Source organism: Copadichromis virginalis, linkage group LG9 (genome assembly GCF_057382275.1).
Source record: "Copadichromis virginalis isolate Kocher_CV1m ecotype Utaka linkage group LG9, C_Virginalis_male_GT1.1, whole genome shotgun sequence".
NCBI lineage: Eukaryota > Metazoa > Chordata > Actinopteri > Cichliformes > Cichlidae > Copadichromis > Copadichromis virginalis.
The window spans coordinates 18,008,965-18,134,729 of NC_140626.1; the positions used below are offsets into that span (position 1 = coordinate 18,008,965).

The window sequence follows — 125,765 nt, forward strand, 5'->3', positions numbered from 1 at the left end:
ATTATGGAGCTCTGACATTAATTCATATTTTGTATTTAGTTCTGTTTTGGTCTTTTTACAGTATGCCCATGATGAAAGAATGCTCCATTTGCCAGTATTTTCCATCCACCTGGGATAAACTGCCTGTGATTGCTTCCACTTGTCCTATTCCCCTTGCCTATCCAAGCTGCCACAGGAGCTAGGATAGGCATCCGTCTATCACTACTTGTGATAGATTAATTACTGTCGAGGGTGTACCCCACCTCTTGCCAAGTAGCAGATGGGATATGCTCAAGCTCCCCACAACCCTCAACTGGATAAGTGGAAGAAAATGGTTAGGTGGATGGAGTACAGAAAGAGCTCCAGAATTGAAGGACCTGCAATAGACTGCCAACCTGTCTAGGGTGTACCCTACCCCTTATTATTATTCAGAATTGGTTGAGAAAATGGATATATGGAAATGTTGAAACTGAATTTTGACAAATAGTTCCACTTCATCAAGTCTTGTCACAGTTCATATTCTTGTTTAAGAGTACTCTTGTCGGATAAATTTCCACCATCATATTGTAAACAAAATTAAATTAGATTAAAAGTGGGACTTCAGTGGGCCATCTGCAGTTTTGTGCTTTGCTGGTTGGCAGGCTATGCATGCAGGTCATCCTGATTTAAGCTTAAGACGGTGAATTAAGCTCAAGCTGTAAGATTTGGGTGTGTCTTTCTATGCTCACCTCACCACTGGTTATGGCAGATTACTGCTCCTCTCTGAGGTTGTCAGATTTTGTCCTGCTGGGTTTTCCTTCCTAACACTGCCTAACACACTAGTGACTGCTCATTGGGAACTGTCTGATTGTTGAGGTTGTCTCCCTAATTCTGTAAAATGTCTTTACCTTGCAGTTTAAAGTGCACTGAGGTGATTGTTGTTGTGATTTATCACTTTAAACTTAAAAATTAAACATAACCGTGAAAAAAGAGGAACCACTGTTTTTACTTTTCCTCCCACACTACTGACTAAAATCAGCATATCATTTTCCACTGAACAGATTTTTGCTCTTTTTTTTCAAATCTGATTACAACATCCTCTTTTTCCACTTATGATGCATTTTTATAATGGTAAAAACTTCCTTATGCTTAGCTCTACATTTGAGCTCTACTGCCATTTTATCACATTTATTAGAGGAGACTTTAATATTTTCTAAAATTGTGCAATAAAAAGGATGCTCAATGTAAAAACCTAAACATCCAAACACCATTACATTCTGCAATAGTCAAATATTTTTTGACATGCAGCTGCAGAAATCCTGCAGCAATTTCAGTGACCGTTAAGACTGCACCATGACTTCTCCTTTTGTTCAGTCTAAACTTGGGCAACCTGAGAGCATGTCTGCTGTCTATCAAAGTCATTTGTGCAGAAACACCAGCTACTTGAATAAGCAGTAAATGTGCAATGGGCAAAATGTGCCTTTGAAACAGAATGTACACTATACAAGCATGCACATTTTACAGACAGTCACGTATAAACAGAGTGTGCGCACACAGTACATAATAGCATCTTTATTACACTGAAATATAAAAGTATATATATTTATCACTATCCTGGAGAGAAAGGACCAAGTCAAGAAAACAACTTGTAGCCTCAGTTGTAGCAGTTTTCTCTTTGTCATACGAAAGACAGAAAGAAAGAAAAAAGAAATAAAGATTTGGAATCAAAAACATGAAGGCCACAGTGACGGGTTGCCATAGATTCTGTGCACATAAAAGGAAAGGAGGCAAACAGCCGTACATGCTATATCACACATACATACACATGCACACACATGTGAGGACCTTTCATTGTCTACATTCCTCAAACTCTGTCTTTAAAGTTACTCTTAACCTGCTGCCAAAAGAGCACCACAAACACGAGAAGCAAGTGGCTCTCAGTTTGGTTTTTAGGAGTGAGATGCCAACGGCGCAACAGTTTTGTCAGCTTTCTGGAGATGTGAGTGAAACTGAACAAGAAAAAAAAGATTAAATAGTAAGGTCTACGTAGAGAAGGCATTGAGTTTAACTTGATAAATGTCACACAGATGTGTCTCTATGTGTCTTGATGCATGCTCAACCATCAGTGTGTTTTTTCTCTTCAGATAAAAATGCAATTTGCAGCCAAACACTGCAGGAATAATTTTCCATCTGGGGTTAATGTGCTTTTGTTGCATTTTGAATGAGTGCAAGATGGAAAGATTCATTCCGCTGTCATGCCTGTACAGTAAAAATAAAGCTGGAGGCAGAAGATAGTTAGCCTATTAACATAAAAACTGGAAATGAAGGGGTAAGCTGGCCTCTTTCCAAAGATAACAAATGCCGCAACTCTTCAGGATGATAATTTATCATATAGTGGGACTGATTCGTAACAAAAACACAGTTTGAAAAAGTTGCTTACTTGCTAGTTTTTGATCATAAGCAAAGTCAGCCCATTTCAGTTTTTCAACAAGCTAGAGATGTAAATGGTAAATGGCCTGTATTTATATAGCGCTTTACTAGTCCCTAAGGACACCATAGCGCTTTACATATCCAGTCATCCACCTATTCACACACACATTCACACACTGTAAAGAGGACATCAGAAAATTTGCTACACTATGCCATCATCTTTTCCAATATTCTTCAGTCTGGCACCAAAAGTGTGTGAACAGCTGTCCACAGGAAGGATGACAGTATTTATAATAGTTGTGTAAAAACTATTTCATGATTTTGTGAAAACACATATGGCATTGATTTCGAAATGATGTTTGATGGCATGGAAATTATAGATAGTTGTGGATAAAATAAATGGTGCATAGCAAATAAGGCATATTAACAGCTAATTAGGCATACGTTGTTTATGTATGTGCTAAAACAGATGTAATTTCTGGAAGTTTTCAGTGTTTGTAATTTTACTGTGCTTCCATAACCTCTAAATTCTAGTGTTTATGCTTAGTTAAGCTAACCTGGTGCTGACATCTGCTTATATGTTTCCCCCAAAAAATCAAGAAACTCCTGTAAATAGCACCTACAGTATCAGCACTTATCGTGCCAGCTACTTTGATTAAGCTTTTCAGTATCCTGATGTGCTTCCAGGTTCAACTGCAGATTGAAAACACAGACGTCACATCTGTGGTTAAAGGAGAATGCTGCTGAGAATGGCAGAGGCATCAGATTTACCCACCTGAAGTCTACCATAGATGACCTGAGCATTAATTTTTGTCGTAATTTATTTCTTAATTCAAATGATAACCTTTAAGGGCACACGTGTGGTTTACTGTTATTTAGATATTGTTATGATGGTGTGTTTTATTCACCATTTACAATGCTACCAACCGTTTTAGAGAAACCAAAGAAACAAAGAAAAAGGAAAACGGTCTCAGGCTCCCTAGCAGCTTCTGGAGGCTGACCAGTCATAGCAGAATGGGCTCACTGGAAAAGAGGCCATGACTAGAACAAGACTAAAAACAGTTTAAGTAAATCATGCAAAGATGTACAAGTAGATATATATCTTCTTTATATGATCCTTACAGAAGTAAAGATCCTGTAAATGCAACAATAGCTGCATGTCCACCAAAAACACTACTAACGTTCAAGGGAACTAAAGTCTCATGGTTACCCAGCCCAGTTTAAACTTGGTAGAGAACTAGCTGTAGGGACATCACTGTTGGCACCCCTGATTTGGGATTTGTTCTGCAACTGGTGATGCTTTAAAGATGTGAATGAAGAAATTAAGAAAAACGAGTGTGGCCCATTTTAAAAACTGGTAGCTGCAAAATGCCCTATTTCACCTGATGCTCAAGGTGGTTTGCCACACCTGAATGTTGTCCTGGGAAATTGTATCGCTGGCACGTAATAATTTTAATAAATGAAAAAAAACGTTGCAAGTCATTAGATAATTTATCTGTTTCCAGTCAAGGGCTGTCTTGAACTAGTGACATCACTTCTCACAGAAATAGCTCACTTTTCTTTTTGTGACCCCGACTGACTCCCTGAATCTCTTTGTTTACCCACTGAAAACCTGGTAAGTGCATCTCAGGAAAGTTAATGCAGGGCAAATGCGGCTAATTTACATTTGCAAAAGTGTCCCCATTTTCAGTATGTACGCCTACAGTCCTCACATGGAAGGAAAACAAGTGCACAAACATACACACACACACAGATAAGAGGCGAAGGCCGCAGAGTGGACGCAGAACAGCACAGGGGTCGTCTGAACCGACCGGGCTACAGAGGTCAAAGTTTCTTTCACACAGAAACATGAAGTACCAGTGAGGTTGCCACGGCAGCCCCGGCTCTGTGTCATTGTTCTGTAACCGTGGCAACACGCAACGACAGACTGCAGCGCAGTCAGTCAGTACCGGTGGTACAGCAAGCTCCAACAAAATAGCAGTAAACTGAACAGAGAAGCCTCTTTAGAAGAAAAATAAAGAAGTAAACACAGGATAAGGCGGCGTCGGGGAGAGAAGGTGGCTGACTCCATGGTGCTGAACAGTTGCTGATTGTGATGATCATTTGGCACAAACTTCTTTTGGCTGAAGAGTCTCAGACCAGCAGTGAGAATGTCTTCAAAGGATGGCCTCCAATGTGGTGATAAGAATGCGACAATAAGGATGCTTTAGTCTTCATTTTGAAAGGCTCTTCTTAATGTGTTCTACCTCCATCTGTGAAGCAAACACAACCGTGAGCTCAGCTAGTTTCATAGCAATTAAAAAGAGTTATATTTACAACCAAAGATATGAATATAAAAATTTGTATCAGAAATGTGGTTATGAAAAGTGTAAATGTTATAGTTAAGTAAAAATTAATGCTGGTATGTCAAAACAGATGGTTAACTACATAACTATACACACAGGTACTGCCAATACTCTATCTCTGATTAGAGATTCTTGACACTTCCTGTACTCCTATTTTGAGTTTACATAGTGTGTTGCCCATCGATACAGATTGTATTTGTGGCATGCATCATACACACTAGATGAACTCATCTGTTGATGGTAAATACAAACAACACAAATACAAGTACAGGCCATTTGATGAGTTTGTAAACTTATAGCTGTGAAGTTCAAGCAAACCAAGGTATCAATACAGGAAGTAAATACAGGAAGAAGGGGCTATGTTTTGAACTATTGGAAAACATGGAAAATTTATGTTCATTTCACAGCATGTCTATAGTTCTAGGCTCCATCCCAGAATACAAAGCATGAGCAAAGAGGCTGTGCTCTTCAACGGATGAAAAACTAATAGAGAAATATTACTAGAGCTCGTCATTCGAGCAGGACTCTGAGTAGAATCCATATTGAAGGGAGCCAGTTAAGGTGGTTCAGGCATCTGATCCTGATGCATCCAGCTCTTTCTAGGGAGGTGTTTTGGACATGTCTTACTGGGAGGGTGGAAAATGCTGCAGAGATTATATCTCTCAGCTTATTCTTGGAAATGTCTTGGCATTTCCCCAGAAGAGCTGGAGGAGGTGGTTGGGAAAAGGGAAGTCTGGGCATCTCCTCCCCCAATACACAGACCCAGATAAGCATCAAAAATGGGGGGATAGGTAATAAATATACTTGTGTGACTGTTAATATACAGTGGGGCAAAAAAGTATTTAGTCAGCCACCGATTGTGCAAGTTCCCCCACTTAAAATGATGACAGAGGTCAGTAATTTGCACCAGAGGTACACTTCAACTGTGAGAGACAGAATGTGAAAAAAAAAATCCATGAATCCACATGGTAGGATTTGTAAAGAATTTATTCGTAAATCAGGGTGGAAAATAAGTATTTGGTCAATAACAAAAATACAACTCAATACTTTGTAACATAACCTTTGTTGGCAATAACAGAGGTCAAACGTTTACTATAGGTCTTTACCAGGTTAGCACACACAGTAGCTGGTATTTTGGCCCATTCCTCCATGCAGATCTTCTCGAGAGCAGTGATGTTTTGGGGCTGTCGCCGAGCAACACGGACTTTCAACTCCCGCCACAGATTTTCTATGGGGTTGAGGTCTGGAGACTGGCTAGGCCACTCCAGGACTTTCAAATGCTTCTTACGGAGCCACTCCTTTGTTGCCCGGGCGGTGTGTTTTGGATCATTGTCATGTTGGAAGACCCATCCCCGTTTCATCTTCAAAGTTCTCACTGATGGAAGGAGGTTTTGGCTCAAAATCTCACGATACATGGCCCCATTCATTCTGTCCTTAACACGGATCAGTCGTCCTGTCCCCTTGGCAGAAAAACAGCCCCATAGCATGATGTTTCCACCCCCATGCTTCACAGTAGGTATGGTGTTCTTGGGATGCAACTCAGTATTCTTCTTCCTCCAAACACGACGAGTTGAGTTTATACCAAAAAGTTCTACTTTGGTTTCATCTGACCACATGACATTCTCCCAATCCTCTGCTGTATCATCCATGTGCTCTCTGGCAAACTTCAGACGGGCCTGGACATGCACTGGCTTCAGCAGCGGAACACGTCTGGCACTGCGGGATTTGATTCCCTGCCGTTGTAGTGTGTTACTGATGGTGACCTTTGTTACTTTGGTCCCAGCTCTCTGCAGGTCATTCACCAGGTCCCCCCGTGTGGTTCTGGGATCTTTGCTCACCGTTCTCATGATCATTTTGACCCCACGGGATGAGATCTTGCGTGGAGCCCCAGATCGAGGGAGATTATCAGTGGTCTTGTATGTCTTCCATTTTCTGATGATTGCTCCCACAGTTGATTTTTTCACACCAAGCTGCTTGCCTATTGTAGATTCACTCTTCCCAGTCTGGTGCAGGTCTACAATACTTTTCCTGGTGTCCTTCGAAAGCTCTTTGGTCTTGGCCATGGCGGAGTTTGGAGTCTGACTGTTTGAGGCTGTGGACAGGTGTCTTTTATACAGATGATGAGTTCAAACAGGTGCCATTCATACAGGTAACGAGTGGGGGACAGAAAAGCTTCTTACAGAAGACGTTACAGGTCTGTGAGAGCCAGAGATTTTCCTTGTTTGAGGTGACCAAATACTTATTTTCCACCCTGATTTACGAACAAATTCTTTACAAATCCTACCATGTGAATTCATGGATTTTTTTTTCACATTCTGTCTCTCACAGTTGAAGTGTACCTCTGGTGCAAATTACTGACCTCTGTCATCATTTTAAGTGGGGGAACATGCACTGACTAAATACTGTTTTGCCCCACTGTACCTTGGCAGCCTGCCCAAGTAAAGCATATGTGAAGGAAACACATTTAATTTTCCAAAACACATAAAAAATAAAGTTTTAGATGAATTCATCATATTTTTTTTACATTAATAACATATTTACTAGTTGCTGTTAATTTGTGGGCCTGTTTTAATATAATCAATATTGTTTCTTAGCCATCTCATTTCCTCTCATTTCTTCACCACCTTTCACTCACCTGTAAATTAATACGAATCGTCCTCTCCTCATCTAGTGCAGTGGCCAGCTGCTTCATCTCCTGCCTGAAACAAACCGTCACAAACAAATCATGATTGTACATATACAAGAAACAACCTGCTGCTTAAAAGGCACACACTCACCTATGTTGGCTCTTCAGCAGGTCTATGGAGGCCCTCAGGTCTCTCAGCTGGTTCCTGAGTTCCTCCAGAGATAGGGGTGTTTGTGGTGAGTGCCGGAGCTCGGGTGAGGGACTCAGACCCGAGGAGGAAGACGGAGAGGCGGATCGATGGCTGGAGTTTGGCGGGTTCAGGATAGAGGGCTTGGCGGGCAGTGGTACTTTACTGTCAGGAGCCTATCCCAAACACAGATCAACAAGAAGAATTGAAGAATTTAGCATTTATAATATTTTCTTCCTCTCATATACAAGATCTAACCTCGTACACAACGTCCTTCGTGATTAAAATATACAGAAAATGAAAAAAAATAAGAGACTGTGCAGGATTTTAGGTTCAAGAAAGAAATTTCTGTCTTGATTTTAAGCACTTTACAGAATAAAAGTATGTGTGTGTCTGTATGATCAAAGCTGCAAGCTGGATGGGCCTGGAATTTATTGATAGATTGTTTCACTAACTTGATGATGTTCAACTTAAAAAGAAAGAGTCAAACTTGACCTTTTTTGTGATATTTAACCTTAAAAGTGACTTAATGTACTTCATGTAATTAAATAAAGCATTATCTTTTTTTTATCTGCCAACACTAACATTTGCCAGAAGCCTTGAGTAAAATTACCAAAACACAGTTTTACAAGTCAAAAAACATGAAATTCTGTAGTGTAATGCCCCCTGATGGATTAAATGAGAAGCACAAGGAACTGCCATGGCCGTACAGAGATGGTGGGTACTCCTTTCCTCAGGGAAGCATCTACAGATCTGGTGGAGACAGAATCATGATTGTCCTTCACTCGCTCCTTGTCCTTCCTGACCTCCACTATCGGTGAGTCCAGGTCAGTGCAGGACAGAGAAGACTGCAAAAGAAAGAAATGTGCTTAAAAATGTATACATTCACTGGTCTTCTTTTTTCAGACTACAGATATATTCTGATAGCAAAATATCCACAACAAGAAGAAAGAAAAAAAAAATCCTTGTATACAAACTGAGACAATAATTTTTAAAAAGCATCACAAGAAATTTATATTTTGCAAGGACAATCTAGTTTAGCGAGAAGAATGGAAATGGGGAGAAACATCTTGTCACAGCCTGGGCCTCTGACCCAGCGCTCCGAGTTTATTTTGGTATTCTTCTCGTGTTAGCTTTGTGATCATGTGTTATTCCTATTTAGTTTAGGTTAAAGGCAGCCATTATTTATTGTTTCCTTGGTTTCCATATTTGGATTCTTGAGTTTATCATGTGTTTTTAGGTCTGTAGGCTTAGTGTTGTCATGTCTAGTTTCCTGTTTTATTCTGAAATAGATCGTGCGTGTTCTGTGTTCATGTGGTTAGTTTTTCTCTCCCCTGTGTTGTAATTATGTTTAATTCTAGTCAGCTGTATCCTCATGTGTCCTCGCGTCCCCTGATCACCTCGTGTGTATTTAAGTCCTCAGTCTTCCTGTGCTCAGCGTTGCATCGTCTGTTATCTCTCAGTCATAGAGTGTCATAGGTTTTTGTTTTCACTGTGTTTCATAGTTACTCAGTATTCATGGTTTTTCATAGTTTTCTTTCACTGAGTTTCATAGTCTTTCAGTTACAGTGTTCACAGTCTTCTTTGTTTTCTTAGTTTCAGGTTTTGCCACCTGCAATTAGCCAAATGTTGGAATTAAAGCTCTGTTCTCCTGTGTCTGAATTTGGGTTCGCATCTGAAACGCACCGGCTGCTCAGTCGTGACACATCTAGGTCTATTCTGAAGTTAAGCTTATTTGCCTGACAGCATCTTTAAAGGTCACAAACAAATCTGTGGTGAGGGGTGTTGGCTATCAAAAGCCTTGATTTGGGTGAAATTGAAGTAACAAAGTCTTGATGAAATGCTGCAAACAGAAGTGATAAAAATGCAAATAATTTGATTAAAACATTTGTGACTGCATGAAAACAAAGCTATGTTTCATTGAGTTCCCTGAATTACATTTATTACTAAAAGCTGTGAGGGTGGGAAAAGAAAAAGAATTTAATTTCAGTGCCTAAAGCTATCAGAAGAATGTGAAGAAACATCTGCTAAAACTTCCTGAGTTTGTGTGTTATGTTGAAGGCGTATCAACAGAAGTTAAAACAGGGCTAGGCCATATTTATGTGTAATACAAATTTATACCAAAAGATGGTGCAGTGAGTCAATGTAGCACTGTAGCAATGTTTAAGCTACTAAGTGCTGATTTAGACTTATTCAGGGGGGTTTATGGTTACAAGGTACCTACAGTGTGGATTTAACAGCAAGTATAAATCCCCTGTAATGCAGAACAATGGCTGATGTTTCTGACTGAAAACCTTCCAAAAAGAAACCACACTTGGTTGGAAAGAAAAGAAATAAAATAAAAACTTGAATAAAGAGTAGCACCATCTTATGCTACATAGAGCGATGTCAGAATTTCTAAGACATCAGTGTAAGCCTCGACTTTTTGGTAAAACATGACCATACTGCAAACATAAAGGTTTTTATAATTGTCATTTTTATTTATTTCATTTATTTTTTTTTAGGCTGATTGACACTAAAGTATTGGTAATAACAGAAAAGAGTGGTTAGCGTTCAAAGCTTAATCTACAGTCAGCCAGCAGGGGGCGACTGTATTTTGGTTTGAGGTCTGTAGAAATATGTTGTCTTTCTTTCTTCATATAAAGTCATTTCTGAAAGGCCGACTACAGACTGACTCACTGGTGTGATGATCTGTGAGCGGGGTCGGCGGTCCGTGACTCGTGGTCGCGATGCCGTTGGATGACTCAGCTTCTCTGTAGAAGAGACAATTGCGTCCAGATCCATATCTGTGCAGACACACACCAGAAATGCAGAAACATATTAGAGACTCCGGCAGAGCAAAAATTCTGAGCCCGCTCTGACACTGCATCACTGCTCGATGCTTCTGTCAGTCTAACTCACCGGTGTCACGTGACCTGTCAGGGGCAGAATCTGGTGTCGAAGCCCCGCCCTCAGATTTGGGGCTATCACACCTGAGCAAGTAAACCATACGTAAATATTAGGCTCATTATGCTCAGGCATGTACAAATCAGGGCGTTTTCTGTATCTGAGTGTGTTTGTGTGTGTACTGACGCTAGTGTGGGCGGTCTCTCGGGACGCCGCGGGGGTTGGGAGGAAGAGGAGGCGCTTGACTTTGGAAGGAGGGGTTTTTTGGGAAGGAGAGATGGGAGGGTGGGCTTAGAGAGGTCTCCGAGTTTCACATCTTCACCTACGCACAAAACAAACATACACACAAAAATCATACAACATAATGAGAAGAACACACAAGCAGATCAGAGCTGGATATGCATGCAGAGGGACAAGCATGACTCAAACACGTGCATCATTAGACAAGGGGAAGGTAAACATGGCTGCCTCAGCAAAAATGAACAAACTTTGACCTTTGAAGAGGAATAATTCAGCTGTAAAGGTTAAAGGATGATGAGGGCCGCAGGAAATAAAAGGAAACACACAGACAGGGCAACAGAGGACAGAAAGGATTAAAAAAGATCAGGCATCGAGGTGGTGGCAGCGGTATTTGTCAAGTATTTAAGCTTCTACTAAAAATGAGCCAAACAAGAACCATTTATTATGTTACAATTCAAGAAAATCCTCCATCACTGTTGCATAAAATAACTGGCGTGATTTCATCCAAGACCAGTGTGTACAGTGAAACACCTGGATTGGCTATGCATCTGACCTTGACCCAAGGTCATAGCTGACCATGAAAAAAAAACAATTCAAGAAATCCTTTTGAGTAATACAGCATAAAAATAGATGTGAAAAGAGCTGTACATCACACTTTTTATTTATTTAATAACAAGCTGACGCGAGCACAGTGTAATAAGATCATCACAAAACACCAAAGTTTAGCTCTTGCCCTTTGGGGGGATTTGTGTTCTCTGAGTGCTCATGTTGGTAGTATGATTAAGAGAAGTATTAAGTTGCTGCCATTTCTTTTCTACATCCATTTTTCCTTACAGCAGAGTCACTTTATCCTCCAGCCTGCTTCTGGATCTTTTTTTTTTTATCAAGAATGTATTTATTTCCCCCTACTCCCCTTACAAAGGTGGCCACACCTACAACCAATCAGGATACTTACTATCCTTATTATGAGTCTAGATTAAAAATCTCATTTTTTAGAGTGACCTGCAGTTAATGCCAGGTCTACAAAGGACAAAGGACTAAATACAATATCCAGAGCGTATGCAGTAAAAGATTGTAAAAGTAAACAGGTACAACTTTCATCCTTTTCCCAATTCTTTAAAACTGACTTAAATAAACAGTCACCAGTTCTAACTATTTCATGTTCCACATAATACAAACTTCATCTACTGGTCTATAAACCAGATTTGGACTCTAAATGTTGTGGAAGAAACTGTTGAATGCTTCAGCGGGACAGTTCATGTTTGTTGCTGCAGGTGGAAGTAAAGAACTTAACCTGTAGCTGCATTTGAAGTGTAAATTGCACTCAATGCAAGTGTATGGAGGCAAGCTGAGAGTCTGTAACTATTAAAAAAAAGCCCAGAAACAACAGTTGCATCAGTCTTAATAATAGTGTGTCTATTACTAATCCGATAAAAGGATTTAATCTTTTAAATAACGACAACAAAGCAAAAACTGTCTCAAAAACTGACTTTTAGCTGTGCATGGTAAAACCTTTCATGCTTTTGGAGACTTCTCAAAAGCACTTAGCTGCAGTAGCACCCTCCTACTCAGCATGTACTGCTGTGCAAAGAAGCCACACGGAAAAGTGTACCAGCACGATTGCTTTTGACTGATGTAACAACAAGCAACACCTTAAAAACTGTCAGCCACAAAATCATAGAACTTACGTACTTAATTGTTTGGGGTTTTTTTTTTAGCAAAGGCAAACTCCAATCATAGAAACTTTACTACTTTATTTAAATGTATGACAGAGTTATGGAAATCAGTTTGACAGTGGTACAAAGTAACACATAAGGCTGATGACACTTTTTATCTCTGATTGTATGTTTTTAACCCCACTGCAATCTCAGTATATCGCATATATATAAAAGAAAGACATCATTTCGTGCTGCTCTGATACAATGACATCGCGGCCACTGTGCAGACATCTGGAGACATCCGTCTCACACCAGCAGCACAGTCAATGCCAGTCTTTCTTATGCTTAAAACCACATAAAAACCCATAGTTTCCTGTTGCACACAGACTGATACTGATGCACCTCTTCAATCAAAGCTCTGCTATTTTGCTCAAAAAAATAGCGGGGCAATTCCCGTAAGTGATATCTGCAGAAACTTGACCTAGAAAAGAATCTGTCTTTTTTATGTAAAGAAGCCCAGCAGGGTGTTATATGATTATTATTAGTATGAAGGATGTTAGTAATTAGCCGAGCAAATAAGTGAGATAGTGCAGCCGAGCACTAGTCAAAGCAGGTCAGATTTTACCTCGATCCTGGTCTCTCTGGGGAAGATGTTCAGGCCGCTCAGGAGGAGCCTTCCTGACCTCTGACTTTTTCTCTGCAGTCAGAGTTCAAAGGTTTTTTTGTCTTTCTTTATTTTGACTATTTTCCCCCCTTTATTATTTTTTTATAGTCTCAGACCACAAAAACAAGCAGGAAGATGAGAGCTGTTACCTGTGGTGTGTTTTGCCGACGGTGCACTTGGAGGAGGCGGTTTCTTTGGTCTCTGGAAACGCATACAGATGCAGAAGCATCACAAAACCACATCTGCAGACTTCAAACATCACTATAACCTGGAAAGTTTTGCGAGTCATGACAAAATCACCTCTTTCTCAACTTCTAGCAGCTTGACAAAGTTGTCTGGGAAGACACCTTGCCTTCCCCCGATCTCCCCCATCCACCAGCCTGCATCGGCACAATCCTGGACAAAATCATTTTTAAGTATTTATTTGAATTTGCAGATGCCTGGAAGTGAATGCAGATGCGAATACGAAATCGCACAATGCTTCGCTCACCTTAGTGATGATATTTATGATGTCCCCGTCTTTGATCGTCAGCTCATCTTCATTTTGTGCTTCGTATGGAAAGAGGACTTTACACTGCTCCCGCCCTGACAGCCAGTCAAAAAGAGTCAAGTCAGTTTAATAGAACAAAACCACCGAAAAAGTCAGAAACAAGTGGGTTTAGACAAAGAAGGCAAACTGGATTTGACCTACATAAATAGAAGAATGTGTTTTCATTATGCAAGAACGTCATCAACACAGTTTACATCGAGCAAAATATGTAATTTATAATTGGAAATATAAAAAAGTTCCAAATAATCCCTTTATTTGTTTTGTCTTTTTTTTTAATGATCTTTTAAAGTCTTTTATCCATAGGTTTTACAATAAACAATAATAATCCCTATCAGTGATCTAATAATGGACAGATGCATTCACTCTGAAAAAAATAGTTTGTTCTCTTGTATAAACGGACATGCTTGGACAAAAGCCCAAACGAGGAAGCACTTTCAAAACAGTGTAACAACATTAGACACTATGATAATAAGAAACAACGCTTTATTAGAATGAAAGGAAACCTGCAAAAAGTGTAGGAAATGATAGCAAACAGTTTTAGTTGACCGAATGGAACACATGGAGGGATCCTGTTTGGTTTGCACATGTATTTGAGATTTTACGAGCCGTTCTCAGCATCATTGTTTAATGTGCAGGAACCAGGGGAATGCTGAGAAAGCTGAGAGACAGTTTACCATTGTGGAACGGTTTCCTTAAACCCGCACTATGATTTTTCTCTTTAAAGTAACCAACAGGTTTTAGTACTGAGTCCTGACCGTCTAATTTATCTAAACTTACTCAAACGGCAAGAGAAAAGGGATCAAATATGAAGGTAAATATAAAAAGGCGGTCGCAGACAGACCTCGAACCCTTGTCTTAGGTCTTGTGATTAAATTACATGTCATGTTGCCTAAGTAAGGCACATTTTGGACTGCTTGTCATTTTGTTACCTGTTAAAAATTTGGCTGCTTGGTTGGGAAACCTTCTGTTTGGTATGCTTTGTTTTAGTCTTTTGTGATGCTTGCTGCTTCTAGCCTGCATGCAGTTAGTGTTTAAGCAAATATTCTTCTTTTAAATAAGATCTTCAAAACCTGTAAACCACTAAACCACAATTTTTCACTTCCTGCCACATGAAATAAGGCCAGATGATTGCATTTCGAGAGTGCAGAAAAAGGGCAAATTTGGGGATTTTTTTTCTATCTGGTAACTTAGGGACAAGTTACACATGTAACAACTGTAACATGAAGGTGAGTACACATGTACAGTAATCCACTACATTTCTGAGTCATGTGATTTACTGTAATGTGCTACTTTGGAACATGTTACATGCAACTCTGCTCCTTTAGCAGGCTTCTGTTCTTCTTCATGGTTGAAATCGTTGTTAAAGGGGTTTCCCTTTGTTAAAATATGACGAATAAGGATTCCTGACCAAACACCAGAATGTGATGAGCTGAAAGTGACATGTGCGTCGATTTGTCATTAGCACAGTGTTTTTGCTAGATTCGCCTACACGACAGTTAAGATGCAACTTCTCACCTTTGCTTTTGCTGTCAGGCTCAGTCTTCATGCTTTCAACTGCAACGCTCGCTGCTTTCCCGTCGCTGGCCTGAGTGGGGGAAGAGACGTTGGAACATCTTAAGTTTCAGACTCTTTCACATTCTCATCTATGTTTTAACATAGTTTTTGTTAGGCACTTCCTGGTTTGAGTCATCATGTTTTCATCTTTTATTTATCAATTTGTACTGTGCAAAAGCCTCCTGCTAGCTCCCATTTCTTTAATAGGTGTAGCAATATTTATTGCAACATGCTAATATTAATAAAAATACAGGATTTAAGAAAAAAAACAGATTTTGTACAATTCTAATAAACTTGAAAGACAATATTTAGTATGACCACCTTTGCACTTCAACTTCAAAAAGGATAAGCGGAAGCTAATGGCTGGATGGATGGTGGATAGACCAAAATACTCAATTTTGCTCTACAAAGGCCTGATACCCACTTACGAGGACATTATACTGCTACTGTTCTATCAGAATTTTAAACGAATATCCTCATATGTGGTTCTTATTTTTCTTAAAAACAAAAATAAGGTAAAAAAATAAATAAATCTGGTAATTCTTTGTTTTTGCATTCATCGGGCCCCAATATGCCCAAACATCAAAGAGAAATTAAAAATGCATGCTGTGGAAGAGTTCGAGTCTTAAGAGGTTAAGGACATTCAAAGCTCTTTGGATGTTGGCTGCTTTTTGTTCTGTTCTCTGTCGATCCCACACTGCTTCATTAATGTTGATGTCCTGGCTCTGGAGAGGCTGCTGGTTCTCTCTGTGTTCGGCACCAAACCATACCAGAGCTTCCACTTTTTTTTCCGAGATGGGTGTTTTACCTTTTCCCTGACCTCCACTGTACATACCGATGACAATTTAATTTGGATTCATCCCTCCATCGGACCTGTTGCCACTGATTGTCAGCCCAATTCTTGTGTAATCTGGCATACCTCAGCCTTTTGTCCTTATTTTCCTTCCTTGAGAAAGCCTTCTTGATAGAAACCCTTCAACTGAGACATTTTCTGATGGGTTTTCAGTGAACAGTAGATGAATCATTTGAAGGGCTGGATGTATTATTAAGTCCTGTGTGCTAGCTCTGGCTTTACAAGTTTTTTTTTGTTTCTTAAGGACATGACTTTTGAAATACTGTTCATCTGCTGCAGATAGGTCTTAGTCATCACTTTTCCACTTTCCTAAGTTTCTTTTAAGGACATGCTTTTAAGGACACAGCTTGTGAGACATACCACATTTCTTGCTAATATTTCTTTGAGAATCACCTTTTTGGTGAAAAACCAGTCAGTCTCTTATCTTTGGCATGAATTGCTTATGCATGAATGATTCATAGATCAGTGTTAAGTGTCTTAATAAACAAAACAAAGATCGCTCTGAAAATGGCCTGGTATAAGTACTGAAAATGCGCTAAGAGGCAGCCAATGTCCAAAGAAACACCACTTTAAGCTGAGCATACAGTTTTTCAGTCACGTTATCGAGCATCTGCTCAAACTGCACGATTGACTCGCAGGGGTTAGAAGTTCGTAGGTCACGATGCACCTGAATGCTCACACTGTGCGTCCATAACATGAAGGTTATAACAGAAAATCTGTCGCTCGCTCTCCATCCCTGTCTTTCACTCACACAGACTCACACCACCACCATCAACTTTGCTAAATTGCTAATGAAAAACGTTGATCAGGCAGCTGTGATTGAGCAGGATTGTCCATCCAATTATTTTCACGGTTGTTGTGGTCGTGATAATTTTGTGAGGCCACATCGAAAAGGCTCAGATGAGCTTTCCAAAGTTCTACAAGTTGTGCCTCCATTGCTTGTGTCTAGATCACACGCTGAACTGCCGTGCTGCTCCGTCTTTTTCACCGACATTTATGTGTTTGCGTGTGCACAGTGTGAGAGGCTGCGTCGACACCCTGCGTTGACACAAACAGGTTTGATTTTCTTACAACCAAGCGATTGATGAACGGGAGCTGGACGTGAGGTGTTAATCGCTTCTCGTTATCCCACATATACTACACGATGCACGACACAGGATGAAGGCGAAACTCTGAAACTGAAAAATCGGCTCAAAATGAGCCACAAATCGCACAGTGTAAGCCCACATTAGAAGAGTTAAGATAAGATAAGATAAGATAAGATAACCTTTATTAGTCCCACACGTGGGAAATTTGTTTAGAAGAAAACTCTGGCTCTTTGGAAGCAACACATAAAGAAATGATGGCTGTCTTGAGGCTTTTGCACAGTATTGTATGTTTGTGCCTTTATTTAAATGCAAACATAAATCTATAAATCAAACATTGTGAAGTTTCTTTATAAATAACTTAACATGACTTGACATTTCTGAATCTTCTTCAGGGCCTCACAGTATTCAAGTAACACACTCAGATTTTCCTAATTGCACTTGAGTATAGCATCTTTGCTTGTCATTGAACTGAATTCAATGATGAGGACAAATCAATCAAAAATAGGCTCGAGAATGGAGAACAGTACACCGTGACAGCAGTGGCAGTCAGCACTGGTGAAACATTTCACAGAATTTCACTCAAATTGGTAGTAAATGAACCACACATAACAGGAAAATAGGAACACTAGCCAAACATAATGATGGGGGAAAAAAAATCAACTGTAAGGGTAAAAAGCAAGACTAACATAGCCGGTACTTTTCCAGTCTAAGCAGATAATTAGAGAGGATGAGCTCAGATTCAGCACAACAGGCTGACTTGCTGATCATGTTGAACACGCACACGCTACAGCTACAGTGTGCGGGTGCCGTTAAAGCAGCCGTTGTTTCCCAGCTGGAGTGGATCCCTCATTCATGTTTGTGGAACCAGTGGTTGCTCTTCCTCAGGAAAAATACACACACATACCCACACACAAACAGCACTCAGTCTGGGAGAAAACACACACACTGCTTTCTTCTGTTCGGTCGGGAGAAACCAACACCGCTGTGCCACCTCCTCTCCTCTCCAAACCCTCCCCTTTTCTGTCTTCTACCCTCCCTAATGAGACCCATGTGGAGCCACAAGCAAAGAGAGACCATTACAACACGACAGAGAGGTTTTGTGCGATACTACTCTTCGAACAAGCAGAACTGAAATCCTTTATGCCATATATGGTTTCCTACTGCAAAAACATAACTGTGAACACACAAAAGCACACAGTCCTGTAGAAGTAGCAGCATGAGAATATTATCATGACCTTCAACAAATATCAAACCATACCACCTCATACATAGAGTGTGCACACAATGAATACATGCTGATTCATCCTCACATAACCCTTGAAGCTGCATGTACGGTGCAGGGTGCTATTTTATCACCTCACTGTAAAGCAGATCTTCACCGGCTTGGTATGGTGTGAAAAGACTTTGAAGAGATCTTTGCGAGAGGTGTAAACAATGTAATGGTTTGTTTAAAAAAAAAAAAACCCATCAGGTGAAACGCCGTCTTCTCAGATCATTCAAAAGATGCCTATAGGAAAACAAGGTCACGTCTTCTTTACCTCTGCTTGAAAAGTGAAAGTGCACTCTTTCTCCTCAACACCTCTGCAAATTTAAACCCCGTCACTTTTTTTTCTGAGGCTGCAGGGCCTCACCACCACACTGCCCTAGCTGATGGAAACAGTAGGTTATTTTACAAACAACGAGACGGATGCTGAGTGGCTGTCTGCTCAGAGCCGCTGCGCGAACAAATCAGATGTTAAACCAAAGACACTATTTGCAATTCTCAAACAATGTCCAGGTGTTACATAGATGGCTACTAAACTTTTATATTTAAACCCAGGTTACATTTTAGCCTTACCAGGTTGTGTCTGAACAGGTTTTAGAGAAATTTGCTCCATGATCTTAATTTCAAACATGCATTCACCTTCAAATTAGGCTGATGTGAAGACTTTTAAAACTAATTTAAACAAAAGGGGAACTTTACTGCTGATGTAAATGTTTCAGATTTGAAAACTGATCCTAAAAATGCAACGTTTATGTCACAGTGACCACTGAAATGAAGGTGTTCATCTCTTCATTGATTCAGCCATTTGGCTTCAAATTATGTATGTTTTTTTGGAATAAACTGTACAGAAGCAAGATGCCAAGATGACTGCTGGGTACAGTCAGTCCTATCTGATCTCAGACACCAAGCAGGGTCTGGTTAGTACTGGGAATACTAGCTGCTGTCATTTTTTTTAATGGCTGTGGTACAGGAGGTAGAACAGGTCATTTACTAATTAGAAAGTTGGTGGTTCAATCGCTGGCCGCTCTAGCCTGCATCCTAAAGTATCCTTAGGTGAGATGTTCTTAATGCCTTTATCTGAGTGTGAATGAGACGCGCTGCATAAATTGCCTTAAGTGATCAAGTAGAGTAGAAGAACGCTATATAAGCACCAGTCTATTTACAACTTACTTCTAAAAGTCCTTTCGTGTCACATGAAACAGGCTTTTGAAGTGACTCAACAATGAAAACAAAGTCAACATCACCAACAAGGAGAGGAAGTGGACCTTATAGCTGGGGTTGTGGTTTTAACAAACTTCTAGCCACTTAAGTTAACTTTTTATTTAATATAAGGAGCAATTCTATTTGCTTTCTTGCAGAGAAACACTTACAATTACAGCTGTGCAGCTGCAAAAATTGTAAGCCAACCAGTCAAGTTGCAGTTAACCTGGCCAAAGCTGATGTTTGCACTCTTGGATTTAAAATATCATCATGTCATCATCGTATCCATATCAGATTCAGAGTTCAGAGCCACAAACTATTGATCTACCCAAAAACCAGCCAAATACATTTGATTTAGAGTGTTGCTACAGGACAGCAAAAACTCCTTTATTTTTCTGTCTCACCATCTCACTAAGAAAACCTGTGCACAGGAACTGTTTTTTTTGTTTGTTTTTTTTTGGGGGGGGGGGGGGGGTTACTGACAAACTGGAAATTAATTATGTTGTGTCCTCCATTGTTCTACAGCTGATTCACTTTTTGGCCAAAACCCCCAACTGATACTTTGGCCCATTCAAATATATTTCAGCTGCTCAGTGACTCCAACCAGTGTGTGAGTTGATGAAGTTTGATGTTAAGATGTTATCCTACACTCACATACATACACTCACTGGCCACTTTGTCAGGTCATTGTCAAACACACATTACTAGTACTGGGCTGGACCCCGTTTTGCCTTCAGAACTGCCTTAATACTTCATCTCATAGATTCAACAAGTGGCTGGAAACACTCCTCAGAGAATCACATAGTTGCTCCAGATTGTTGGCAGCACATCCCAAAGGTGCTCTATTGGACTGAGATCTGGTGACTGTGGAGGCCCTATGACCACAGTGACAATGAATTCACTGTGGTCATAGAAAGGATATGATTAGCAAAAGTAATCAAGGGGGCTGTGGTGTTTTAAATGATGCTTAGCTGGTACTAAGAGGATCAAATTATGGTAAGGAAATATCCCCCCCGCACCATTACACCACCAACAGTCTGAACTGTTGATACAAAGCAGGATGGATCCATCCTTTCGTGTTGTTTAGGCTTAGTTCTGACCCTAACAACCAAATGTTGCAGCAGAAATCAAGACTGGTCACATCAGACAACAGTTTTCCAATTTTCTATTGTCCAATTTGGAGAATAAAAAATGGCTTCAATTTCTAGTTCTTGGCTGACAGGAGTGGCACCCGTTGTGGTCTGCTGTTCCTGTAGCCCATCTGCTTCAACATTCAATGTGCACTTCTGCCTTTCCATCAGTTTGAAGTAGTTTGGACATTCTCCTCTGACACCAACAAGGCATTTTCACCCAGAGAACTGACCCTCACTGCATGTTTTCTCAGACCATTCTCCGTAAACTCTAGAGATGCTAGTTTGGAAAAAACCCAGGGGATTCCCAGTTATTTAACCATGTCACGTTCAAAGTCACTTAAATCACCTTTCTTCCTCATTCTCACGGTCAGTTTGAACTTCAGTAGCTCGTCTTGACCATACTGCATACTTAAATGCACCAAGTCTCTGCTGTCTCTCTTTCGCATCAGAAGGTTCCCGCTGGTTTCTATTTCACATCCAATGACTTTTTTTCAGGTGACAGTTGATGTCAAGCCTGAGTGACTTTGAGTCACTGCAATGAAAAAAAAAAAGAGGAACCGCTGAACAAACACTAAGAAAAGCGTTTCCATTTGCTGCAATGGCAATAATCCAAATTATAAACACCTGCGTTAAACTCGCATGTGGTCACTCTGCGTCTGTGCAGCAAGCCACACCACTCAGTCGCAGACACACACACACATGTACAAACAACCGACCGTTCAGTTGAAAAGTTACACGGCCTCGTGTGACTCACCCAGATGGATACTCCTGACGCTTCCTCTGGAGCCTCATTACTGAGTGAGGAGACGAGTCTCACCATAAAGCAGCATAACGGCCTCCCACTAACAGGGCAGGCTGACAAACATCCTTCACACACACACACACACACACACACACACACACACACACAGTCTGCTGCTAAATAGGAGGCTTTGATGACCAGTGTGCTGGTTTTAATGACCGTTTTACGCTCTTTAAACACACCTTCATCCTAATGAATGTTTAAGCAGCATTTCACTTTCAGGCTGTTTGCGTCTGTAATTTTTAGCTGCTGACTGTTCTTGGCGTGCAAGTTAACATTTTCTGTTTTTCTTTAATAAAGACTTTTACATTTCTTGATTGCCAGCATTTTCTTACTAATACTGCCATTAAAGTTCACTTTAATTACCAGCCCTGTTCACCAAGATTGACGTTTAGACATCTCACTTTTAAAATGTTTTAAAATTTACAATAAATTGACAGACAAACCCAAGACCATATCCTTCAATGGAAACTATTAAGCCAAAAAAAGTTGGGTGACGTTACCTTGGCTTTCAGTTCAAAAAGCTGTCTACAAACTGGACTATTTTATGTCCAGTTTTAAATATTTGTGGTTTAAAACAGGAGCCAAAATAAAAAATCATATTTTTATTGGTTATATTTCCCCCGTTTTGGTATCCCAAACACTTCTTTAGCATAAAACACACATAAAACCATCATCTTTTAGGCTGCTTTGTTGGTGAACTAGCCCTTTAAGTCTATATCCATAACCCTTCCACTGTCATCCCAACATGTCAAGCATCAATTCTGTAGCATTTAAAGCCCCAGAAATGTCTTCTTGGTGGCCGTTATCTCTTTTTCTGTGTTTCCCTGAGAAATATTTACAAAACTCGCTGACAACAGTGTGAAAAGCAAAAACATACATTGCTTAAAACTCCTGCCTCACCTGGCCTTATGTTGTTACGCTGTTTAATTTCCAATGAAGAAGAGAAGAACATGCAAAATGAATAACCCTCCAAAAATACGCGGACAAAACCCGTCCCTACCGTCTTTTTCTGTGTCTCCAGTTAAACTCGCACGAGGCTTTGCTACATCAGCTCACGCAGCAGGAGAATAGACGTGAATATGTAGACGTCAGTGAAAAGCTGTATCAACTCCCTTCCCCTCTCCTGCTCTCTCTGTCTGCCCTGCTGCGCTCTCACTTCTGCTTTGCTTGTCAATTCCCTACAGGATGTGTGTGTGTGCATGTGTGTGTGTGCATGTGTGTTAACATAAAACCACTTCCTGTGCTGTAAAACTGAAGCTGAGTAAGGGGCGGCCCAAAGGCTGTGACTTCCTTTCCTCATTGCTGTTGATGATAATTTTTTAAAAAGTCTATAAAATAGAGTGTATAAAGCAGAATGTGTATACTTGTATTACTTCCATTGTGGGGACCTGTTTACTAAATTGCCTTATGGGGACAAAACAGACCCCATAGTGCTAGTCATTTAATTTTAGACTGATTACTTGGTTTATTGTTACTGTGTGTCTCCAGGAAGTGAACATAAGTGACACAAACACAGCTGGGTGTGTGTGACTCACCTTGTCCACCTCCGAGTCCACGTCCATTGAGCGAGGCCTGAGCTTGATGGGCTGGTCTTTAAAGATATTACCAAAGCCAAATCCTCTGAGCTGACCCTAGGGGGTTTAAAGAGGTATAATGAAAAACAGCATTATCTTTTAAAGGAGCAGTCCAATCAAAATCATAAATAGGAAAGAAAAACAACAACAGCTTCCTTTGTGCTCATCCATTGACCCTGTAAAGTTTCATTTCTCCATCTATGACTCAGAATGTACTCAGAGTTACCACCCCTGCATCATAATCCTCGTCTGTTATGTCTGTCTGTATGCTTCCTCTGTTCCAGACATTTCTGTTGCCAAAATAAGGCCAGGTGCTAGGAACACTAGATCGGTTTGTGCTGCTGACTGATGTTATACCTTAATATGACCTTACATGAAGCTCATATTAATTCAATTGCAGTGTCTCCGTGTGGTATAAACCACAGCGAGTAAACAACATTTGGAATGCCTAGGAGAGTTTCCAGCTTTTCATGGGATCCTTTTCTTTTTTTATGGTTATTGTTCTGACTGTAACTTGAGTAGTTTACCACTTTGCTTTGAACATGATACCATTTTTTTAGTGTTTAAATTACCAGAAAGTTGTAACATATTCCCATCTTTACCCTTCTTTTATCTTTCCCTTGAGCCATAGTTAATATGCTGAAATAAAAAAATGGGAAGAAGATAAATTCATTCACTAAAAATTAGCTTGAGATATAATTTATGTTTAATTAAAATGGTCGCTATTAATTTTAACTCAACCTACAAATTTATGGACAAACTAGCTGTGGAGTGCTAATAATTAGCTTTATGCACTATCCAACCAAATCACTATAACCATCCTATATTATTTAGATGCCTCTCATGCCGACCAGCAGTCTCTGAGCAGTCAGAGGATGCGCATAGGATTATGGGAAGTACAGATTTTGTCATGCAGTCTTTGTAAAGATTCAGAATCTGCACTTTGTATTCCCCTGACCCCCAAAGACAGCAGGCTTTGAAAAAAACAAATGTGACCGTCCTGCCTACTTTTAATTTCATGGCTGACTTTATAGGGGAGGTCACCCCCCCAAGGAAGCTTGTAGTGTGATGAGGTAGCACTCAATGCACAAGTATTTGACTGTATTTACCTTCTTGGGAGGGATTTCTGACCCTGTTTCTGACCGACTGTCCCCACCGTCGCTTTCACTGCTTGGGCTGTCCTTATCTACATACACACAAATAATGCACAACACATCTTAGTTTGTTGCAGCAATGCAAAAAGGGCTGATTTCATGAAATAATTAGAAGATTTGAAAATAAACAAATAAATCTTGTAATCAGAAGCAGTGATGGATTTTTTAAATTTAGATATGTCCCCACCCTCTGATTAGCTGTAACTCACTTGTGCGTCCACTGCGGTTCTCCTCCTGCGAGTCCAAAGAGGGCGTCTCTGAATCAGTGAGGATCTCTTTGGTGAAGTTGGAGGGAAACATTCCAGTCTTCCCATTAAGAACTCCCTCCCACCAGCCCTCCTCTACCTGAACATACACAGTTACACAACATGGACAACATGCACACGTTTATACACTCAGATATACATAGATTTACTCCTTTAAATATAATTAGTGGAAAAAACAATGTTCTTTACAAACAATAAAGCCTAAAAAAAGCTTTTTCGGAAATATAGGGCAGCGTTGTGGTGATCACCAAAGAATAAATAACTAATATATAAAGAAAACATGAGAATTTCAACATCTTAATTATTCAAAAGAACATAAATATATAAATGTACACGTTTAAAAGTAAAATTTAAATATTTTTTAAAAATACATACTATTTAAACATTTTATTTTATCAAATTTTTCTTTCTTGTTACACATTTGATGAAATAAAACTTCAGTTACTTGTATTTTTTTCCCGCATTTCATTTTTTAACATGGCAATTTAAAAATTTGACTTTACTTGAGTAGATATATTTTGCTAAATTTTCTTACTCTTTTTCAAAAGGGACGGGGACACACACACGATTTCTTTCTTTCAGTTTTTAAACCGTGAAGAAATGGCTACCAAGTACTCATAAATGTCTAATTCAGGGTGGAAGCCTGGAGTTTTCCTTGGTGTCTTATGGCAAATGTTTGGCTACAGCATAAAAAGGTTGCCAGTCCGTTGCCGCACTCATTACCCATTATTATAACTGGGAAGCTCATTCTTCTGAGAAAGCCCGAAAGCTCCAGAACTGCTATGTGGACCTTAATGTGAGATTGTCGTCTATAACCTAAAATGTTATTTTTATGCTATTTTGCATCCTTTTTTCTGGTTTTACATTGTAGGCTCATGATGTAGTTCTCACCTCTGCTATGATCTCAATCACATCTCCTATTTTCAGCTCCAGCTCATCTTCGTGTTGAGGAACGTAGCTAAACGCAGCCTTACATCTTCGTTTACGGATCTGCTCTCCTGCACAGCACACATACACACAGCCACCACAACCACATAAACAGAAAGAGAACATACACACACAGTTTATATGTAGACATATCTAAGACTTACTTGTAACATAATGAGCTCACACGCTTATCTGTAATCAGTGCTTTACAGAGACTAAGCAGGTGTTACAGACTGATTAAAAGCCATCATGGCTGAAGCCTTTGATGGCGACCTTTGACCTTTTAGCTAGAGGGCAGCTTAACCATTACTGACACCAAGCACTTCATACTGGCCTTGCAGTTGTTTGTCTTACACTCATTACCCTGCTCATTACTCTTGACTCATCCTACAGCAGCTGGGGCATTAAGACATGACCCTGCGCCTTCTCTTTTGTCCACAAGGTGTCAGTCTTCTTCACCTTATATTTCGATGTGTAGCATATGTAGTATTTACAGAGGCTGGTTCAATAGATAGTGATTATAAAGAAGAGATGTGGAATCCAAGCAAAACAAGAGGAGCATATTAATCGAATGTGTACAACCATGTATTAAACTTAATACTGGTTCTTGGAGTAACGCCAATTGTTAACCTGAAAAAAAAAATGTTTAAAAGCTGCTATTTGTATCACACTCCTCCTTAATAGGACGAAAACACCCAGACTGAAATTGTATGGTCGTGCTGTGTATGCAATTATGTTTATGCTTCACATCTTCTTCTTCTCCTTCCCTCATTGTCTTGTTGCAGTTGTTTGGCAACTTTTTAAGATCTTTTATATCTCTTTGTCTCTACTTTGTCATTTTTAAGCTGTTTTGACTCAGCGTGAGTTTGAGATTCTTTTTTTGCTCATACTGTTTTCTTGTGGTCATTTCTTACAATAGCGTCCTTTAGTTTTTGGTTATCACCATTATCACTGTGGTTTTTGTGTGATGCGTACTCTTACTTCCCGTCTTATTTTCAACAATTATATAATTCTTTAAAATAGGACGGGAAGTAAGAGTATCCCTGTGTATCCCTGCTGTCTTACTTCCCCTCTTTGTTATTTTCTTACACTCAGTATTGCCAGCTTCACTCTCATTAGCTTCACCTGTGTTCACTTAGTTTTCTGTATTTACAGCCCTCCTGATCTCCTTGTTGTTTGTTAGTTTGTTGAGTTTATCCACCACCTTCCTTGCCTGTCTGTGTGTCCTCTGTCAGTTTTCTTGTGCCTGGACAAATTGCCTGAATTTGGATTTTTTTCCCTGACACCTGGCCTTGTTTGGAATTCTGTTTGGATAATCCTGCTTGTGCACACCAGCGCCTTTTGTTCATTCGTTCATGTAATTCTGTCAAAACGTTTACCTGCCTCCCTTTATCCTGCATCTTTTGGCTCTATCTTATGAATGGAACTCCAGAGCATAACAATTTCTGAATGCATGTTTTAATTTTCCTTTGCCATAAATTTGCTCCTTTAGTCTAATTTGCAAGTCACTAAAAATTTAATTGATTGCCAAACAAAGTAATCCATCCATGACACTAATAGGCTAATTACCTATCCGGTGACTCCAATATAGATGCACACATACTACCCTGGAGCATATGACTGTCTAGTATGTGTATACATGCTCAGCAGTGCTTGACCCAAATCTTTCCTCACATTAACAGGATCTATATTTAGGCCTGAAGCCTTAAAGCTACTGAATGACCACAGTGTATGAATGTAGGAGACAGAGCCGAGTACCTTTCCTGCCTGGTCGTACGGTGGAGTCCAGCACGGGGCTAGCACTGCCGTTGGCGAGGTCAGGTCTGATTGTGCTTGCCTGTCCTCCATCCCTCTTCCCCTCCTTCTTTATCTCCTATAGAGAGAGGAGCACAGGTTAGAGAAATGTAGGTTACAGAGACATATACGATAAAAATAAGACCAGCCAGGATTTAATAAATGACAGTATTAAAGCATCTTTGTCTAAATGCCAGCTTTAAAAAAAAACATAATTACAGATTTTAACAGCCAAAAAAGAAAAAGCAATCCCATTTGTCAACAATAATTTTGCTTAATATGATGCAACCTAGTCTGGCTCAAGTAAAAACGCTTGTGATTCAGTGTAAATATCAAATTTATTATAGCTTTGTGTTTTTACGTATTCCAGACTGTCGCTTCACTCAAACGGAAAGACAAACAGCTTAAACAGACCGTGATGTCATGTACAGTCACTTGGGCATTTGCTAGGGATAAATTATGGGATGAAACATCGTCACGAGACATGATTTACCGCTGTGGTGCTCAACAGAAAAATGTGCTTGAATTATATTAGATTTTTGAACAAGTCTTAAAGTTTGGAAACAAAAAATACTGAACAAAAGCACTCTTTCTTTTTTTTTTTTACACACAACTTGTAGATGTTTCATGGTTTCTAGTTGCTAAGTTGTATTTATTGTTTATTGTTGACTTTCATTTGTTCACTAGTATTCTATGCGTTCACTGCCTCAGTCCTCCCCCCTCTTAAGTTCATTCACGTCTCTTCATTTCCTGGTTTTAGCTGTTATCTATTTCCTGGTTTACTTTAGTAGTTATTTGTCACTCGCCTCTTGCATTTAGTTTTACTTCCTCCTCTGTCCTGTTGCCCAAATTAGGTTCAGCTGCATACCGTTACTCTCCTGCACTCAAACCCTTGTGGATAAAGTGCTCTCTTCCCTTCAGTCTTTCTCACAGTGGCTGTGAATCCTCCCTGTGTGTCTCCCCATGTTTCCTCAGTGCTCTCTGGGATTTAATAAGTTGCCTTTTGGATATCTGTCTCTTTGCTTATGGACTTATGGCAACTGCTTACGGACACCTTGCCTTTTGTTAAATCTATCCACCTTCAGTGTATGCATTTTGGGTGCTATATCCTGCAATTTGTGGTACAAGGTTTGCAACTCTTCACTATTCTGCTTTGAACATTGAATGGTTAACGTAATGTACTGACAGATGCAGTGTCACAAGAAACTGGAATCTGCCTAAGTAAAAAAAAGCCATTTAAATATAATACTATGACGCTTTTTCACTTTTTGCCTGTCACGTAGATGGCTCCATAGGCTGACACATTGAAATATTACCAGTTTCATACTAAGGTGAAGGAGACATCTTTCTTACTGTGGTAGCATCAAGAAGGGCAGACGGGCTTAAAGTTTGCCAGATCGAATATGTGGTGCGACCTGGTGACCCTGACTGTGTACCTGCACTTGCGCAGACACAAACAGAACACTACCCCCCCTCTTTCCCTGTGACTTTCACTCTCATAACAAATCACAAGACAGCACGCAAAACTAATCAGATAAGCCGAAGAGAGGCGAGCAGACCAATACGCCGACTGACAAAAAAATCAAGGAGACAAGGAGACGGCAAACGGGGAGATGCAGTAACCACAGCGATCCTGGGAAACTAGACGCAATGGTTCACATCTCCCCACCACATTCATCATGACACTGTTTCATAAGCTTTGGCCTGTGGCGAACGCAGCTCAGCGAAGCAGACGGGCCCGGGTACACTGACTCAGTCCAACCTCTCAGACACAATCTGGGTGTGCGTTGCCTGGTTTGGCGTGAAAGCCTTAATGAGCCTCTGAGATCCAAAAATATCAACATGAGAAGATGTTTCCTCGACAACAGCTGAAGCTTATCTGAGGCAAAAAAAGAGACATTTTTGAAATGAAATAGGATGGGGACTGAAAATGGTGGTGAAGATTTCTGTCTTGGTTTTCCAACTATAAAACACTATCTAGCACTCAGCAGAGAAAAGACTCTGGATCCCCATTGCTTAGAGGCCAATTAAAAAGTGGCGTGCGGCTTGTGTGCTTCTCTTTAAACAGGAAGTGGCTAATTAAAAAGTGAAGTACTGAACAAAAACTGTTCTCCAGACAGCAAAAGTTAAATATATATATGCATTTATATTTATAGGAACTCAAGGTGTATAAAGTTTTTTTCCATATCAAATATTCACAAAAATTTAAATTTTTCATGCCTGTAACTTTAATAACTTTTAGTTATTAAACTGAACCTCTTCACTGTGTGCTATTTTGAATTCTTGATTATCAACTAATATCACGTCCTTCTGTGTTGTACAAACCATCCAAGGAGTTTGTGCTTCAGTGAGGCACCCCTGTAGTTTGAGTACAGTTCAGCTGATACGTTAGCACAGCCATCTTTCATCTACGTAACTTTAAAGCTTCAAAATGTCAAGTCCAAAACTAGTGGGTAGCATCATGGTGGCTAGATCCATCTTTTATACTGTCTATGGTAAGTGCACTGTCAGCTCAACATATTCCTTGAACGTCCATCGACTTGTTTCATATTATCCTTTTATAAATAAGACATTCAACTCAGGAGCAGCTGTTAAACCTCAGACTTCCTGCTCTGCTGTCTGTTTCTTATTCAGCTGAACTACAGAGCGAGCACAGCTTTATAATAATGCCCTCCGATGGCAGAGAAGAAATGTTCAAAGACATCTTAAATATTTTCTTTCCCTGTGTTTCTTAAATCTTTCTTTCATTTTGCTTTTTCACTTAACTTATCTTTTGTACTTTCTCTTTTCCTAGCACTTGCAAATGTTCTTCGTGGTACAATACACAACCAATGCACATGTTACAGCATTAGAGTGGTTATTTTTTTTCCCATTTGTCATAGATCATAGTCAAAACAAAACACTAAAACACACAAGTGTCTTAAACATGCTTTCTGAAAACCACCAGGTGACGATGGGAAAACGCCTTTTTGTTTTGACCTCTGTAAACACTTTCCTGCTGAATTTACAGTCTCGATCACTCATTTTTGGCCATAAATGGATGTGGAATAATTATTGTCATTAAAAATTCTCCTTGGCTAAAAGCAAGTTCGTATGTGGTCTCACAGCATCCCTCACTTTTTTGGGGAAATGAAAACACTAATCAAAAAGGGACTTCTAAAACCAATCACTGACATCACACTACCTCCATCCATCTTTTACTGTATATGTAATTTAATCATGTGACTACCAACATGTGATACAAGATGTCTCCACTAAGTGCATTATTGTCTGGTGACAAGCAGAAGTGTTTTGTTTTTCCCCAAGTTTCCCCAAGTGCTTGCAAAGGGGGTTATTTGACTATTGTGGGGTTTTCTCTGTATTATTGTTGGGTCTTTACCTTATAATATAAAGTGCCTTGAGGTGGCTGCTGTTGTGATTTTAGTACTATATAAGTAAAAGTGAACTGAATATAGTGCTTTAAACATTTAACCCTTTTGTGATACAATAAATATGGAAAAATGTAGTTCTGAACTTATTTCAGCCCTGCGCTTGCCTTGTTTTTTGATGCCCATCTCAGGGTATTGAATTTTCTGTTAAGTTCAACAGCAAACAAATGAGACAGCAGTTCCATGTAGATAAAATATAAATGGATAGATGGAATTATTGTAGTGGTTTATAGTAAACAGTAAAAGATGAATGTAACACCAGTCCGTGTATATGGAGAAGACATAGTGTGGCTGTCTTCTAATGACAATTTAATGACCAAATTACTTGTTAATCAATCATCGATAGATCAATATTTCTTGGTCTGTCCGCCTGAACCTTTTCATCAACATCAGTTTTTGCTGTCATACTCCAACCAAATTTGACCTTGGAGATAACGCTGTGGTTTCCTGGGTAAATTCTTATCAGAGCTTAATTTGGATAATCTATGCAATATAAAAATAAGAAAAAGTTTCCTCATTGCACAAGAGCCATAGAAACTGAATGAAATGGCAGCAGTTAAAATCATTTGACTTTATCATAACGGAGAAAGCACCGTGTTATTTATATGCAATGATATTCTATCGTAGATTCAGTTGTTAACATTGCATAATTTGTCAAATCACTCAGCTTAGCCCTGCAAATGGAGCTTTAATTCCATGTGAAGTAGATGTATTTGGATAGAAACAGAAAAGTAGAATTCCTGGCTTCATCAGCTGTGATCATTCAGTCATGATCGCACCTAGCCTAACGTCAGCCACGGAGCTAGCAAACCTAGTTAGCAACAACGTTTGAAGTGAAATAAGAGAGTTATGGTGGCTCACTACCAAATTAAAGACACTGGAATAAAAAAAAGTTTGTCACAGCCAACACATTGCCATTTGTTAAGTAGGCTAATGCAGTGTTAATGTAGACCCACTTAAAAAGATATTGATTCTGCGGGCAGGCGCTGCAGCCTCCTCCTCTGATTTTAAAGATTATGTGTCCTGCAGGGAAAAAAACCCTCACGCATATTCATTCAGAAACATGCGTACACAGACACGAGTGCCCATAGACTGACTGGTGAAAATAAAACACTTAGGCTGGAGACACTGCATAAGCCAACCTACGCAAAAACCCACAGCAGGCATTCTTTAGCCTACAGCTTCTATTTGGTATATATGTGAAAGGAGAGAGAGCAGCTTCTAGCAGCTACTAGCAGCTTCATGAAATGCTATAAAGGGATTAAACAAAAATAGAAAATGTCTTTTTTTTTTAATTCAGGGTCATTGTTTAGATAATCATTATGTTTGGAGATGGAAATCCTGGAAAAAGCTAACTCTCCTGTTTGTCTTTTTTTATGACTCCATTCATGCGCGACTGCAATTTTGTCCTGGGGGATATGGAGGTAACCCAGAGAAAAAGGAAATCCATCTGAAAAGAGGAAGAGAGCGTGATTCATCATATCTGAACAGGAAACACCTGCACAATGTACACTACTGTGTTTGCGTGTGTTAGTTGGTAATGTTTAAAAGCCTTACGGCAGCTATGTGTTTTACCCTGAAGTGCTTGAATGCTCAACACTGCTGTGTGTGTCCCCTGTCACCAGACCTCTGACCTTTTCTCTTCACAGATAATACAAAACAATGCACTGAAGCACCCGCTGCTTAGTGGGTGTTCAGAACAGTCTGATGTACAGAGGAGGGAGGAATGGGGAAACAGAGCTAGTGCTTGTAAAATTATTGTGAAATGAGAAGCAGAAGAGTGGTGCAAAATTATATTTTCCCTTGCTTTATATACTCTGTCCTTATTTCACAACTCTGTCCAGGGGTCAGAATGAAATAGTCACTTCAGAAATATCTGAAACCCCCTTAAGCTTAAGAACACTTTATTGTGCTAAGGATAAAAGTCAAGTGCCTACAATTAGTCCAAAAATGCAGCAGCACGCCTCTTAACCGGCACTAGAAGGCATGAGCACATCACCCCTATCCTCGCTAACTTACACTGGCTGTCCGTCAAATATCGCATTGATTTCAAAATCCTTCTGCTCACTTTTAAAATTCTAAATAACCTGGCCCCTAGCTACCTAACTGATCTCCTTGATCTGTACAACACAAAGAGAGCACTAAAATCCTCCAGCCAGCTGCTCCTAATGCAACCAAGGTCTTGTTTAAAAACCAGAGGTGACTATGCTTTTGCCATTGCCGCTCCTAGACTCTGGAATAATCACACAGTTGATATCCGTACATCGGAATCAAATCTATCGTTCAAATCACGCTTAAAAACACACCTGTTCAACTTAGCTTTTGAAGCAAAGAAGTTTGACTTTCATTCGGCCTGCACTACACCATGTAAGGTAATTTTAATTGTAACTGTACTATTTGTTCCTTGTTCTGCCCCCATTGCGGTTTTATTGTGAAGCACTTTGATGTACGCTAGTCTTTTAAATGTGCTATAGAAATAAATTTTGACTTGACTTGAAGCATGCCACCTTAGCTGTTGGACAGATGGCCTCACATTTGACTATATAGAAGATAAAGAAGAGTTCATGGTCGACTCAATGACTGGAGGGTTTGCATATCCTGTACCCGTCCACCACTGTGCTTGACAGCTGGTCAAACACACTGAACATTAATCTGACCCCAAGGTCTGACCTTCGGGTGACACTTCTGCGATGTTCACCCCTGGTAGCATTGTGTTAACACACACTTGAGTTCTCCATAGGTGGTCACCTAGTTGATGATCACTTATTCAAATGCATTTGAACAGCAGCACATGGCTTTTAATTCCTATCGAAGCAATAAGGATGTTCTTAGTGTTTCACAGGACGGTATTTTCATGGTTTTTTGTAACTAAGCAGTAGAGTAATTAGTAATCATGTCATACAATGCTTAAACACATGCAACGTTCATTTTATTAATAAAAGTCTGGGCGTTAATGTCTTCTCTGTCTAAAGTAAATGCTGGAAAGACAAACATTCACTTTCACTCCCAAAGCCTTTCATGTCAGATCAGAGCATGTGATACTGATTTTCAATATGTGCCTGTCCAATGAACAGAGGTCACACGGCTACAGCATTTCCCATAAACAGGATGTCCTCCACCTCTGCTAAGAGTCTGTGAGGATGTTGATGATGAGGATATCAATGACTTGTTTTCTTGGAGGGAAAAGGCTGCAGCAAAAAGAAGATAAATCTGAAAAGAAAATGCAACTGGGTCATTATTATTAATATCATCTAAAGAATTCAACTCCATTAACAAGTTTCAGAATATAGAGTGTGTTAGTGTTAGCCTGAGCCGAGCCAGACAAAAACATCCAAAGCTGAAAAACGCAAAAATCAGGATTACAGTGAGTTATCTTTCCCGGTTGTTGTCAGCCGCAATGACGCGTGCATACAATTACTTCCTGTCACCGCTCTTAAACCTGTGTGTCCACATCCTCCACTTCCTTACACACAGATCTTCACATACACACACATTCCTCCACATGGCAAAGCTTAGAGTCACTTATTCCCATAACTGCAGTCTTGTGACAGACCAGTTTGGTATTACTGGATTACTCACAGCCTCACTCTGTCACACTCTCTCAAACACACACACACACAACATCCACGCCAAGCCTCTGGAGGCCCATTGTCCGGCTCTCTGACAGTGAATGCGAGCGCTGACGTTCAGTCAGCACAAATGAAGCCTGACTGCACAGAGAACAGCCTGACAATAGATGCACTTCTTTGCTGAGTCCTGTTACCCTTGGTTTGTAGCACTTTTCTACTTCCTCTCATGAGACTGTGAGCAAGGTACTTCCTTCTTATTGTCACCACACACTGACTATTTTACACACCAGAAACTTTTTGTGAGAATTTCCTCATTCCTGAATCATATACCTACAACTGTGTTTGATCTATTCCGATCACCGAGCCAACAAACTCAAAGTAGAAGACCTCGGAGCAGAAGCTGGCTCGCAGGCACATTTTCCACCACAGAAAAAGCAGATGACGCTAGTCTTTTAAAAGTTTTCTGACAAATATTTGTTGTTCCAGACAGTGAGAATGTCCAAAGCAATATCTTCAGCTGCCTCGTTTCATCCGAGCAGTGGTTGCAAAACAGAAAGATTTACCATCATAAATGAAAACCTGACGTTCACATTTTTGAGATACTTGAATTTATTTGATTTGTTGCGCCAGGGGAACTTTGTGATCGCCAGTAAACTTTCTCACTTTCAACCTGGTGAGGTCTGAAGATATTTGTAACCGTGAAACCTGACCTCTGTGGCCACGCTACACTGAATCATACGCATAGCTTGCCATTTTGCTTTCAACTACCCTCTCAGACCCCATTGTGGTTGTTGGGTAGACCTGGAAGCTCTGCTGCTAGTGGCTGAGCTGTGTCTAACATATCAGCTGCCTGTCATCAATCAGACAATAAGAGAACAGAATAACATCAGTAACTTTTTAAACTATTTTTAAATAACTTTTACAATAAAAGTCTAATTCATTCGTTAACTAATCATTTTAACTCCCAATAACAGTAAACAACTAAACAGTTTTACTGTTACTTTGTTTTAAATGGGCGATTGTGGCTCAAGAGTGGCAGTTCGTCTTGTAATCGGAAGGTTGCCGGTTCAAGCCCCGGCTCGGACAGTCTCGGTCATTGTGTCCTTGGGCAAGACACTTCACCCGTTGCCTACTGGTGGTGGTCAGAGGGCCCGGTGGTGCCAGTGTCTGGCAGCCTCGCCTCTGTCAGTGCGCCCCAGGGTGGCTGTGGCTACAATGTAGCTTACCATCACCAGTGTGTGAATGGGTGAATGACTGAACGTGTAAAGCGCTTTGGGGCCCTTAGGGACCAAGTAAAGCTCTATACAAATACAGGCCATTTACCATTTAAATCCATTTCTTAGTACATCACTTCAATCCCCAACTCCAGTTAATTAGTTTTAATCAATGGGGGGAGATTGGTAATTGTAAACCAAACACAAAGAAACTCTCTTTAAATTTACTATTACCAGAAAACACTGCATGCACAACATTGTTATCACTGCCACCATGCTACGACTGACTGAAGAAGACTAAAGTGTGTTGGATGCTGGCATGATTGCCCATCAGAGCACATTCCCAGACCCAAACATTCCTACACTGCCTACACACACACTGCCAGAGTAGCACAGTCATTCCCTGGCCAGAATTTAATCCTAATATGCCTCCTACTGAATACACCTGGGACATGCTGGTTCATCTGAGGCAGTAACAACTAATGACCACTGCACATCTGCAAGCTGGAGGGATTCAAGGAATGGAGAGAATTTCCTAACAACAGATCCGGATTTGTGCAATCCAAGCGGAGAAGCCAGAGGAGGCCATATATCATCGTGAACATCTTGAGAGAAATCCTACAAACCAGAGTGGATGATGACTTTTAGGCCATTCAAATTTCTCCAAACACTGAGTGAAGCCAACGCTTATTGAGGCTACTTGAGCTCAGAGGCAAATATCACAAGACTGAAATGTGTGTTTGTAAACACCTGAATGGAAGTGAATATATTAGATGAAGATGAATGAAGAAATGATATAGATTCAAAGTGTCAGCTGCAAGAGATCTTGATTTATGTTACTTTATTACTTCCTCTGCTTTTCTGATTGCATTGTCTGTTGCAGATAACAACGCAATCTGTGAAGTAACACTTTGGGATTACAGAACAGTTGCAAAAGTTTACTGGTTTAATCCAAACAACAGACACTCCCTGCATGCTATTTTTTGACATTCAGTCTGGGGATGAATTACATTTATTTCACTGCTTCCGCTTCAGTGGTGAGAATGAGTGTTAGCTGAATGGTTTGATGGTGAGCATGAAAAATGATGTGACTCATACGCTAAGCAGATCTGCACTCCACCGCCATCCCGAAAATCCTTTGTTGAGACATTTTCTGCTGGCTTTCCTGTTCATTTGTCATCACTCAGTATTTTGTATGTGAAACCAATATTATCGTTTTCTAAATATAAGGTAGAAGCAAATTCTAACCACACGCTCCATCTTATTTCTTAGCTTGACCTAACCTTATGTCTAATTTTAGATTACTTCACTTTACAAAGAGTATAATGTTGCAGAAATGTCGAGTGTGTGTTCAGCTGCCCAAAAATAGCAACACAAACAAACACCCAAAACCCGCCACAGCTACATGTCTGCTCCGCTGCTATTGGTGGAGGGTCTCATGTGGGTTTCCAAAGTCTTTCAGGATGAGGGAAGAAGACATCTAGGTGGCGGGGACTGTTTGCAGTTACTCACCCTGACAAAGTTATCGGGGAACAGCCCCCTGCGTCCACCCAGCTCGCCCTCCCACCATCCTCCTTCATCTCGCCGTATGTTCACGATGATGTCACCCGCCGTCAGGCTCAACTCATCGTCCTGCTGAGCCTCATAATCAAACTCCACCACGGCTTCCACTGTGTGCAGAGGGCAAAAGAGAGAGTTGAAGATCAAATCACACTGCAGAGACACCACACTGTTCTATAATTTGTCTCTGCTCCAGTCATTTCGATGATTATCAAGGTTTTCTTTATTAATTGAAAGTGAAAGCAGAACACAAATCTTTGAATTTGACTCCAAAACACTTGTTCATTCCCTGGGAGGGGAAAAAAGGGACTCGCCAATTAAAGGTGTCCTGTAGCATTTAGTTGTTAACAAACCAAAGTGTGTGTGTGTGTGCTTCTGAAACACCGAATGCAAATCGAGCTGCTTTTGCATTTTAAAAACCTGCATTGTTTATCCCCTTTATCATCCTTTCCTTTGCCAGTCGCTGCTTTTCTGCCGACACAAACTGTTTGTGCGGGCCACCTGTCCTCGCCACAAATACCTCACAAACAAACAAAATTTATTCAGGAAATGTCGAACACATCTGTCACTATCTTCTCACTGTCAGGAACATAAAAGCCGGAATAAAAAATATAAAGCGCTCTCACTCACACATTGCATGTACGTGGCTTACCACACAGCGACACCACAAACTGAAAACGCAGCAGTATTTCTCGGTAAATACATTTTACAGAAAGTGCAGAAAACGTTGCATATTCAGTTTTTACATATGCTGAAATAGCTTTTCGCAAATACGCCACATTTAAGCATTTTAAATTACACTTTTGGCTCATTTTAACCTATCTGGACGTAGCTTTCCACTCTCCTTCTTTGGATAGGTCTTGGACAGGAATTGGATAGAAAGAGTGATTTTACACATAGAAATTACTATAAGAGACAGCTTGTGGCCTAAAATAATGTTGAAACAGTAAAAATCAGTGGCCACTATAACCAAAAATCACTGGTCTGCACATGAGAAGCTAAGACGAATGGAAACCAAGATGCAAACATGAAAAACATCTTACAAGACAACAGTTTGGTGTTTTGCTTCACAAGATCTTGTTAAATCTCCTAAATAAAATAATTTCAAATCACGATATCTTGTTTCCTGCGACTCCTTCAGCACGCATACACAGCTTCACACTCACAAACAAACCCCCACACAGATGAATATGTAGCCTGATTAGGTCTAGTGCCCCAAAATAGATATCCCCATTGCAATCAGGACACTGGCTGTTCAAGGCAGCTAATATCTGTTTTTATGTCTATACTCACTAAATGTTTAAAATGAGTCATGTAAAAATGACCGAAAGCTGAGACTACTTATTTCCCAAAAGAAGTGGAGAGTAAAAAGTCAGCATGACCCATCCAGCCACAATAGCCAAAAGTGAGGCGAAAAAAAAACACGCACACACTTTAAGTTAGTGTTCTTCGCTTTTTTTTAGACCTTTACTTTGGCTTGCAAGTTCTTCCTTGTGGGTATAAAAATGGTCAAAAAGTTCCCGCACAGTTCTGCTCGGTGTCCTGTAAACACTTCAGATGAACCCTCCTGCAGATGACTCAAAAGTAACTCGAAGACAGTAATTATTCCCTTTGAGTCAGTGGGGGTGTTTTAATTTGAGCAAGAGGGAAGTGGAGAAAAAAAATTCCTGCAGCCTCTAACAAAATTGTGTCCTACCAAACCTCTTGTGCTAATTGGACAAAATCTAAAAGTAAGTAAGTAAAACTTCCCTATATGGCACAGCAAAAAATCAAACAGTGCTTCACAATAAAACACAAAAAATTAAAATATAACATATCAAAACAATGTAAAGCAACGGCATATAAGATAAAATAAACACGAAACCTAAGATCCTTCAGATTTTAAGATCGGAGCTTCCTGTCAGCTTTAGAGTTCCTTTTAAACCTACTGCTTTAACCTTTAAAGCTTTGAATGGTGAGGACCTCAGTATATCTCAGAGCTTTTATTGGTCTACTCTTCCAGCTGATCCCTTTAGTCTTCGGAGCAGAGGTTACTGCTGGTGCATCGTACTCATTTTAAAACAAACACAGAGATTGGGCCTTTGGGGCCGTAGCTCCAAACTGTACTACAAATTATTCTCATCTCTTTGTTTCATTGATTCAGATAAGTTATTAAAAGCTGATTTTAAAAAATTATTGGTTTTATTGTTTGTTTTTTTCTCTTGGTGTCCATCAAAAGTGCTTTACAAGTAAGCTTTACTTTACTCACTTAATGTGCTAATTAGACAAAAACTATATAAACTATATATTACCCAGTTCTGGAAACTAATATGTATCACAGCTGTTTGGTCCACTGCCCACCTTACACAGTTTCCAAAGGTAAAGTTGATACAACACAGGAAGTTCTACCACTCAACAGATTTAAACATGACTGAATCTTATAAGCTACATAACCTTGATGACTCGTATACTTCAGTGCCATACTGTTACATCCTTGTAATGTATATCCACTGAAGGGTTTTGTTTGAGGTTTTTGAGGCTTTTTGTTCTCACCACCCCATTAAAGAAATCTTGAAAAAAAAAACACGCCTGTGCTGTGCACTGACAGGAAGCACTCAGATGTCAAGATATAAATAAGTCGAAATGCACGGCATACTGAAGACTGTAATATGGCAAAATATCTTTTACCCAATTCTCTGAGATCGTTAACTTTGAAATAGTAACATAAAAACATATAACACACACACTATGTTAGTTTCCTCAAAGCATCTAACACACTACCTCACACTTTCACACACTCAGAAGCATCTTGTGACTGCCTGTGCAGCTGTTAATACTTGTAAAAAATGCACTTATGTGTCATATCACATTTTGCTTATTAAGGCCAGCTCTCTACACACACTTACCCACACACGCACCGGCTGCTGAGGCCTAAACCGTGTAGGCAGCAAACTGAGGGGATGCAATAGGGGAGTTTCAGGGGTTCGGTAACCATGGGAACAAGAGTATAAGGGGGTTGCTATGACTCAGAAGGACTGCACCCCCCCAACACCCTCTTTCACACACACACACATATATATATATAGCATTAAATGCATAAAAGGTTTACACCAGACCAACTAAGACACTTCTTTTGCCGAGTGGAAGGTCAGGGTGTGACTGAGAGGAAGGAGGAAGGCATCCACGAGACACAACAGACGACTGTAGTCCAAGTTGGTCTGCTGCTCAGATGGGGGGATATGATTCTGGCTTGAGGTAGCTCTACAGATTAGTCGCAGCTGAGACAGCGACGTGGACGTGTTTTTCTTTTACTAATCTCAGCTGTAATGTTTGTGGGGAAGTGGCAGGTTGTTCAGTAAGGAGAAGTGCGCTCTGTGAGTTGATAGCTCATGGCAGTTGTCTTGCAAACTGCATTACAGTAGAACTGAGTGGCAGAACAGGGCAAGGCACTGCAGTACACCCACCAAGCCCCGCTGAAGAGGGTGACAGCTTGTGGCTCTGCACATCACCGAGTGCAAAGATGGGTGCAAGTTAAAAGTGACACAACGTTAACGCCAAATGGGCTCCGAGGAAGAGCCGTCACATGTGAAGCTATGCAGAAAGAGCAGAGTCCTCCAGTGGAGATATGAGCTTACAAAGCAAACAGCCTGGATTGATTATCTGTGGCACACAGAAAACTGCACGACAGCAGCTGAGGTGCAAAGGAGATCACTCAGTCCCGCGTACAGGGCTTAACTCAGTTAAGTCCAATTCAGGCAGCTGTATACCTGCACACTGACATCCCTGCGTACACACAGAGCTAGAGGAAGTTATCTGCTGGGATTTGAGTCCCCACCGTGTTGAAAGGGAAACAACTTTAACTTGATAAAATTAAATACGTACGCATATTATTGAAGGGTGGAAACACTCCATAATTGAGCAATCTGAGGGCGACATTTGGAATAACAAAAAAAATCTGAATGTAATGCAGTACAAAAAAGCCTTGATGTAGCAGCAAAGGAAGCAGATTCAAGTTCAAGATTTCCTTAATGATCTTTACACAAAGATAGATTGTATAAGACACTTTTGATTTGCTACACACAGATGAAAATAAAGATAACTGAATTATTAATTAAGTTGTTTAAAAAAAAAAAAAGACTATTTCCGTATTGAAGTGTGGGAGGTGAATTCAGCAGTCTCAAAGCACGGGGATAGAAACCGCTCCGAAGTCTGGTGTTTCGGCAGCGGATACTTGTGTTTCACTTGCCAGATGGCGGCAGGGTAAACAGGCTGTGGCTGTGGATGTGGCGGGTTTTGTCTTCGGCTCCCTTTGTCTTGTTTATACAAAAGCTGAGTGCTTAACGATACATTAATTATCCCACTCCTCACTCCTTAAACATTATCCATTTATAATCCCCCTCTTCTGTGTGTTTGTGTGTGTGGTTTGCCTTCTTTCCTTCTTTTTTTACTACAGGTCTTTGTGTGGTTGTGTCTTGATTACGGTCCACTGTTACGGCCTACCTCGTGATCCCATGTTCGGCTCTTGTCTTTTATTTTTTTAGCACATAAAAAAGAAAGGGGGAAGAAGATATTTTTCTCACGTACACAAACTTACACACACACACACACACACACACACACACACACACACACACACACACACACACACCAATCAGAGAGAAGTGCCTTACCCACCATCCTTTTACTCCCTTTTTCTGTCTTTTATTTCATCTTTTTTTATCTTTGGCTACGCCTTTTTGTTTTGTTCATACAATTTCACCATTTTTCTTGCATATGCAAGCAAAATGGTGAAATTGTTTGTTGTTTTGTTGAGGAACTTCAGGGTCTGAACTAGCTTAAGTCCTGATCACCAATTAGCCCAGTCGGAACTTGTAGAGGTTATCCTGAACTGGGCCTGTTGACGGACTCGGACAGGAAACAGTGAAAAAGGAAAGAGAGATGAGGTAAGAAGGCGTAATAGGGAAATTCACTAAATTAAATATATTGTTCCAGTTGTCACTCACAGTCTAATAATGTTTATTCCTTATTATTGTGCAAACTCTATTAAGAAACCCATCAAAAAACCACACTGCTACTCTGGATCACACAGTCCTTCAGTACCACAAACACATTCTTTATGCACCGCCCTCTGTGCTAAATCCGTGGCACTAAAAGGACCCAGCAAAGCTACTGTTTATTCCCATTAGAGTAACACATCATTGGTTTGGGTATTTAGATATGTAAACACCAAAACACCAAAACCAAAAGAATACAGGCAGCTGCAGGGGGTATTTTAGTTAAAGAGCCCATTAGAAGTCGCCTCGTTTGACCTCTGGATGGCATGCTGAGATGTGAGGAGGATTGAGATAGCAAGGACATGTTTCAAATGTCGGCAATGACTTGTAAAGATAACATATTGAGATAAAAATTCCTTGGTAATACCACACGCACAAAGATTACACCTAACTTTGTTAGATTTTTTTGCTTGTGTTGGTGCAGCTATACAATTTGGGAATTATAATGCACGTGTATGTTTTTCTAAAGATGAATTTGATATGTCTCAAAAGCAGGAAGTCAGAATATGAACTTGAATCATTGTTTCAAAAAATAGGGCTTTATCTAGATTTCCTTTGTCACTTTTCTAGAAACAATACATGTTTTTTGCTTGACTGGGAAAAGAAAACTAATGAGCCAAGAGGGCAATGAAGGGAGCTCGTCTGATGGCCCATGAGAGCGATGATAAAAGATAACACTGCTGCTGTTTTTGCAGCAATGTGTTACATGGCGTTAAGTGGCACATGTTTATCAGTGACAACAACTGCAGTTCCTCTAATAGCCACTTGAGACCAGTTTGTAAATACCCATAGACTTCCACATTAAGAGTGTTAAAAAGCACATTTAGAGAAATACTTTTGGACTGGATTGGTTATTTCCCACTACAAGAACTACTTTTTTTTATCTCACCCATTAAAGTATTAGCTGCATGGTAGCTCTGCGTGACAGCTAGCTTTCTACCTGACAACTAGGCATCTACTACAAGTCACTTCTCCTAATATGAATTGCAGAACTGGACTTCTCAGCGATGAGGTCTGCATTCCAGTTTTTTCAATAAGAGAAATACTAACATGCTACCTCTGTAGAGAGTATATAGTTACATCTTACTAAATAAGATGCCAGCATTACCTAAACCTTAGAACTGCACTCTCGAATACAAAAATGTGACACAGCAACTGAAAAGCTAGCCAAAGATGTAGCCCTCCACACAAAGCAGTCAGACAATGACACACAAGAACCACTGCTTTTTCCAAAAATTTCCAATGTCTGTCTCTGAAAACAGCGCTGAGCATAAACTGCAAATAAACAGAACATATGTTTCTTATCCAGATAACCTGTCAGCTATAAGGGGAAAACACACAGCGAGCATCACTTTAGCCTGTGGCGATAATGCAGTGCAGTTTTTATCAGAGGTTAATCATTTACAAACACCCAACAAGTGACTATTTATCTGTCTGCATCTTAGTGAAACCACCATAATTCAACAGACAGTAGCGACCATATCGACAATAGCAGGGCTATCTTTTATATACAGTCTATCTTTTAGTCATAAATCACCATGCAAGTGCAGACCATGAGGCTTAGTTGGGTATCTGTCATTGTTCACTGTGCCATGAAATGCAATAAAACTCTTGATGAGAAACAGTGAAAATTACAGTTAATTTAGGCGATTCTGGTTACAGGAAGTCTATTTTTGACAGCTTAACAATTAATGCTCCTGCAGCCTTTAGATATCAGCTGCAGATATCAGACAAAATCATAATTACGTTTAAGTATTCTCTTCCTCTTCCTAACTGCACATTTTCGTTGCATGAGTGACAGTAACCGAAGTTTCAAACGATTTTGAGATGTTTTAAAGAAGAAATGATTAATCGACTGTGGTAGTCTGTCTGTTCTATACTCATGCAGTTGGTAATACGTTGTCAGTACAGAGCAAAAGGAGACTGACAAAAAGCCTTGAGAAGACAAGAGTGAATATTTGAAAGCCTGCAGACAAAATAAAACTCCCACTCAAGCGGTCAAGAAATACACCCTCGCACAAGAAGCGAGATGGGCCCGCAGCATACCCCGAAAAGCTGAAGACAGTTTAGATAAGAGGAAGCAACACATGCAGACACAGTGAACTTTGCAAAGCTGTGTAGCCACTTCACTGGTTAATAGCGGACTTGTGTTTAGTTGTGGGTGAGTTTCAGTGCTGCTGTGGCTGATGATGTCAAGAGCAGCTGTGTGTTGCTCTCTGTAAAACATTCACTCTGGACCGGAGCCCACTGGGAGTCAAAGCCACCCACTCCAACTGTGGATCAGATCACAGGCTTCAGCAAATTCCCCCACATTAAAGAGAAATTCCAGCCGCTTTTCCGCTCATCGTTCTGCTGTCGAGCGCATCTTGTGATAAAAATCTATTAATCTCACCCCCAGCTCGAGCTGCCCCTTTCTCAGCGCTCTCATTTCCCAGAACTCCCAGTGATAACCCCCAAGTGCATTCCTCTTGGGGTTTTAGCGTAGGTGAGCAATGCTGGCAACAAAAGCAGGAAGAGAGAGAAAGCTTTTCAGTTTCAGACGACAAAAGTGAAACAGCTCTTGGCCAAACAGTATCATAATGGCAGTAGTGAAACTTGCATATATTAACAAGTTTATTGTCTTTGTGTTTAATGGTTGAATGCACAAAATGTAAAGACTTTAAAAAAAAGAAGAAAGAAAGCCTTTTTATTACTACACTTTTGAGCCTCTGAAGGTTAAAGAGAAGAATGTCTGACACTTTTTATTTTTTCCCTGATAACTGAAGCATTACACAAAGCTGCAATCCACTGTAAGCCTGATGTCTGGGCCTTCATTTTGTACGATGTGTGCAGGAACACGCAAACAAGTAAGCACGCAAGCTTTCTCAAACTATAAGGCCACTGCAGAATGGGGGTGTAGATGCCCAGAGAAAAATATGAAGTGAAACTACGAATGTAAATAAACGCAGTTAAATATACAAATACTTGTTTACTGATGCTGAAACGTTATAAAAATTGTAGGTTTTTATGTTTACCTAACTAAGAGATGACATACTCTGAGTTTAAGCTGCTCAATCCAAGGGTGATTAGATGTTTGTCAAATTAAACATCACTAATGAGTTCATTACGAATTCAAGTGCTTAGTTAAAAATACTTACGATGTTTAGAGTCCCTTGGCACACAGTGTCACTTAGGAACTACACCCAGTGGCCTGAGCTACAAAATGTACAAGAGGCGAGCTATCTAAAGTTATCATAACTCAGGATTTTCAGTTGACTGCACTATATATACATAAACTTGATATCCTTGGTTGCTCAGCTAACTATCTTTTTAACCAGAAAACATTTGCAAAATGCTACATTTCAGGTGGTCACAGAGAGTTAGGTTTCGGTCTAATTGAATCATTCTAGCACTTCTTCAATAAAGGCTGTTATTGATATGTTAATCATCAAAAACCATAGTTGGCACTCAGGTTGTACATTCAGAGGTGTTTCTCATATTTGACCACCCTGGTGTTTGTTCAAAGTAAATGTAAAACCTGGACACAATACTCCAGGTGTAGTTCAGGACAATACCTTGGAGTTGAGTAATTAACCAATTAACTTAATAATAATTCTTAACCTGTAAACGTGCAGCAAATCGATGCCGATCCATCTTCAGTTAAGGGCGAGGTTAGGTTCATACCCTTTTTTTTATTAAAGCTTTGAAAAAAAAAACACTGTCTAGTTTCTGAGAATATGCTTTTTTCTCTTAACACATGGCTAAATCAAAAACCAACCATGGATGAAGGGCTACAATACTGTATAAAAATTACCAGCACAGTGTCTTCTTCCAGAGAAAAGAAGCCTACTCCAACCCACCTTAAATGCTACTTAATTGGCATGTATGTTTGAACAATTAAAAGTGATTTAATGACAGCTATAAGGTCAAACATGTCCTGGCTGATTAAAAATAATTTAATTTAACTTGAGTGGATTAACAACAACAACAGATTGGTTTGTTATATATTTAACCAATAAGGCTTACTGGGTTTAAAAAGGTCATATCCGTGTGCTCTTTTACTGTCTTTTTCTCTTTTAAGCAGCAGTTTGTGTGAATGAGTCATCCTGTAACCTATAAAAAGAATGAACTAAGAGACTGTGCACCGTGTTAGTGGTGAATTCTTAACCTGTAAACATTTCCCCTACACCATATTTATGATCTGTTTAAAAGCCGAACACCTTAACATAGTGACTACAGGGATTTGTGGGCCTCTGGGGTAATTTACTGCTTTCCCCAGTTGGCATTCCAGCATTGAAAGTTGTTTATAAGCGTGCTTCCCCTGAGGTCAGCCTTGTAGTTTGTTTACGTGCCTGCAGAGAGAGACCTCCAATTTAAAAAAAAAAAAAAAGTATTTAAAAGCAATAGGATGTAACTGGAAAATATCTGCAAAATATCTTAATTACTGCTCAGAATTGTAGAGAGTGCTGCTGATCTGTGAGTCAGCCGTTCAAATAATAAATATAAGGAATTCTTTTAGAGATTTTAAAAAAGAGGGGGGAAAGTAGCATGGAAACCAAAGTTGAACCTCCGAGTCTGCATGACGCCTGTGAGACAATCCGCTCATTTGTACTTGTAATTGATTACTCGTCCGCGGACTCTGTGGGTAATTAATAGTCATGAATTGCGTGCAACAACGCAGTGCCGTGGGAAATAATGGCGATGATGAGAACGGTAAGGCCTGTTTCATCCACAGAGCTGGGGAGACTTCGTGGGACACAATGGGCAGACAGACAGAGAGCGAATGTAAACGTGTCAACATCTGCAACTCATCAATGCTACCCGGCGCTGCTTTCCTAAAATCGCTCCCGTGCGGACGCGCTGCAACTCCCACGCGCGGGCTTTCTAATCGTGAATAAAGCCTGATGTGCGAGAGTACAACCCCGAGCCTGCGGTCGCCTTCGAAACAGCCCTGCTATGCATGGAGCGACGTCAGGGGAGGTGAGGTGGGGAGGAAGGAGAGAGGCTGAACCCTGCGCGCATCTGGACCGGAGGTTGATTCCTGTCCCCATCCAGATGCGCAGAGGCACTGGAGGCTATTCTGGGAATTTCTACAAAGAACAAGCTAATAAAAAGAGAGAGAAAGGAAAAAAGCGTCACCTTACCCATTTATGTGTCCCGGTGTGCTGGTAGTGCTCCTGCAGCCTGCTCGGTAACGGGGAAGGCGGTTGTTTCAGGTATAAAGGGGGTTTGCGCCGGACCGAGCCCCAGCCTCCTGCTCGTGCTACAGATCCGCTACAGCAGCGCTGCTGAAACGGGAGGAGCGTCACACGAAACCATATTCCTTCCTCTTTTTTTTCTTTTTTTTTCTTTTTATCTCCGGTGACACGGCAGAGGAGGCAGAGCGAGTGACCAGAGACGGAAAAGGAGCTGATGAACGAATCTCTCTCTCTCCCTCTCTCTCCCGCGTTGCCTTCAATTGCACCGTGTAAACTCTGACTTCCCCATTCGTATTTAGCCACAGCAGGAGGGTACGTTATGAACACGCTGTGACGCAATGTGTTGCACCACGCGTGATGTACTCGGAGCAGATGGCGCAGGGACAAATTCTGTGTTATGGGACAGGAAATCCCAACACCCAAAAAACGCGCTGTGCAGTGCAATGGAAAGTGTAACATGGGTTTGTTTTTTGTTTTTTTGCTTGTTTTTTGTTTTTTTGTTGTGACTACTTTTCAGTAAATATCAGAACGACGAATGGAAGTCAGGTAAGTTAAGAGAAGAACTGAGGTCTATGGAAGGATTCCCACATTTGATCAAGTTTATGTTAGAAACCTTTTAAAGCAGTTTCATCTCATACAGCCAGTTTGAATAAAAATCCTGTTTAAATACCTCAAATTTACGACATTCGCCTCATGGTAAAAAAAATTAAAATAAACAAAATAAACAAACAAACAGTTCTTGGTGCCAAGAGTGGCACAACCAGATTTAGGAGAAAATGACTTTTTCACATGGGACCAGGTAGGTCAGGACAGCCGTTTCCCGTTATATCAAAACTGAATCAACATTTACTCAGGTCATCTTTGTCTAATATTGAGATTCATTGGATCTGAAACAAAAACGCAAAAAAAAACTTTCGAAATGCTGTCAATGCTTTTTCACATCATTGTGTGCACAGTGCGTGCAGGTGGATTTCTGACTGCCTCTATGTGTATTATATAGCTGAACACTCTAACTACTTTTACTGATAGGTTATGTAAACCTTTGACATAAATTTTAGAATTTCGACTGTTTATTCAACCACATTAGATCTGAAATGAAACAATAAAAGACAGCAGGTGAGGCCTATTTGTTTACAGATGTGCTAACTTGCCCTTCCTCTATCATTCAGAGTTGGCAGCACCTGTTGGAGGGTTGTGGAGCTATGAAAACCTGTTATTTGGGATGTCAGTGGGTGTCCCAACATCCTCGGTGTTCTGTGAGTTCTGGGATCCTACAACTATCTACCCCAGGTTTTCCACAGTCTGCTCACTTTCCTGCCCAACATTGATCATTTCTTTTCTACTGCAGCTGCTGACTGCAGCTTTCTGCCACCTCTGATGTTGTCTTGATGGTTTACTTATACTTTCATCCCCAGGTCCTTATGTGGTTTTATTGTGGATGTTCCTGCAAAGCCCCTGCTTGCAAATTCCCCTGGGAAGATTTTCTCTTTCAAGCCTTGCTGCACTACTTCCATGCAATTTGCTACGTTATACCAGAACATATTCCTCTCAAATGTACTGTCACAAGGGACTGTGGGTTTGACAAAGTAGGTCATTTGTGTTTAGATCAGAGCCGCAAGTCTCGCCTCAAGTAGGTGATGGGAATTTCTAGAGGAATTGTAAACGGGTTGATGACCACCAACATCTTACAGTCCCCTTATTCCATCCAGTAATCTTCTGCTTCCTCTGATTTACTACTCCATCTTGGACAAATACTATCAACTGGTTTGTTCTGCTTGTTTGTTTGGCCATTGCATCGTTGCATTGATGCTTAAAAAGTGCTACAGAGCATAAGAAAGATAGGTTTGAACCTACTCAATCTTTAGGATTTTGAGCTTAAGAAATCTGGATGCAGAAAAAAAATATTTATGTAATAACATAAAGAGAATACCATTGTATTACATTAAATAACAGTTATATTTGCAATCATTTTACAAATAAAATAAATATTTTCTGTAACCAATTCATCCAAATCTGCACATTCATCCCTCAATACTTGGAAAAATGGATTCACTTGGAAAATAGCATTTTCTGAAATGCCTTTTCTCTAAAAATAAGAACACTCCGGATCTGGGTAGTTTATGTGGGTTTCAGTAAATATGTCAATATTTCCAACAGCCTTTGAAGTTGGTGTGAGCTCAAAGTCTCACACCTGTGTAAGCTCAAATTTCTAGACAACCAACTGTAACTGCGAAGAACCTTGGAAAACACATCCTGTGCCTATGCGAGTGCCAAAGACATATTTGGTATCTGCAAATAACGGGTTTTTCCCTGTGCCCATATTCAACTTGTCAAGCAACTTTTATGAAATTCAGGCTGGCATTTTTTATTTATTTTTTGCTTAATCCTGCTAAGAAATAAGAGTGTTTCCAGACCTCCACCTTGCCTTTGGCCTCTGCTGATGAATAAGGCTGTTCTAAAATTAACGTGAAAGACACAATATGCTGACTGTAATATAGTGTTCTGATTGTGAGAGACAGTATTCAGACTTTTATACACCATCAAACACATAATTACGCTCTCTCACACCATGCTGATGCAGTGCTGTTGCCCTCTCTGGATCAAACCACACGTAGGGGAGAATGTGCTGGCAGCAGCAGAAAGAGGGCGATGAAATGATGCAGCAGATATCGGACAGAAAGAGACCAGGATTTTTTCTCACAATCAGCTGTGACTTAGTTGGCGTACATTGACAGAACAAGCTGCTCTACTGACACCAAAGGAGATCTGATATGATAAATTGTAGTACGCCGCAGAAATGGCATTCACATGAATGTAGATAGACTATATTTGTCAACGCATCTCAGGTGTTCGTGACGCCAGGGATAGTTGTCTGACCTTGACTTGCATGTGTGAGGGATTTTGTGGATACAGTGCTGCAAGCTTCTATCTGCTGTAAACTAGAGTGGCATGTGATATATTATTAAGTATAAAAGAAAACAATACAACACTCCTGTTTTGTGTAAGACACCAAATTAATCTTCAGATTCAGTATTTCTGGCCAAGGGTTGGATGAGAATGCTACAAATTTACTGTGATTACCATGACAACCATGAAGCACCAGCCAACATTAGCTTAGCTTCAAAGAGAGGGGAAAAAAAGACGCTTATGCTCTTTTCTTTTAGCTATGTGTGAACCTGAAACAAGCTGCTTAACAAGTTTTTTGATTGATTTGCTTATTTTTGTGTCTTCTTGTGTTATTAAATCATAATGTGGAAAGAATGTAGTACTTAAACAACATGTTATTAGCTGTTTCCCATATTGACTTGACAATATTGTTGTCAGGGTTACTGCAAATCTTTCAAGTCAAAAAATGTCATTCATATTTACAATTTCAAAGCCACTAATTTTTCTAATTATTCCAAAACTTTATAAATAAATCACACATTTTGAAACAAGTAAGGATTCTTAAATATTACATGTTTAGTTGAAATGAAAGAAAAGCATCAAATACAAAAGCTCTTCTCAAATGCATTTGATATGCTGACTAATGCCGTTGCCCTATGGTATGTGGGATTGTAGGACTGAAATGCATTCATATTTATACATCATTAATAATGATTCATTCAGCAAGGGCATCTGGTTAAAAAAAATCTGCCAATTCAAATATGCAGAGCTAAGCCCTTTGGCAACCCCTTGTGAAAAAGGGAGCAGGAGAAAATAACATTTACATATATAAATATAGCATCGGCAGAGATTATTCTGCATACTAAGTAGTTTAATTTTGATAATTTAAGTAGCTTTTTAACGACATAACTCATACTTACAGATATTTATGTTCACATCTACATTTCATACTCTCGTAACTCGATGATAAGCTTCGACTTGCACATGCTAGTTAGGGGGAAATGATGTTTCGGTCCTGTGTATGTTTTGTACATATTTCAGAATTGACAATGAAGTTGCCTATGATATTGACTTTTGACCTTTTTATTACTTTTATGCTAAATGGCAATACAGAATTTGTAACTAATTCAATATCGTTATCAAAAAGAAGAACCTTTATTTTCACAAACGACTTGATTACGTCTTCAGTCTCCTACGTTTCTATTTTAATTCTATTACATCACTTAAGTAATTTAAATCAATGTTAATGTTTTTTTGTTTTTAATGGTGTCATTTAATGAACCATAGTCACAGTGGGAGTGTTAGGTGTGGCTGTGTGCAGGCAGGAATAGGACCCAAGGTGCAGACTCCGGAGACGGACGTGAACTCAAAAAGGCTTTAATTAGGTACTCAAAAATATAACATAACTGAAAAAACTCAAAACAAACTTAAACTGGAGAAATGACAGAACACACAGCTAAGAAAACGGTAGATCGCGACACAGACACAGAGAAACACAGGGCTTAAATACACAGAGGGAGCAATCAGGGAATGAGTAACAGGAGGGAAACACAGCTGGGACAAATCAGAACTGACGAGACCAAAGAAGCGTAAACTGAACACACTGAGATAAGACAGAGACCTTCAAAGTAAAACAGGAAACACATAACACAGACTCACATGCAGGCACTACAGAGGGAACAGAGACGTGGGACCAGGGCAGACACAAACACTGACTGGATGTGGGGATACAGCAGACAGGGAAGACAGCAACTATGGAACACAGACAGAAAACCAGAACACTAAAACTCTAACCAACCCCACCCAGAGAACCTAAACTAAGAATGATCCTAAAACCCATAAAGCAAAGCTAGAATATAATGAAATAACAAAACCAAAGAACCAAAAACACAAAACACTGGGTCAATGACCCAGGGACCCTAACAGGGAGTTGAAATGTCACAAATTTAATGCCATAACAGACATCAACAAAATGCAACACTGTTAGTTTCTACTGTCTCAGTGTCAACAGGATGTTTTCTCACACACACTGATGCTGCTGCTTTAAGGATGAAGAATTGTTTTATCATCAGAGATGGTGGTTATTATCCTCCAGAGAAAAATAATTTATCACAAAGCACTAAGGTGACCCCATCTGGCGGAGGGTTGGTATTACATAATGGATTCAGCCTTAGTTATAGTTTGCCCTCTACTGTAAATGTAGAAAAACATAACAAGAGTTCCTAATACTGTGGGAAGGATTTCTAGCACCTTTTGGGGGATTTTGTACATCACATATGAAAAAAAATAAAAAGCTGCATTTGAGAAAATCTTGATCGCTTTTATCTGCAAGGATGGGGACTAAAGGTGGGACCGGGATGGCAAAAGCAACATCTTGTTTGTGGCTACTGATATTAAGTATTAAAATACTTGCACTATATTATGCATTAGATTATAGTTTTACTACCATTTGCTTAGCTTTTTTTCATGAATGCATTAAATCTTAAGAGTTCTACAAGACTGTTTGTGCATCTCAACAAATTGCCCTAAGAGCTTGATCTTGGTTTCATAACACTAAAGCATGTCTGATGGTTGCAACTGAGAGAAAAGTTTGCTGAAAAGCAAGTTGCTCATCAGGAAACTAAGAAATATCTCTTGGCACTTACTTGGGTAGTTATCTTCAAGAATGTTCTAAATTAAGTTAATTTAAATAGATGCTAAAACGACATGTATAAAATATGCATCAAATCATATAAAAATACTTAAAACATGAAATAAAATTTCATTTTTTTTTATTTTTAAGCTTAATATAAAAAACCTCCAAAACGTCTCAGCATACAAACCTTTATCATTGTGTTAAATAGAGATATCAGCCTAAAGAAGCTGTTTACCAAGTTCCTGTCTCTTTAAGCCCTCACCACATGTAAACATTCTGTAAAAATTCTGATGGGAAATCTTTCAGAACAATAAAGCAATGAAATAATCTGTCACCCTCAACTGTTAATGACAAATGGCTGCCCCTTCCTGAACCTAGCTCTGTCTGACATTTCTTCCTGTTAAAAAGTAGTTTTTCCTCCTTGTTTTTTTGTTTGTTTTTTTACATTCATGAAAATACCAGTCAAGCAATTGAAGCATTCAAGCAATAAGAAGGTGCAGAAGTATATGGATTTTTCATTTACACTGTTTTGGAGTTCTACAGGTTTTAAAGATTCTCTTGGTACAACATGACTAGAAATGTCTTTTTAGTTTTTAGGAAATTTGTTTAAATCCTTGTTGATGGTTTGAATACCAAACTGCATTGTTTGGTTATTTGTTTGCTTTTTTTAACTGTTAAATACAAATAAAAGTACATTTTATTTTTTTAAAAAGAGAGGGTGCCGTGGAGGTCTTTGATGTTACAGATCTAATTAGATCTGTTTCAGTGAGAAGAAACAATTGTCACATGAGTGGATGACTGAAATGTCTTCTCAGGCCAGCATTAACCACATCACATGGATACATCACAGTATTGACATCACAGAATGAGCTAAAGTTACTGTAAGTGTCTTCCACAGATGGCTGTGTACAGCAGCATGATTTCCCATTCATTTGTATTATAGTGGGTGGTTGTTAGTAATGAGGCGTAATTATAAATGTGTGCTTGTTCAGTATTTTGTTCCTCCTGTCCTGCTTGTTTTGGTAAAAGGAAGTAGACTACAAAAGGCATTTGATTAAAAAAATAAATAAAAATGAAGGAACAGAGCATGCCAACAATTCAGTCATTATTCACAGAAGCATTGGTGTCGTGTGGTATGTGAAGCCTGGCCTCAACAATCCAGGTTCATTATTTCAAACTCCACCCACTTAATAAAGCATATTTCTCAGCACTGCTAACAATGGCGAGTTTTGTAATGTACTACAAGTGCTACACTGCACAAGATCAGAAGAAAAATAGCCACAACCTTTTAAAAGTAATGGACAAATAAAACTGTGGGAAAGCTATTAAGTACAAACGTCTTCTAAGGGTCCAATTGTTACTTGTTGAAATACATAAATACATTGTAATTCTTTAATTATGGTAAATGGTACCAAAAGTTCATACTGGATCAACTAATCATGCTAAAAGCTACATATATATGTGTAGGTTATCATTGATCCAGGTTTTGGCAGGTGGGGGAGTCCCAGGTATTTAAACCCTAGTGAGGGTTGTCCCTGGACACCGTGGAGGGTTATATGACCCTGGACAGGTTGCCAGTCTGTCGTAAGGTTAACACAAATATAATGTCAATAGACGTAAAAATTAAAATAGTATAGATGTTGCTCCATAAATGGGCTGTAAAATAAAATAATAGCAGTTGCATATAACATTATTTCTAATGGAGACACTGCAAAAGATAAACCTGGATAATTATTTAATTATTACATTTTTGTGTAGCTCATGTACTATTATGTCATGCAATTTTTAAAAAAATCATGTGAAAAAAATACATATACATTTATTAGTATCACAAAGTTACAGTTTAAAGGTGTAATTTTTGGAGGCAGAAAAGCTCTGTTTAATGTTTTCTTTATCCAAACTTATTAAACATACGTAACAAAAAAAACAAAACCCAAACAACTAAAAAAAATCAGTAAATTTTCCTGAGATAATTTTAAGTTGTTCATTAAATTATACTTGTACAGATGTATAACACATTTCTCCGCACATCAAATCACAGGCTCTGCGCATGTGTGTTAACAGACGACCCGGAAGTGGCACAGCTTTATAAAGAAAGGAATCTTTTCAGTAAGGAGGCGGACGTTGTAGAACGTCGAGAAGGTGAGAGTCCTCGCTTTGGTCTTATAATAATCAATCAATCATTCGCGAATGTATTTTAATTTTGAAAAGAAAGCCTTTTCTTTAGCTGCAGTGCGTTTCATTCGATTCCTGTGAAGCAATGACTCAGAATATGTGTTAAACGAACGTTTTGCTAATGATCTTAATAGTGTGCAATGTCACCTGGCTTTTCAATGCACTCTCTTGCCACCATGTTTCACTGTTATAGTTAGCCGTAAAACATATATGTAATGCTTTTATTTTTGCCCAATCTTAATAATAACAACGCATTCTGCGTTATTATTAAGATTGGGCCTGCAAGTGTAAGTTCACTTAGAGCTGGTACATGATGTAACCTTCAGGAACCACTCCCCAACGGCTTCTTGTTTTAGAACTTTATTTATTTATTTATTTAATGAACTTTATTGGACAAACAAAGAGTATACAACATACAAACAGATGAAGTATACAAAAGAACAGAACATGAACACACAAAACCAGGGCTAAAATTCTTGCTTCATTCCTGCTTGCTCTGGTAATGTTTTATAAATGTATGTAAGCCTTATCCTTAATGGAGGGAGGATTTATTTGAAGATCATTGAATTAAACTATGTTACTTGCTGGCTGTAAGATGCACTGCAGCAGGAAGTACTTGTATTATCTGCAGGCTGACAAAATGTCTTCAAAGGACGTGACACATGGGGAAATCTTCCTCCTTTGAGTAAACCACACATGGCATGTTTCAATAGAAAGATTAGTAAATACGGTAACTCATAAGGAAGCAGACATCATTTAGATAGCACAAATATTTTTAGCTTATTTTTTCAGTATATATTTCCTGGTTACGTTCTTGGTGTTTTTAAATGCCAAAAAAAAAATGATGAAACGTTTTTGTTGTGTGGTGCCTTTATGTGATAAACTTGGTCACTGATATTAGTCGACCAACAATTACAGTTTTTTTTTTTCTGATGTTTGCTGGTATGATAATGTTCCATAGTTTCATTTCAGTACAGTTTGTCCAGCAGAGAGACATAAACTATTACATCTTTAGTACTGGCTGTAATATTACTCCCCTGTAAGTTGATTAGAAAACTAAACATTGCTAGTATGAACCACTCGTGCCAACCATTGGGTGCGCTGGTTAACTGATGGATGTAATATATTAAGAAGCAGGCTGCTCCTGTTTGTTACAGGCCCACATCTTGTAGATGAGAGGGCTGGATAGCAGAAAGAGATGCTGTAATTCTGCACTGCACAGATCTCATTCTTCCCTTATACAGAGTATATAGTTAAACAGATTCTCACTCTATATGCACTTTGAGCCACATAGTGTTAATAAAACAAATTTCAACAACAAACAGCACAGCCTTCATAAGGTGACACAGTATTGTATGCCAAGCAGAGCTGTAAACTGCATGGTACTGTAAAGACAATTGAATACTATTCTTTATCCTTATTTTACTTGAGAACTGGCTCAATTACTTATTTTCTGTTAACTTGTCGTCTGTGCGGGACCACAGGAGACAGCCCCTGCAGCTCTGCGCTGGCTTTTTTTTTTTTTTTTTTTTTTTTTTTTTTTGATACCAGATGTCCTTCCTGACCCCTTAAGGGATTTGTGTCTCCTCCATTATCGTCCAAGTCTTTCCTGCACATATTTGCATTCTTTGCATTCCCAAAAACAACCAGAAAAGCCAAATCCTGTGTGATCCACAGCTCAGATAGAGAATACCGTGTATATAAAACAAGGTTTTACTGTATATAAAATAAGGTTTTTAAGGCAGTTAGTGTAGAGGAAACACTCCACCCAGCAATTCCATGAATAGCTGCTCTGTTACCTGACTTGCTGCACGTCCTCCTTTTTCTTTTTTTCCCCCCCCCTCCCTTCTCTCTCGTGCGCTCTCCTGGCCCCTCTCTCTTTGCTGCCCACTGCCTCATCGCCTCTTTGTTCTATATTCTGTTTTTAGAACAACAACAAAACCAGGAGCGATGGATCAGATGAGATTGGCGTTTAACGGCGTGGTACGTTCACAGCCTACATTTTGCACATTGTCACGTCTTTATCATTGTTTGTATCATGAGCAAACTGATAAAACGGAAGCAATCGCAAAGTGACAAGCTTTGTTTAGCTTTTTTTTTTAATTTTTTATTTTTTATTAAAAACAACTGTAGCATTGTCACTACTTATGGAGCTGCTGAATCTGGAGCGTGTCGCTCTCATAGTTTTCACTCTGATCTTCTCCAGGTTAGAAGTGTGCGTTACAGCAGGTTCCCCCTGCAGCCCACAGAGAATGGAGAAAGGCATCTGGAGGTCAAACTGTCTGAAGATGGCACTGAGGAGTTTACAGACGTGGAGGCCGAGGGCTCACCAAGCTTCAGGCCGGCACCTCAAAATTATAGCCAGTGTTCCATTGCCTTCCTGCTCCTGGGAACCCTGCTGATATTGATCGTTGGTAGGTTATGCTCTGAAAACCTCTTATACTAATCCAAGTCTACAGAAAGGAAAATGACTCTTTATGTACTTTGTATGTACTACATTTTAATCGGTTTTGGTGTGTGCTGTGTCTTCCAGGCTATCTGGTTGGTTATATCAGTCACAGTAAACCTAAAGTGGAGTTGCTGAACTGCAGCCCAGTGACACAAGCTCCAGTTGCACAACCTGCAGAGGTTGAGATGGACTTCAAGAACATCTCTCAACTTCTTGCGAGGAAAATGACCAGGGAGGCCTTTCAAAAGACTCTAGGGTACACTGAATACGCACACACCTTCAAACCAAACACACATTTAATGTCAATCATTTCAAGACTAAACTGAGATGCCAACAGAAAAAGTAAATAAGATGTCCTTTCTGCAGGGACTTTGAAAATCCCGGGTGTTCAGCAGGAAGTGATAAAGACATGAGTTTGGCAAACAGCATCTTTGATGAATTCAAGAAACTAGAGATGGATCCCTGGACAGACATCCACTATGTTCAGCTGCCGATCCCAGACAGGTACCTGGAACTTAAAAAAAAAAAAAACGTTTTTTATTTAATTAAATGATTGTGGCATTAATTCAGAGGGAGGCTTTCTATCTCTGTGATTTCCTGATTTGAGTTTTGCACACCAAACTGTTTAGTGTAAAAGGAGGAGTTACAAAATCAAAAAAAATAAATTCTACAAATTACACCTGGATTTGTCCATTGACATTTTCTAATGCTTCATTATAAGTTGTATATTTGTTAAATAAACACTGGAACACACATGCATGTTTGTGACGAGAAATGGATTGAAATGTCACAAACCTGTAAAATAAAGTGTGTCCAAGGAAAATAATTTTTAACAGGTTCTTGCCTTCTCCTTTGCAGCCAGAATCCAAACAAGGTTCAGTTTGGTTCAGAAGATTTCAGCCTTACTGGGTATCTGGCCTACAGCGCTACAGACAGAGTTCAGGTGAGCCTAAAGCTTTGGCAAAGAACCACCTTAGTTTCACTTTCTGAAACCTGTGACACAAACCACGAATGTCAGAAGATTTGTAGTTAGGACTGTTGTTCAGAAACCTTGTGTATCTTGTTAATTTAACTAACTGCTATTAATTGGTATTTACAGGGCAAACTTGTGTACGGCAACTATGGGCGTAAAGAGGACCTGGATATCGTGAATAAAAATAAGGTTGAGTTAAAAGGCTGCGTGCTGCTCGTCCGTGCTGGAAAGATCAGTTTTGCAGAGCAGGTATGTGTGCATGATGAAGATGGTGTAGGTAGGGCAGCAGAGTGAAGCGTTAGAAAAATGAATTCTACTTGTGAGTAACTCAAATTTAACTGCAACTTTGAGGAAATGGGTTCAGTTACTCACAGCTGGTTGTCAAAGTTTTCTTTAAATTGAAAAACTTTCAATTTAATTCAGCTTAAACTTTTATCTTTTACATTGATCAGCCTTCACTTGGAAGGCTTTGAGATTCATTTACATTAAGGAAGCTGACGAGCAGGTTTTGTTCCAGGAACAAAATTTAGTTTTTTGTTTTTTTTGTTTTTTTTTTTTCCTCCCCTTCTTTCAGGTGGCCAATGCTGCAGATAGAGGGGCGTCTGCTGTTCTGATCTACCCCGATGAAGCTGATTACAATTATGTAGCTGACACTGTGCTCTATGGACATGTGAGTTTGTAAAATAAGTCAAGTAGGCAGTAAAGTGTTGTTTTGTTATGATAGTGGAATTTCCCCCCCCCCTTTACCTGAATCTGTGTTTTCATGTCCCCTTCAGGTCCATCTGGGCTCAGGTGACCCCTACACCCCTGGATTCCCCTCCTTTAACCACACCCAGTTTCCCCCAACTCGGTCATCTGGCCTCCCCGAAATCCCAGCCCAGACTATCACCCGCAGTGTTGCTGTAAAACTTCTTCAGTAAGGCCACACACAGATCAATGCAGACATGAACAGTGTTCTACAGATTAAGAAACATTCATGTTTACCCGCTGTGTGATGACCATGATGATCATGGCTCAGCATCAGTTAAACAGGACAGCTGCCAGACACCTCAGTTCAGTATATATCTGCCACAGTTAAAACTTTTTTCATTTGTGTTCTTTTAGGAAAATTGGTGGTCCTGAACCAGATGAAACAAGTGGTTTTAAAGGTGGATTCAAGCAAGTGTCTTACAGGCTGGGAGGCGTTGAGAACATCACTGTTGAGGTCAACAATAAGCTGGTGAACAAGGAGATCCATAATGTGTTTGGGGTGATCAAAGGATTTGATGATCCTGGTAAGACTAAACTTTTATTTGGCGTGACTTAGCTTTTGCTTAGTCTTAGGCCAAGACGTGTGACATTAAGATGGATTTGTTCATGAATCTGCAGATCGCTACATTGTACTGGGAGCTCAGAGGGATGCCTGGGGTAGCGGCTACGCCAGAGCCACTGTTGGCACCTCAGTACTGGTGCAGCTGGCCAAAGCTTTCCGTGAAATGGTCGAGAATGGTAAGGAATAAAAACAAAATGCTATACAAACAACAGTTGGTGGGACTGGGTACACTGGACTGCAGTGCAAGAAGTATCATGTCGTCTATAGATGGGTTCAGGCCCAAGAGAAGCCTGGTGTTTGCGAGCTGGAGTGCAGGAGAATATGGAAGTGTTGGCGCTACAGAGTGGCTGGAGGTGAGAACTGAATACCTTTTGAAAGGAAATGCCTGCTGTGTTGATAGTGTTTTAACATGTCTCATCTGTTTGTTTGTTTCCTTTTTAAGGGTTATATGGCCTCTATTGACAAAAAAGTGTTCACCTACATAAGCCTGGATGGGGTTGTCATGGGTATGTAGACAAATTTACACATGCAGGACATCTCAGCACTTAAACGGTGGCATTTGTCAGTTGACCTCTTTTGGTGTGTGTGTGTGTGTGTGTGTGTGTGTGTGTGTGTGTGTGTGTGTGTGTGTGTGTGTGTGTGTGTGTGTGTGGGTTTTTTTTTTTTTTTTTTTTTTCTTTTTTTTTTTTTTCTTTTCTCTCCTTTACAAGGTAAGGGGGGCTTTATGGCCTCAGCAAGTCCACTGCTCTACAGCCTCCTTGAGACCACGATGAAAGAGGTATTACACTGATTCATAGTGATACACGTTTCGTACAAATGGATAGTTTGTGCTGACTGTAATCTGCCTTGTTCTTAAAGGTTAATAGTCCTGTTGGTGCTGGCACGGTGTACAACATGGCAGGAGAAACAATGTGGGAGGCTAATGTGTAAGTAGGAAACCAGTGTAGTGAAATGAACCACAGTGCATAAAACTTTAGTCAAGTAATAGAGAGGAACACTCTTGCATATGAAGGGTACAAATGGATTTACTATAAACAGGCCCCTGGACAATATTTGACTGATGATGATTGATTGTACTCTGAGATTGCACACCTTCATTTATTAAACTATCTGGCTGATGAGCTAGTCCTAAAACATTAAATATACATTTGCAAGTCGAAGCTTTTATGTAGGCAAAATTAAAGTGTGTGTGTGTGTGTGTGTGAGTGAGAATATGTATATTTTCAAAGTTGGCAAAGGTGATCTTTAGGGCTGCCACGATTAGTCGACGTAATCGTGATTAGTCGACTATCAAAATCGTCGACGACTGATTTAATAGTCGACGCGTCGTTTGAAGCTTTGTAAGATCACAAAAGATGCAGGAATAAGTAGTAGGATTTAAGAGTGTAATAACGGACTGAAACAGAAGATGGCAGCACTGCATGTACAAGGATGCCAGCTGCCGTTAAATCCCGAAGAAGTAGCTCTGTCCCAGAATTCATAGCACAGCCCAGCTCAGTTTCCAACAATGGCGGCAGCTAGTTAGTTTTAATATTACTCTTATTATTCTTTCTGGGTCACAAAATAAACGTTTAACATATTTTCAGGCGAGAATGTAACTGTGTAAATCTCAAATATCTGCTCAGTTTATCAAGACACCACATATTTTCAAAAGTGCTCTGACGTTTTCGGAGACGTCTGTTACCCACTAGCTCGATAGCTAGCCGGGGGCAAGGCTCACTAGAGCCCGTGAGAACACTGGACTCCTGGCAAATCGTTTTCAAACCCACCGCCATCTTTCACTAATCAGGTTAAACATGATATACAAGTCATTTAGATAACTTAAAAATGTTATTGTTTGGCTTTTTTTTTTTTTTTTTTTTAGTATTTTATTTGTTCCTGAGTAAATCTGTTTGGCTGAGATTAAAGTTATAGTTTTTACACAGCTGAATAAAAGTCAGACAACTGATTATCAGAAGTGTGAGATGCTCGAGAATATACTCCGGTGTCCTGTTAGATTTTAGATAGCAAGGAGTTTATTAAACACCACCGAAACAAACTATCATCTTGTCTTTATTTTTAGTTAGCACATACCTTAAACACTTAAAGCTGTAAGCTAATGATAGTTATATAAGAGCAGATGCTGCTAGTGCAATAAGCTGTACGTTTTACGTCCAATGGATGCATGATCTGATTAGTCGACTAATCGCAAAAATAATCGGTGACTAGTCGACTATCAAAATAATCGTTTGTGGCAGCCCTAGTGATCTTAAATAGTTTGTACAGTAAAACGACTCTAATAATCAGTGAAATCTGATGTTCTTTAAGCTTGCAAATTTCTGCCAGTTATCAGAATCCAGATATTTTCACATGTTGGTGCAGTTTTATAACCACCCTCTTGAGACAAAAGCTTGAGCTTCACACGGCTCTGAATGCCATAACGAGTGGAATATTGCTTAATATGGTCATTCCAGGTATTCCGGTTGTAACCCCAATCCACCTGTTGTTCGAAAGTGGGGAACCAATTGGAAGTAAGGAAGAGGAGCTAAAATGGCTCGTTTCAGACAGGATGAGCTGAGTGACTACACAAAGGCTCTGTATAAGATTAAAAAATATTAATAAGTGTGAGTCCTACAAAGCTGTTCTACTAGAGCCAAAAATAAGTATAATTGGCCCCTTTAAAATAACTGTCTAAACACTTATAAAAATGACTCTAAAGCAGTTATTTCATAGCAGATAATCAGGGATTACTTTGTTTCTTTCTGTTTTACCCATCTACAATAACTTTTTTTTTTTTTTCTTTTTCTTCTTCTTCTTCTTTCCCTGCATGCAGAATGAGACCGATGACAATAGATGACCCAGCCTATCCCTTCTTGGCTTTCTCTGGAATTCCCTCAGTCTCCTTTCACTTCATCAAACCAAATGTGAGGGGTGGTTCATTTATATATTTAAAACAAACAAACAAACAAAAAAAAAAAGTCTGCTTGTCGTTTTAAACATTAAGCAAACAGTGATGTGTATTGAACTGTCTGTATGTTTCTCCACTTAAGTCTGAGGTCTACACTTATTATGGCACTCAATTGGACACCATGGACCAACTTAACTATGAAACCAACAATCAAACCAACGAGATCACGGCGATAGCAGCGCAGTTTGCTGGTCAGATGGCCCTGCACCTGGTTCACGACCACCTGCTGAGCTTGGATGTGAACCGGTACAGCAAAACTCTCACCAAGGCTGTGGTGGGCGTCTACAAACACATCCGGCTGCTCTCGCAGGTTGGCGTCTTCCTGACTCTTTTTGTTTCATTTTTATCCATGTTATGAATTTCATGTGATTAAGAATATTTGTTTTGTCTGGTGAAGGATTTGAGTCCCAGCTGGTTGAACCGTGCACGAGGCTCCTTCCAGCGTGCTGCCAGTAACCTCTACAATGACATTGCCAACACCAACTTGGATGACAAAGAAGCCTGTCGAATCCTCAACAACAGGATCATGATGGTAATGCATGTATTACAAGACCTCTGCTGGGTCGTGTGTTGTAATTTAAAAAAACTATACATTTTGAAAATACTTTTCTGCTCCGTACCCCTCATTTGTTCAGGTTTGATGAACCTCAATCTAATTTGTCTCTCCCCTCTCATTCCTAATTTTTGTAAGTTGTAATACCTAAAGCTCAACTGTGAGCTTGACGAGCATGCAAAACATCTGTGGCCCTAGTTTTCCTCTTTTACTAAAAGAGGAAAACTAAGGCCACATGGAATTGTAAGCTCAGTCAGTTTATAGATGTCACAGATGCTGACAGACCAAGCTTGGCGTCTGTGTTGCAGTGCTGTGCTCGCATCAGAAAATGTTGGTTTACACAAGATTGTCATTAACCAAAAGCTCAGACATGCCATTTTGTTACTTAGCAGAAGAGTTTTAAGTTCAAACAAACAAAACAAAAAAACTACAAGATGCTGGATTTTGTATTTTAATTACAAAAAAAACTAGTGATGTGGTTTGACCCAACTTAAAATATTGTGCAAAAAATCTTGAGCACAATATTCTAAGGTTCCTTGCTTTATATTTTGATAGAAGAAATGGTAAGTGGGTGCATCGATTTATTGCAACGTGCAAACATGCATGGCATGGAAATGCATGCAATCTACACAAGTGGCCGACGTTGTTTTATGGCACCTTATCTGTTAGTTACTGTGTAGTGACGTCCTGGTGTCTTATATCCCAGCTGATGGAAATGAATAAAAAGCTGGGACTCTTTTTCTACACCTAGTCTAGCATTCTTTTCTGGAACCACAAGGAAAAAATGAGCAAGAGCTATTCTGTAGTTACTAATTATGTGAATTTTTGTTTTTTAACTAAAGGTTGAGCACAGCCTCCTCTCCCCATACGTCTCACCTTTTAAGGTTCCCTTCCGTCACCTACTGTTTGGCCGAGGCTCCCACACTCTGGCGTCCATTGCTGAGACTACTGACGTGGATGAACTCCACACCCAGCTGGCCTTAGCCACCTGGAACTTGCAGGGATGTGCCAATGCCATGGTGGGAAACATCTGGGACCTCGATGAAGAAATTTAAATTGGTGGGACGCAGAGATGTGAGGGTGGGAGTTGTGTGTTTGCATGTGTATTTTTTGGAAAGTAAATCATAGCGCTCCAATATCAGCACTTAAAAGCACAAGCCGTTAATCAGAAACCCCAACCTTTGTTATAGGCTCATGCTCAGATTTCAGGGGAATTCAAATCAATTCCACAAATAGTCTCGAAGAGGACAGTGTTAAAGTGTAGGGCTGAAAACTGTGAACAAGGATTACTTGAAGAAATGAAATGCTACTGACAAATCCACCTCCTCTCAAGTAGACTCGAAGCCCTTGCTGCGACCACTTGCCATCAAAGCACTAAAAGACCTTATATGTATTTGTTTTTTTAATTATTTATCAGTGGCAGTGTCCACTATAAAGCTGTTTGTCTTTTTATACGACATTATCGGAAGCAGTGTCTTCCATAATTATGACGGTTATACTGTCGAAACCTACGGCAGTATCTGCTACAGAAATGACTCCAAATGTTGCTGGGAAAAAAAGACCCAGATAAAGTTTAATCTTTCTACCCTCTTTTTCTTCCTTTAGCGTTGAGCTGCTGTAAAAGCAGGCTTTCACAAATAGACTGACATAAGTGCATCTGTGGAGAAATTAAGGGTATAAAAATTGTATCTTGGTAGATTAAAAAAAATGTATTTAATGAGATTTTTCCAATGCCTGACTAAAGCTGGCAAGGAAACAAAAAAATTGTCTGCAGTTTGTGGAAAATTGTTTATTTATCACAAGCAAAGAGGTTTATTCTGCAATTGGTGACAAAGTGAATGTCAAATAAGGTTTAAAAAAAACAAACAAAAGCAATGCAGGCACAATACTAAATCCTCTGAGCTCAAAGAGACCTTTATGTTGCACTGTCTACTTTGGAGCATTTAATGAGTTGTAATATTTTTATCGGGAGCAGTGCCTTCCATAATTAAACCGCATTATCGGGAGCAGTGCCTTCCATAATTAAACCGCATTATCGGGAGCAGTGCCTTCCATAATGATAAACAGTGACGGTAGTTTTTGCCTACCATGGTGTGTTTTTTGTATACGTGTATTTATCGAGAGCAGTGTCTCTCATATTTCACTTGAAAAGTGGAACAACTTATCGGGAACAGTGTTTCCCAGAGTTTTATACTTTATTTATTTGTTTTGGGCTTTTGTTTTGTGTGCATATAGGTATTGTCCTTCATAGAGTGTGTGCACTCTTCTGGTTCCTACTGTTTTTGTTTGTGCATACATTTCCTCTTTAATACTATTTCTAATCATAGTGAGCCTCATCTGGGCAGGATTGACAGTACAGGTCGAGGTAGAAAATGAGGACATTATTCCAAACGGCGCATAAACAAAGTCATCTAGATGAGGTGGTGGGAAAAGCAATTTGTCATTTGTATTGGTTATAAATCAGCTAGGAAAAACTCAATACTCACATTTCTAACTTTTCAATATGAATTGATAGTTCTGTGTCTATAGGGTTATTATAATCAGTAGGGGCTCATAGCCAATTAGGTTTAAATTGTGGCACCAATAAAAGTATACCAGTGTCAGTACCTGCATCAGATTCATAATTTTGCTCTTTGAGTTTAATCAGTTTTTCTTAATTTAATCAAATTGTAACTTGCTGATCCTCAAGGAGAAGTGGTTGGGAAAAGGAGAAAGGGGCTACACACCTAAATCTACCCTGCAGTAGCATATTGAAGCTTTTACAGGGTCTCGCTCTTTTAATAGCTGTGATGTCTATAACTACATTATTACTTTAATGTGACTTAGGCTTGCCTATCCTTCAAGGTTATTTTAAAATTCCGACATTTAATTGACATAACAGGGAAACTGCTGCTTTCATTATCATTTTTTTTTTTTTTTTTTTTAAATTACCTACTGCCTTCCCAGTGAATCCAGTCCATATGAGGCTTTTACTGCTTATACAATAATTCTAAGCACTGGAGGATGTTGAAATGAGTGCACTATAATCATTAAAGTTATAGCAACAAACCTGGTCTGTTAGCCTTGTGACCTCAAAACCTCTTTTCTTTGTTAGTGACTGAAAACACAAATGAATTCACTTGCATGGGTTTTCTCCTCACTGCATGTTACTAAAGTATAGCTCAGAGTGGAACAATATTACAGTTTCACTTGTCCAAATTAAATTTATTTGTGGTTGTTTGATCATAATTCCAACCTTTTGAATTGTTATCCCTGAATTAGTAGAGTTATAACCGTCAAGTTAAAATGTCATAAATCAGTACAGGATATTAAAAGCTACTAATCGTATCAAAAGGATCAGTCACTGAAAAACTGTTTCATTATTTAAGCGATTTCATTAGTTCAGCTACTCCTGTATTATCTTGCATCCATTACAAGAATAAGTTTCTCCACATCCTGAACTAGAAATGTGATCATTAGAAAATTTGTTTTGGCTCACTGTATTGCTGAAAAATACTGAGACTGATTTCTGTACTTCAGATGTTGTTGACATTCTTTATCGTGACATCCATGTTCAGTAGAAAATTGTAATAAACCCTTTGGCTTAGCATAAAGACTGTCTCGCTCCTTCATTGTCTTAATCCTTACGGTTTATGTTATAGCTAAAGGCAGGTTCAGCTTTGAGGGTTTTTTTTTTTTTTTTAAGTTTTTCTCCCTCTTCAGATGTTCAGTAAATTGAAGATTTACTGAACTAATTTTCTCATTAATAATTTTAAATTTCAATCATGACTGTAGCTTGTGTAAAATAATTTTAAAAAGACAAATTTGTTTTTAGAGAAACTTTTGGTGTACCTCAAGAGTTTTGCAAGTAACCCTACATCGGACAACCGATATAAATCAAATACTTGCCTCCAATTTAATGAAGTAATGGTAAAGTGTGTAAAGAGGACGTAAAAATTAGCGGGAAATAAAATAACTTCTGTAACGTGTGCTTTTACTTTGAAAGTTGAATTTCTAAACAAGATGTGCTGTTATTTTGGTGAGTTCCGTCTTCTGACGTGTCGTGACGCTCTGAAATCCCTGCACGCTCACTGGGAAGCGTCCCGGAATTAACGGAGGAAAGAGACGGAGATAACGGTTCAGGTGAATTTCACAGATACCCGATAAACGGCACGGCTGAGTACGGCGGGCAGAGTGAGGAGTGACCGGAGGAGAGGGACAGTCCCCTCCGGAAAGCCCGTCGTTTTAGGTCGGTACGATGGGGGTCATCTCTGTTGCTCTTTCTTGGATATGGTTTTTGTACATGTTGTACCAAAACAAACACGTTAAGTTCATAAATAAAAAAATTACAAGCGAACAATAGTGGAAAAAGTATAAAACAGTGTAAAAAGGGGGTGTAATATTATTAGCCTTGGCTCTTCATTGTATTGGGACGAGTGTGTGTCCACTTAGGGCTAATCAGCTTTAGGCTGACTGACTGAGAAGATGAATTAAAATCTTTTCTGCTCTCAGCATGAGAGAGATGCTATCTGCTTACTCTCAACTGTTTATCTGACTGATTTAACTTTATGTGGAACTTTTACAAAAACATAAAGCAATCTTATCTTTAGTCACGAATAAAGGGCCAGCCCACTATATGTACATGTCAGTTTATCAGTGTGCAGCTGCACTAAATAGTCTTGCAATGTCTGGTGTGGTTCTGCAGGGCAGGGATGTTATTTTACACTGTGGGCCGCATGCAGCCCACTTGGATCAGAACAGACCTCTTTCTGTCAGTGTAAACTACACGTTCAATCTGAGATATCTCAATATAAGAAAAAAGAAGTGCAGTTTCAGCAGTAGGGCACAGTTTTTCTACACAATAACAAAATGCTGTAGTAAATGAAAGTAACCGTTACCACTAAACTTTGAGCTTAATTTGTAAGAAATAAGCAAAAGGGCAAAATTACAGAAAAAGTTCTGGGCACAGACTGTTCTGTGGTTACAAAATGTATTATTTGTTTTGAAATTTCAACAGTCGATAGTGAAAAAACAATAACTTTTATCTGATTTAAGTCTTTATCTACTATTTAAAGTCCAAAACTTATGTATCCTTCACATTTTCCAAAGCCTTCCAGGGGGCCTGAGCTTTGCCGTAGCGATTCTGGACCTGGGCCTTAGTTCTGACACTCCTGCTTAAGAGGACGCATTAGAAACTACCATATAAGTAGAAAAAGATTACAAACACAACTACCAAACACATTCATTAGTCATTTTTGGACTAGAGAGCATTTGTCAATCAGTCAGTAAAGTAACAGCTGTGAAATGCAGAAAATCCTGTACACTATGAATTCAAACACACCTCCTGCCATATGTTAATGAGATGCAATAGTGTGAAAGACTGTCTATGATCACTTGAATTAGTATTCAAACAGTTAACAATTTTAAACCCTAAAATAATCATTTTACACTTTAAAATCTTTTTTTAAAAGAGTTCATTCTCAAACAATTGACTTTCTACACTCTTTCTCAGCGATGAGGCAGCAGGTCTGTCTGAGCCTCCCCCGTGGTGACAATATGGGCACAGCCTGTTCCTGCGTGCTTGTTTTCACCTCCTGCACAATTTCTACCGGCTGTTGCTTCTGAGAGTTTTTCTGCTGCTCTCTTCACAGCAGCAGATGGAAATTTTTGTTGAAGTGTTTTGTTTTTTTCCTTTCTTGTTAATAGTTTTGACACTGACTTGCTCTCCGTCTCTCTTTAACTTTGTGTAGATGTGGAGTCCCTTCATCCATGGCTGCAGCCAGATGACCTCCAGTGACTCCACCAGAGGACCCCTGCAGGGTGCGACAGATAAGCCAAAACATTATGACCGTTCACAACCAATTCCACTAAATGCCTCAAAGTAACTGAGGGTGGTCTCTGCTGCCTCAGGTTACCTTTAGAAGTGCAGATCTTTATGGTTTGGAGCTGTTTGGACTAGCACTGTGTGTATTTGGAAGTTGGTTATAGGAATAAATATTAATGTACATTCTCAGTTCCTACTAATTACTAATGCCTCATCTCTCTCAACACATAGAACCATCAGATTTCGATTCACTATGCAGTAACATCTAGAAAGAATCTGATTGTTCAGCTTCATTTATTAGCATGGAAATTATTCCAAATACACTGCATACCTGGATTGGAAACATACAGTTAAACATTATGAGTCATGGTTTGGCCTCCCCAGTAACATTATTGAAACTAGAGACTTTATAAAAGAGAGACACGAGACTCAACAAATCCTGAATATGAGAAGTTTGTAACTCTAATAATGGCCGTCAACCTCACCTGTCTCCCAACAGCCAATCATATTGTTGCACTGACATATATCCATTTGTTATGGAAGTAAAAAATCAGCTGAGTGTCCTTATTTCTCTCAGCTTCCTGTGTCTATGGGATGAGCCATGAGTCATTGATCATATCCTAACTTTGGACTGAGCTGTTAAAGAAGCTGTAATGTGTAACTTTCAGCATGTGTGGTAAAAGTATAAGCTAAACTAAAAAAAACAAACTCGTGCAATATTTATATTTATATCCTGCTGACCCTTGAAAGTGAGCTTATGGTTCTCATTCATCCATTTAGTCGCCTAGAGATATGACCAAAATGTCTGTGGTAAGATTTGTTTCTATAAGGAGTTTGCTGTGACAGTTATATTTTACTCTTTTCAGTAGGGCAATATGGCCAAAAATATTTATCACGATATATATTTGAAAATTTGCAATAATGATATAACTGACGATATAATTGACGCGAGACAAAAAACTTTACAACTCTGCAACTTTATTAGTGCAAAAAACCCCCATCAATGTATTTTTACTTAAACAAGCAGCTGTTTTTTTATGTGCATTAAAGTTATATAAAAATGTAACAGTGCAAATGCAAATTCCTTGCTGACAGTTTAACCAAAAGGCATTTCCAGTGGAAATTGGCCGACATATCCTGAGCAGAACCATGTAAAATATCCACAAAACTTAAGGTTATACAGGTTATACACACACAATACGGTAATATTATGTTGAAGCACAGCACGTATCACTCAGCGAGGCTCCTGACTACGGTAGCCATAATGCTCGGACAATCCATCAAGCGGTGTGGCTTCGTAGCTTCAAAGTTGTACTAAAACATTTTTTGACAGATTTTCGAGCGCTGTGTACCACATAAAATGGGTTCGAGGTCAGTAAGCACAACCAGAATTCATACATAAGGCACTGTCGATTTTTCAGAAAATCAAAGAATTTTAAGAGCGACTTAGATTCCGAAAAACACGGTAATAACGACGGGCCGCTTGCATGCTCTACCAAAAAATGTGCTTTGTTGTGTATCTGACGGACGAAAGCCAAACCAGTTCCACACCACTGAAGTTGCAGCATTTTTACAAACCAATTCTGGTTCATCCGTTTCATTTAACGATCCGCTTTCGCCCTTCTCATTCTCCGTCGCTGCCTTACTTTTTCTGCCATGTGCGTATGAAAACAAAGGCACTGCACATGCGCGTTTTACCCATATTCTATCGCCATATTCCATTTTGTTATCATTCCTTTTTTTTTTTGCGCCTGTCCCGTTTGGTTCTTTTGTCATCAGAATTCTTGTCTAAAGGTGAGGAAAGATGCCCAACGGATTTACTTTACCAAATTGACCATCCCAGCCTTGCTGTAGTGGTCTATTTGATTCACCTTTTATTGTTTATTTTATTTATTTTTTATTTTCACTTGCTAGATATGGGACAGACTTGAATGAGGAAAAGAAAAGGGAGAAAAGAAGAGGGGAAAAAAACAGTGGAGAAGAGGGACGGGGATAAAGGGCAAAAAAACAAACCAACTAAATAAGCAGACAAAAAAAAATACATATATCGATCACCTGGATCACCTGTTGAGAAAGAAAAAAGAAAACAAGCAGAAGAAAACGAGAGCAATGGAATAAACAACATCACGATGATATATGGGAATATAACAGTAGCTACTAAATATTAAACATTATTGTGCAGCACGTAATATCGACATTTTCTTATCATTCCTAACGTTATACCAGTATTATGAACTGTATGATATGGCCCAGCCCTACTTTTCAGTTTACTAATTTTCATCTGTTTGCAGTAAGACCAGCAATATTTCACCTGCATTAAATCACAATCATGTTTACATTTCCCTTCTTGACTGGAACATTTGGATCAGTTTTAAATCATATAACAAGCGATTAAATTACACAAGATCATGAGAAAAATCATGTTGACACCTCATGACCCTGATGAAGGCCACAAGCCGAAACGCGTTGGTCAATTATTAAAGTTGTTCATCTTCCTTCAAGTGTTGCTGGAGTTGCTGCATTGTGGCCTCTTTCACAGAAAGAAACCAAAACCTCAAACTTTTTATCTCATTAACTCTAGTGACCAAATATTTGGTGTAACATTTGAATTAGTTATGAAATTGCAGAAGAAAACTGTTGTTTTCTTTCCAAAGCACAGGCTGAATGAATCTCAAAGCTTTCTTTTCCTGCAGTGTTTTTTTTTCTTTTAAGGTGACTTATATCAGAAATATTGAAACACACAAACAAATATGGCAGGAAATTCTACCAGGTGCTGTTGAATTCATATCATGCTCTGCCTAAACCAGGACGGGCCAGGGATGAAATATGCAGAATAAATCCTCATCTGTGCACGTTGACAGTCCCGATTGAACCTCAGATATCTGATGCTAAGATGAGAGAAAAATTAAGCAGCCACTTCCCTCCTATTGCCACTGAACATAAGCTAAATTTAGCTCTCCTATTTTTGGACCATCACCCTCAATAAAACACATGATGCCGTGCAGAGATGAAAGATCTGCTTCTGTCCTCATTTAGGCCGCAGATGCGCCCACACACTCATACATGAGCATGAATGATCCAACCAGTGACTTCATGCACCAGTTAGCTCATCTTGCTGTCACATGTTGCTAATAGTAACAGCCCAGTTTCTCACATTTGCCTTTCTTTCATTTTTGAATTACAGCAGGATCTGCAGCACTGAACTTCAACACTGTTAACGGCTTTAACTGCCAAACAAGATGTACTTTGATATACGTAATCAGATCAGAAACTGTATATGGCAGCCCACCCACTTCTCAACCAGTTCAAACAAAGAAAAAGCCACACTGAGATCCTTTTATGTTAATAATATAAATTCAAAAAGAAAAGAAGAGAAAAAACAATCAAATGTTTTCCACAATAATTAGAGCTGCATAGAAAATAAATTATCTCATGGAGTAATTGATATTCTGATTTTCAGATATTATATCTGATCCAGCATCCATATGTTGTTGATAATCGTGAAATTTTTTTTTTTTTTTTAATCTAGTTAAATAGCTAAAACATCTGTTTTAAGTCTGCTCAAATGAATTAAAACTGACTAATAAATTATATTTTGCTATAAACAGTATGAGTGTACACAGTAAATGCATAAAGGCTATGCAGTGTTTGCTGCTGATGTTAGGATTGCACCTAGACATGACAGGCAATGTAGCTTATATGCACAATTGTATATTTATTGCAAGTGAACTCTTTAGGAATATATATAAAAGAGGGAATGAGTGATATCCCAGATAATTTGGGTAATGATTTAGAATTCACCCAAAGCAAGCAGAAGACCATCTGTGAATGCATATTATATTGAACCTTGAATAAATAGGCTACGGTAGCAGAAGACCACACTGGGTTTCACTGTTGTCAGCTAAGAACAGGAACAACAGCAAACTGAGGCTTCAATTCGCACAGGCTGAGCAAAATTAGACAACAGAAGACTGGAAAAACATTGCCTGTTCTGATGGGCCTCGATTTCTGCCGTGACATTCGGATGGCAGGTACTGAATAGGGTGTAGCAGTTAAGGTTGGTGGTGGTGTAATGATGTGTTCTAGGCACACTTTGGGCTCCTTAGCCATTGTCCTTTCCATTCTTTGCCAGTGTTTTTTTGATCAATTAAACTCTAATTAAATAGTGATTAAATGCCTCACAGAACTATCTTAATTGCTTGTTGTGAGTCAAGACAAATTACGGTTGTCTTGACTCACAGCAGGACTATAATTTTAAGACTGCTGTAGTAAAAGGAGGATTGTGACTTCCATCTGCACTAATTTAAATTCAGTGGTATAGCTTTATTCTGGGACACATCTCTAAGAGCAGGAGCAAGACCCCCACCCCCCGAGGCTGGGGTGGAGATGGTTTGTAATGTAAATTTTGCAGATATGCAGGAACTGTACACAATCTGAAGCAGCTTAAATAGCGCGCCCTATATGAGATTTGCTAATTGGATGTGCGGAAGCTTATCAGCTGAGGCGTCAGCTGATGTGATCTGGGATTGAGATCAGCTGATCTGCCTGGATTGTGACTGAGATTGACCTCATGATCTGCCTGAAACAGTACTGTGCTCGGTTAATATAGAACAGAGAAAAGCAGGAAATCCTCTCGTCTGCCAAACTGCAATCAGTGACTGTTTCACAGTTTTTACTTGATGAGAGATTTCAGCAACGTTTCTGACACTTCCTGAAATTGATGGCCACATCACGTTACCATCTTTTAGAAATGTTCTGCTTGTTTGGGTTGAGCTTAGCGCCTATGCCATCTGCATGTCAGAATCTATTAAATGCATGCTGGGAACTGTCTCCATCTCCTTTCTCTTCAGCCTGACCATCCATCTGTCCACCTATTTTTTATCTGCAGTCTTTCCCCTCTTTCCTCTAAGATCTCCCTCTTCCACTCGCCCTCTCATTAGAGCTGCTGAATTATTTAACATCAGACAGTGGGCTTGGCTGCTGAGCCAGAAGGAGATGAAGAGGAGAGGAGGAAAAGCTGGAGAGACGGAGAAGCATGGAGGTGTCCGATACTGCGGGAAGTCGTGAGTCAGCAGGGAGAGAAAGGAGCAGTGGGAGGGAGGAGTGAAGGAGTTTATAGATAGCTTTAGGTGATACGACAGGAGAGAGTGGCGTCAAATGCCTCCCGGTGCGTTTGTGTCCGTGTTTGTGCATGCGCGCATCGATTGAGCGGAGAAGGTCATGGAGCTGAGAGGAGATTAGCAAACTAGACTCGGAGTAGGGGGAGCGCGGCAGCAGAGCTAACGCCTCCTCTGAATAGCGCAGAAACAGGAGGGCTCAATACAAAAAGGACAAGAGGAGCTGTTGCAGTATGGGGGAGAGCTATATGTACCAGCGACTCCCCTACACCAGAGGAGAGGGGGAGGGGGAGGATGAAGAGGCGGGAGACAGGAGTGTCGGTGGACAAATGGTAAAGTCTGAAGTTGTGGGTGGATGTGCAGCATCTGTTCTTCTCTGGCTGTAATTACACTATGTCTGTGTCTTTTTGTTCAGTGTTTTTCTATGAATATAAGTGTGGGTGTGGGGATGCAGGTGTATTGATCTTGGGTCTAATCTTACAACAGACACCAGATTTCATTTGATGTCTGTTTAAATTATTTAGTATCCTCATGGTTTAAAAAACAGTGTCTACTTTGTGAACCCTGTAACTGCACCAGTTATAAGTTAAACCAAAAAACTTCATTCTGAATTCAGTTTTAGGGTCTAAAATTACCCAACAGCAATTGACTATAAAGCAATAAATTAACAAACAAGCAAACAAATGTATTCCTGCCACTTAATTATGGAAGCTTGTTTCTGCATGTCTGCAGAGGTAATATCAAGTTAATTTGGGTTATTGTCTCAAAATTTCATGTCAAAATTTTGACTTACTGATTGAGTATCTCAAAATTTAAAGTTACTTTTGATTAAGTAGGTCAACATTTTGAAATTTTAACGTACCTCTGCCTGGATTTTTTTGTTTTGTTTTGTTTGTTCTGGTTTTTATTTGTGAATGGCAGACAAAAGCCTTCACACTTAATGTTGCTTCCGTTAAATTTTAACTATTTTGTGTTGGGGTCCTGAATCCAGAGCGAACCTGCTAATGCTAGTCCAATGCTTAAGTCATGGTTCCACAATTGGGGCTGTTTGAACATGCGTTTGTCTATGGAGTGGGGATTTCAGCCAACTCAAACATGTTTCTGTGCTTAATGTGCTGCTCCCAAGGGTAAAGTTTAGTTTTGCAAAGAGCTCTATGACAGCGCTGTATTAATGCGTTTACATCTTTTAATAGTTTTGAAATATTAGGATGAAGCTATACAAAAAGCAAGAAGCTAGAGCTAGTGGTTGTTTACCTTAGCTTAACAAAGACTGTAGACTACAGTTACAGACAAATGCTGTAAAGGTAACGCTAACAAACACTCTAAAGATCTAATGAACATTTTGTATCTTTATTAATTATCCAAGAAAATTGTCACTTCACTTATTCTGCCTCAACAAACACACAATATTGCTAATTAGATGCGATTTACTTGGATCTTTCTCTTTCACATAGAGCCTGGCTAGCTCCTCTTTTCTTGGCTAAATTAAACCACTGTTGGTTTTAGGCTTGACATCAGTAAGTGAAGTTTGTATGTAAGAGTGACATTAGATTAAGGCAAAGTAAATGTTGTAGTATATTGTCACCGTATACGGTATACAATTAAAGCAATTAGTTAAGAGGAAATTGTAGTTTGCTTATCATGAAATGGTGCAAAACTGGTTTTAGTTAATAATTTAAAGTCTGTGAAAAACTTTAAAGGTCTTTCAACTTGTGAATCTGTGAATCTGCACATTTGCTGCACATGCAAAAATGACTCCTGCTTCGAGACACAAATTCCAGCCTTAAGGGGTCTCAAGCTAGTGTACTCCTCGTGTCTGCACAAAGCCTGGATAAGTGGGAGGGCTGCGTCAGGAAGAGCATCCAGCGTAAAATCGGTGCCAAATCAAATATGCAGATCTATCCACTTTGGCTACCCCTTGGGAAATAAAGGAGCAGCAGAAAGTACATTTTGCTGGGGAATCTGCAAAAAAAAGATGAAACAGTAGCGTCCTAAACAATTGTCAGAAAATGTGTTTGTTGAATCTTGAAAGTCATTTTCAGGAGTAAAAATGCCCCAAATTTTCTTACTCCAGCTTCTTAAAATATGAGCACTTATTGTTTTCTGTTCTTGATGCTTTTCCAGATATCTAATCATTACATTGGTGCTGCAGATGTCACATCCCATCAGTCATTTTGGCTTTTCATAGCTGAGAGTAGCTCCTGCACTTAGAGCACACATTACAGTGTGCCCATTAATGGGGTCCATTAACATCACGCTCAGTAATGGAACAATTCAATCGCATAAGCAGAGCTATGTTAAAACTGGAGGCTGTTAACAGCACTGTATGCATCCTGATGCAGGTGAAATGTGTGTTTGCTGTGTAGATGCAGTGTGAGGAGGGCACAGAGTGGCTGCTGGAGCTGCTGACAGATGTGCAGCTGCAGCAGTACTTCCTTCGGATCCGTGATGATCTCAACGTCACACGACTCTCACACTTTGACTACGTCAAGAATGAAGACCTGGAGAAGATCGGCATGGGACGCCCAGGTACCTCTTTAAGTGTTTTTCACCCCAAACCTACGTGATAAACAGGTAATCTAAACAAATATCAGATGTGTCTGTGTGTTATCTTTTAGAAAAATACACTATAAACATACAATAAAATCCAGGTTTATTTGTGTTTGTATTTTTGCTGGTCCAGGTCAGAGGAGGCTCTGGGAGGCAGTCAAGAGGAGACGAGCCCTTTATAAAAGAAAATCCTGGATGAGCAAGGTGCAGTACCTCTCGTGTCCTGAAAGTTGCTCAAGCAAGGCTGCAATCTCACAATATGATATTCATGTATAAGCTGCATTTGTAAAAATGTCTGCTTTCACCCTCAGGTATATTTAGGAAAAGGAATTTTAGTTTGTATTGATGTGGCTTTGATTCTAATTTTATTTTATTTTTTCATGTTATGTCACATGGTCTATGTGTGTCTTTTATCAAAATAGGTTAATTTAGATTCATTCAGATTCAAATCAAGCGTGTTCGCATGCATAAGAAGTTTCTGGCCCTGCAGGTGTTTCCAGTGAAACGACCGGACGCTGACACACAGCAGCCCCACGGGGCATCGTCTGCCGCGGCCCCGGCCAGTAGTGAGTCAGGGGCCGCGCTCACCTGCCTGATTAGAGAGTCGGAGCTTCAGCTGTTTGAGCGGCTTGGAGACGGGACATTCGGGGTGGTGAGGCGAGGAGAGTGGACTGCACCCAACGGCAGAGTGGTGAGATGAAGAAACACAGTATGAGGCAGCTGAGAATGTATGACATAGAGGCTCAGGGTGTGTTTGCCCACAAACAAGCCACTTGGGTCCCATCTAGGCTAAGCATGTGGGTCCCATAGCAGTTTATCCCTTTTGGGCCTGTAAGAAATATATCTGTGGGCAACTCGTAGTCTCCTTGCATGAGAAAACCTACGTAGGAGGTAGAAAGGGCAAAGATGCCATGGGCTCTGTGTGCACACCAACTAGGGGCCCACGTAGGATAAATGTGGGTTTGCAGCCCCACAGTTCACCCACAGCTACCCACTGAGGGCCCACACTGGCATGTTGGCTGGTATATTATTTATAAAAAAGAAACATTATACAAGGAAATGTGACTATTCTGGAGAAGATGAAAACACAGAACATGTTTTAGTACACAGTCAGAAATATGAGGCTGAGAGAAGGTGACTGATTCAAACCATTTTAGTAAAATGAATCTTATTGATATACTGAAAAAGAAGTGAATGTTATCAGTCCAATCTTTCATTTTCTGAAATATCACGCGTGTTCTGCGGCCCACTGTGGGTTGTGTGGGTCTGCCCGCAGCGAGGCCACACATGCCCCAAAAGGACACATTTGCTGGGTATTTGTCACTTCCTCTTAAGTTAGAGCATCCCATTTGAACTCCACAAAGTGATTTACTTATTTATTTTTTACAGAGGTTTCTCTAAAATCAGCTCTCCTTTTCTTTGTAGTTGTCAGTGGCAGTAAAATGCCTGAAATCAAATGTACTGGACTCAGACGGTCTGGATGATTTCATCAGAGAGGTGAATGCCATGCATTCACTGAGCCACCAAAACCTCATCCGCCTGTATGGCATCGTCCTCACACAGCCTATGAAGATGGTAATCCATGAGACACACACACACTTATAAGAGGGAGTTTGTCCTCTTTTTGAGAACTTGATTTATTTCCAACAGTCGATACATTGTAGCTGCTGAGCTATCAGATGTTTTCAGTGATTTTACGCTGAATGTTTCAGAGCTGTTAAGCTCAGTTTAGCCTGCAGGAGTTTCTGCTGCCTCAGGTCTGGCTACTTTAGAATAGCCCTGAATATAAGATCAGTGTTTCCCACACACAGAGGAAATTCAAGTACAAAAGAGTTCACACAGTCTACAAGTTAAAGATTTGCCGCTTCCAGATGTAACATATTTTTTAAAAAAGCACTGAAAAACAGTACAGACGGGATTATATATTTTAAAAGCAGTGCACAAAACATAAACACAATGAGCTCTGAGCACATTTTGTTTGTTGGAGTGTAGGTGACTGAGCTGGCTCCTCTGGGCTCCCTGTTGGATCGGCTCAGAAAGCGGCAGGGTCACATCCTCATCTCCTCGCTGTGTAACTATGGCGTGCAGGTCAGTTAATGCCGAAAGGAAAAAACCCCACAATGAAATTCAGTTTTATCACACTGTTCTCTCTATTAGATTTTCTTGAGTACAGTTTCCATAATATTTGTACATTTGTTTAAATTTAAATATTTATTTGTTGGAGATACAGCTCTATTTTATGACATTTCCCATGTGTAAGAATGCAAAAATGCTCCCATCTGTCACTCCACACCTTCTCCACAGGTGGCCTGTGGGATGGCTTACCTGGAGCAGAAGCGTTTCCTCCACAGGGACCTCGCAGCCCGTAATGTGCTGCTGTCCACCAATGAAACTGTGAAGATTGGAGACTTTGGCCTAATGAGGGCACTGCCTAAACACACCGACCAATACGTCATGGAGGAAGGCCACAAAATCCCTTTCCCATGGTGAGAGTGACTTTTTTCTGTCTCTACATACTATCTGTGTTTCATTATCTCAGCGTCTCAGTTGTTTTTCACCGATCTCTCCAGGTGTGCTCCAGAGTCTCTGAAGTCTCGCACTTTCTCTCACGCATCTGACACCTGGATGTTTGGGGTCACCCTTTGGGAGATGTTCACCCACGGACAGGAGCCGTGGCTGGGTCTGAATGGGAGCCAGGTGCATCTTTGAACAACCCTCTGACATAAAAAATAAAATAAATGAATTATTCATTAGCTTCAGCTAATCACGCCATTATTTATGTGTCGGTTTACAGATCCTTCACAAGGTGGACGTGGAAGCTGAGAGGCTGTGTAAACCAGACGATTGTCCTCAGGATATCTACAATGTGATGCTGCAGTGCTGGAGCCCCAAACCTGAAGACAGACCAACTTTCATTGCCCTCAGAGACTTCCTGCTCGAGGTAGCACAGTAAAACACTGTCGATCGTAATCACTAAATGTGCTTTAGGAAACGATTCTTTGTTGGCTGCAAGTATGTATTCCATGTCTAAAGGCTGTCTTTGACTCTGCTGGTGACACTAACGACACTGTGTGTGCTCTGCAGACCATGCCCACAGATATGAGAGCCCTGCAGGACTTTGAGGAGGAAGACAAGCTCCAGATTACAATGAATGATGTTATCACCATCATTGAAGGAAGGTCAGTGTGTGATGTTTTGTTAGCTAGAACATGCCTGTAAGGCATCCTTTTAGCCTGATTTTGAGAGAGCAAGCAGTTTCTTAATCAGGTTAGTGGGTTTGAGAGTCGTGCTTATGTAAGTGCCTACTACACAACGGATCTCCCGTTGAAACTGGATTCCTTACATTGTAGAAAATTACTGCAATTATAATCTTATGACTTCCTTATCACATTAATATGCGTGTGTGCATCGTATATATTGTATGTCTGTAACTACCTAACTACTAAATTAAAACCCAGAAGTTGGCAATTAAGAACGTGTACTGCTACAAGAATGCACATTACTGTAGGACAGTCACCACGTTGTTTTCATACCTGTTTGTGTGTTTTCAGGGCAGAGCACTACTGGTGGCGAGGTCAGAACAGGCGCACACTGCGTGTCGGTCAGTTTCCCCGTCATGTAGTGACGTCAGTCGCCGGTCTTTCCGCCCAGGACATCAGCCGGCCACTTAAACACTCTTTTATACACACTGGACATGGAGACACAGACCCCCAGAGGAGCTGGGGACACGCAGACCGCATAGACAGGTTAATGATACAGTACCTACAGTAATGTAGTGTCATACAGTGTGCTTCGTCAGATGTGACTGTGCTTTCTGCGTCCATGGATGGCTCTAGGCTGCTGGGCTAATGTTAGAGTCCCACCACAAGTCCAGAACGCAGAAATAGAAGACTGGAAAATGAATCTATTACAGAATAGACTCTTCTTTAAAACAGGTTAGGAAGGAGGATTTATAGATTTGTGTTATTTACATTAGGATTCCACAATGATAAGGCAGGAGAACAGATAACAGTTCTAAAAAAAAAAAAATCAGTTTGAAAGAAGAAAAATCACATAAAGCCAAAGCACTAAAATTGCGTTTTAACTGAAACCATGCATGTACTATTTTAAGACTGCCTATACTGCAGCTCCCCACTAGAGGGCAGCTGTGTATCATGCATAGTTTAACAGATGTTTTGCTGTTGAGCTTTAGAGGATTTTAGAAGACACGTCCACATCACTGCACTGTTTGCAACAATAGAGGAGTAGTGAAATAATTTTACTGATGTTCCAGTTCCTACAACGGGATTATTAACATGTTATTAACAAGTATGTTTATTAGCTTCAACCATCTTCAGTATGAGTTAAAGGACAGGACTTGGACTTATTTTCAATTTTAAACTTTTATTACATAAAAATGATTTTCTTTCCTTAGCCTGTACTTGGGGAACCCCATGGACCCTCCTGATGTCCTGGGAATGGATTCAGGCATTGCGAGACCGACCAAACTTCCCAACCGTGCCAAGAGTAAATTCATTTGTGCCGTGAGACTGTATTTTTGCTGAATAGTGATCTAACTTTTCTGTTACACCGATGCATGTCAAATCGAACCTAAACGCCTTTGTCTGTTTTTATCAGAGCTACCTCCCCCTCGTCCACCCCAACCTGCCGTTCTGCTCAAGAGTGAGATTTTTTCTTTAATCCTTCAAACACATGCATGTCAGTAGAAGCAATTATCTAAATCTAGAGTTTCATGTGTGTCCAGAGCCGTTCTACGACTCTGTGATGGACGATTACGATGACGAGGAAGACGCCAGCGCGTCGTCTGGGTTGAAGAAGCTGGGAGCATCCCTAGGTCTGAAGCTTCGGCCGTGGGAGGGGACAGGCGTGCGTTCAGCCAAGAGCGAGGTGTCGCTTATTGACTTCACCGATGACAGTTTCAGCTCTACCACACCTTCTCCGCTCACTGAGTCTCGGCAGCTGGATGAGGACACCCTAAAGGTAGCTCAGACCTGAGTCAGACTGTAATAGTTGATGCTCTTACCCTCATTAGTAAGAGTTTTTTTTTTTAACTTCACCTAATGTGACTTCAAGACTGCATTGACCAATATGAGTCCCATTTCCCCTTTCATTATGGCCTAGAACTGTCTTTTAATGAACTGTTGAGGGTTGATCAAGCTGAGGTTGGCATGATTCTTTTCTTTCTTTGAATGTCACCCACTCCCTGAGTGGAACCATCCTGTAATCACAGCAGAGGGGTCTTATATTCCCAGCTCATCTGGAGAATTAGCCATCTGATCTTTTCAGTTCACCCTCTACAACTAAACAATGATTGTGATGTAGTTCAAAGGTTTTCAAGACACGAGGGACCTTACACGGCCACATGCATGGCAGTATCCTCAATCAAGTGTAGGTGGTGCACACACAGCTTGAAATCTTTGCCAGTACTCACAAATGATGAGCTGTCTTGTTTCCCAGAGACAGTGGTCCAACCTTTGGCCTAGAAATGTCATAAATAACCCCGTCCACTTGAATTCACCCAAGGCGCGTGCAATGTGATGGATGATCAGTACTTATTGATTGATAATGTACACGTTCACGCTTTAGTGGTCTTCAGCGGAGTTGCACAGCAATTCCACCTCATACCTTCAGTCTGCCTTCAATCATCCTGACCAAGCTGCAGCTTCATGATATTTATACTGAAGTTTTTGAAGTAAAAGTAAAATTTATTTATATAGCACTTTTTAAGACAGGAAGCTATTACAAAGTGCTTCACATGGGAATAGAAAAGCATTTCAAACAAATCAAGTCACTTTTAGTGTCACGTCACATTACTGGTACACTGGTACAGCACATGTGAGCAAGCTTCACAGGCAACAGTGGTGTGCAAAAAATACAAGAAACATAAGAAACAAGCCAAATATAAGAGCAGGAATGTGAGAATTATAAGAATAAATATGTACAATTTTAAGGATGTATGCACATTAGTAATATCTATGCCAAAGTGTGTGTGTGTGTGTGTGTGTGTGTGTGTGTGTGTGTGTGTGTGTGTGTGTGTGTGTGTGTGTGTGTACACATACATATATGTAAAATATACAGAGGTCAGCAGTGTGAATATTGTGCACAAAAATGGCATATATGTACATTATGGAGTGCATAGTGTTGAAGTTCCGGTAGGTGAGAGTGAGGTGTCTATGCAGTGTTCAGCAGTCTGGTGGCCCGAGGGAAAAAGCTGTCCCTCAGTCTGCTGGTTCGGGACGGATACTGCAGTACCTCCTGCCTGACCGAAGTAGTTTGAACAGTTTATGGCTGGGGTGACTGGAGCCTTGATGATCCTACCCACTTTCCTCAGGCAACACCACCACCTCCAATTATCCTTTCAGAACACAGCACCACTCTCTGGAGAGCTTTGCAGTTGTAACCGGTGCTGTTGCCATACCACGTGGTGATGCTCTTAATGGCACAGCAGTAGAAGGTCCTGAGGATGTGGGGGCTCATGCTGAATCACTTCAGACTCCTGAGAAAGAAGAGGCACTGCTGCGACTTCTTCACTGTTTTGTGTGTACTCACCATGTGAGATCCCTCGCCAGATGTCGCCTGGGAAACGGAAGCTGCTCACTCTCTCCACAGCAGCGGTGTTGATGGTGATGGGAGTGTGTGCTTCCCTACACCTCCGGAAGCCCACTATCAACTCTTTTGTCTTTGTGAGTTTGAGGGTGAGATGGTTGTCTTGGCACCAGTGTGTCAGGGCGCTGACCTCCTCCCTGTAAGCCATCTCATCACCTTTGGTGACCACCACCACCAAACAAACAATATAACAATATTGAATAATTGAAACTTGTGACTAAAACAAAACTCTAACCCTGGAGGAGGTGGACCTTAATAGGTCAACCAGAAATGACCACTTCCAACTTCTGGGTTCTGTAATAGTTCTTTAAACAGAGCTGTACTGTTAGCTAAACAAGGTTAACTTAATATCTTGGCTTGAACATTAAAAAAAAGAAAGAAAGAGGATATCCAGACCTTTGCAAAACAATTTTTCAGGATTTTCTGGCTGAAAGTCAGGTTTTATTGACCAACAGTGGGTAAATATGCATAAATAAATATAAATGTAATGATGATTTGATGGAAATCGGTGCATTTTCTGGTTATTTCTGAAGAATTAATAACGACATATGTGAGTAATTCAAACCCCAGTGAACACAAAGAAGTAATATTACTGCAGCAGTGATGATTTCCTTTTGGCTCTGGCTCAAACTTTGTTTTTGTTATGCAGGAAAAATCTTAATAACGTTGGATAACTTTTCCTTGTATCTATTTGTCTTCTCAGGACACTCCCTCCATTCTGGACTGGCCTCTCCCCCAGCCAGCGTACGATGAAGTTACTGCAGAGGCTGAGGATCAATCAGAGGACCAGGAAGTGCGGTCCATATACAAAGGGTTGACTGAAGAAGCTTCTTCATCCGCTGGTGGTGGCTTGACAGGAAGGAGCGAATCCCAGTCAGCTGACCTCTTCCAGGAGCTACAGAGGGAGGTAGTGAAAGCTGTATTAATGCCATTCGGGATCGATTTTTACTTTTAAATTATCACCCAAGCTAACATAAAGCTGCTGTTTCTCTGTTGATGTAGGTGATGGTGAAGCTGCAGGTTCCAATGGCAACAGGCCGCTCCCTCCCCTCCTCCCCACTCCCCATGCCTCTGGCTCCTTTGGGCCCGCACCGACAGATCCATCTTCCCCCTCCATCTCCCTCGTCTGCCTCCTCCTTTGCCTCCTGCTTTGAGGACAGGCCTGTGCTGCCTCCTCGCAGTCCCGTCCCTCCTCTGCGTCCCTCCAAACACAACCTCTCCGCCCGTGCCATAAACCCAGAAGCACGCACCAGCTCCATTTCACTGGGCAACGAAGATGACACACCCCCTCAGATCCCACCCAGAGACCACGCCTTTTCTCAGCCAGGCTCCCGCTCCTCGTCACCTGTAGCATTGCCACCTCCTCCTCTCGCCGTCTCGCCCCGTCGGGCATCGGGACTGCTGGGTCCACTCCTGTCCTCCAACTCTCCATCGTCGTCTTCCTCTTTGCCTCAAGCTTCATCCCATTCCTCACGCTTAGGACTTCCTGGCTCATCGTACTCCTCCACGTCCTTACTGGATCCACTCGCCTTTCGTGAGGGGCGTGGCCTTTCCTCACTGATTGACAGTTCGCAGAGCTCTGCCCCCGTCCCACTGCCGGAGAGACCAGCTTTTCTGGAGAGGTGAGTTTTTCATGGAGGCAGATTTTTATGGGTGGAGAGCAAAAAACGAATTTGTTCCCTTGATAATTTATATTTCTTCCAGAGCATATATGTATAAACAAAAAATAGTCCTCAAATGTAATGTTGGGGTAACATTATATTTTTGCCAGCTCAGTGTTAGAGATTTTTATGGCTCTGACATCAGCACTGCACCCTACAAAAAAAAAGAGGATTTGAGGACTTGATAACATGGGACCAATCAAGTGAAATGGTACACGCGTACCTGGGGTGTTTGTGCATGTGAGGGATCATCCAATTAACCCCAGCATTGCGTGACACTAACTAAATGGCACGTGTGCTCCTTCTTCAGCGCTTACTGACTTTACACGGATATATTTATTTCCAAATTTCCCACAAGGTAAATAACAAGTGAAAAATATCCACTATTATGTGAATAACACCTAGGTTGAAATGTGACATAATTTTTATTTATTATTATTTATTTTCATGAAGATCAGGAGCTAAAGTGAGTCATCAAATCACTTGGCATGAGGCATTGCTATTTTATTAGCATTTGTTGTAATAGAATATTTTTTCAGCTTGTTTGAATTTGTCGTCAAGCTGTTGAAACAAAGCTCACATCTGTGTGCTGAGTTCAGGGGGGACCCCAATACAGAAAACAAGCAAGCTTTTAAACCAGATACCAAAGACAAAGAGGAGCTGGCAAGTGGTTGCGCTCACCAACCACTTGCCAGTTTGGATCTCATTTGTCTTTCATAGCATCCTTAAGTCTTCATACCGTAGATTAACGAGGAGCTGGAAACATTCCTCAGATATTTGGGTCCATATCGACATAAAAGCATCACACAGGTGCTGCACATTCGTGATGCCAATCTCCTGTTTCACTGCATCCTGAAGGTGCTCTAATGGACTGAGACGTGGTGACTGTGGAGGCCACATTTTACTCATTTTCATTTTGCAAAATATACTCATGTATGCTGTGGTGTTTAAGTGACACTCATTTGGTGCCAAGAAAATATAATCCACATCATTACACAACCACCACCAGCCTGAACTGTTGATACACGGCAGGATGGATCCATGATTTCTGACCCTACCATCTGAATGTTGCTGCGGAAATATACTCCTCAGACAAGGCGCCAGTCTTCCAATCTTCAGTAATTCAGTTTTAGTGAGCCTGTACAAACTGTAGTGTCAGTTTCCTGTTTTTAGCTGACAGGAGTGGACAGGAGGTTTGACATGCAGTGACTTCAGAGATGCTCTTCTTCATACCTTGGTTGTGATTGGTTACAGTCGTCTTCTGATCAGCTCAAAGCAGTCCGGCCTTTCTCCTCTTACCTCTGACATCAACAATGCAATTTCACCCAGAGAACAAAAAAATCCCAGAAAAGAGCAGACAATAAGAGTGGGGCAGACAGTCGCACCGGCGGGAAATTAACCAAAAGTAACGTACAACTGGAACAAGATACAGAGGAATCGTAATTAGAAACTAATGAGAAATTTGACATTTTACACAGCATCCCAACTTTTTAAGTAACACAGTTATGAAAGCAAATAAAAGCTTATGCTAAATAAATGTTTTATAGTTGGAAAATGTCGTCAGAGACTTATTATTACGAGAATTTCTTCAGTGCAACAGTAAAATTTCAGATGTCATTCACAGAGAAACATCATCAGCTAAGGGGCGATGGTGGCTCAAGAGCTGGCAGTTTGTCTTGTAATCAGAAGGTTGCCGGTTTAAGCCCCGGCTTGGACAGTCTCGGTTGTTGTGTCCTTGGGCAAGACACTTCACCCATTGCCTGCTGGTGGTGGTCAGAGGGCCCGGTGGCAATAGTGTCTGGCAGCCTCGCCTCTGTCAGTGCACCCCAGGGTGGCTGTGGCTACAATGTAGCTGCCATCACCAGTGTGTGAATGACTGAATGTTGTGTAAAGCGCTTTGGGGTCCATAGGGACAAAGTAAAGCGCTATACAAATACAGGCCATTTACCATTCAAAATAATTCATATGCCATATTTCATGTTTCTTAACAGATACGGAGCAGCCAACATGGCGGCAGTCAAACCTATGATGCAGCAGCACCCTAGTGGAGCCAAACCGAACACCTCCTACAACAACAATAACGGCCGAGCTGCAGCTCCCAGCATTCAACGGGAACAGAGCATCACACAGGTGAGGGAGATCATAAGGAATGTCACTTTTTCTATTAAAACAAAAAAGTCATAACTTTTATTTGTTGAGAGTCACAGAAATGACAAACACCGAATGCTGTTGTTTTCCACAGGCAGACAAATTAGAGTCACTGATTTCTAGATAACACATGAAAAGCTAAATTGTCCCTTTTTATTGAATTCACATCCTTTTATCAACAAAGCTTTTAATTGTGAGAATGTAATGCTCAAAAAGCTGCAGATTTGAATCATATTCATATGGTTTTAACATTACCTGAGGAAGAATAATATTAAAAAAGAAAATCATTAACTTTATTACTAATTTCATTGGGACTGCGAATTAGGGAAAAACTTCAAGGGGCTTGTGGCTAATTTAAAAACAGTTTGATTCATTGCATAAGTGACTGAGAGAGTTTGAAAAGAAGGAAACCTGCTCGTTTTGTCACTTCTTCTCTTTGTACAAGCATGGTAACAAATGTGCCCACGCAGAGTTACTCTCCGAAATAAAAGTAGATTTCTTTTCATGTGTATCCATATGACAGTTGCACTTCTTTAAAATGCAAACATGACGTTAAGTTTATTGTCTGATTGTCAGGTCCAAGGAGCTGTGCACGGTGTCACGATAGAGGAGTGTCAGGCTGCTCTGCAGAGCCACGAGTGGAGCATCCCTCAGGCCATAAACCATTTAAAGGTGCAACTGTCTGTCTATACACTTTCCTAGTTTATTTGTTGCCGTTAACAAAGAATATATAAATGAATCAGAGCGCAAAAAAGTGACATATTAACAGCTATTAAGTGTGTTACCTCTTGCAGTTACTGATGGACCATGAACTGCTCTGTAAACTGTGTGATCCAACATAGTAAAAAATTGAAAACAGAATTGCTGAAAAAGAAAAGAATCAATGTGTTGCAATAGCCGAAAGTCCAGACCTCAGTGGGAAGGTATGAGAGCTGTGCATAAATGAATGCACTTAAACCTCAATGAAGCAACTATTAAAGAAGAGCGGGCCAAAATTCAAGCTTGTGATGTCAGATACTGATAAAGTCCTACAAAAAGCAATTACTTCAGATTATTGCTGCTAAAGGTGTTTCTACAAGCTATTAAATCATGGGGTGTACTTAGCTTTCCACATGCTGATTCTACATTTTGGCTTAGTCTTGTCACATAAAGACAAGACTAATAATGACACGTTCAACCATAGAACTGAAAGAGGGTTGTATACCAGGGATTGTAAAAACACACATTGAGTTAGGGAGGTTACTGATTGTTTTTGTCCTGTGCTTTTAAAGGTCTTATTATAATTAATGAAACTGGATTAAATTGTTTTCTTTCAATTTTAACATTTAAGCGATTCAGTGGCTCTGCTTTTGAGAAGTACATAGGTAGCTAAAGTTTATTGTCATCATAAAGGTTAGGATGTGGGAGCTTTTCTGTTGCTAAAGAAAGCCAGTGTTCATGCTCCAAAAGAGCATCAGAACAGCAAGAAGAGAGTTAAATGTAGTAAAAACAATGATGGTAAATCACGTGTCTAAAATGCTTCTTTCACCATCTGCGCTGTAGGTGGAGCAGCTGTTTCGGCTAGGGCTGCGTTCAAGAGCCGAGTGCGAGGAGCTGCTGCAGCATCACCAGTGGGACCTGGAACATGCCAGCACGGTCATGCTGGACACATACGGACCACATCGCAACAGGTAATCAACAGTAAATGGACAGAAAAGAGCGGATGCCCACTTTGTTTTTTGTAGTACTGAGCTCTGAGTTACTACTGTCTGTAGCGGCTGATGTCTCTCCCAGGTTGAAACCTGCTTTTAATGTGCCGCTAAGTTTGTCAGCATGACATGACAGCACAAGCACAAATGTGCTAACGATCCATCTGCTTCCTCCATCCTCCTGTTAGACTGCTGCTCCGGTTGCTTTTAAGGAAAATTTTATACACTTCTTAACCTGTGGCTGTCAAATTTCTGACTTGTTGACACAGTGAGAAAATAACTTGAGCTAAAATAATCTCTCAAGTAATTTTCTTATTTTAGATTTTCAGTTGGTCATATTGGAAAGAGTGTTTGTAAAAAAATAAAAAAATAAAACCTCAAGTTCTCATTTTTACTTTTATCTAACTTTATGGATTTTGCTTTTGTCATTCATTTATTTGTTGTCCACAGTAAGCGTCATTATATGTCAGCTCAGACACAGCTGACACTCGGCGATCATTGTCTCATCAAAGTAATAAACTTTTGTCACCTGCTACTGTCACTAGGGGGCAGTGTCAAAAGTATGTGGAACCGCTGAATGTGGGAGCTTTTTGGAGCCAGAGGTAAATTATCCACTAAGACTTGCAGGCTTGATTTGTAAAATACAGACACAGACTCCTGCTATTAAGTTTGCAGTAAGATAAAGTATCTGGATTTCTGTTTGTACAGTTGACTACACTGCAAAAATTAAAAAAGAAAAAAATAACAGCACAAACGTGGTCAAGAGGAGGTCAGCAAGTCATATTCTGCTGTGGTGACAGCTAACAGAAAACCAGCAGCCTCGTAAAAATCCATCTGTCATTCACGCATCCCCAATAAAAATGTGAGCAGGTGAGCTTAGTTAGAAATATGAGTAACTGTGAACAGGAAATGTAGATGTAGAGGCAACATGTTTATTTGTTCTGTAAGTTTAGGAATTTTAACACACGATTCACTGCTTTTTTTTTCTAGCCAACCTCCAGTGGCCACTACAGGAAGTGCAGTTTTTGGCTTCATTTTTCAGCCCTGCTTAGAGCTTAAACACTCAGCGTTCAGCGATTGTTTGCTGTTGTACAGAATCCTAAACAAAGAAGCTGATATTGTACATTGTTTTTCTGCTTCTTAGGAAGTGAGAGCAGGAGGACAAATTGAGTGGCAGTCACCTTCTGACAAGCTCCCGAGCTCATCTGGATCAGCGCGCTGACACAGAGTCGGCAGGATGACTCATTGCTCCAAAGACCAGAGACGCTTTTTAATGACCATTAAAAAGCGTCTCTGAAGCAGCATGTGTGAATACCTGCTACTACCTGTGTCACTCGCATGCTCACTATAACCTAAAGGAGCAGCTGTTACATGATTCACAATATTTACTTGAACAGTTGTTATTTATCTTTTTTTTTGGTTGTTCTTTTTTTTTTTATCATTGCATTAATCCAGAGTTTGTTTCAGCTGGTAGCTGCTGCAGACGTTTTCTGGTTGTGAGGTTGTTGTAGAGGCCTGTGTGTGTGTGTGTGTGTGTGTCTGCGTGCGTGTGTGTGCATAAGCTTACTGTAATGTCAAATGGCTTTTTGCTGTCAAAAAGAATCAGGGAGGTATGAGCTGGCGTATAGTTGCACTTTTAGGAAAAATATACAATTAATGTTGTATAAAACATTTTACCGAGCATGTCAACAAAGATGCTAACTGCTGGTCAGAAGAACAATCTATCAGTGAAGTGAAAATGTTGATATGACTGAAGGCATATCAGATATTATTATTATTACTGTAATTTTGTGTCTTAAAGGTTCCACGTGGAGTTTTCATGTAAAAAGGCATTCAAAAGTCTTGAAACCTGCATTCTTCACATCCCAGCATGTCGTCGTCTTTCCTGCCGTCGCTGGCAAATTGCAATGTGAATCGTAAAAACTGCTTCATAGTGCTTTGAGAGTTCAAGAACTCCACAGGTTGCCTTTAAGCAAAACATTTCTGGCTTTACAACAGCAGGAATTCTGAGTGATGTCTTTAGTTTTTATTATAGGAATATTCCTACCTTTTCCTCGTGGATACAGGGTATTAGTCAAATCTCTGCACATTAGATATCTACTGCTACTTTAAACTCATGGTTATTATATCTTACTGTGATTCTGCTGTATGATAATCATCATGCTGAAGAACCTGTCACGCACTTGATTTAGTGGGCTACTGCTACGTGCTGTCGATGCCAAATTTCATAATGCGTGTGCAGATATTAAAAATTTTAACAGTTACATGGAAAAGTTTCTTTTTTTTTTTTTTTACAAAAAAACAAACAACAAAACTGGAAAGTTAAACTTCAGACAGGTGGTAGCAGCTTGGTGAATATGTTTATAGCAGTCATAACTCAGTATGTGTGAAGCATTCAGTTAAGCTCAACTATGAAATCTGTTTAATGTGACACTGACTATAATGTACTGTTTAATCTGAGTTGCTTACAAATGTAAAATGCAAATATGGCCTTCGTTGTTTTATAATAAACTGTAATCTCATTTCTGAAAGCTTTCCTGTGGTTATTTCATTAGTTGGATACAGCGGGAAGACTGGAAGACACAAAGCGGAGATGGAACTCTACATATGTTGTTGGCAAAGATGTTAAGGATATGGAAGTCTGATTTTAATGGGATAAACTAATCCTTTGATTAAATAATGTCAAATTAACTGAAAAAAATCCCCCTAAAACTATTTTGTTTACACCAGAGCAAGTGGACCCTGAAGCACGATGTGACACTGGAATCAGGCTAAGAGAAGATGTAAGGGAATGGGAGCATGGATCCTGAGGCTGCGTTCTCCGAGTGGTAAAAGTGAGTGGGCAGGTATTAAAGGTATCTGATTTGGCATGAGCCCCCGCATCCTCAGGACCTTCTATCGCTGTGCCATTGAGAGCATCCTCACTGGATGCATCACCACCTGGTATGGCAACAGCACCGCCTACAACTGCAAAGCTCTCCAGCGAGTAGTGCGGTGCTCTGAACGGATAATTGGAGGTGAGCTTCCCTCCCTCCAAGACATCTACAGGAAGCTGTGCCTGAGGAAAGCGGGGAGGATCATCAAGGACTCCAGTCACCCCAGCCATAAACTGTTCAGACTGCTTCCATCAGGAAGGAGGTTCTGCAGCATCCGGTCCCGTACCAGCAGACTGAGAGACAGCTTTTTCCATCAGGCCATCAGACTGCTGAACACGTCATAGACACCTCAGCTTCACTACTGGAACTTCAACATTATGCACTCCACACTGTATATAAATGCCACTTGTTTTGCACATATTCAACTCTGTATATTTTATTATTATTATTATTATTATTATTATTTTTTTTTTTTTACTATTTAATTTGTAAAAATGTGTATACACACACACACACACACACACACACACACACACACACACACACGTAGGAAAATATTTAGTATACACATCCAGAAATGCATACACTATTATATATTGTACATATATTTATTAGTTTCAGGTTGGCCATTCTTGTATTTTGCTCGTTTGTGTTGTTGTGTTTGCACATCTCTGTTGCTTGTGGGGCTCGCACACAAGAATTTCACTCGCATGTGCTGTGCCAGTGTGCCTGCACATGTGATGTGACAATAAAAAGTGATTTGATTTGATTTGATTTGATTTGATTTGTGTGGCCTCGACACAGGAAAGCCAAAATTAATCCCTGAGATTGTTTCCTCGGGGAAACACAAAGACCTAGAGGTTTCTCTAGGGAGCTTGATACCAGTAGTAGTGAGTGGATGAGCCAGCATTTAATGGGCCTGAGACAACTAGTTTAAGCTGAGACATGCAATGAATTATGAACACCGTTTGTAGGTGATTTGAAATGGGCTGCAGAAGGTATCACACTGCCAACTTCAAAACATCCAATGAACCTGGGTGACAATCTTTTGGACTTGGTCTTTGATGGAATATCCTTTCATGCTGTAGGAGGTCAGAACAGTCTGTCAAGCATTTGTTTTGGTTGACTCTCAGGAGTAAGGCTTCCCTTGCAGTTCTCCAAATCCTGCATGGAGTTGGATGGAGGGACCACCAAATTCTCCCTCCAATGCTAGGAATCAGGAAGGCTGACAACCTAAAGAACACTCAAAAGTCACTGTGTTGTGTGCATATTTTCTCCATGATGAATGAAAGCTCCAGATGGGGTTGCTTTCAGTTCTTGGTTAGGACCCAGTCGTGTGTTGTTGTTTTTTTTAGGTAACCCAGACGAAGCATATTCATGTGTCAAGAATAGAGCCGAAACCCTTCCACACCTTGAAGAGCCTTAGCCCCATATCTTGTCAGTGGGTATATACACGCTGTAAATTGATCTGGTCATTGTGAAGCCTTTTCTCACTGGCTGTCACAGGCCCAATACCCCACACTCTAGGAGGGCACCCCAAAAGAAGTGATTGAATGCTTTCTCCAAGTGCAAAAAACACATGCATGCAAATCCTCAGATATCCTCAAGAGTATAAAGAGTTGTTGCCAGGACGTAAACCCCATTTTTCCTCTTCAATCCAAGGTTCGACTAGTCACCTTTCAAAGGATTGTGAAGCTGGGGCACATCCTTCGACCACGTATCTTAAAAGGTTAGCTAATCCAGAGACTCTGTCCCAGGTTAGCCCTACAACATCCAAGGACTCAGGGCAAATTTCATTCAATGAATTTATTCAAAGAGTTTATTAACAGCCTCTGTAACCTCAGCCCTAATGATGGGCGAGTTGGTCCTCTTCTTCCCATATTCCTGTACTTCCTCTACCAAACATATCTCAGTTCAGTTCAGGAGACCATTGAAGTATTTTTTCATTTGCCTCACTGCATTCTCAGCTATAATATATAAGAAATTTACATATGGTTTTATTAGAAAATCACCTTCGGGACCTCTATTATACATGAGTATAATACAATAAGTATCCATCTTTATCCATGTTTATGGCATATCTTCAGACTTTAGTCACCAGGAAATATGGCAATCGCAGTTTTAGAGTTCAAGTAAACCTGTCCAAGTATTCTATCTTAGTCACAAGCTCGCTTCCTGTATCTAATGGAAGTCTACTCTGCTTCCTCTGGGACCATCTCCTCTGTCTTCCCCTCTCTCTCACGCACACTCTCTCCTTGAATTGACTGCAGCTGCAGTGCATTGTGGTCTGATTGCCCAGTGTGATCCCTGGACAGCACCCGGACGCTCACACTGCACTTCTCAGCTACAGCAGTAAGCACTCTGTCACTTTCACCGATGATGAATGGGACACACACACACATACATACTGCACTCACGCACATACTTTGTGCCTCACGCACACACAAAAGAGGCGAGTAGAAACTGGGCTGTGGTGATCAGGAGGTGTCATCAAATTCCTGCTTAATATCACCCAAAATCACTTAATTTGATATTTGCTTATAGTGTTATCATGATTATGTAAACTTAGCTACAGCATTAGATAGATGCTTGATCGATTCATTGTTGATATGAAATGCTTTATTGTTGAAATGACACCCTTTAAGGGGCGGGATACATCAGGCAGATTGTGATCGTTCACTTCTTGTAGCTGATGGGTTTGGAGGATCTTTGACAGGGGATGTATTGTAATGGCTGTAGATGGCTGGACCAAAATGTCAGGTTTTGTGGGGTGTTTCTAGCAAACGTGGTTCAAGGAGTCCAAAGCTCACTGATGTGTGTGAGGAAAAAGGCTGACTCTGTGCTCAGGCTCCTGTCCTGAACACTGTGACACATGAAAATATTTCAGAAAGTTTCAGAAGGTGGCCAGTTTTTCTCGACACTAGTTCATTTACTCTGGCCTAAATCAGTTCATGAGTTTGTAAACTTGTATCTTTTCCCTCTGGTTTGGTTAGTTTTCAGACAGAGGAAAAGCCAAGCGAACTACAAATGAACCAAAATGTGTTACTACGTGAGAACTTTCAGTCTACTTATAGGCCAAATGTGTCTGGGGCAGGAGCAACAACAGTAAATACAGGAAGAAGTTGCTGTGTTCTGCACTACTGGAAAATTTCCGTTCATTGCACAGCTAGTTGTTAGCCTGTACGGACCTTTGCACATCTTTAGTACCTTGCAGCATCCCAGAATACAAAGCATACTGGATGAGGGAAGTTTTTTTTTAGCTCAAACCCGCACAGGTGATAGTCGGGTGGGATCGAGGTCAGACCACATTCACAACCTGAGTCTGCCAAATTCATAAACACTACAGCTCATATTATTTTGAGTTCTGATTCCTATTTAGATTTCTTTACTGTTCTGTCATTGGTTTGAATTCTTGGTTTATTATTTATTATTCTTGCTCCTTTAACTCTGTTTGTTTACTAGTTATCTTTTGGTTACTTCCTGTTTTAATTTGAAAATTTATTTTCTTCCATATCCTGTGATAGTTTTATTTCTCTGGCTTCCCTTGATTGCTCTCACCTGTGTGTAATTACCCTGACCTGGCACTTGTTCTTCCCGTTTCCCCAGTCATCCCTCGGTGTATAAATACCTTGTTTTACTCATTATATAGTAACCTCTCCTTATACACTGTGCAGCACTGTTTTATTGATCATCCATTTGGGATTTTCTTTATTGCAAGCTTATCACCAGCTGTTAGAGTCTGTTTTTAGTTGACTCCCTGTATATGGGTCTTGAAGTCTGCAGTCCATAGCTATCAATCAAAACCATCTCCACACAATTTTGGCACAGGTTTTACATTAGTCTGACACATCAGCAAATAATCAGACTAACAGTGCAATCTTGCCAACTAAAGTAGCTGCAGGCACTGGATAATTTTAGACATTATCTGTGGATGTGAAAATAAATATTTTATTTCCCCACAACATCATAAAATGCTTGTGCAAATATTGAGCATTCCAATGCTTCCAGAGTCTTGCTGCAAAAACAATTGATCATATCCATACTGCAGTTTTGTGGAGGTTTCCATAAACTAGGAGCTCACCTGTGCACTATACACTTCTTTGCTAGAGGCTCATTCAAGCACAGTCATCATCTCACTTGTTTTTTGTAAGCCAAGCATCCAAAATGTTTTTCTTTTCTTGTCATAAATCGAAGATGACCTCATTGTTTCCATGTCAAATTGAGTCAGAACTTCGACTGTTACATCAATTGCTGTTATTTTTTTCCCAACTGTTTACTGAACCTGAAAACTTGACAGCTGTAGCAACAGTAACTAGGAAAGGCATTGATTAGCTGAACTATATATTTACTTAACCAAACAAGATGATTAATTAACTCAGCCGGAAGAACTAAAAAAAACTAATCAAAAAACTGTATTTCAGCTTTTTGATTTGTTGTCTTTTTTTCACTCTATAACAGCACTGTACATGAACCTGTGATTTACCTTTCAGACATATGATCAACTAAAGAACATGAAGTGTAAAATCTTTGTGTGGGGCTGTGCATTGATTTCCCTTGGGGCCTTTCAGACATTTGGCTCATCAGCAGACTCTTGCAGCCAATCGACAACCAGCTGGAGGCTGTATGTGAGACTGCTGGAGATTGATTGCTCAGAACTCACCTGCCTCTGCTCTACCTGACAGAGTGATCAAACACATGATGGATCAATACATCAGTTAATAGTATAGATTGACTACCTGGACAATTGACCTTCCAATAACTCTCTCTGTCCTCATCCAGGCCTCCCAGACTGTGGAAGCTGTTCACAAACACTCCTGACAAAGATGGAGAGGTCAGAGATGAGACTTTTTGTCATGTTCGGTAATGCCGAGGCTACTTCACAAATAGATTTTCCTTCTCTCCTTGTTCACTCGTGATATGATTGCTTCATATTTAACCTTGCGTGATACAGCAGGACTTTATCTTCCTTTCAGCTGTTACTTTAAGTCTGTCAGTGGAGATGTACTCATTTCCTCAACCACTGAAAAGCTATTTGTCAAAATTACCTTTAAGCTTCAATCACACGGTTCAATCCTTTTAAAAGAACACATTTCACTCAGACCATTTGACTGCATGTGGGAGGAAGAGGAGAAAAATGGAGGGGAAAGATAAAATATCACTTTTTTGTGTATGACAACTCATCTTCGCTCCTGCTGCACTGACATGCCAGCTCCTCCTTATTTTCTTCAACCTGCCTATCAACTAAAGATAAATTTCAGTGCTGACATGGGTGTAATTACCATGATAATGTAATTATCATGTTGGATTCTCCATATGCAAACTTTATGTACATATTTAAACCTCTTTGCTCACTTGTGCCTGTGACTATACATTGCTGCCGATAGTGGGGAGATTTCTAAGTGTAAGGACTGCACTGGACAATTTCTGTTGCTGTATTTCATTAATGTCAACATGTAATTCTGTTGTGCCTTCCACCCACTTAATTACAGTCAGTCAGCCATAGATAAATATAGCTTATCTAAAATAGTGTACTTTTAAAGTGTTTCAGGCTGTCTCACAATGCATTTCCATTGTAGCTCTTTTGACTTGTACAGAAGTTGTACTGTTCTTGGAATCTGCAGATGGCAGGGAGAGGAAAGGCAAGGTTTCTGAAATATTTGGGGGAGGAGGGTCACAGATTTTTAGAAGGGAGCATTTTGCAAGACAGAGATGTTGCCTTGCCTTATGTTCAGTTTGTTTTGGAGGACACTCTAAACCTAAATTGGTGAAACAGTCTCAAAAGAGTGAAGCTGCCAAACTCTAGCCCTTCCAGGTTCTAAACCTCCTGCCACAGTCTTGTCGACGATGGGCCCAGCAATGCTGGCAGGTTTGCAAAGCTCTACTACAACAAAGACCCTCCCTAGTGCTTCAGCTTCCAGTTCAAGCACTATTAGAGATGGATTTAAACACACCTACAGAGTCTCATGAAGGTTTCAAGAAAAATCTTATCTACTATTAGAGACCTCAGGAGACATCAGGAAAAACACAGTCCTTTGGCATCTGCCCCTTAACAGTTTTAAATGCTGAAAGCAAACAGTCCTGTTTGAAACAGCAACAAAGTCCCTTAAGGAGATTGGATGGGTGGCTGTGGGATCTCAAGATCATTAAATGGTAAATGGCCTGTATTTATATAGCGCTTTACTAGTCCCTAAGGACCCCAAAGCGCTTTACATATCCAGTCATCCACCCATTCACGCACACATTCACACACTGGTGATGGCAAGCTACATTGTAGCCACAGCCACCCTGGGGCGCACTGACAGAGGCGAGGCTGCCGGACACTGGCGCCACCGGGCCCTCTGACCACCACCAGTAGGCAACGGGTGAACTGTTAACTAAAAGATTGCAGTATTTCCCACTCTAAAAATAACATTAACATTAAACCTGCTTAAAATCAGCATCAGTATACTCTCTGATTCTGATTCTCATGGCTGCCCAGTCCATCAACATGTGACACCAAACCTTCCTGAAGTGCTGGGCATGCGACTGATCTAACCATTGGCACAACATCATGGCGAACCAATGCCAAAAGGAAACCTTGTGGGGCAATTGGCTGATGCCAAACTGATAAAAACAGGATCAAAGGCATTTAAGTACGAATAGGATTTGTGATCAGTCATTCCTGGGAGCCACAACCAACTGCATGGTATTTGCATACTGACACATTCTGCATTTCTCATTGAGAGAGGAGGTGTAGAGGGCAGAATTTCTGTCCATGTAACAGAAAAAAACAGATTTAAAATGTGTGTTCTAAGAAGATTATTAATTCTTTTATCGTTGAACATGCCTGGAGGAGGATTTTTAAATATAATTGAAATTCTGCACAACCCACCATTAGCACACATGCTAAGACCTTTAGGATGTCAAGTTCAACTGAGAATATCTGTCAACCTGCTGGTTATCTCACCACACTAAAGTCTAATGAAATAATACCTTTATATGTTTCCAGTTGACCTCTTCTAATGCTTTGGACACATCCAAAGACAAGATGAATTCTACAAAGACCAGATAAACCACACTTAAAGGCCGTTTCTACTGTAACAGCTTCCATATATATGATGGCAAAGAGATACATGAGTACATGTTGAGTGTATGAATACTACAAGAATGAAGAATCCTACAAGAGTGCAATATATTATAATACATATTTGTAAAACACCAAGCTCAGTTTTTCACTTTGTGTTAACTTTACATAAAATTAGTTATTGCTGTGTGGAGAAGGCATTACAGAGATTTAAGAGCTCGTGCTGAAAGAGTGAGACTTTTCTTCGCTTGTGTCAGTTTCTTTGCAATGTCAGACAAAGATGTGATAAAAATGTATAGATTACCAAGCTATATAATGTTAAATTTGCTCAATCTCAGCAATGACCTGGAACCTCCAACTAAAAACAGGTGTCATGCAACAAGAAGTCTTCCAACACTTTCAAATCTTCTTCCAAAATAATGTGGTTTGTGTGGTAGAAATTTCACAGGATGAGGATGAGGATACTGAATTTGAAATTAATGTCCAAAAAATGTCCTAAAAATATTCAGATTTGGATCGACGTCGGAAAAGTGAAGTCTTAATAACAATTTAATTTGAATTGGTTTATAGTTTGCTGTTTGTTTTTGTTTTGATCAATACCTTCATGTTAATGAACTTTGAAAGCACACTTTTCCTTAATAAGGTTTTATTACATTCAAATTAAGCAGTTATAATTTCAGGACCATGGACAGAGCACAAAGTTTTCACTTTGTGTAACATGATGGATGAACCCTGACATTAGGTGCTATATAGATCAGTTTTCTATAGCAACCCTGGAGGTTGCCAGGAGCTCACCAACACGTTTCTAAAGCTGTGTGACTGAGTGCTTATCTCCACCTTTGCTGATGGGTGGTTATCTTTTAGGATCATTTATGCTGTGGGATTAAAACTCATGACAAGAGCCTCTGAAATCTATGATTCAAGAATATCTGTGTTTTGGTGGTAGGCTCAGAGTAAACACCATCACGGATGCTGTTGTTTTTATTTATTTTTTCTAGGACATTAGGTGCTACTTTCTGCAACTTCCTTTCCATGTTTGATTTGACAGATTTTATTGATCTATCTTTAACATGGATGCACTTTTCTGATGCAACTCCAAAATAATTTGTGCCTAGCATGATGGGGCCAACATAGAGTTCTCTGTGGTCTTGTTCATTCAGTTTAAAGTACACAAATCATAATTGCAGTAAAAATAAACACAGGAGGTTTGTTTAAAGGAAACTTTTGGTCCCTAACCTTAATTTACACCTTGCTAGATATTTTTGTTTGCATCTGCCATCTTAAGACAGCATACGTTATTTTGGTTGGTTGAACTGGAACTTGAAAGGAACTTGTACTGCTTCTCATTTGTATTTATATAAAGTGTAACTTAACATTGGAGACATTTTGAGTGTTCATATGTTCTCATTTGAAGGGCTGCCATCTTTTATTTGTTCTTGGGTCCAATCCAGTCAATCACATGAACTGGAACTTCAAGGAGGCACAAACTGATGGCATGTCTCATTAGACTGAAATCAGAAGCATGGTGACGCAGATTTGGATCTAAACCCATGTCATCCTCTCATTGTCTTTGGGTTGGTTGTTGTTGGTTTCGAACTTTTGAACTTCGAGGGCAGACAAAAAGTGCTGCCAGTGTTGTTTGTGCTCCTGCCAAACACAATCTGGCAACCATGCCTGACTGAGGCTCTAATGAGTGTACTTGAGAGGGTTAGAATCTTAGAAAAAATAAACGAGCCAGAGAGAAACAGCGCACATGCTCTGTTAGGAACAGAATAGGTGGAGATATTTTTTTGTTCCCGGATACTCCACAGAACACAAGCAACATGAAAAGAATCTCAAATAATGCTAAAAATACTTAATAGATGCTTTTGAATGCCACAACAGATATATGCAAAGAAGCACATAACCAGTGGGCAAACAAGCTGGCAAAAATGTAACCAGTCTTTTCAGCCACACCAATATTTTGTTATGTAACATTTTCATTATGGGAGGCCTGGAACAGGTGATTTTCTAGAGCTCACAGACTTCCTTTTGGACCTGACACTTTTAGAAACAAAGCAGAAGAAGACATTTGATCAAGTTTCCATTTGCCTACAGTTACCTTCCCAAAATACGTGACAATATAAAATCACATCAAATCTGCATTTGCAAGAATGTAGTATGTCCATGCTTATTTTTGCTTACTCATTTATTTATTTTATTTTATTTTTACCATTGCTCAACAATTCTATAACTGTTCTTTCATCAATGTTTGCTTAACTAGCTTCCAGTAAACTAATTTAATACCCAAATGAAGTCACAATCACAATATTATTGTGATAAATTATAGAAATTGAGTTAAAAATAATAACAACAAAATGCACGGTAAACTGAGTTTGGCTGATAGTCTCCGTTTGACAACTGAATTACCCAAAATAAATGTGCAGAAAGGTCCAGAGACTCCATTCCATAAATATGCAAAAAAGAACAGTTACAGCTTATCATGTTGTTATTATTATAATCATTTAAATATGTCACCAATACCAATGCACTGCTACACAACTTTTTTCCACATTTTCAAACCGAATAAAAATATCTGTAGAAGCATATTTGGTTTTCTTTTAATTAAAACAAAGGATGCTGTTAACCTCTCTTGTTAGTGTTGATTGAGCTGTTGTAAGATCAAAATAACCACTTGGGAGAAGTCTATATAACTGCATCACTAGATAAAGCAAAAGCTTAGATAACAATACATCAGTAAAAACTGATTTTCCCTGAGAATCATCATATGAAATATGATGTAACAGAAATGTAGCACAGCAATGCTGCATCTGTTTTAATCACAGCCATTTAAGGTCGTATTTTAATTCAGTTTGATTACCTGAAATTGTCTATAAGACGGCATCAAGTTGCATTACTGGAACAGATACCGTCTTTTCACGAACCAAACACTATCGGGGTGGACTTACAGACACGTGAACGGATCAATGAACTGATTAGACTCAAATTGCAGAGTCTTATTCAGTGACCTGCAGAATCAGTGGGATTGCACACCGAAGCTCCTCATTAGTTCCTCTGCTGCCGAAAACATGTTGTTTATGTTCACTGAATGACTTTATACTAGTAAAATGAAGAACACTAACATTTAACAAAAGGTAAGCTAATGTCATCATCATGATCTGGTGACATAGAGCTAAATGTATTTTTTTGTTTTTTGCTTTTTTAGAAAAGTTAATGTATTGATGCAAATTCAAACGGGAGTTCAGACAGAACTTCATAGATTTGAAACACAAACACAGAAATTCCTCCAAAAATGTTGAAGTAGTTGCTGGAGGATGATTATTTAACTGCAAAATGACACAAGTGGTTGACTTTTATATAGGAGCATGTCCAGAATACAAACAGCTGGCAATGATTTGCCAATCTGTCAGTCAGGTTGCCTCCCACCAGGAAACAAGTGCAGCCACCTTGCAACCAAAAGTGGTCAACCAGAGGTTGTTGGTGTTGCACGGTAAACCTCTGAGAACCCAGTTAGTCACCACAATTATTTGCCAAATGTGAAAAAAATTCAGTCAAAAACTACCAGGCTGGTTGCCCTGTTTAAAGCTAGTGTGAGTGAGAGATTATGAACATTTTATGAGACAGAGTGATGGTAATCAAAGAGGTGTTGGGACTTCTGTTAACTGGGCTGAGGCCAGTCTGTCTGTTTTAATACTACTTTTTGAGTGACTTCACACTAGCAGAAAATAACCCTGCTAACCCTGCACACTACTGCAGATTCAAAATAAAAACTCCCCCCAAACAAACCAGTATTAAGTGACACTGGGAATAGCTCCACTTTTGTTTGCACCATAACACATATGAAATATAGATTTTTCTTGAAGAGAAAACCCCCTGCAATCTACGGGTAAAGGGTGTCATAAATCTCTGAGACAATTTTCTGACTCTAGGATTAAATATTACTTAACAGAAGATGTTGTTTAATTAGTCTTAGGAGAAGAGCTTGTACAAGACAGGAAATAGTTTAAGTCTTTTCTCTCTTTTCTACCACCTGCTCCCCTTCAGTCAGTCTTATTAGCAACATGATGTTAACAGCTTCCACCCTGTCATTTAAATTTGTCTCGTGGATGTCTCCATGCCAAACTCTGACTGTGTGTAGGAAACAGGCACTAAGCTCTGAAACGAATTTAATTTGATCTGAGTGGATTGATTGATTTACAAAAGTAATTGAATAATTGTATGATTACATGGTGAGAAAGCAATAGGTAGACAAAGGTGGAGTGAGAAAGTAAAAATGAGACATCCTTGAACTGGGTTGAGATCGATTGTGTCAAACCGAGAGGAAAATGTGTTCTCCCCACGGAGAAGTAAAAGGACTAAAGGACAAAGAGGAAACCGGAGACTAGAGGAGCAAGAAGGTAAAAGGGTTCTCGCGATAAACAAAGCAAAAATTGCACAAGTACTCAAGAGAGCACTAATTCAAACACACACAGGGGAATACACTCATCATGGTGTGATTGTGTGTCTGTGGGCACAACTTTGACATTTACAGTGCAAAAAACTCAGACATTTAACTTTTAGAGACTAAAGACTGTGTTTCTTTTTTGGGGTTTCTAATTAGACCAATTTGTCTTCTTTAAGCTTTTCAATAAATATTCTATTCCAAAGTCTTAAAGGTGGGCACAAGCTGCCTGTTCACCACTTTGACTTTGAAGGAAGGCTTCAAGATGGCCCACTTTGAATGCTACCAGTGTTTAAGTGCTTTCTCACACATTTATGAAGCATTTCTTCACGCTTTCTGTTAGATTACAAGCATGGACACTTTGCTTGAGGGAAATATAACAACTTACAGCACTTAAGATGAAAATCAAGAATAACTGAGACAGATTGGCCATTCAACATACTTTGGAACTGACCAAATGACCAAATGAAAATATGATGGAATATTAGGACCACATATATTAAGAAAAAATAATTTAAAAGTCACATTTTTCTTCTAATTTAGGACCTTTTAAACCCATATGCTCCTGCTAGGGCTTTAAGGTCATCGTCACAGTTACTGCTGGCTCAGCCCAGATCTCGACTTAAGACTAGAGGTGATCGATCGTTTGCTCTTGTTGCACCTGTGCTGTGGAACAATCTCCCGATTGGCATCCGGGCATCTGATTCTATTCATTCTTTTAAATCACAGCTTAAAACATATCTTTTTAAACTTGCCTTCTCCACCTTTTAATTGCTGGTTTGTTTGTTTGTTTGTTTGGTTGCTGTGACCTATTGACCTCTTGTATTAATTCCCTCCTATCTTTCTATTGGTGTCTTTTATTATGGTGGTACAGCTTTTATCTTGCTATTACCCATGTGCTGTAGTCATTCTTATTGGTAGCTTTTATCTATGAACATAACTCGTTATTTTTATTTATCCTTTATCAATGTTTGAACCTTTTATTGTTTTATGTAAAGCACTTTGGTATGCCCAAGGCTTTTAAATGTGCTCTATAAATAAAGATTGTTGTTGTTGTTCTAATTTAGAGTAGAGGGAAGAATTTGGGAATTTTATTGATAGTCTTCAATTGCAGTTTGCTTAAAATTGGTAGTTTTTTTTCTTTCATTTTCAGTCTAAAACTGAAAAAATAAAACAATATTATGTCTGATTTATTTGTTTTTATTATTCTTACAACATTTATACCACACACACACACACACACACACACACACACACACACACACACACACACACACACACACACACACACACTTATAACCATACTAACTTTAAAGGCTACACAACAAATTACAATTATAAAATCCTAAACGATCTACTTTAAACCCCATGATGAAATATACCCACACTTTAAAAACAGTTATAAAAGTGTATTTGTCTTTGGTCACATGGTGTACAAAGCAGGAAACTGAACTGTGAACTGTGACAGCCGCGGTCACTGACTGTCAGTTCACAGGATGAGGATGAGGATACTGAATTTGAAATTAATGTCCAAAAAATGTCCTAAAAATATTCAGATTTGGATCGACGTCGGAAAAGTGAAGTCTTAATAACAATTTAATTTGAATTGGTTTATAGTTTGCTGTTTGTTTTTGTTTTGATCAATACCTTCATGTTAATGAACTTTGAAAGCACACTTTTCCTTAATAAGGTTTTATTACATTCAAATTAAGCAGTTATAATTTCAGGACCATGGACAGAGCACAAAGTTTTCACTTTGTGTAACATGATGGATGAACCCTGACATTAGGTGCTATATAGATCAGTTTTCTATAGCAACCCTGGAGGTTGCCAGGAGCTCACCAACACGTTTCTAAAGCTGTGTGACTGAGTGCTTATCTCCACCTTTGCTGATGGGTGGTTATCTTTTAGGATCATTTATGCTGTGGGATTAAAACTCATGACAAGAGCCTCTGAAATCTATGATTCAAGAATATCTGTGTTTTGGTGGTAGGCTCAGAGTAAACACCATCACGGATGCTGTTGTTTTTATTTATTTTTTCTAGGACATTAGGTGCTACTTTCTGCAACTTCCTTTCCATGTTTGATTTGACAGATTTTATTGATCTATCTTTAACATGGATGCACTTTTCTGATGCAACTCCAAAATAATTTGTGCCTAGCATGATGGGGCCAACATAGAGTTCTCTGTGGTCTTGTTCATTCAGTTTAAAGTACACAAATCATAATTGCAGTAAAAATAAACACAGGAGGTTTGTTTAAAGGAAACTTTTGGTCCCTAACCTTAATTTACACCTTGCTAGATATTTTTGTTTGCATCTGCCATCTTAAGACAGCATACGTTATTTTGGTTGGTTGAACTGGAACTTGAAAGGAACTTGTACTGCTTCTCATTTGTATTTATATAAAGTGTAACTTAACATTGGAGACATTTTGAGTGTTCATATGTTCTCATTTGAAGGGCTGCCATCTTTTATTTGTTCTTGGGTCCAATCCAGTCAATCACATGAACTGGAACTTCAAGGAGGCACAAACTGATGGCATGTCTCATTAGACTGAAATCAGAAGCATGGTGACGCAGATTTGGATCTAAACCCATGTCATCCTCTCATTGTCTTTGGGTTGGTTGTTGTTGGTTTTGAACTTTTGAACTTCGAGGGCAGACAAAAAGTGTTGCCAGTGTTGTTTGTGCTCCTGCCAAACACAATCTGGCAACCATGCCTGACTGAGGCTCTAATGAGTGTACTTGAGAGGGTTAGAACATTTCCATTTGTTTTGCAATTTCTGAGCGAGATCATGCTTTAAAAGTTACTTCACAAGCTGATGAATGGTCTCTTTCTAGTTCCAAAGAGACATGAGGGTACTTCCCAAAGTGAGACCCATCTGATCCAAATCAGTCATGTGGCTACAATTGCTACTATTAACCATATAATAACGTGTGGCGTGTATGGTTAACCTTTTCATTACCAACTTTTACTTACTGTTGTAAGGATATATGATAGCATATCATTAAGATAAGATGAGATAAGATACCTCTTTATTGTTTTTCAGTCATAGTGCCGATGGGACAACTAAACACAACAGAACACAACACAATAACTTGTGAATTCGAATGCAGCTGAGTGAGCACAGTGGCCCTTTTCACTGCACCCGGGCCTAGAATATGTCTTTTATCATCCTGGAATTATCTTCATCCTCGTCATCTTTAATTATCTGTGCCTGCTTCTCATGTTTAGCCTGTTTTCTATGCGTATCTAAAATCTAGTTTCTTCCCGAGTATCACGGCTCTCCTGCAGATGCTGCTGCTTCTGAGTGCTTATGTAAGATAACTTCAGGTCCAACCCCAGGTTTCGTGGCGGTTTTTCTCAGGTGCACTGCAGTGGAAACCTTTGCTGGTTTATTAGATAAAGACACAGAAAAGTGCAGCCTGCTGATAAATTTTCCTCCAAAATACTGTCACCATTCTGAAAGGCTTGGTGGGAGGATCATGAGAGTCTCAAAGACTATTCGGAGACCATCAAAACTTTGTGGCTTCCTCCAGTACTCAAGACAGTTAGCTAGCTTCTCAGCTGAGGAAAGAGCTAATCTTTGTAAGCTGATTAACCCAGTTGTTAGCATTAGTTTAATAAGATTTAACCTCAGATTTTGGTAAGCCTACTTAGCAAATTTGACTTGCGTATGCCTTTAGTTTTGCTCTTTAAGTTCAGTTGTATACTGAACACTGCTCCATAGGACAAATAGGCAGTGCTCTGTTTAGCCATGCTTAATGCTGATTAATGGAATTAACTAATTTCCCACATAAGTAATCTCTGGCTGCCTAGTTAGATATGTTTTTAAAATGTACCAGAGTCTTGATCATCAACATAATTTTAAGTGAAAAAAAAACAATGAGTCTCAGGGTTATGTTGGCATTTAAAAAGGAGAATGCACCTGCAAGCTTCTTACCTGCGCTCACACTTTTTTCAATATTTGCTTCTGTGTTTGAGTCCAGCTTGCTGAGCTGGTTTTAATAACATCTACAACTCTTTGTTTTCTGTTTGCTACCGCTGTGACTTAAAGATGTTTATTACAGCCATGATATGACTGAAAACATTCTGTTAAATTCATATGAAACCAGCCACATGAGACACGGCTGTTAATGGAAGAGCTTTAGGTCTTGCAGAACAAACCAATGACCTTTCACTTATAGATTTTGTCTCTTGACAACCTTCCTGCTTCAATACACTGGAATGGCAGAGGGATAAAGAGAAATAACTCTGGGTCTTGTGTTATTGATTGGCAACTCGAGCATCTGGCTAAGGCTCTTTGCCAGGTTTTGTTCTTTCCTTCAGGTGGAAAAGGGCAGTGAAACCGTGTGCTGGCTCAACATCCTCTGGGACGTCTCACACATTCTTTATCCCGTTAAGCCTTTATCTGATGCTCATCACTCTTTGCATATCCACAAGAGGATCCCAGTGACCCAGTCAATGATGAACAAGACTGCTGATACTATTCACCCACCGCTCAAACACACTGACACAACACAGAGACTTAGTTCGTCTTATATTATAATCATTCTTCAGTGACTAACACGCAAGATAGGTCAAATGGGAAATCTCTAATTAAAGCACTAGCTGCTGGATTTTTTTCAACTGTACAAAGCCGTTCAAAGTGAACATCACAAGGCTGCCTGAAAATCATTCAATCTGCTTGTGATTTACTTTCAAAAGAAGTGACAAATATTAGTTTACAGCTGCTGTAAATCATGAATGAGTATTAGATATACTTTGCTCCATGGTTTGTTGGAGACACAACCTTAGCAGTTTTGCTTCTACTGCAATGCATTTGAAATCAGACAATCAAGATGTGAATGAAATGCTGTCTTTAAGTTAATTTATGCAGTATTACAAAAATGTTGCTTTTACTTTTTACAAATTACAGCCATTTGTATTTATAGTTAATGCTTATTTGTGGCTCTCTCTTAAGTTTTATCCTTAGTAACTGAAAGACATGCTCTATTAGGCTGAGATCAGGTGGCTGACTTGGCCATTGAAAAATATCTCATGTCTATGTATTAAAAAAAGTCTTTGCCTCATTATCCATTTGCAGTGTGAACCTATATCCGGTCATTTTTGCAGCATTGGTCTGAATCTGGGCTGTGAGTACAGCCTTGTCCACTTCACAATTCACCCTCCTGCTTCTGGCACCAACCACATCATCAATAAACATTAGTTCCACTGGAAGTTATAGATGGCCATGCTATAACATTGGCTCCATCATGTTTAAGCACTTTTAGACGTTTTCTGGCAAATCTGGTCTTCTTTTTCTTGAGTTATAACCTGTGGTTTGCACCTTGACACCTGCTTCTTCAAGAGCGCTCTTGACTTGGTTAGATGTTATGAGGCTGTTTATTTTTTTTTAAACCAATGAAATAATTATCTACATCATGCACTTGTATGCACTTGTGTATTCTGTGATCTTTTAGGACTTTTGGTGTTGGTGAGCAGGCCAGTTCATTCCTTTTTAAGAATGTGCCAGATTTTTGATTTGGTCACTAAGAAAGTTTTTGCTTTCGTTAGTAGGGATGGGAGTTGAGAAGGTTACCAGTCCAGTTCCTTGGACTTGTTAGTCTCCTTGGGTATTGATCCCGCTTATCGGTTCCATTTGCACTTGCGGTACAATCAGCTGATTTAAGTTTGTGTGCTGAAGGAGGGAAAACAGTGGTGCAGTCTACAGCATTGATATGGAGATATTGTCATTGTATAAAGGACAAGAGTGGAATGGTAAAGTGGAAACTGCTTCCAGAATAGAAAGAACAGCATTATGCTGCTATTACAACTTTGGCTCTTTGCTAACGCTAAGCTAGTCGAGAACCGAGAGTAATGTTAAAGCTGAGCAAATGCTCTTCCAGCCCAGCAGCCAAGCCAGACTCTGAACTTCAACAGGTAACACACTGATGAGCAGTCAGGCTGCTGCTTCTGTTTCTACCTGTTCTTGTTTCTGAAGTAGAATCAGTTTGGCGATAGCTTTGAAGTGTCTATGTGCTGGTTTTCATCTTTGCTTTGTGTTGTCAGCTTTGTGTTCTTACCTAAAAACTAAGAGAAATATCGTATGTGTGTCCTCATTAGGATAGGGATTTGTGTTGGTGTGTGGGACTGTAGCCTACAGATTTATAGTGTTAAATGCTAATTATGAGACATTTTATTTCATGTAATTTGCAGAAAAATGCAAAAGGAATAATTACATAATGTACTGCAATACTTCTAAGAAAAGTGTTCTGTGTAAATTTTGTGTAGTAACGACCCCAACACTGATCACAACAAAGAGGAAAAATACCTCCTACACGCAATCATTTGACCACACAGCATGCAATTAATTTGCAGAATGTAATGTCTTTGACATGCGATGGTGGTGACTCCCAGTGTACGCAATGAGAATCCAGTGAAAATCAATAATGAATCAAATTGATAAATAATATCGATAATGGAATCGGAATCGCTAAATCCTTATCAGTTCCCATTCGTAGTTGTCGGGTTTTGTTATTAGCCCAATAATGGCCCCTCTCTCTGGAGCTAACATCCCTTTAAGCCCCTAATTGAAAATTACAGTAAAAAGCTATAAAACACAAATTCAACCATTTGAATCAGCTTCACACATTAGGTATGGTTTAATATCAAACTAATAAGAGAACAGGCCTCACCTGACGATAAAACTGATTGTCAGTCAATTTTCCATTTACTTTCAAGCCTCTGAAAATCCTGGGACTGTGTATAAAATTTGTTTATAATAGGGAGATGCAGCAGGCACCGGATAAAACTGTATTATCCGGATTATTGCATTATAATGGAGATATTTGTGCTCTGTAGGTTCCTTGCATCTTGTTGCCTCCTCAATTCTCTCCAGCTTGTCGGTACTCCTAGACTCCCGTGGTTGTCGCAAAATGAAGAGAAAAGGATCAAACTCAAAATCAGGGGATTTTAATGTTGAAAAATTGGCTTTGTTCCTAAAGGATAACTTTTAAGGTTGCATATACCAACAAGCTATCACGTGTATTATATTCTTATGTAGATATTTGCATGTTTCAGAGTGCATGTACCAGAATTGTTAAGTAACTTTTTACACAACTGAGTTCTTGTGCCAAATACTCATTTATTGTTTTGTGGCTGATTGACTTCCAAGGTGCAAAGGCAATTACCTTAAAGTGCAACACCTGAGTGTTTGTTATTTAGCGGAGGCATTTATAGTGTATGCAAGGAGCTGAGGACGTCAGACAACACTTTATCAACTGGAAAAAATCGATTGTTCTCAAGAATAAGGATACATAGTATGCACTGGAGAATGACTCGGCATCAAAATGTAAAGGTTTGCAGCTGCTGTTCATCCACCATCTAAATGTGCTATTATTATGTAAATGCGTGCATCTTACCAGATCTGTAGAGTAGTCAAAGTGCAGCAGAGCAGAACCGAGTTTGAATGAGTTTGGAGTTTGGTATTCGGCCATGCTGGGAAATCACAAATGGAAAAAATGAACCTTTTGACATTGTGCCATATCAAACTCCTGATCATTCGAACTTCAACCTTGAGTCCAGCTTTGATTCCTGCTCCTTCCACAAGGTCGCCCTGAGTAGGAGGAAAATATTACAATGCAGCTTGCTTGATTAGCATAACTTTTGGACTAAAGCAGAGAAACACTTATACATTCCCCAGTGGAAAAAAAACCTCTACCCTCTGCAGAATTTTCTTATTTATTACATTTTATTTTTATGATTTTACACAAGCTTTATAGTTTTGGTACCTTTGTTAGCCATATGATAGTAGCATTCTTTACATCTCTGAACTGTGTTTTGATCAATCAATACTTTTACCTGGTAATATACTCTGAATAAATCACCTTTTGTGGCCCACAGTGGATTCATTAATGACAGATCTTCAAAGGACTGAGTGAGATAAAGAATAGAAGGGTAAAGTGTTTTGAAAGCTCATTATTAATTTCAAGGCCTGAGCAAGTGCCAAGCCCTTTCAAATTAATAACCCTTATGTTAACCTCTACTAAACTTTAATTGAATGTGGGACAAAGAACTCAAAGTTCTGTGTAAAAAGTTTAAGTGCTTTTTCATTTTTTCAAATCCACTTCAGATCTGGCTATATGGTTTTATTCAGATAAAAAGTATAGAAAGAAAGCAGTGACTGAATGATGGGTGCCCTCCTTTATTTGAACATTTGAAAAGAAACACAAACCATCAGTACAAGAAGGGCACTCGTGTTCTATTCACCGTGTGACTGAAGCTCACACTGCTTAATGCAGCTGTCTGTTAATTAATATCTCTAAAGGTTCCCCAGGAGCATCTTCCGTGGAGGGCTCAAACCAGGGTTGCGGTCATGGCCTATTAAGGGCTCTGTTGGCTCTTAGGTGACCGTTTCCTCGTGGCTGCATGCAGCGGGGCTAGGGGAGGGTCTGATGGATGTACTGAAGGATGTGGGTTACTGACCTGGTAGCCTGGCTGCCCCTGGGTGGGTCCAGGACGGGCGTGAGGTTCTGTCTCTGGGCTGGGGCTCTGGCTGGGCCTCGGGGGCTTGGGTCCTGGTTGGTGTGTTGCCGGGGTTGTGGGCGTATGGGGGCCCAGTCCTGGCGCAGGGTGCCGCTGGTGCATCGAGCCACCTAGGGGCGGTCTTCAACTGGTGGGGGAGGTTGTTACATCTTGCAGGAGCTCTCCTCTCTTCAGGAACTCACTCTGCAGGAGGGGGATATACAGGAGAGTATACACATGCAGGGCCTTGGGGTAAAGATGTAATAATAATAATAATACATTTTATTTTGAAAGCGCCTTTCAAAACACTCAAGGTCACTGTACACATTAGAATAAAAGCAACTTAAACCAAGCAGTTTACAGACTCATAAAAGCATAAGACATAAAAAAATAAAATAGCAGAGTGGAGAGGTTATGTGGGATAAGCTATTTTGTACAAGTGGGTTTTGAGTTTGGACTTAAAGAGAGAGAAGGAAGAGATATTTCTTAAATCAGGAGGCAGGGAATTCCAGAGTCGTGGAGCAGAGCAAAGCAAAGCCCTGCTCCCCATGGTGGCAAGACGGGGGGAAGGGACGGAGAGTGAAAGAGAAGAAGAAGATCTGAGACAACGAGATGGGGCGGTGATCTTAACCAGATCAGAGAGATATGGAGGAGAGAGATGATGAATAGCCTTAAATGTGTACAAGAGTATTTTGAAATTGATGCGATATTTGACTGGGAGCCAATGAAGCTGCTGCAAGGCAGGAGTGATGTGGTGGACAGAAGGGGTCCTGGTGACGATCTTACGTGCTGCACAATAATGTTTAATATTTAGTATTTACTGTCATATTCCCATATATCATCGTGATGTTGTTTATTCTATTGCTTGTTTTCTTTTTTCATTCTCGAGAGGTGAAATTAAAAAAGTATCTACTGTTATCTACTATTAGCTAGTTTATTGTGATGGTGTTGTTTTTACTATGTTGCTCTTTGTTGTTTGTTTTCTCTTCTGTTTTTTTTTTTTTTATCTCCATACAGGTGATCCAGGTGTTTTGTTTGTTTTTCGTTTTTTTCTTCCCCCCTTTCTCACCATCTCTTCTCCACTCTATTTTTCTTTCTTTCCCTCTCTTTCTTTCACCCTGTCCTATCCCCCAGTCATGTCTGTCCCGTCTTTAAAAAACGAAAATAAAATAAATACATAATTATAATAAAGGTCAATCAAACGGACCAATATGGCGCAAGGCCATGATGATCCACTTGGTAAAGTAAATCCACTTGGCATCTTTCTTGGCCTTCAGACAACAATTCTGATGGCTAAAGATCCAAACGGGACAGGCAAAAAAAAAAAAAAAAAAATATCTCTAAAGCCCATAAAGCCAAGGCTCTTCTTTGCATTATCAAGCCACGAGCCACATTTGAATCAGTTTTGCTAGTCACTCACATCATTACTAGAAGTAACGTTAGTAATCAAAATAAATTAAAGCATGCAGCTTAAAGCAACCAGAAACAACTGAACTGCTCATTGGTGCCTATAAATATTAATACGGGTTTTTGCTTTATATATATTTTGCAAAATATTGCAACCATTCATGGTCATTGACTATATATAAAATATGGCTGTAGCTTCCAGGTCTGAGAAGTAAAGTCAATTACTTTTCAGACAACTTCAGAGGCATGCAGAAGTTCTTTGAAGTTGCATTCTTTTTAATGGCCAGTAAGGGGCGACTCCTGTGGTTACAAACACAACATTTGTTAGAACTGAAATCTATAGGAAAAGCAACATTTTTCTCCTCTGATTTATGAAGATGGTGATATGCATTTAACTTCTGAGGAACCAGTTTAAGGAACCAAAATTCCTCCGCAACAATGAAGTTATACTAAAAATTAAGCCTTGAGACCATCATCTAACAACAACCTGTCTTAAGGGACAAATATGACTTTCCTGACTAGTTTACAAGGTCGCAGGAGGTTGCTGGTAGTTGCTAGGTGAAAATGGCCACATAGTATGTATGTGCTACACCAAAAACCTGCCTCAGTCACTAACATGAGTCTTGTACAGCGAATTGCTGAGATTTTAAAATTGACCTCACACTTACAACAAGTTAAAGCTACAACAAAATAAAACAAAATAAACACAAATGTATAATAATAATAATAATAATAATAATAATAATAATAATAATAATAATAATAATAATAATAATAACAACAACAACAACAACAACAACAACATATCATAAATGTTAAAGAGGTTGTAGTCAACAGGAATGACAATCACCATGTTTTTCTGAAGCTCAGTTTATACTTCTACAGATCATCTTGACTGTGTCTACACACCTAAATGCATTGAGTTTTTGCAATGTGATTGGTTGATTCAACACTTATGTTAACAAGCAGTTAAACAAGTTTACTTAATAAAGTGGTCAGTGAGTCTATTTATTAGTACTAATGACTTCCTGTATAGTCATTTTTTGACAAAGTTACAGCACGTTACCCTAACAAAAACTGTTCACCGTGTCTTTGCATCTCTCCTCTGCTGCTCTTCTGTAATCGCATGGCAGCACTTCCCAGAGGTCAAAGTGTCATCTTGTGGACTGGAGATTAGAGACTGAGCTCTGTGTGTCTGTGGCAGCAGTGGTAGATGTGGGTAATGATGTGGATAAATGGATGCTGATGCTGTTCCCAACTCTGCTGCTCACAGCCAAACACGTCCCCTGGCAGAGAGAAGGAAATAACCCGAGGAGAATGAAAAGAGAGAAGAGGGGGTATAAGGAACCTTTCATCTCCCTGTGTCAATTTCACCTGAGTTCTTTATGAGAATTAATCAAAGAAAAAGCGATCGAAGGATTTATAGCTGCTTGCATGCTCCAGCGCTTATTTTCCTGTGCTGTTCAGTCATGAGTTTACTGCTCTCACAGCAGAAAATCATCCAAATGGAACACCAGAAGAATTTCTTTTTGATCTGGATGACAAATGTCTTTGGTCACTCTCAACACCTACAGCATTTTTACCCCAAGGATGAGACTTAGTTATAGTTGGTTTGTTACCATGCTTCTTCTAAAACATGGCATCTATTTAAAATAGTCAAAGCGATGACTTGATGGTCTTTTGAGAGCATTTAATTAAGGCTTTTCGGTTCTTAGCATGATGGATGAAATGAACAGGGATGGGCAGTAACACGTTACTTCCGATTACTTTTTAACGAGTAACGAGTAAAGTAAGGGATTACTATTGCAAAAACGGTAATTAGATTACCGTTACTTTCCCGTAGCAACGCTGTGTTACTGCGTTACTAAAACCGTGTTTTTTTTTTTTGCGAGAATGTCTCACGACAGTGACGTAAGCGAGTGCGACATTCGTGATAACAGCTGTGTGCAGATCAACAATGGATCACATATCGATTGTGGGAGAGAGTATGAGCGTGCAGCGTTTAAAGCGTGGAAGTACTGACCTTACTTTGAGTTTGATTCCAAGGTTCAAGGTTCAAGGTTCTTTATTATTTGTCACATGCATAGTTATACAAGTATAACACACAGTGAAATGTAGCCTAACACGCTCCTCGACATGTGCAAAAATTGGGGGGGGGGGGGGGTAGAGGAAGAACATTATATATATATATATATATATATATATATATATATATATATATATATATATATATATATACACACACATAGTATATACACTGGGTGAATGTGCAGTAGTAGCAGCAAGCAGGTGAATTCTGTACATTAATATGAATAGACATCTGACTATTTTACAGGATAGACAATATAAACATATTTAAAATTAAAGGAATTGAAATGTACATTGTGCCTTGGTTTAGTGTCTGGAAGAGTCCTGTCTCAGTCAATTATAGATGATGTGAGAGGGCGGGTGTGTGTGTTTAGGGCACGGATGGCTTGGGGATAGAAGCTCCTCTTGAGTCTCTCTGTCCTTGCCCGGAAGATGCGGAACCTTCTACCAGATTGCAGAAGTTGGAACAGTTTGTTGCCAGGATGGGACGGGTCCTTCAGTATCTGCGCTGCTCTAGTCCGGCATCTCCTGGTGTAGGTGTCCTGAAGCGGGGGGAGAGCAATCCTGCAGCAGCGTTCTGCTGTACGGATCACTCTCTGGAGAGCTTTTTGGTCCTTCACACAGCTGTTCCCAAACCACGATGTCATGTTCTGTGTGAGGATGCTCTCCACAGCGCCTGTATAGAAAATCCTGAGGATCTTTGGAGAGACCCTGAACTTCCTCAGTTGTCGTAGGTGATACAGGCGCTGCCTAGCCTTTTTGGTCTGGACCTGAATGTGGGCAGCCCATGTCAGGTCTGAGGAGATGTGGACACCAAGATACTTGAAGGACTGCACCCTCTCCACTGGAGCTCCATTGATGATAATGGGCTTGTAGTCTCTGTGCTGACCCCTTCTGAAGTCCACCACCAGCTCCTTGGTCTTGCTGACGTTCAGCTGGAGGTGGTTGTCCTGGCACCATAATGCCAGATTCTTCACTTCATCCATGTAGGCCGCCTCATCGTTGTTGGAGATGGCACCCAACACCGTCAGCAAACTTCACAATGGTGTTGGAGCCATGGGTGGCCACACAGTCTGAAGTGTAGAGGGAGTAGAGCAGTGGCAAGAGGACACATCCCTGAGATGCTCCTGTGTTGATGGTGATGCTGTTGGAGAAGCACCTGCCCACCCTCACCACCTGAGTTCTGCCAGTGAGGAAGTCCAACACCCATGCACACAGACGGCTGTTAAGTCCCAGATCCCTCAGCTTTGTGAACAGTCTGCAGGGCACTATTGTGTTCCATAAAAAGTGACAAAAACATTAGCATCCGTTGTGCGTTGGAAGAAAACTTCTTTTTACAGCGAAAAACCCCCCCTAAACTTCCAAACAAGCACCGAGTGCGCTACCACGTAATGGGAAATTCACAGAGAAACTCGCGGATTCTTCAACTGACCGCTGCGGCACACCTGCACCAGGGTAAACCTCCGCCTACCCCACTCCTGCTTTCCAGGTGAAAATAGAGCAACAGGACGGCTAGTCTTTGATTTTATTTATTTTCTGCTGTGTTTTACTTGCATCTATTTGAAAGAATGAGTGTAAACACATAAAAATATTTTATTTTGTGTGCTGCAATGTGCAGAAAATAGGTTTAAATGTTAAACAAATTTCCTCCAGTCAGTGAATGTTGCATATAATTAAATTTTTGCTTGATGCATAAAGTTAAAAGATTAAAACTGATAAAACAAGTTTTAAAAAGAGCTTTTGAAAATAAGTAATCAGTAAAGTAATGGGATGACGTTTTGGGGGGAGGAATCAGTAATTAGTTACTGATTACTTTTTTCAAGTAACTTGACCAACACTGGAAATGAACCATGAATTGTAAGGACAAAAACTCTTCTCAATTCAGAAAGAAACAAAGATTTATCTTTACATGAGAAGCAGGTAATTGAGAGAGAGGGAGACATCTTTACTTATATTACAAGACCTTTACCACTTTAAAACATCCATCTGAATGCTGCTATTCTCTCACTTATATCAAGTTCAGTAAATCAGGTGAATGCAGAAAGATGAAAATGTATTATCTGAATTAATACTTGGGAGCAAATCACCAAGTAAATTTCTTCAGACCACCAGGTGAGGGAACAGGTAAGTGACTTGTTTACAGGAACTTCGTGGGGATTTCTGCCATAGTAGAGAACAGGTTAAAGTGGGCCCAAGTTAGTATCATTATTGTAGCTTGAATTATTTTGTAATCCTGACTGGTTAGCTTAATTGTTGGTCTTTCATTAACAGACTGCAGGTAAGAAGCGTGCAGGAAAGTACAGGTGAGGTTATTTTGGAGGACTGTGCCAACAGACTCCTTTAAGAGTAAACACTAGAAAACTTGATTATTGCTGCAGAGTAGGGAACAATCTGGATAAGTGTGAAGGTTTGAGCTGATCTTTTTATTGGGGGTCGGCCAACCAGCTTAAAGGTGCATTACCACCACCTACTGGACTGGAGCACTTAACAGGGTTAAGGGTTTCCAGAGGACACGAAATTATGCTCGCAACCCGCCAGGACCTTGGCAGTTTAAAAGTAAAGCAACTTGGTTGACCTTTAAAGGAAAAAAAATGACAACAACCACAACTGTGTTTACAGGGAAATATGCACATAATCTGAGGACTGTACTGGAATGCAGAAATCATTTTTTATTTTATAATTTCATTATTGAAGAACTGTGACATTCACATGGTTTGCCGAACACAATCTCAGCTTAGTACGTTAAACCACTCGCGCCACATTTTTGTGCTTTTTTTCCACGGTAAGTACTAGTAAAAGGAAGTATGTCAAATCTAATTTTTATTTAAGATAAAATCCTCTCAGTACTTCCATTATTTCCCTTAAAACCATTATTTGAAAGAAACTGTATAAAAACTACTAAAAAAAACCTCTGTGTTGTTCACTTCTAGTATACCATACTAGTAAAAAAAAGAAGAACAGAACAGAACAGAAATGAAACATTCAAACAAGCCAATTGCAAAACAGCTGCAACAATGTAAGGATGTAAACAAAAGCAAAATGCACTGATTCACAAATCATTTAACTACATTTAACTCCATGTTTAACTACGACAGGCCAAAGACAACAAAACACAATCTCAAATTACCACGTAATTCTTTCAGGTTTAAAAAAGAAAAGACCGTTATTAATCTTCTCTTCTCTCTTAGTCACCTTCCAAAAAAAAGTTGATCAAAGCAACCTTTTCACCTCCAGGGAGGAAATACTGTTAATTCCACTTTCCTGCACAAGCACCTGTCACTCATCTCGTTGTGATTAAGGTGACATCTTTAGCCTGAGGCAGAGGCGATTAGACGCCATGAAGACTGGAAGAGGAGGAGTGGCTGGTTAAAGTTTGATCTGCAGTACAACTTTGAAAGCTGCCTTTAATGAGGTCTCATCAAATTTAATTTCTATTTTGGGGGTTTCTTCCTGTTATAGGTCATTAATGTTTGCCATGCAGATCATATACATCTCCTAAAGCAGAGAAGCATCAAAGAAATATTACATTTGAAGTAATTTGCACCAATACAGCTGCCTAATATTGTGTGGGTGCAATATCGTGTAGGGTGGCAGTTTGTACTCTCCACAGATGATCTGTTATGGTGCATCTCGGGGATGTTTTAGATTGGAGTTTGAAGGTTGGATCAATACCTTGGGCTCTTTGTTACTAGTGAGAGGTCAAAGTGTCTGATTCATCTATTGCATCTGCATGTTGTGCATGATAAGGCATGTTGTGCCTTATCATAGAATGAATATGACTTGAGTTTAACTATTACATGACTTTTGTCATGTAATAGTTCGTGTATCTTCTAAATGCACTCTCCTCCCAGGGCATCAAATTTTGTTGCGTTTGTTGCTAAAGAGAAACGCTCAAAGTTTCCTTTGGTATCGGTACCTTGATGCACTCCTCACAGGATGCTGCATGCTAACAGCTTTGTCATAAAGTAGTAAATGATCATGATATGGACTCAAATGTGCTTTACAAGATTTAGCCTGTATGTTGAGAATACAAATACGTAACTATAAATAAATGTGACAAATATTTCGGAACAAGCATATGAGACCCATGTCAACATTTTCTGTGCATCACAGCACCATAGCCAAAGAAAACCTTGTGCAAATATCTAAGACAGCCAGCAGCTTTGTCACAATGGCTGGATTTGAAACCTTGGGAATGAGAATAGGCTGCTCTTTCAAACATGTACACACACCTTTTTTAAACAGGTCATTTTCAGCCCTGTGCAGTAAAGTAGCTCTTCCATCCTGGACCACAACATATACCAGAGAGACAACAATGAAAGCAAAGCCCGGCTCCCTCGTTCCTCTTTGACTTTCGTTTTGGAAACAACAGCTCCTCATCTCCTGTGCCCTTTTCCCTGGCTCTTCACCTTGTTCTCCTCAGTAGCTGTAGAAACAGATGGGCCACTTACACTATTGAATAGCCACTGCAACACTCTCATTGTGGTGCATGATGGTTTTTAGTTGTCTGCCCAATTAGCATATATGTAAAAGCTCTGACTGTTAACTTTTACATGAGGCAGTAATTAACACCAGTGAGCTTCATGTTCACAGTTATTATGAAATCTGGACTTTGTGCCCTGAATCATTCCCAAAATTAAACAAAACATTACCCGACTGCATATATTAATACCTCTTTAGATAGCTAAATAAAAAGTGCTATATTTATTGTAACTCCCAATGTATGCATGAGTCAAAACCTTTGATAGTCTGGGCAAATCCACCAATCCATGTAAATGCAGAGCATTTGTCCAAAAGTTGCAAGGTTTTTGAATCAATCTCATAACCTTCAACTATCAAAACTAGTTTAATGTATTACACCGCATGTGTTAGGGTAATATCTGATAAGTGATTCAGAATATCAGATCTAATGAATTCACGCCACCGTCGTGTTGCCTCATGACCTAGAAATGCCAGCAGCTGCAGTCGTGGTTTATACTTCATTTCCATCTGTTTGCATTTGCGTTTATACATTTTGTGGCAATACTGTGTTACAAAACTGTCCAAGTGACCAAATCATTTCCTGATTGTTACATTATGTAAAAAGTGTAAGATGAAATGATTTGTATGTTTTGTTTTTCTGCATTTCAGGCCACTAGAAGAGAATATTTAATCACTGGTTTTCTCTGTATCATCTCACAGAAATTATAAATGGTGCAAAAGTTATACAAATACAGGCCATTTACCATTACCATTACCATTTAGCATTTTACCATGGTGCAAAAGTTTAAGCAAATCTTCAGAAATTTTAATGCATTAAGGAAATTAGCGTTAGGCAGTCTAACCCTTTGATAATTCAAGCTGTGCCATCCAATAAATGTTACAGGGAGTACAGTGGACGTGCTAAAAGAGGACTTCCAGGTAGTGATCGAAAAATAACAACCAGATACAAGATGTCTGACATGCTCGAGAATATGACCTTGAACAAGAAATCAACAAAACTGAATCTGGTAGTATTTTGTTTCATACTGGAATTTTGTTCATACTATGAAGGTGTTTTTGTTTTATATTCTACAATGATTCTGAGAAATCATCCATCCATCCTACTTCCAGGGATAGAAACATCTTTCCTCTCGCCGGCCACCTCCTTCAGCTCTTCAGGGGGGAACACAGTGGCTTTTGATCCATACATGATTTTAGAACTAGATCAGAACTGAAGGCAGGAGTTTTAGCAGTGATACCCAGACCACCCTCTTGGGTCTCCTCCCAGTGGAACATGCTCGGAACATCTTACCTAGCATCCTAGTCAGATGCCTGAACCATGTCACCGGACTGCTGGCTTTACGCTCCCCCTTCAGAGGAAATTCATTTCTCTCTCTCATTTTTTTAAATTCACTACTGAGGGTTTGTGACCACACATGAGGGTAGGAATGTAGATTGACCAGTATATATACAGCTTTGTTTTTACATTCAGCTCAACAGATCAGTACAAAGTCTACATTGTACAGTAGGTGACATTGTACCTGTCTATTTGTCTATCTCCCTCACCACTTATCCAGGGTGGACACTCCACTTCACTGACAAGGAATCACCTCAGATTTTGAGGTGTCACTTTGCCACAAACCATCTGAGTGTCAGCATTCGACAAAGGCAGCAGAACCAGAAAGCTATCATCAGAAAGAAGAGATAAGATCCTGAAACACTGAACCACACACACTCCATTCTTCAGCCCTGCCTACAGAATGCATCTGACGTGCTGGCAGTGCAGACCGAGCTCTCACATTCAGCCTGCAACGGTGGGCCAGATACTCCATACTCCCAAAGCAACCTCCATAGGACACTCCAAGGTATGTAGTCAAGTCCACAAAACACACGAAGACCGAATGGGTAAACTCCCACAAACCTTCAAATACCCTTGAGAGGATAAAAAGTGGGTCTAATGTTACATGACCAGGATGAAAACTACATTTTTCTTTCAAATTGAAGGTTAGACTAATGGATGGACTCTCCTCCCCAGTACCCTGGCACTGACCTTCTCAGGGAGGCTCATAGGTGTGAAGTTGGAATACACCGCCTGGTCACACTTCCTGAAAAAAGGAACAACTAGCTCTGTCTGTTTGCTTACTTTCTAACACACAAGATAAGTGAACTCCAACACTAACAAAGCAATAAATCATAAATATTGATCATGCAGTGACCTGTCACAAGTGATTTTAATATTCTAACGATAGGATGTGCTGTTTTCAATTCCAATTCACAATGCACACAGAATTATGCCCGTTGGCATATTGTTGGAAGGTTTTTTGTGCAAAAACACTGTTTTATGCAGGGCCGTTGCTGAATGCATCAACTCTGCATCTGCTTTTTGATATTCTGGTATTGAAATTGTTTTCTCATAGATTTTGTTTCTATGTATGCAATTTAATCTCTTCTCTTCCAAGAAATAGGGCAGGTGCCTCCAACCAGCAATCATTTAAAAATCTTAGTCTTTTCAAGACAACTGTAATAAAAGGCAGCGGCAGTGTGAAATATGCAGGCTTTCATAGTTGAGAGCCTCATTTGTATGTTGACTGCGAGAACCTAGACAACTCTGAGGGGGCAGCCTTAGTTATTTGGTCACTGTACTAACCAAGCCTAACAGAAGCACTACACGTATTCCGGTCCTCATAAAAGATTTGTAAAACCAGCCGTGGAGAATTTCCAAACTAGACTGTATTGTTTGTATAATGCTCATATTCCTACCCTTGCACAGGATGTTAACATAATACTACAAGCTGTTAATAATGGAATAGTATGAAATCTCATCACCTCCATGAATTCAGTGTGTAAACAATGTGTCATGTTGCCACCAGTGGCCACAAACTACAAATTTCCAAACTAGTCAAAGTTCTTTTGGGAGTTTTTGTACATTTCCGAGAGTTTTTCCAACATATAGACATGTCGTGTATTCTGGGTTCAGCAACTGAATGTGGTTCCTGTTTGCTGGCTATTTTGTATTGTATAATTACTCGTGTGTGCATACCAGGCAAATACTACCGCATCAAATAATCATTGAATGACAGCTTTTATTGTACACCTACACGTTGTTCTTGTGTACAGGTATTTTGTGTATGCGTATATAGGTAGCTTTTTTCTGTGTTTTGGCCTTTTGTGCACAAATAAAAAGTGTTTTACATCCCTGAAGTGGAGCTTTTGAAAAACTAGTTTATTTCTGTGTTGAGATGTGGAAAACAAAGATTATGTCTTGCAGTGCCTTCATCTCATTTTTTGATGTCAGATTTTGTACCATGTTATTGCTTGCAGGCCACTGCTTGTTATACTGACATCTAGAGCTTTTGCAATGGTTTTGACAGGACTTTTTATGGTGGGATTTCATGTGGACTGAGATATTTTGTCAACATGAAAGCAGAAAATCCTCTTTTTAAAAAATACCTGTGTAGTTGCAGATGTAGCCCTAGTCTTTGGTTCATAAATACTTCAAAGGTTTTTCTTGAATCACTTGAATTCTTCAATGTTGTCTGGATGTCATTGCTAAACTTTTTAGGGAGAGAAGCATGCAAAAATTGTTTCTTGTTTTCTTTTTAACCATTACAATAAAAAATAAGAATATTGATCTTGATTGAAAAATGAGTAAGAACATCACAAAAGGTGAGCAAGGATTCAAAAGCTAATCTGATTTAAACCACGAGCTTCTTGCATCCCATCTTCATCAGTAGGGTAAAATGAACCTGTCTAACAGTCTAAACCCAGCTCACGCTCCCTATTAGTGGGTGAACAATCCAACGCTTGAATTCTGCTTCACAATGATAGGAAGAGCCGACATCGAAGGATCAAAAAGTGACGTCGCTATGAACGCTTGGCCGCCACAAGCCAGTTATCCCTGTGATAACTTTTCTGAAACCTCCAGCTTAAAACCCCCAAAGTCAAAAGGATCGTGAGGCCCCGCTTTCACGTCTGCATTCACACTGCTGCACCAAGGGAGGTTCCTGTCCTCCCTGAGCTCGCCTTAGGACACCTGCGTTACAGTTTGACAGGTGTACCCCCCCATTCAAACTCCCCACCAGCCACTGTCCCCGGAGCGGGTCACGCCCGGCGGGTGCTGGGCGCTTGACACCAGAAGCGAGAGCCGTCTTGGGGCTCGCCTCCCTGCCTCACCGGGTAAGTGAAAAAACTTTATGATTAAAATATCCAAGAGTAGGGAACGAATGAGATTTCGTAATGGTAGTCTGTGTATCTTCAGAAGTTGTGTGGCTATCAGTTCATCACACTTTGTGACCAATCAATCATATGTCACTGAATTCCAAAAAACCATTTTTTTAAAATGTATCTTTGATGTCTTATTGTACTAATCTGATCATCTGTTTGAATGGATCTCTAACATGGAGATAACGTCACGGTTTCAACCATGTTTGCTGGGTATAAGGTCCTCGCTGTTCCTCCCTTGTTGTCAGTGTTGATTTTCCTGATAAACTTTGTGTTGCCTCCTCAGTCTGTTTGCCCTTTATTCCTGTTTAGTGTTTCTCTTTTCACCTTTTGTTTCTGAAACTTTTGCTTTAACCAATAAAGGCTCATCTTTTAATCTGAATTTTCATCTTCATCTACACTAATCCATGACACATAATGCTGTCGTTTAGAGAATCTTGGATGAAAAGAGAAAGGACAAAAAGAAAGTTTTTTTTCTATATTTTTGTCCAGATCACTCATCAATACTGAGGAATCTAAGTTCATCTTGATTATTTACTACTTAAATGTACAATATTTACATGTCTAAGCCATTGGTCTTTCTAATCACTGAAAGCCAGCCACTCAATTAGCACCTAAGCATTTCTTTAATAAGTGTGTCAGTGAATCAGGGAATCATTTAATTCACTTGTTGAATTATGATCAAGACTGACTTGAGTATTGTGTGTTTCTATAGCTTGCAAGCATCTCCCCCCTTTTATTTCATCCCTTGAATATTTTCAGCTTTCTTCTGTGTCTTCGCTAACAAAGGCCATCACTCAGTTTAAAATAGAGTCACACCAGAGTGACAGAATGTGGGCGTCTAGTGGCTGCACTGGTTTGATTTCTGCTTCACCAAGCCAGACACCATCAGACAAAAACGGTCTTGTTTTCCTAAAACGTGTGTTTGACTGGTATTCACTTCACTTGTGAATCGCCCTGATTTAGCTTTGCGAAAACGTCAGGTTTAGAAGTGAAAAAGGTTTTGGTTGCCACACCAGGTTTCCTTTGATTCTGACTCACAAGTTAAAGCTTTGATGATTTTCTTTGAATGTCAGCAAACCTCATGCTGGCAGATTTTCCTCATCTCTCACACACATACACACATATGCAAAGAAACAGGCTTTTGCACATAAATGAAATGGTTTCTAAAAAAAATGTGTTTCACTTGAAGCATTTCATAAACGGTACAAATTTGAAAATCATTTGAAAATTCTTTAAAGGTTTAGAGCACTTTGGTGGCAGTTTTGGATTCAAATTTAAACTTAAAGTGGGAAATATTTCTAACAAGTTCAGGCATAAAGTAATATTTTTAATCACACATTAAAAAATTCCATTATTATTAATTCAGACTTGAAAAGAAGTTCCTGACTATATTCATAAAGTTTAAATAAAATTATTTTTTAATAAGGGCGCCACCAAAAGTGCTGGGAACAGGTCCTGTATTTAAGTTTTGATGATTTTTATATGAAGCAAATTTCATTAAATTATCAAATTTTGTCTAATTAATAATTCATTTTCCTACTGAAGAGCACCTGTTGCCAAGGTTACCTTAGAAATCAAAGGAAGAGTGAAAGAGACAAAGACATGAGAGAGCGGGGGAGCAACAGCACCCGTTCCCTGCATAATAAGTAGAAGAGTCTTTTTTATGACAGTCCTTACCAGGAAAAAACAACATTATTAGTATCTTGTGTAAATGCATGAAAATCTTGATACTGATTACCATCTTGATGTGCAAATAATTCTAGTATCGCTACATGATGTCAGCTTTTGTGAAATGAGATGGAAACTGAGGCGTACCCTGTAACTATAAATAAATTTGTCACTTAAGATAAAGTGTTTTTCAAATATAAGTATTGTTGTTCTCACCAGGTGTGATGCCCCAGTGTATTCTGCCCTGTCTCTTTGTTTCTGTGCAGGTCCCTTCAGGTGGAGTGCATCAGTGCACCTTGGAGCACCTGTCCATTCTCCCTGCACCATCGTTGGTTGGCTTGTTGATTAGGTTTGGCCCAACTGATAAGACTGACTCATTGTGTGTGTTTT

The 125,765-nt window shown here is 39.8% G+C and overlaps 3 protein-coding genes across 11 annotated transcripts; 2 read left to right on the forward strand and 1 right to left on the reverse strand.

Moving 5' to 3' along the window:
• Positions 1 to 1,515: 1,515 nt before the first annotated feature.
• Positions 1,516 to 47,459, reverse strand: sh3kbp1 (SH3-domain kinase binding protein 1). 2 transcript variants are annotated; one of them, XM_085467998.1, is made up of 19 exons: positions 47,084 to 47,459; positions 36,880 to 37,037; positions 27,121 to 27,235; positions 25,327 to 25,433; positions 24,379 to 24,514; positions 24,125 to 24,201; positions 22,977 to 23,072; positions 15,060 to 15,129; positions 13,485 to 13,579; positions 13,295 to 13,390; positions 13,144 to 13,195; positions 12,956 to 13,027; positions 10,619 to 10,754; positions 10,448 to 10,518; positions 10,226 to 10,332; positions 8,257 to 8,394; positions 7,511 to 7,722; positions 7,369 to 7,432; positions 1,516 to 4,640 (listed from the first exon to the last, which is right to left on the reverse strand). In XM_085467998.1, exons 1-19 carry the CDS (start codon positions 47,085 to 47,087, stop codon positions 4,602 to 4,604), a joined length of 1,845 nt encoding a protein of 614 aa, XP_085324124.1. In that variant the 5' UTR covers positions 47,088 to 47,459; the 3' UTR covers positions 1,516 to 4,601. The 2 variants fall into 2 exon arrangements, with proteins under 2 accessions (XP_085324124.1, XP_085324125.1); XM_085467999.1 differs by lacking the exon at positions 12,956 to 13,027.
• A 7,282-nt stretch (positions 47,460 to 54,741) lies between these two features.
• Positions 54,742 to 66,654, forward strand: tfr1b (transferrin receptor 1b). Its single transcript, XM_085468000.1, has 19 exons — positions 54,742 to 54,800; positions 56,762 to 56,816; positions 57,040 to 57,247; positions 57,367 to 57,538; positions 57,649 to 57,786; positions 58,141 to 58,225; positions 58,382 to 58,504; positions 58,830 to 58,925; positions 59,032 to 59,171; positions 59,360 to 59,529; positions 59,624 to 59,743; positions 59,835 to 59,920; positions 60,010 to 60,073; positions 60,278 to 60,345; positions 60,426 to 60,493; positions 62,380 to 62,470; positions 62,597 to 62,824; positions 62,912 to 63,046; positions 63,910 to 66,654. Exons 2-19 carry the CDS (start codon positions 56,784 to 56,786, stop codon positions 64,120 to 64,122), a joined length of 2,238 nt encoding a protein of 745 aa, XP_085324126.1. The 5' UTR covers positions 54,742 to 54,800; positions 56,762 to 56,783; the 3' UTR covers positions 64,123 to 66,654.
• A 462-nt stretch (positions 66,655 to 67,116) lies between these two features.
• On the forward strand, positions 67,117 to 91,171 carry tnk2a (tyrosine kinase, non-receptor, 2a). 8 transcript variants are annotated; one of them, XM_085468004.1, is made up of 22 exons: positions 67,117 to 67,295; positions 68,797 to 68,866; positions 76,354 to 76,516; positions 76,671 to 76,741; positions 77,028 to 77,228; positions 77,963 to 78,112; positions 78,530 to 78,625; positions 78,842 to 79,023; positions 79,108 to 79,234; positions 79,332 to 79,478; positions 79,622 to 79,716; positions 80,089 to 80,283; positions 80,952 to 81,043; positions 81,155 to 81,199; positions 81,282 to 81,517; positions 83,847 to 84,050; positions 84,146 to 84,765; positions 86,796 to 86,934; positions 87,529 to 87,624; positions 88,495 to 88,622; positions 89,186 to 89,242; positions 89,785 to 91,171. In XM_085468004.1, the coding sequence occupies exons 3-22, from the start codon at positions 76,354 to 76,356 to the stop codon at positions 89,789 to 89,791; spliced, it is 3,051 nt and encodes a 1,016-aa protein (XP_085324130.1). In that variant the 5' UTR covers positions 67,117 to 67,295; positions 68,797 to 68,866; the 3' UTR covers positions 89,792 to 91,171. The 8 variants fall into 8 exon arrangements, 6 of the variants coding, with proteins under 6 accessions (XP_085324130.1, XP_085324131.1, XP_085324127.1 ...); XM_085468005.1 differs by having other exon boundaries at positions 67,118 to 67,189; XR_014922221.1 differs by lacking the exons at positions 67,117 to 67,295; positions 68,797 to 68,866 and adding an exon at positions 73,715 to 74,319 and having other exon boundaries at positions 89,186 to 89,510.
• Positions 91,172 to 125,765: the final 34,594 nt, after the last annotated feature.

Bases quoted from the DNA above. Each gene is read 5' to 3' on its own strand.
- sh3kbp1 (XM_085467998.1), bottom strand. The intron at 13,028-13,143 runs GTAACAGCTCTC...CTCTGACTGCAG, and splicing joins GTCGGCAAAACACACCACAG to AGAAAAAGTCAGAGGTCAGG. The intron at 7,433-7,510 runs GTGAGTGTGTGC...GGTTTGTTTCAG, and splicing joins CTGCTGAAGAGCCAACATAG to GCAGGAGATGAAGCAGCTGG.
- tfr1b (XM_085468000.1), top strand. From the start codon at position 56,784: ATGGATCAGATGAGATTGGCGTTTAACGGCGTG. The intron at 59,921-60,009 runs GTGAGAACTGAA...TTCCTTTTTAAG, and splicing joins GCGCTACAGAGTGGCTGGAG to GGTTATATGGCCTCTATTGA. The intron at 60,494-62,379 runs GTAAGTAGGAAA...CCCTGCATGCAG, and splicing joins ACAATGTGGGAGGCTAATGT to AATGAGACCGATGACAATAG.
- tnk2a (XM_085468001.1), top strand. From the start codon at position 74,221: ATGGGGGAGAGCTATATGTACCAGCGACTCCCCTACACCAGAGGAGAG. The intron at 81,518-83,846 runs GTAGCTCAGACC...TTGTCTTCTCAG, and splicing joins TGGATGAGGACACCCTAAAG to GACACTCCCTCCATTCTGGA. The intron at 87,625-88,494 runs GTGCAACTGTCT...TCTGCGCTGTAG, and splicing joins AGGCCATAAACCATTTAAAG to GTGGAGCAGCTGTTTCGGCT.